This window comes from Perissodus microlepis, chromosome 22 (genome assembly GCF_051167445.1).
Source record: "Perissodus microlepis isolate ML-2025 ecotype Zambia chromosome 22, ASM5116744v1, whole genome shotgun sequence".
Taxonomy (NCBI): domain Eukaryota; kingdom Metazoa; phylum Chordata; class Actinopteri; order Cichliformes; family Cichlidae; genus Perissodus; species Perissodus microlepis.
Genome location: NC_140481.1, coordinates 25,703,137 through 25,836,321, shown reverse-complemented (window position 1 = coordinate 25,836,321; position 133,185 = coordinate 25,703,137). Strand labels below are relative to the sequence as shown.

The window sequence follows — 133,185 nt, the reverse complement described above, 5'->3', positions numbered from 1 at the left end:
ATTTGTACACAGGGGGAGTTTTTAGATTGTCAAAATAATCAAATTTGTCAAACTGAACTCAAATCATTTATAAATGTTAATAACCTGTTTTCAGGTTTGGATATACACATTTGTAAAATAGTTTCACGTGTTTAAATTACTTAGTTTGTGTGTTGCTTTGAGCACTCCTCAAATTACACACAAATTGATTTACACGTCTGGTATGAAAAGCAGTTGGGGTGACTCGCAGCTAAAGCTGTGTGTCTAGCATGACTGTATTCAGGCTGTCTCAATGAAATCATACGGAGTCAAAAGTAGAAAAATCTGTCTGAAGCTGAAAATTTAGAGAAGCCTGAACTTTTTGCTCACAGCAACTACTTTTACTAGAGAAAAAGCATTCTCTTTACATTATTGCTTGTAAATCTTCCTAGTTTTTTCTTCACAGAGACGCCCCTTATGAAGTTATTCATGAAGCCATTAATTTTCCAAAACAAACAAGCATTGCCTTGTGGCCTTTAACATCAAAATATTGAGAATGACAAAAGCGACCGTGATGCACTCTATAGGGCAATAAACGGGAAGCATAATATATAGCATAATAGGTACTTTAATGCCATTTCTCCAACAGATTGATAGAGATCAAGTTAATCAAAACCAATGCACTAGTGTCCTAAGCAGCTGGCATTAAGTTTTACGAAAGCTTTTGTAGCATATGTTGTGCTAGAATTAACTTTACAAACAGTTTCTATCACATCATCTTTGAATGCAGTATTTAAAGGGGACTTTCCTGGCTAACAGAAAGAACACAAGCAGAGCAGATCTTTCCTGTAGAATTGTTTGTTTTTAACTATGCGTGCGTGCATGTGTGTGTGTGTGTGTGTGTGTGTGTGTCTGTGACACAAGTGATAAAAGGGCCGAGAGGTAATTTGACTCATCGACTCATCACCTGTGCTCCCATCACCCCCTCCTCTCCTATACTTAACAAAAGTTGTGTTGAGCCTTCATTGCCACTATACAGGCGTGTTTAGGTGACACGTTTATAAATGAATCGTGGTTTAGATGTGGCGATTCTTTTTCCGACTTCTTAATAAAGGCTTGCCTTTCAACCAATAAATCACCCATATCAGCTCCTATTTTCATTGGAGTTAACATTTGAATACCTCTTTAATTCTGTGACTTTGGTCAAATATCCAGGATCAGGAATCAATTAGGAATTTTCTAGAAACGTTTTCAGCACAAAGGTAAAAAAAAAAAAAAAACGAAAAGTGGTTAACGCCTTTCTTTGTTTCTTTGTACCTGTATTTTCCCAAAGGGGAAAAGGACAAGCCCTTCCGGTGATATAAAACAAACAAGTGATGTTAAAGGTTTTACAGTGTCTTTTAACTTGACAAGGCTGAAGCCCATAACTTCATGTTAGTGATAATGATTGACTATAACCAGTAGTTTCTCTTTGGCACCGTAAAAATGATTTGTTTAACAACAGACATTGGAGTGACTAATCCTCAGAACAAAGGCAAAGTCAAAGGAACGGGAAGACCTGAGGAGAATTCTTGTGAAGGGTCAACACTAGGATGGACTCCACCTTGGGAGTTGAGATAAAATTTTCAACAGGTTTGGTTACAAGCAAGCAGGGGCGGTCCTAGCCTGTTTGGTGCCCTTGGCGAACACTCCCTCTGCCTCCCGCCCCCCCAACACACACACACACACACAACAACACAACCTCAGGTCCCGGCACGTCTTATGCAGTGGAGGTGTGATGAACTGATGGAGCTCCGCTGTGTCAGCCTCACCTGCAGCCGTGCACAAATCAAAGTGAAGTAAGAAAAACCGGAACAAACGCACACTAATCATGAAGCTACAGAGCCCCTTTACTCACATGGGTAAGGAAAATTTTCATTGCATGTCCACATGTTGATGTGGCAACAAGACATATACAGCAGGTTACCCCACAGTCAGACGCCTGCCATCTACCAGCTAACTGTGTGAAGAGGAAAAATTGCTATAAATGTCTGTTTTTTTGTTAACGCGCACGCTCAGTTTATGGTAGCAGCAACTTAATCCAGTGCTAAGCACAGTGAGACTGATTACGTGGACATTCGTAGAAACCTTCTTGTCTGGGAGGAGGGATGGCAGACTCAGTCACTGCTGACAATAATTTTAACCTGTTACATTATTTAGAAAAGATGATCCAGTGAAACAGCCTTTGAAAAAGGATCTCTTCACATGTAAACAACAATTATTTAATACAGATTTGATAATTAAAGCCTCTCATTTTCCACCTCATTTCCCCTTTAATTTAATGACTGATATGTTGAAATGGTTTGACACACAGTGAAATGATTTAATGCACAGCAGAAAGTGCATATTAACTGTGACTGCAAGTAAGTCACAGAAAGGTTATGCAACTTTGCACTGGGCTGAACAAGATTTAGCTGGGAGATTGATTCTCATTTGCCTCAGGCCTGAATCTCAAGTCTTAGGGCAATTCTAAAATAGTTTCTGAAATACATTTCATAACTGGATATTTTTGGAAGATAATCAAACCTGCAGAGTAGATGGGTGCCATGCCGTAGGTAAGCCAGACGCTTGCTTCGTTCTTGTGTCGTCAATAGAGCTGCACGGGCCGCCATCAAAAGCTGACAACAGTGGGAGAGGTGATGCTGCTCAGAAGGAGCTGCACACCAAACCTTCTTGGATGGGAATAGAAGTGGCTGTTGTACCAGGGATACCTCTAACTCTAACAGAGGCCCTTGATTCTAAATGGTTTCCAGTAGGATGAAGCAAAAATACATGGCGAGTTAGAAGCTGAGCACTTTCTATAGTTGTGGGCAGTTTTTGCAGAGCCACAAAGTGAGCCCCTTTGGAAAACTGGTCAATTATTGACAATGATGGTTCAGGGAAATGTGGGAGCATGGCCATCCGCTCTGGAGGACTTCTTTTGGACAGAATAAGCAGATGCAGTACATTCACATACATCTTTAATTACATGACTGTAAAGGTTTACAAACCCCAAGAAATGCTGGAGATTTCTCATCATTGCCAAAACTGTCTACTCCACCATTTGAACCTAAGCTGGGTGTCATTTTACCTGTACTTAGTAATAAATCCCCAAAGTGCCACAAAATCAACATGCAATATTAATCCATGTCCTTTGACATGCAGTTCGTTTTCCAATAAGCATTCCAGTGCCTGCAGGATGTGATTTTGATGCTTGGAAATGGTCTTGGAGAGGATGAAAATATTATCCAAGCAGACAAAGGTGAAGTCAGCACATTGTTACCCATGGCTTGGAGCACAGCTGGAGCAGTGGTATGCATAAAAGGGATCCCAAAATACTTGAAGTATCTTTTATCCACACCCTGTGGTAAGCGTTACTGAGATACAACTTTGAAAAAATGGTGGCACCCTGCAAGAGTTCAAATGCGGAAGACAACAGAGGCAACAGATACTTGTTTTTTAACAGAGATTTGATTCAAATGTGGATGCATGGTTTGAGATTCTCACCCTTCTTCTCCAGAAAGAAAAAGCCCAAACAGAGTGGAGATGACAAAGGCATGATGATGCCCACTGCCAGGGAACCCATAATGTACATTTCCAAAAGATGTACATTTACACTTTAATTATTGCAATTAAAGTGTAAATGTCTACAGCCCATTCATACAATCGCTGTGCTGGAAGAGAGAAAGCCACATTCATTAGAAACACCTCCTCCAAATTATATTTCCTGGATACCGAGGACAGGTGACAGAATGAACTTTAGTCAGTTATTGTATTCCAAGACTGGTCAATGCCTGCATTATGGATTTTTAGCCTCTGTACCAGGGGTGTGCTAGGTATGTCAAAGATAAACAGACTGAGAAACTCAGTGAGGTTTTTTGAGTGATACTGGCAAGATAAGTACTTTTTTGAGCTGAAACCCGAAGAGGCTCTGGCAGGCTCTCCAACAGAATCCCTGGCTGATAAGCAAACATGGTGTTAAGAAAGCTCTACTCGGCACTAAAGTCCACTAAAGTCAACTGAAAGTAGAGTTTTCCAGCCAAACTATCAACACAGAAATGTGTTGATGGCTACCAACATATCTGGTCGAGATGCAACTTGCTAAGGGGCATTTAACAAATAAATTACTGGCGGTGCATGCATACTTTTGAGCCTTGGTGGATTAGAGAAAATTCAAAATATATTCAAACAAAGTCATTAAAGTTGTATGTGCTGCAAAGTCATTTAATCCTGGAAAAATAAAAGTCCACAAAACTAATTTAAAGCCTGAAATGACTACGAAATTCATGCCCATGGTGATGTTCATGGTGATGCCCATGGTGATGTTCATGGTGATGTTCATGGTGATGCCCATGGTGATGTTCATGGTGATGTTCAGGTCTCTTTAGTTGAGCGGATAGTTGAGCAGATGGCCATATGCCACAAGGCTCAATGCATTGATCTGGGCTTGATTTCAACCCAGGGCCTCTTGCTGCATGTGGATTACCCCGTCTCTCTCCCCACACTCCAATTCTAAAAAGTTCACTCTTCAATCAAATAAAGGCAAAATGCCAACAAAAAATGATGTTCTCCTTTAAAATTGCTTAAGGTTTGAACATAAGCAAATCCAGAAAGGTCAGGGACCAAAAACACAGCCTATTAAAAATAATCCATTAATATTATTTTACATAAGAGCTGAAGGAAAGCATAATTATTTCTATATTTCTATATATCTCTTAACTCACCCCTCAAAAAACATACAAAAAACATACTGATTCAGTTTTATGTTCTCTTTACTGAGGCCGGCATGAACTTCACGGAAGTCCGAGGTGTTTGCTCAACAACTTACAGTTTATGGGTAAACTAGCTGCGTTAGTTGTTAGACTAACTCAAGATAGGTCTGAGACATTTATCCAAGGTTACTGGTTATCACATGGTTTCTGTGATGCTTGAGCCTTTAACTTTTGCTTGAAAAACAAAACGGTAGCAACAGACTGACACAGAAATTGAAGACCTAAAAATGATATTATCCAATCTGAATTCATGTGAGTAACAGAAACCAACATGAATTTGAACATGGAGAGCAGTTTTCATTATCTAACAATTCCTCTAAAAGCTATTAAAAGCTTTAAATGTATTACCTAAAACCACAAATTTTAGATTAGTGGTGCTCGGAAGTAAATATCATTGCCAATTCTAAGAAGCTGACACTCTCAGTTGATTCATACATAATTCTCAGCAACTATAAGATGGTAGTTATACTTTGAGCCTTATGATAGCTTGGCAACCTGTCAAAGGGTGTAACCTTTCTGTGCACTCATGAGAGCTGGCTTCCAGCATCCACTGTAACCGTTGCATACGTGGAAGACAATAGATGGATGGGATGGTTTTCTGTTTACTGGAAATCTGTTTTTTCTGTCCCTGTGTTGGCCCAGGGGCGTCCAACTCCAGGCCTCAAGGGCCGGTGTCCTGCAGGTTTTAGATAGCACCCTGGTTCAGCACACCTGAATCAAATTATTATTAGGCCTCTGAAGAACTTCAAGACACGTTGAGGAGGTAATTTTGCCATTTAAATCAGCTGTGTAGGATCAAGGACACATCTAAAACCTGCAGGACACCTGCCCTCGAGGCCTGGAGTTGGATACCTCTGTGTTGACCTGTATTTGTATATGTCATGCGCTGGCCCATACTACGAGGAATGATGACTAGTGCTCAAAATATTTCCTAAATCTCTGCCAATTTATTTTTTTAAGCTCTCAAATGAGTATTACTCTTCAAATGTCAGATTTACACACCGCAAGCCCAGACTCATAATTGTCTCTTTTATCACCTCCACAGGTGTGTCCCACATCTTTATTTTCCTTTTAGTCTGGAAGCATATGGAAAATCACATATTATATATCACAACCCAAAAGATAAATCCTAAATGTATGATATTTCATAACAGTCTAAGCATAACATGAAAACTAAAAACTTTCAAATATGCTGAGTCGTAATGTTACATAATAAAATGTTATGGTCGTTTCAGATGCACTCTAAGTGTCACGGCACTGGGTCTGGTGACCCATTGTTTGTCTTTTGGGTTTAAGTTATACTCTTTGAATTATGGTTTTCTGTTTATATTTATAGTTCCTGGTATTTAGGTTTCTGTTCTGTTTCTGTGCCGTCGCTGTGTTCTTGGTGAAGGTTTAATTCTGTTCTCCATGTGTTGCATGCTTAGTCTTGATTTTCTGTCTTTACGTCTTCCCTGTGTTCCTCATCTAGTTACTTTTGTCTGTGCTTCATGTTACAGAGTCTGTCATGGTTTCCACATCTCTGTATCAAGTCTGCATCTTTGCTAATGTCTCGTGCTTCCTGTTTTACTTTGGTTGTCCTTGTCCTATGTTCTGCGTAGCTTCCTTTGTCTTGTTATGTCTCATTTGTCCCAGCTGTTTTCCCACTCATTGCCCAGCCTTTCATTGTCCTGCCTGTGTATTTTAGCCCCGTGTCTTCCTCTATTTGTTGCTGGTTCGTCTACGTGTCATCCCCGAGTTTTCACCTGCGTTTCAAGTTTTTCTAGTTCCTTGCCTCAGATTGCATGCTTCTTGTTAATTTTGTCAGTTTAGGCTTTTCTTAGTTTGAGTTTCTGCCATTCTCTGCTTTTGTTCGTATTTTGCCTCCCACTGTGAATAAAGTTCACGCTCAGTAAGTCGGTTGTCAGTGTCTGCTCTTGAGTCCACATCTTTCACCAGTGATCTCCTCATGCTCTGCCTTGCGGATCGTGACAAAAAGTATAGTTGTGTTCACTATAGTGTTTCTGTTTTGTGGATAGTACTCTGCTGTAGCTGCAGCAAACCTGGTTTGAATAATTTTCACAGTCCTTTATCCTGAAACCGACCATAAGCCATTAAAAAAACAGTCTTTTCAGGAGGAACAAGGCAGCACAGAGTATTTCATAAATCAAAAATAATAACAGAAACTATAAATACTGTTTAAGCATTCCAGCATGAGCGATTTTAAATTCTGGTATAAAGATTTATTTTTTTTTATCTGTTTCACTGCAGTTTGCAGACAATAGATATTATAACCCAAGAGATAGACCTACATGAATGGTATCTGATACTATCTAATACAAATAAATGTATCATTATTATTGTTGTTGTTGTTGTTAAGTTTAGTGTAATTATGACAGATTTTTAATCCTCTTTATCTATTTTAGAGTTTCAGTAGCCAATTGACTATTTATCAAGCAAGTGTGCTGGAAATAGTAATAGTAGTGGTCTAATCTAAATATCAAGACCAACTGTCATAAGCTGAAGCTCTAAATTGTCGATTACAACTTTTCCGAGTTGTCGTAACTACCACATATATAAGATACTTGTTATACTTTGAGCCCTTTAACAGGCTGGTGACCTTGCCTGGGTGTACCCTGCCTCTTACCCTATCACAGTTTGGAAAGGCTCCAGAACACATGCAAAATGATACATGATAAAATGTTGGATTTTTGCACTCCAAAGGTTAAATAAAAAGTTATGTTCACTTCTTAGGCAGTTCTACTTTGAACAGTAGCACACTGAGATTGGACAGTGGCTTGTGTTTTGGTTTAATATGGTTCACCACATTTTATCCTGCACCCCAGAAGTCTTTTCAACAGTATAGTGCTTTGCTAAATTAAGAGCAACAAAGATACAAGTTGTGTTAAATCATGTTAACAATTTTGTTAACATGTTAAAAATGTAAAAATAATTTAAGAGTGATGCAAAAGTGTGCAGGAGAAAATGCTGAGTGGTAGAGGGGAAGAATTAAAGGCTAGAGTCAAAGCAAATAAAAACTCAAAGGAATTTTCCTCATTCCTGTCAAGGTGATGATTTACAAGCTCAAACTTAGAAGACATAAAATATACCTGTATTTTTCCCGCTAATGAAAGTATCTGTTTAAGCAAAGTCATTACATGTTTATGTCTTATAAAATCTGTTTATGGTATGAAACTGCAGAGTAGAGGATGTTAAATAAGAGCACCTGCATGAATATCAGTAGACGTGTGACCTGTTTGACAGTTCAGGGAAGTAGCACCGAATGTTGAATAAACACACTGTGACTGTGATGACCTTACCTATGTCCCTGAATCGGATACTTATAAGTGCTATATGGAGGATCACAATTTATTTTTTCAAAATAAAGAATTCTGTGCTTAATAATGAATTGTACAATAAAAAATACATTTGTAAATTCATTTACAAATTCATTTTTAATTTTATTTATTCAAAGTCTACTAAAGTAATTTAATATTATTTAATAATTTAATTAAAAATAAAAACACTGTTTTTTAAATCAATATTTTAAAATGAATTATTCATCTATTAATAAATACTTTAAATCAAAAATAAGGCTCACAAAAAAAGAATTAAACTCTCAATCAAACCCTCATTTCAAAAAAAAAAATTTGAATTCCAAAATTAAAAAACAGATTTTGAAAATTGTTTTAAAAACACAATTTTAAAAAGAGAAATAAGTAAATTGGTTTAAAAAACCAAAGATTTTCAACAAATATATTTCTGACATTTTAAATGGCGATTCCACAACTCATTCGAAAGTGGTTTAGCTAACAGATTAACTACTGGATTACGTCCTGGATTAGCCGACAGATTAATTATTGGATTAGCTATCTGATTTCTGAAATCCCGAAGCAATACATGTTAGCTATGCAACAGTGTAAGGAGCTCCCTGATTGGTTGGACATACACATGCACTGCTAAGAAGTGTGTGCGCTTGCACAAGGGCCATTCAGCCTCCGGATTGACACTCTGCCTGACACGGATATGTGAAGAATGAAGGGACCCTGCAGTGAAACAGAGAGCTGAACCTCCAAGTGTGTGCCTGCGGACTGAGCTGATAAAACAAGTAAAAGTACAAATGTGTACAAGTTACAGACGTCATTCTTAATAAAGTTACACAACGCTTTTGGTGTGACTTTATATTGTGTGTTAAAGGGGATAATGGTTAGGAGGTAAAGTATAGGACGCAGAGACAATCATCACTGAGGCAGTCTCTCCTGCATGAAGTCCAGTTGGTGGTTTTCCTGTGTGTGTGTGTGTGTGTGTGTGTGTGTGTGTGTGTGTGTGTGTGTGTGTGTGTGTGTGTGTGTGTGTGTGTCTGATGCCGCAAAGCTGACTATGAGCTGTAACATCCTCCATGACTGTGGTATGGAACAGATGTGGGTGTGTCCTCATCTCACGGAGGAGTCCAAGTTGTCATCAAACAAACCTTCACACAAAAACAAAATATAAACAAATAAAATTACAGCAGTGATTTAATTACTTTATGACCTCTGTTAAAATTATTTCTACATCATTTGCTCAATATATCACAGAATTCAGGGCCATTATAAGCACAGAGCGTACAGAGAAAGGTACTAAACTGAATCAATTTCAGCTTTTGTGCGCGCTTACACTTATTAGCAACGCAAAGTTATGAGCACAAACAGCAGTGTAGAAAAATCCAGGCAGCTAATCCTGTTTAATCCCAGAGCTAATCAATATGCTAATATAAATTCTCATCTGTGAACTAACAGGAAAGGGAAATAGATTTTCATATGAGTTGTGGAATCACCAGTTTAAATGTCAAAAATGAATCTGAATTTTGAATCCATATACTTTTTCTCTTTTTAAATTGTGTTTTAAAAACCGAATTTGAACATCTGTTGTTGTTTTTTTCATTTTGGAATTAAAAAATGTTGAAAATGAGGTTTTGAATGAGAGTTTAATTCTTTTTTGTGAAATTCATTTTCGATTTGAAGTATCTATTAATAGATTAATAATTCATTTTGAAATATTGGTTAAAAAATAATGTTTTTATTTTAAATTTAAATATTAAATTAAAAAAAATACGTTAGTCATGTTTGAATTAATAAACTAATTAAAAATGAATTTGTAAATGAATTTACAAATGTATATTTTAATATTAATATTGTACAATTCATTATTTAAGCACAGAATTATTTATTTAAATGGCTTTCTTTGTCTTTTTTATACATCTACTAATCTGCGGGGTGTTTTCAAATTCTTCATTCAGTATTTATTCAACATTAAGATTCATACGTATATATACACATATATATTTCTTTACCCAAGACGAATCATTTAAAATCTTCTTAAAATATAATTAGTTATGTTTTTCTATTGTAAGTTGAGCTAACCCTGACAAAATTGGGTAGTAGTTTAATCAACTAGTTGTACAACTGCATTATTGGACATTACAGGCTTTTTCTTGCAATTGCATTACAGCCTTTTATTCCCTACAGTGTCTCAAATATGACATTGCTTCCTGCGAAATATATATTATTGTTTTCTGTAATAAATATCAGAAAATTACAATTACAGACCACTGTGTTTTAAACTCTTAAAATCTTGCATATTGTCCGTTTTTTAAATTCTAGTAAATATTGTGTACACTATAGATGTCCTGATAGCTGCAACTAATCTGATGGCCACTAGAGACTCCCATGGAGTGAATGTTTTAACTGTAGTACATAAGCAACCTGTCTCTGAATCTTTTTTTGATTGTTTTACTGTTTGATTCTTTTGTTTTGTAATTATTATTATGACAAAAATGTTCTTCTTAAATTTGGCTATTAACAGTTTTCAGAGATTCTGAATGTTTGCAAACAAAATTACTATTAGTAGATAAACAATCATAAAAAACAACTTCTGGATTCCGCATTAAATTCCCCCTTCGAAGCAATATGATTACTTTCTAACAAACATACGATTAAACAAAATCGTAACTCAATGTTTGTATATTTCTTGTTTTAATCATACTGTGTGATTCCGTACTATTCATGGTTCTTAGTTGTTTTCTGCTTATGTTATAATTATAGTTTCTAGTCTAGTGCCTTCCCTTGTTCCACTAAACTAAACGTGGAACACAGGGAAGGCACTCATGTCCAGAATGTTTCCAACACATTGATAGCATGGTTGCTTTGCTCCTGTGTCTTTTTAGGTCCCTTCCAGCTCTTTATTTTGTTATTACCCTCTTGTCTGTTCTGTCCTTCATGGGCACACTTTCTTCTCATCGGAAACATCATTTGCCCACATCAATTTCTCCAACTGCTCCAAATATGACTCAAAATCTTCCTTCGATTCATTATATTTGACAACACGACCCACATGCAGTGTTTTTTTCTTATGTTTGAACAGTCCCTCAACAGCCTCTTTAACACTGAAAATTTTTAAAATCCTGGTTGCTAGTTGTGAAATTCTTGGTTAGAATACTGGGGGGCAACAATTCACTCTATTACAAAAACGATATGTCCAAATGAACAGAATCAACTTTTTTGGGACCCCGATAGGAAGTGAGCCACCTTTTTTAGTAAAGACAACCCAGGGTTAATCCTCAAGTTATCTTGATAGTAGTAGTAGAGGCCTCTAAGATGAAAGAACAGAGATTGCTTTACTTTGTAATTTGTCAAGGAAGACACCAATTGCCTTGCTTGTCCTGACTGTCCTGCCACTAATATATAGTGAATAAATGTCCTAGTCATCAGAACTTTGATTTAAATCAGATTATATAATATAATGGCTGCCATGGCATCAAAATATGCAGCTCAGTATTGATAATCCTTGTTTTTATCCCACCTGTGGATTAATAATAATGCTAACTGGTGTCATGGTAGACGCGTGAACGCGCTTTTCTCACATGACGTTACCCAGCATTCTGCGGGCGCGCTCGCAGAGTTCGTCAGAAGATCAAGGAAGAAGATGCGGGAAGGTGAGTGAAGGCATTTACTACACAACGAAGTCACATAACCGCCCACATAACATAACATCTGTCGTGTTAGGCTCATCTGCACAGTGTTATCCAGCTAAACAAACGTTAGCGACGTTTTAGGTGGTTGTATCTGTTTGTAAACGGTGGCATTTGGCAGTATTGGAGGAGGAAGAGCTTACAGTCCCGAAACTTCGCGTTATGGGCGAAGTTGTCACCGGTAGCAAACTGTTGCTCGTTAGCTTCGACAGTGGGCGCGTTTTCAGCGTTTAAGATATCATATTTGCTGTTTAAAACGCGGAATGATACAGACTGTAAATGTGAAACCAATGTCCGGGAAGACAACTGATAGCGGACAGAGCAGCCTGCTACCGCTGTTGCTGACAGGTGTGTGTTAGCTACTGTTAGCTGTTTAGTGATTTAGCAGGGAAGCAAGTTTGCTCACGTCGAAAGAGGCGTGGACTCATCGTTAAACAGATGTCACCAAGCTGCCACGAATGGCTCATTTAGTTTAGTTTTGGTTATGTAAGTTCGAAACTGAAACACGGAATCACTGTAATATTATCACAAAACCGGACCATTGCAGGTGGAACAGTGAGTCACGTTTCACATCTGGCCAGCGGCAGAGTGAAATTATAATTTAGGGTGTTGTTTCGGTCTAAGTGTTGATTGCGTTGTCCATTGATATTCGTTTACATTTTAACAACTGGAGTTTAAAATGTAAACAAAACGGACTCATTTATTAATGAGCAGTAATAATCCTACCTTTAGACAACATAAACCAGTAGCAAGTATTAAAATATATGTATATGTAAAAGATAAAGTAGTTGTGCAGTTTCATATGTGAGGAGCCATGGATGGTGAGCCACAAGCACCACCCTTTTGTGAGGTAGTTTTTGTTGTTTTTCCACAGACAAACATAGATAGATGGCCCTGTGCTGAGGATAAGTAGGCTAACATGAAAGCAGTTTCATTCAAGTCTGTGAAGGAAGGGGAAAAAGGATCTGCAGCATATGAAAGGCATTGGTTGCCAAATAATATCAAGAGCTGCAGCTAAATAGTGTCTAAAAGCACAAAATAAGATTAATCATCTGATCAGACTTCTGAAAAGCTCAACAGGAGAAAAAAAAGAAAATGCAAAGAAGTGCAAGTGATCTCTTTTTGTAGGCTTTTCCACAAACTTACACAGATCTTCAAAGTATAGCCATAAGGAATAAACGTTCCTGATGATGTTCCCAAGAACTGAGGTTTATTTGTGGCTGGGGTCCTAGTTACCACTGGTGTTTCTAAGAAACAGTGGAGCTGAATGATTCTTTGAAATTGCACTTTGACCTTTACATTGGGAACAGTCTCAGAAAAGGGAAGTGAACAGAGTTTTTGTTATCTGTAGGCCTGCAGCGAATCAGCAAGTAACTTGATTACACAAAAAACCCCTCAACACAATCTATTTGCTTTGGTGCTTTCTTTAATCCACGACTCTGTAACACTTAGTTGTCACCATTCAAAGGCAAGTGTTTCTTCCACTAAAAATAAACCTGTAGTAGAAGTGTATCTAAGAGCCCCCAATGTGAATGCAGAGTATTACAACATTAAATCCATCCAGGCCCCAGTTTTTCAACAAAAAGACCGATAACACAACAGCAGTAGTGACAGTGATGGTGTCATAGTTGAGTGTGAAGCCAAAGCTAAAGCTGGAGAAGTTCAGATGAACTCCTAACCCAATCTGATACCATGTTTGAATTGGGCAATTTGCTGAAAGCTGATGAAAGCAGTACTGTTTTCTGTCACAACAGTAGGTACAACAAGCAGAGGGGAATCTAAGAGGGTGACATTATTTCAACTCTTTGATAACATTATTTTTCATATTTATTATAAAATCTAAATAAAATCGAAATTAAATTGTTTTACAACTAGGGATGTTCCTGGCTACTAAGTCCCTTGTCGACTAAACAAGGAAAGTAAATTAGACTAACCAACTAGGCTAAAACTAAAATTTACACTCAGATATAAAGCCAAATTTGGGAACTGTTTTATGTCCAAAGCCTTTTAAACAAAGACAGTTTAAACCTTTAATCCCATTCTTCAATAACGAGTCATGTTGCTTAACTGTGCAGCACCTTGCACGGTGCTTTATAAACATTGCACATTGTAGTCCAGACAGTGAAGAAGAAAAACACTAAATTGATGTTAAATATGATATAAAAACATGTTACTGCAAAAATGTTAATGGGTTGTTAAAAACATGACAAATTACCACCTGAAAAATGAATAAACCGTGACTAAAAAGGGTGATTTTGTGCCGTGTTTTTTGCACGCTGTTTGAAAATTCATGGCAACCGCTTCAATGAAAGTTCAAATCTAAAATAACAAAACGATAAGTCATCCATCCATTTTCTTCTGCTTATCTGAAGTTGGGTCATGGGGACAGCAACCTAAGCAGGGAAGCCGAGAATTCTCTCTCCCCACCCACCTCCTCCAGCTTATCAAGGGAAACGTCGAGGTGTTCCCAGGCCAGCCGCTGCATACATCGGTCGGAACACCTTAGCCAGAAGGCCTCAGCTGACTCCTTTCGATGTATGACTAGACTCCTCTGCATACATGATACGTTTATCTGCGATCTAATTTTTTCACCTTTAAAAGAACTAGCAATAATAGCGTTAACAACAAATCAGGCCGAGGTTAACAGATTTAATGTCGTTTCTCATCATATGCATCTGGTAGTAGATGGTTGCATGACATTAGGACACAACTATTTACTGGCATCGTGTATCAATTAATGTATAAAACAATTAGATTAAATGACTATTACATCTGGTACCGACTAGTGACAGTAGCAACGGTTAGTCAACTATTTGGCTAGTCACACACAGTAGTTAACTAACTACTTAAACATCTAAAAATAAAGGCAAACCAGTAAAGTTTTGCATGGGCCACTGACCTGGCACTGTAAGGCTGGGCACTGAATTATTATTAACATCAATTATTAACATTATCAGCATCTACACCATCAGAACTTTTCCTGCACCATGAAATTTTACATCAAACCACAGGTCAAGCCTCAGTTCTGAGAATGCTGATGTACTCGCTTTTCTTCATTGCACATGCTCATTTATAGGCTTACAAACTCACTTATTCACTACCACACGTAAACACACAGACAACACACACCAAATCTACTTCATCCTGAAGATATAATAATGTCAGAACTCTTATTTTTCCATCTGTTAATGTAAGTATGTATACCTATTTTTATCTAATATCACCATACTTCAGATTATTTAATTTTGCATTTAAGAAAATATTTTCTTAAGAAATATGTTTTTGAAATGGCACGCAAATACAGCAGTAAGGTTTTTTTTGACAAATGTGGATTGCAGTGAAACTAATAAAAACATTGCAATGTCAAAAATAAGCAGTTCATTTTACTCTGTTGAATATTTATTATTGCTCAATTAGCGATAGAATAGCAGATTACTATAATCTATAGCTGCAGCCCTTGTCATCTGTGCGAGCTTGTTTCTAACCGCTGTTTAGTGGGCTTTGCAGGCAGATGTGTATCACACTGCAGCCCTTATAGCATTAAAATATTGTGAGAAGCCTAAAGGTCATCTCTCTAAGGCACGGAGTGCTGCCCAGAAATGGAAAAACACAATCGACCATGTGTCAAAACTGCGACAAAGCTTTCAGTGTTTATGAGCATCTCCACATTTGGCACGGTGTCCCGATTTCACTCTTCGCTGCAGGCTCTGTGCTCTGACAGCTGCTGCTGACATGAAAGATTTTACTTTTCTGTTTTTTAGTAAAGCCACACCACACACACTGGTCCATTGTCTCTATGACCATTTCCACAATGGCTTTTAATGTAGCACGACGATGCATGTTAAACTGTGACTGCTCTTTTTATTAATCATCATATGCAATATGATCTTTAGTGGGTGAATGTCCTCTCCTGTGTTGTGTGTGTGTGTGTGATATTTAGGAACGCATTCATTCAACTTTTTCTAATTTTAATTCAATATAGGGTGCCAATTAGACACCAGTGTTGAATTAAAAAACTATTCCTCACTGTGGGAAGAGACCGGGAAGAATTCTTTATGTGTAAAGAAACATCTAGTTTGACTTCCCTTTAATTGATCAGAGTCTGCTGATTCTGGAGTGCAGGATAGTAGTTTCTATTCCTGCTTTATGACACATGACTGTTAAATTGAAATAATCCTAATAAAAAATTAAAAGCATTCCAACAAGTGCTACAGCAAACATAACGGGTGAACAGATGGGCCCATAGATCAGCTCTTTACCACTGACAGCTGATCCAGCTTTTGTTAGTCGGGATTGAATGGGTATCTGACCCAAATATCAAAGTGGTGCGTCCATGGTGGACAATCCCACGACACTTTGGGAAACCCTGTGTATGTAGTTTGTTTCCTTTTTTAGTTGGAAGTTTGTTTTTTGTTTCATGTTTTGCAAAGTTCTGTGTTGGAGGTTGTTGAACTCCAGGCCTCAAGGTCTGATGTCCTGCAGGTTTTAGATCTCACCCTGGGTCAACACACCTGAATCAAATGATTAGTTCATTACCAGATCTCTGGAGGACTTCATGACATGTTGTGAACGTAATTTAGCCATTTGAATCGGCTGTATTGGATCAAGGACACATTTAAAACCTGCAGGACACCGGACCTTGAGCCCTGGAGTTCCCCAACCCACAGCTAAATCATCAGATGTAAGACATCACGCAATGTGTCGTTGTTAGGGAAGGTAAATGGTGTTGTTATAGCAAAGATGTTGCAACGTGACATTGTTATATTACTTAAACATTTTTTGCAAGATTAATTGCTGACAATATGATGCAGCACAGACCCAATGGCCAGTACACTACTGGATACCTTCCCAGTTATATTATAATAAAGAGCGTGTTTCATTTCATTTTCATTTGGAGATGCACCATCTTTGCCATTACAGAAGTCTTCCACAGATTTGTTTATTATTTTGTGACTGCCACGTTTTCTCCTTATCTTTATTGCTCTTTATTGCATAACAGTCAGCTGCTCTCATGAGGTCAGTTGAACTTCAACCCTTGAACAGATAATACAGTGTAATCACTTGCAATGAGATCACTGCGATCTTTGGGTTTCCCCTAAGTCTTTTATTTAGATGTATAAAGCGCACATCAGAGGTTTGCTGAACCGACACAGAGAGCTTCAAATGAATGACAAGTTTCACTCGGCGGTCTCTTCTTCTTTCTCTCTCTTTCCTTCACAGCCCCAGAAATGGACCACGAGGTTGTGTTTGCAACCTTGGAGAAAGTGTGCCAAGACAACATCTCTGTTTTTTGCGGGCCTTCTCATTTGCCACACGGCACTGCTGTTGAGCGTCTGGTCACTTGTGTGAAACAGATTCAGGAACATGGTCGAGCCCTGGAGCCTGTAGTAACCAGCTTCACCGCCGTCTATCACCATTATGACTTTGATGAACAAACACCCGGGAATGGCTACCGCACGCTGGTCAAGGTATGACGGTGGCTGGACTGTGTGTGTTATGTGACTAACAGTGTTTGGTTTTTCAGATCTTTGGTTTAAATGATTAGAAAAAATTGGTTTATTAGATTGTAGGTTATTGCATTTTAACAACAACAACATTTTAATATTTGTATTTCTGCAAATATTAGAAGTGTGGGGTTCAGACGATTCAAGTACCGATTCACTAATTTTTATTGATCTGTTTATCCATTTTCTTCTGCTTATCGAGTTCAGGATCATGGGAGGGTTGGACCCTATTGTTTTTGCTCAGTTAACATATTTTTCCATTTAGGTTTTTCATTTGAGTTTGTTTTGGGTTTTTTTTTTCAAGTTTATAGAAATTCAGCGACAATATAAAAATATCAATTAAATTAAATATCAATTCAGTTCAAGAGATCTTTTTTATGTGTAAACCTTAAATTTAAAAAAAATCTGTTGATATCTTGAGTTATACAGGCACTCCTAAAGCATGAGAAATATTAGACATTGTGCATAGGAATAAAACAAATTAGCAATTAACAAACAAACTAAGTAATGCAAAAGTCTGTAGAAGACTGACAAAATATGATATCAGTCTGATTAATTGTCTGCAGTGAGTTAAAGTACAAACTCTGCAAATTGGAAAACAACCACAAAATTCTTTAATGGTTTAAAAATGGTTGACTTCCTGTGTGGTTTAAGGTTTGGTGGTTACACTACTGTGAAATGTAGTTCTTCCTAATATTTATATAGTAGGTACCAAGATTGAACCAAGATTAAAACAATCTTAAATTTTCATAGGTTTTGGAGCACATCATAAATGTTATAATAATCACTACAGATATAAAAAGCCCATCATCTCAGTGTGTGATTGGGCTGCATGAGAGCCTTTTTTAAAATTAACTATATTTCATGAAAAGCCATAATAAACATGTGCATTTCATGTATCATTGCCTTCCAACCTCTCATCGTGTTGTTTCTTTCAGGTCTTGGAGGCTTGCCTTTTGCACATCATCCACAAAGCCCGTTACATTGCCTCCAGTTACAGCAACCCCTTCTTCAGGGTTGACCACAACACGTCTGAGATGGAGGCGTACTGCAGCGCCCTTTGCCAGCTCCGAGCTCTTCTCCATCTCGCCCAGCAGCTGATCAACGACAACGACTGCGGCCAGCTGTACTCCCTGCAGGACAAGGACCTGAGCCGCAGCTTTGTGCAGGAGTACTCCTCCATGCACAAAGCGTGTTTCTACGGCCGCTGTCTGGGCTTTCAGGTCAGCCAACAGTGGAGACATATTTGTAATCAACTTTATTGTTTTATTATTATTATTATTTTTTTTGTTGGTTTGATTTGTCAATTCTGCCACCTGCAGCCCTGCAGTAGGTTTAGACCTTTCCCCTAATAAAAACATGAAAAGGATTTTAACTGCGATTTAATTTCTGGCAGCTTAAATTCCATTTATTTTTATTATTTAGAAATAAAAGCAAAGACTTCACAGACTATCATTAAGTACTGTAATATAGGCTCATTACGCTTACTATATGCAGATTAGGCAAGTTTACACTGGGCCCCATGGACTAAGGCCAAGCCACCAGATGCTCCTGGGCCTGGTTCCAGGGCGAGCCCCTGGTAACCCTGTCCCAGGCAGGGTGAACCGATCCCTAGGTCTTTCACACAAGTCTCTTATGTTTTGTGGTGGTAATTAATACTTGTAAAAATAAGTAAGATGCCTGTCTTTTGAATGAAGTTATTAAATGCCCCTCTTATTTTGTTTCACAGTACTCCCCTTCCATTCGCCCGTTCCTGCAGACTGTTGTCATAAGTATGGTTTCATATGGAGAAATCTATGGTAAACAACAGTCTGGCTTAGGTGAGGTTTTTTTTTTTTTATTTAGGATGTTGTCAAAAGTTACATTTCCTTCTTCTGAATGGGCATTTTTACCTTTAACCATCATAAGTATCTGTCCTCCTTTAGGAACAGCAGCCTTGTCTCTCCTCACATCAGGGAAGTATGTTATTGATCCAGAGCTCCGGGGCGCTGAGTTTGAGCGCATTACCCAGAATCTGGACATGCAGTTCTGGAAGTCCTTCTGGAACCTCACAGAGTCCGGCCTATTAACAGTAGGCAGTATCACAGACTCCTTCTTTTGCTTGTCTTTTACCTAAAGTTATCTTCAGCATTTGAACTTTCTTCCATTTCTTACTCTTCAGGGCTTCAGCAGAATAGCCTCCAAACAAGTGCAAGTAAACTTCACCATGACCGTGCCTCCTGTCACTCTACGCCTTCCTCTGGCCTCCGACCCCAGGCTGTCTGTCACTGTGTCACCTCCAATAGCTCACTGGGGCCCCGGGCCAGTCCACATGCGTCTGATCTCCTATGATCTCCGAGAAGGACAGGTGAAGGTCAACAACTCGTAGAGTAGAAGAAGAAAAAAAAAATACATTTTATGTAGAGAAGGCATTTAAAAGACTATAATATGTAAATACAGTTGTTGACACGACTGACCAATATGGTGAGGATCAGACTTTTTACAGAATAAGCGCAGTAAATACATTCTGTATTTTTTGTATTATGTGTTTTTGAGATTGGATAAAACTAGTAGAGCTATTTTAGTAACCAGTAAAATTTGCTTATAGATGGGCAATGAAAAATGAGCACAGGGGAAATATTCAAGGTTTTCATTAGAGAGCTGCAAAAATGTGGTTGTACACATGCTGAAAGATGACTTCTGTTAAAAGACTTGATTGCTTTGTTTCCTTTATTTTATGATCTCATTCCTCATCCTTTCACTTTACAGGACAGTGAAGAGCTTCTAGTTTTGTCCCGTGCTAAGCCTCCCCCCATCTCCACCCATCTGCCCTGGGTACAGAAACAGCCTCGCTCCCCCTGGCTGCTCATCCACTTCCATGGAGGGGGCTTTGTGGCCCAGACTTCGAAATCTCACGAGGTACACTACAGAAGACAGACTTTTTTCTTTTTTTTTTTAATCTGTCATAGCTGTTCTGATTAATTCTACTCAAATTCCAATGATAATAATAGTAACAGGTAGCACTAGATCTTGCATTCCTGTGAAAATAAATTAATCGCATGCCTTTTAACCCACTCGTGTTGCAGAACTATCTTCGCAGCTGGTCGAAGGAGCTGAATGTCCCGGTCCTCTCCGTCGACTACTCTCTGTCACCTGAAGCACCCTTTCCCAGAGCTCTAGAGGAATGTTTTTACGCCTACTGCTGGGCACTGAATAACTGTCATCTGCTGGGTCAGTGTGTGTTATATTACTGTAAAGCTAAACTCATTGTAATTAATGGATCACATGTTGCCTAATTTGATTTAAAGTGGGGCAAACCAGTAAAACCAGTCCATAATAACCTATTTTTTCAAATTTCATCTTTCTTATAAGTTTTTCTGAGAATTTTTGAAACTGTTCATAAAATCATCCTTTACCCCACTCTCTACTTTTTATACCATAGGAATTTTCTCGTTTAATTTTTTCTCATGAGAGATTAATTTAAAAACAGATGATAAATAGTCTGAGATATCTTAAGTAAAAAAAAAAAAGTACACAACAGTACACCGCACATAAATGACTGCATTTACTGCAAGTAGTAGATTGAGCACTAGATTGACAAAATCATGGCAGGAAGTATTTTTACAGTTTAAAAATATCACAACAGCACATCTGAATCTGCAGCCATGGTCCCAAAGAATTATTGTGGGAATTATTTTTGTTTTTATTATCAGGCTCCACTGCAGAGCGAGTTTGTCTGGCAGGCGACAGTGCTGGAGGGAATCTCTGCATCACCGTGTCCATGAAGGCCATATCCACCGGCATCCGAATCCCTGACGGCATTATGGCCGCCTACCCCGCCACTTTGCTCACCACCGATGCCTCACCCTCCCGCCTGCTCACTCTCATTGACCCGCTGTTGCCTCTAGGTGTACTCACCAAGTGCATTAATGCTTATGCAGGTATGTGTGTGTGCAGGGCATGTGTGCCTGCACGGAGATCAGGTGTGTTGTTTTACAGATCATTTAACACAAGTACATCCAGGTGCCACCTGACAAGAACACAGAATATCAAGACGATTTATGTATAAACCATCAAATGCGGGAGGAAAAACTTACAATTTGTCTGCCCTGTCAAACTTCTAATTAAGCATGTACTAAAAACAAAATCTGTGCCTACCTTCGATTTAATCTTCATTGCACCGCCTAGATGTCTTCCTGTTGTCAGCCACGCATAACTGCCAAAGCAAAAACTGGAAGGTTTCAGTCATGTGACCTGTTGTTCACAACCATATATAGTTTTCACTCATATTTAGTTAATTACCAAAAACAAAGACATGTATTTATCACCGTCATTCTAATAATATATAAGTGTTTCATGCTTTGTCTGAGTGGACCTGTACTATATACAGAAACAAAAACTAGATCAGTTTGTCTGTGGTTCCGCTTTTGCTGTCATACCACAGCCATTTTTAAACTGGGAAATAATGACATAATTTCAACAATGGCCGCCCCCCCCCCCGAGCCTCATTCTGCCGGAGGTTTCTTCCTGTTAAAAGGGAGTTTTTCCTTTCCAGTGTCGCCAAAGCGCTTGCTCATAGGGGACATCTGATTGTTGGGTTTTCGCTGTTTTCTCTGTATTATTGTTGGGGTTTAGCCTACAAAAACGATGTAAAGCGCCTTGAGGTAACTGTTGCTGTAATATGGCACTATATAAAGAGAACTGAGTTGAGCTGAGTCTGCTGGCAGACTGGGTATAATTTGGTATATTTAATGAAGCCATGCAAACATTTTCCTTAATATCTGTAAATATATTTACAAGTTACATCCTCATGTAAGTTGTAGCCGTCATAGATTCAGGATATACCTACTTAATAAACAACCTTAAGCTCTGTTAAAAACTAGAACCAAACAATTTTACAGTTAATCCAAGTGTCACAATCTAAAGCCAAAAGCACAGTTTTTTTCTATAAGCATCAATATCATGGGATATACTAGCAGCCCTGCACCAATTTAATGTCTGTGATGCAGAGTAACAAAAACCAGCACTGGTACTCTGGAAGTTTGATCTGCTTTCTGATAATTTCCAGATAATTAACTTTTAAAAAGATAATTTTGGCTAAAATTTGAAGGTTTGTATAGGCAAATTAGTCGGCTGGCGTAGAGACGAATCACAGAATCTATTATTAAAAATGTACAGAGCAGATTACATCCTGGCTGTCTCAATGCATTTCAGAGCTGAATGTCAATGTGACGGTTGATACACACAAAGGAGCCGCAGCAGACGTGATGAAGCCTGCTCGTCAGTTATGAGCAGCAGAGATCTGGGTGTGTTTATTAGCGCTCTGGAATGTAACTGCTGTAAAACAGTCTGAAAATAACGCATTATTTTTATGATTCACCGCTTTGTTTTTACTGACACTGCTCCCTCTCTTTATTTATTTTTTGGCTCACTCCACCACTGCCTCTCATTCTCTGACTTCATTACTGGCGTAATAAGCCAAACAATAAAGCCAGCACAGCCTCACCAATCCATTAATGCTCATATTTCACATATCTTCCATTTGTTTTGCCGTTCTTCATCTGGTTTCTTTTAGGTTGCTGAGTTGTTGTTTTTTAACGATGGCACTTGTTGCGTTTGTCTTCTTGCACCCAGCCGCACCCAAGAAGTGTTTCAGGGTCAAAAAGAGACTGAGTGTTGTAATCCCCCAAGACTCTATTGGTATACAGACAATAGTACATCTAGATTTAAATCAAGGTGAAAATGAGAAGACTTACTGGAATAAAGTCTCAAAGTTGTAGTTGGGTAGTAGTTGTGATACAACTGTTCACGATCATCAGTTATATTTGAGACTGAAGCAGAAGGTCTCTGTCAAAGATAATCCAAGAGTTATTCAATAGATGTTCGATGGATTTAATCCCAAGTGCTTCTGAAGCTGTTGTTTTCAGTTGTTTTTCTCAAGTACAACTTACTAACCGCTGAAAAGACTTTGAAATACAACCCTCTTATAACCATACAGTGCTCTGTATGGTTACACGGTCAAACCCTCTATCTACCTCTCATCCATGGCCACTTTAAAATCACTAATAGCATGTTTTTGGACTGTGGGATTGAGCTGGATACAGAAAGACCCCAGCCTCTGTTCATATGTGACAAATTCTTCTCATGTATAAGCAATAGAACACCCTATTTTTTAAAGTACCTTAAAAAGTACTTGTAAAACTCTTAGGTATTGGGCATATCTACTGATTTGTAGTTCAGTGGATATTCTCTAATAATTCATAAGTGTGTGCCAGAGTCGTGTGTGGGTTTTTTGTTGTTGTTTGTTTGTTTTTCTTCACGGTTGTTTCCTCTGCTGACCAAACGTTGGTATCCTCTCAGGTATAGACTACCAGACGGTGCAGCCTGCAATGGGGAGCAGCACTCTGAGCACTCTGAGTAGAGATACGGCCATGCTGCTCAGTGATCTCACTCAGGGAGCCTCTAACTGGATCCAGTCCTTTCTGGACCCAAGGCGGACTTCAGGTCACTCGCTCTCCCGCTCGTCTTCACAGAGACAGACTGAAACCCACATGTCCAACCAAGCTTCCGTACCCAACTCTGCAGCTCAGCTCTGTTACCCACAAGGCTTTGAGCCTCTGCGCTCTGAGTCTCTTGCTATGGTGAACCCAACATCCTGTCCAGTTATAAAGAATCCATTTGTGTCACCCCTGCTGGCTCCCAACAGCATGCTGAAAGGCCTGCCACCTGTACACATAGTGGTAAGAAAGGAGATGGAAAGACTTCATGTTTAGATTAGGGTTTGGGCAACTTTTGGAATTTCTAGCCATAAAACTCGATTTGTTGTCACACAATAGACACCTCTGTCTTTTTCTTTAGTTGATCAGTTTTGCCCATGGGCTTCACACTCATAGACATCCAGTATACATGGGTGTATACATATATTCGCCCATGTATACTAAAGGCTGCCCAAAGTATATTTGAAACTATTTTTTTTCTTTATTTAATTATCACTCTAACCAGTGGATAACAACAATCCCCACACTTTTATTTTGAAGTTCAGTCACTGCTTACTAGCGGTGGCCTTCTTGACTGGTTCTCCAATCATGGGGTTAGATCGATGAGCATGTCTGTTGCCTCTTTTCCACTAGTGCCTTCTCTGCTCGCCTTGACTCAACTTGACTCTACTCTGTTTTAGTTGTTTTCCATTACAACTAAGCACCACATAAATGTCCATCGGGGCATTATGGGAAAGCGGTCAAAAGTCCTGTGATGTCATCTGTGTCTGACACAAACAAGGTGACAATGGAGGACATCGAGGCGATGGTATACAGTGGCTTGCAGAAGTATTCGGCCCCCTTGAACTTTGTCACATTACAGCAATTTTATTGGAATTCCACATGAAAGACCAATACAAAGTGGTGTACACGTGAGAAGTGGAACGAAAATCGTACATGATTCCAAACATTTTTTACAAATAAACCACCTTTTGCTGCAATTACAGCTGCCAGTCTTTTAGGGTATGTCTCTACCAGCTTTGCACATCTAGAGACTGAAATCCTTGCCCATTCTTCTTTGCAAAACAGCTCCAGCTCAGTCAGATTAGATGGACCACATGGCTTGTGGCAAACTGCAAACGGGACTTCTTATGGGTTTCTGTTAACAATGGCTTTCTTCTTGCCACTCTTCCATAAAGGCCAACTTTGTGCAGTGCACGACTAATAGTTGTCCTATGGACAGATTCCCCCACCTGAGCTGTAGATCTCTGCAGCTCGTCCAGAGTCACCATGGGCCTCTTGGCTGCATTTCTGATCAGCGCTCTCCTTGTTCGGCCTGTGAGTTTAGGTGGACGGCCTTGTCTTTGTAGGTTTGCAGTTGTGCCAGACTCCTTCCATTCCTGAATGATGGCTTGAACAGTGCTCCGTGGGATGTTCAAGGCTTGGGAAATGTTTTTGTAGCCTAAGCCTGCTTTAAATTTCTCAATAACTTTATCCCTGACCTGTCTGGTGTGTTCTGTGGACTTCATGGTGTTGTTGCTCCCAATATTCTCTTAGACAACCTCTGAGGCCATCACAGAGCAGCTGTATTTGTACTGACGTTAGATTACACACAGGTGCACTCTATTTAGTCATTAGCACTCATGAGGCATGTCTATGGGCAACTGACTGCACTCAGACCAAAGAGGGCTGAATAATTACACACACCCCACTTTGCAGTTATTTATTTGTAAAAAATGTTTGGAATCATGTATGATTTTTGTTCCACTTCTCACGTGTACGCCACTTTGTGTTGGTCTTTCACGTGGAATTCCAATAAAATTGATTCATGTTTGTGGCTGTAATGTGACAAAATGTGGGAAAGTTCAAGGGGGCCAAATACTTTTGCAAGCCACTGTACCTACTGCTCTGTGTATGGCTTTTTGTCTGACGTATGAGCCACAGTGTTCGTTTTTATTCTGGTCTTCGAAATGCTGGTTTTGTTTTTTTGTGAAAGAGTTGCTCTCATGACTCATTGAGTGATGCCATTGATTGGACAATCAGTGGCATGCAGTCCATTGACGTCACCTTTTCAGATCAACTTCGCTCATTTGAAATCCCGGTTGAGCAGGTACTTAAAAAGTAACTGTTACCAAGTACTATCACTTAATGGAAAACCCTAAAAACTGAGTTGAGCCGAACTGAGTAGGTACCACTGGAAAAGGGCTATTGTGTTAGTCTTTTGACAGACTGTCTATTGTGTACCCTGTCTCTGCCCTACGACAGTTGGGATGAGCCCCAGATCTCTCGCCTGAACAGAAAAAAATAGATGGAATAGAAAAACATTGATTATGACTCCAGCAGAAAGACATAACAAGAGAGTGTTTCTAAAGCAACTTTATTGCTGTGGCTGGCTCAAAAGGCTGCAGAACAGGGAGGCACATGGAACCCATTTAGATACATTTAGAAAGGGTAAAAGAAAAGTTTTGTGAGAGGAACGAGGAGAAAATTTGACCACAGGCAGAGGTCCAATCACAGGTGCTTCGAGATTGTCATTTGAGACAATATGTAGCACTCACTGATCATTGGTAGCTGAGTCACACAGTGGCTCAACGGGACAGATGCTCTAGAAAATGTACTAGATACAAAATGCACTTTTAACATTTAGCTTACTTGATTTCTCCTCATATAAAGTCCAGTGTGAGTTGAACTGCAGTCTATTACTCACAGCAGAATTTGAATTGACTCTTCCTCCCACGCAGGCCTCTGCTCTCGATGCCCTGCTGGACGACTCTGTGATGTTTGCCAAGAAGCTTCGAGACATGGGCCAACCTGTGAGTCTGACAGTGGCGAAGGACCTCCCACATGGCTTCCTCAGCCTGTACCAGCTCTCCAAGGAGACGGATGTGGCCGCAGAAGTCTGCATAGCACGAATAAGGGAGGTTTTTGAGCAAGAAAACCCACCGCACGATCTTGTGGAAGAGACTTAATTAAACATGTGTTAAGAGTGCCAACTTATCGGGATGACTGATCCAATATTCTTGGGACTTCTAAATAAAGAAAAAAATAGAGTGAAAAAGAAACAAATGAGGAGGAATTACAAGCACAAAGTGGAGGAAGCTTTGCCGTTCTGCACTTTAAACCCGCACAGCGTTTTCTTTAGGTAGTGGCGTTCAAGAGAACCACTGAAAACTTCTTACAACCAGCTTTAATAGGATCCTAATAATAATAACGACAAAAAACATAGTTATGAAGTATTTTTCTACCAGGATTTACATGTTTACAATCTGTTGCACATTCAGAGTATCACAGACTGACAGAAATTTAACTCAGAAAATCACAATAACCAGCTCTTGTAGTAATTTATCACCTGATGGAAGATTTCTGAAGTCGGTAAGCTGCTGTGCCAAAAATTCAAAGCTGTCTAAACATATATGATCTAAGTTAGAAACACTTTATTTCACAATGCCTACGTCAAACTGACCGGCGTTAATGGTTTACTTGTATAGGAATCACCTTCCAGATGCACTATAGTATTATTATTATCATTATTATTATTATTTGGATAAGGTGTCTCATCTGTTTTGGGTTGTTGGGTTTTTTTGTTGTTTCTTTTTTTTTTACAGTTTGTTACATGTTTACTTACCATTAAAAAGCCCTTCACCTTGTATTTACCAGCAGTATCTGGTACAAGCGTGAAAGTAACTTTATAAGGTGTAAATTAACTGTTTAATCATGTTGTTATTCTTTCACAACTGTGTTGAATAAAACTGCACTCTGAAGTTTTTGCACTTGCATTTTTTTAGTGAGGTGCATGGTGATAACTCAGATTAGTGAATCTGAGCATTACCTTGCCTTCTTCAACGTTAGGTGTCACAGACGTTGACAGGAAGTAAACTTGCTTTTGATTTATTTAAATTAAATGTTTATGTTGGTGGCAGTAAATGGTGAAATAAACGCTTTAGTTTTCTTTTCTTGTTTTCAAATTTTCGAGTGTGTGCAACTTTAGGATCACAGCCTTCATACGGATTGCTCTGTTGCCAGTCATTTGCTTTGTTCTTGCAGTTTTTTTCTCCCCTTTATCTGTCTGTGTCCTCTAATCAGACTCTGTCAGCTAAATAGCTGCTCTCAGCTTTAATGTTAAGATAAAAATGTTTGTCTGCTACAAGTGCAGACCTCAGTCCATTTCCTGGCTGATGTCACTCAACAGCAGCTGGCAATACTCTGAAGGAAACCTCGATCAATGATGGCAGAGTCATCAGTGCTATAAATAAGTCAAAACTGATTTAAACACAACCAACTAGCTCTATTAAAAAAGGAATTTGTGTGTCCACTCTTTCTACGTTTGCCTCATTGTCCTTGAGGAGTGAGGGCGTAGAGGCGTGTTTGATGTGTCACATCAACTACAAAAATGTCCACGAGAAGTTTATAATTCCTGTTCCCATTGTCTGCCTCACATGGCGATACAGTTACACCATCAGCAGCGACGTCACTGGGATCAAACCTGTTGAGCCAGCTCTTAGAGTTTAATAAGCATCCAGGATACCATTGTCACTAAGAGCACCAGTAAGTCTGAGGAACAGGAGTCAGCAGTCACTGTGTGATTCAAACACATCTTGGATATGCCTGTGTCTTTATCTATCTGGGTCAACGTTCCCAGTCTTTAAAAAGAAAAACAATATTATACCCGAGTTATTGTCCATCAAGAAAACAATAAGACCTTTCAGTATTAACATTTAATATGTGGTCTTTGTACTGTTTTCTGTGTTCTCTAGTGTTATTGTTTTACATAAGCTTGCATGGCAGGTTTTACTGACAACACAAGTGAAACACATTCTGAACCCAGAGGTCACAGTGTGCATCACCTTAGCTTATCAGAATAACCTGTGAATCTGAGGAAATGTAACATGCAGATTTTGCAAGTTTTTTGAAAACATATACTTAAACCTGTATAAGAGGGGAGGTGGGGGGGAGAGAGAAACCAAGAAAACTGCTGGTGTGCATCCCTCTCCTTAAAAGTCTAAGAGAGGAAAGAGAAGCTAACTTACAGTAGGTTCTGAAAGAAGAAACAGAAACGGGCAACTAAAAATGACAGTAAAGTAACATATTGGCTGGTAGTCACAGTTAATAATCCTTCAGATTATGGTATTATGGTCGTGATTTCCTGTGTGCTTCAGATAGCTCCAAAAGTAGTCCCAAATTGTATCTTTGTCTTTTGTATCATTTTTAAGTTTATTCAGCATGGACTCATAGGAAGCAGTCTCTGCCATTGCTCTGATCCAGTCTTTCAGCTCAGGAAGTCCTGTAGTCTTCCAGTGCCTGAGGATAACCCTTGATGCAGTTACCAGTCCAACCATAACAACCGTAAAAATATTATTATGAATTCTTGGAATATGAGAACAGTCTCCTAACAAACACAATTCAGGAGTTAAGGGCACTTCTGATCCTGAACAACCTTTTAAAAGTGTGACGACTTCCTTCCAAAAAGGAGCTTTAAGGGAACATTCCCAAAAACAATGTAGGAAAGTCCACACCTCACTTTTACATTTGGTGCATTTAAATCTTTCTGCCACAAAGTTTTAATTTTCGAACACCCACTTCTATTATCATTTACCAACTTATAAAAGCATTATGCTGTGTGGCGCTCCCGAGGAATATTCATAAGATTTAGAACAAGATATCCATGTCTCCTTCTGAACTTCAACATCACACAATATCTAATTTGCAAATATCTCCAAAGATGTTCCTTCCCTTCCAATTTGTATGTTTGGACAAGATCTATATAGGACATAAATTCCCCATCTTTAAATAAGTCACTAATAACATTTATGCCATGAGACTGCCACAATTTCCAAAACACCATTTTTTTCCCCTATACGAGTAGCTGGATTGTTCCAAAGCGATGAGTAAAACTGCACATGAAGGGATATTTTAAGAATTCTATATTCAGCCATACCTGGCTAGAGTGAAGCAAAATTGCGTTCGTTGAAGTGCGGCTTTGAGACAGCATACATTTTGGGTCATAATGGGTATAAATCTCAGACTCTATACGCAGCCATTCCTGTCCAGCTTGATTTTTTTCCCCAGTAATTAACCAATTTTGCCACCTCGAATGAGATTGAATATAGTCTTGGATCGAGTAAACTTAAGCCGCCCTTCTCTCTAGGGCCATATAATTTACTTAGCTTGATTCTTGCCCTTTTCCCATCCCACAGAAACTGCTTAATTAAGTTTTTATTCTGTTTGAAGAAAACAGGCAGTATCACAATTGGTAACATGATTATTACGTAGTTGAATTGGGGAGCTATAATCATTTTTACAATATTTATTTTGCCCCACAATGAGATTTTTAATTTGCTCCATTTTTTTGCTCCCAGACGCCTTAACGCCCACTCACATCCTGGGCCATCTGACCTCAGGAAATCACATGATAGGGTGGGGCCAGGTTTCACAATGAGCTCACCCGAAACCCTGGCTGATTGGGACCCACACCCGCTTTCACACCTTGGCTCATGTGATTAGGTAGAGGATCATCAGGGGGTCCTTTGTCCCTCTTTGGGGGGAAACTCCCACTGGGTTTAAATCTGGGACTCCCCACCATTGACCCTTAGAACTGAAGAAGCTTCTCGGATGAGAGGTGAAACGTCTTCAAGCAACTCGAAGAAGTCCAGACGCTTTTCTTTCCAAGCTCCTTAGACTTGCTCCATTTTTCTATATTTGTTTTTATTTTTAGTATGACTGGGTCAAAATTGAGTTGGGGTAGGTCCTCCATATCTTGGCTTAGCCTAATCCCGAGATACTTCATCCCTCTAGGTACCCATCCTCAAATTAACCCTCTATTATAGACCCTCTCGGGGATGTAGGTTAGATTTTTTTTTTAGCAAGAATGTAGCTGTTGCTCCCTCAGTGTAAGCTGCCAGCAATGTTGCCTGAGCTAGGAAGCTTACTTTTACATGTTTTGAAAATCATTGCATTCTGCTTTTATTTACCATTCATCTCTGTACCAAACATTATGGGAAACAGGTTTACAATGTTAAGGAGTCAGAGCAGTAAGAGTGCATATTTAAACTCATTTGAACCCATTATGATCGGTAGGTGATTGTAACCTTGAGCAAAGAATGTGTGAGCAAAGATCTAAAACAACTGTGAGCTGTGTTTCAGGTAATTAGACACTTTTTGTGACTTTGTATAAAAGGTGCGTTTATGACTAAGAAGAAAACTCTGTGGCTGATTAGATAAAGTACACAATGAGAATGCTATATTGATCGCTTTACAGAGCTTTTTTTATATTCAACTTTTATTTAATCATTCCATAAAATATAAAAATAAAAATATGAATAATATAATTATAGTTAAAAATATAAATCCTATGTAGCAGTAACTAGGTGCGCCAGCAGGTGGCAGCAACGTCATGGAGTCTCACGTGTGATAAACAGCAGGGAGACGACGAGGAAGAGGAGACGAAGAAGAGGCGACCATGTTGATTTAAAGGAAGAAGAAACACAATAGAGGAGATTTATATCCAGAAAAAAATCAGTGATTGAAGCTTATTGTAAAGGAAATAGTTGATCGACCGCGCAGTGAGTGTTCCTTGCAGAAAAATAAAACAATAAAGGTAGGTTTGCGGAGCTTTGAGGCGTTTACTTTCTGTAAAAAAACATCTGAGTTGCTATGAGCAGATTAGCATGTAGCTAACGTTAGCGAGTGGAGTTATTTGTGCTAAATTAGTCCGGGGGATAGCCGTATTCCATGAAGCTTTAGTGGAAACATTGCAAAAGAATTAACCCAGTCAAAGTACATTTTTATCGCATTGTTATCGTTATGATAAATTAAAAGATCATAAAATAAAAGACGAACGAACGTTTTAACGGCTCAGTCGCTCGTTAACTTTAGCTCCGTTAGCATAACGTATTTAGTGTTTCTCCTTAGAGGCAGCGTTAATGTAAGATATTAATCAATAAATGAAGGTAAGTAAAGTTTATCAAATCCATAGTAATTGTTTTGGTGTGTTAAAGTTAATTAATTTCAGACTGCGTTTGGAAAACTGCGTGAAAATTAAGTTTGAGCTAATGTGCAGTCTGAACGGTGGAGGAAAAAAAACTTGGTAAAGTTATGACGCTGTGAGCAGCTTTTGGCAGTCGATTCAAACTGTGATTGTTTGATTTGTTTCAAGCTGATTTGAGCCTTCAGTAAAGGATAGACTCAATTTAAAAAAAGAAAAAAATCCTGACAGTTTGGGCTTCGTTAATCTGAGGGCTGCCACCTGGCAGGTTCACCTCTCTAACCTCGGAGTGCTGAAGCAGAGTGTCGCTTTCTGCAAATAACTGCCGCTTTTATTTATCACTGTTCAGGGCAGAAGTCGGCCAACTTTACTAACAAAAGAGCAGATTCTCAACAACTTTAACTGAAGGGGGAAGGGTCTGCAAGAAGCCGAAAACGCAGTTTGAGCTTTTTAATAAAAGTGGCACAGCCTGTTGATTATGGTGTTTTAATACGGAAATATTCAGTGTTTCTATATACTGAATATTCATTAGTTAGTTACTCTGTAGGTATTCTGTAATTAATCTATATGCTTATAAACGAACTACTACTAACTGTTCTATTACAGCACTATTATTTCACTATGTTGCATTTAGCATCAATATTTAATATGAAATCATGTAAGAATGCTGCCAGTTTAAATAAAGAATTAATAAATATTAGTAACAGTAGATTCATAAGAAAAGTCGGCTTTGATGATGATTTTTTTTCCCTGTGCATTTTTGCATCTGCAGCATGTCACTACCGTTCTTTTACCCACATTTGCAAATATCTACACAGGGATCGAGGTGACCGTGTTTATTTACTCAGGCCAGCAGTGGGCTTTTGGAGTTTAACCGTTGTCAAATATGTGAGAATGACTGGCAGACTAGGTTTCTGTGTGGCCCGTTGTAGCTGCTGCTCCATTACTTCAAAGCCAACTGACTGTGTGTGTAACATTTCTTCAGAGACACCCTTAACAGAACAGATTAGACTTAAGGGTTAGATATATGCCATAGGTACATCATAACCACAGACCCCTCTGAAACCCAGCTATGTGACTACATGTCACATTAGTGTATTTTGTGATTGATTTGTGTATTGTTTTTGACTGCAGGATGTTGGCAATAACTGCTCCGGTACATATGTGCACTTCAATAAGTTGAAATGAGAAGCTGCAGATCTCAAATTTTGTAGGGAATTCTGATGTAGATGATCAGGCATGTCTTTGACACTCAGGAGTTTTAATCTCCTGTAAAATTTGATGGTGCGAATCCTTTTGTTTAGTTAGAGGTAGTTTTCAGTTGAAACAGTAGTGGTTTATTGGTGGCATTATGAAAAGTTAAAACAGGATCTGGAACATCCCCACCTACGCTGTCATCTCTGCTGTCACAGATAACGAGCGCTGAAAGTAAATTTATTTACCAACAAAACGGAACAAAAAATATTTGTTAGTGTTTGGGTCTACTTTGGAACAGGGCAATTTTAAAGCTATGGAGGCCACTGGGAGTCCTACCTGTTTTTATGCAAAGAAATCAAATTACAAGTAATCTGATAAGAAGTTAAACATAGCAGCCTGATGGCTTTAAATGCAAACATCCCAAAAATGCAGAATTGTTTATTTATGAGATCTTGCTTCTTTTTCTCATTTTGTAATCATTATTTACCTATTTTGGGTTATGATCTTCAGGGCAACTGATGATCAAGAGAGTAAATAGGTAAACTACTTATAACTGGGACTTAAAGTCAGCTGTTCATGGTCATTTAAAAATTTAAAATCTTGTGCTTTTATTTCTTTTAGGTGAGGAGTCTGAGTTGTTGGCTTTGACTCTGAGGAGGCAGCAGGCGATCAGGCCACAACTCTCACACTTCAGACTGAGCTGAAGAGCTGTGGTGTCGAAGGAGAGAAGGTCAAACACCTGGAGGAGAAAGGAAGCTCACACCCCCCACACACACTGAAGACTCAGCAAGGGTGGAAAGCTTTTTGGGCTTTGGACTCAGTTACCCCTTGTGTGATTTTTGATTTCAGGATCCATTTTTTTTGGAGTGACTTATACCCACACAGTGGAAATAAACAGAAAGCATTACGGACTATAATTTTGGGGAGATACTTGTACAAAGTTGGGCATTTTTTTTCCTTTCATTTTGTCAAGAACAGGGATATTGAGCAACTCTAATGGACTCAAAAGTGGAAATAAGAAATACTGTTCAATTTACAAAGAGAAGTTTAAGTATTGAAGTAAGATTATATTGAAGATCCCCAAGTTCAGATTGCCTTAGTTGTTCTGTTTCAGGACTTGAACTGCTTCGATACTTGTTCACATATAATTTTTCTATATTGTGGACAAGTATATTCATGCATATGAATGCAAATTTCTCTTCATTTTGAAGAGCTCTTGTGTAAAAAGTTTTTTTTTTTTTGGTTGTTGTTTTGTGTACGTCAGTCACTCTGTTGTTGAAGGGGACCGAACTGCACGTACGTGTGTATATGTAAATACTACGAATCCACTTCTGTCGTCAGCTTTGGACTTCAAACAAAAAAAGAGAGAGAATATCGTTTGTTAATGCTTTATTAAACTTTTTTACATCTGAAGAGAATTTTTAAAAATTAAACCTAAGACGCAAAAATCTAATACTTCAAAGGACAGAAAAAAAGAAGACAAAAACAGGGAAAATGGCAACGGCCAGAACAGAAAATGTGGGCCCGGTCGTCATGGGACTGAATAAGCAGAACGGGCAGCTCAGAGGGCAGACCAAACCAGCTGCAGTCCAGCCAGCACCAACAACTCAAGGAAAGACTTTGGGTGCTCCCCAGAAAGCAGGAGGAGCCTCTCAGGACGGAGGTGGTATTAAGTTTGGAGATGACTGGAAAAAGAGCCTACAGCTCCCTCCCAAAGACAACAGGGTCAAAACCTCAGTGAGTTAAAATTTGATTTCAGTTTCTTATCATGCTTTCGCTTCAGACTAGTTTTCTCCTGATGTCCTAACCATTTCTGTGACCACTGCAGGATGTGACGTCCACAAAGGGGAATGAGTTTGAAGATTATTGTCTCAAAAGAGAACTCCTGATGGGCATCTTTGAGATGGGTTGGGAGAAACCTTCCCCTATTCAGGTATGCTCAATATTTATTATCATTTATCTTCTTTCCAAATAGACCCCATTGATTAACTTTCCAATTTTATGTTGACAGAAAACTCAACACATGTAACCATTCTGCTGGGCATTTCTGTATTAGACAAACACATTTGTCTGTATTCTGTTGTGTTTTTTGGGGAAAAAAATAATTTTTGACAGTATATACGCCAATATCAGTTGATTTGTGCGTCAGCGTTTGACTTTTTAAAAAAAGAATAGTTGTTTTCATCCTGTTTCTTTTGTACTCTCTTTAAAACTCATCAAAAATTAACATTAAAAGTAAACATCATCTGCAGCACGGTTGATGTGGTTCACTTTTTAGATCAGGATTATTTCTCATTATAAAGTAAATCAGATTTGTTAAACTTTACGAATCTTGTCTTTTTAAACAAATAATTTCCTTAAACTTATAATTTAACTGAAAAGAAAATATAAATGTGAACTGACATAAAAATGTAACAGCCTGGTGACAAGACAAGTGAATTATTACAAGAATCTAATACAATAGTGGCTTTATCTCCATTACCTAATTTTAACTATCACTGTGGATGAAGGGGAAAAAAACCTGGGTTACTTGTACGGTCATACAGTTTTATATATTTTTTTATTTTGTTTGTTTGATTTGAGAGATGCTTACACATGCTGACACAATTCGGGTTGTTTTTTTGTTTTTATGGTCTACCTTAAAAGCACAAATGCCATGGTTTAAACATGTAAGACAAAGACACACATTTCATTTGTGTTCATAAAATAAAAAAGGAAAGTATGTTTGTGTAATGAGACAGACGGTTTGCCTGTTGGTTCCTTGCAGGAGGAGAGCATTCCCATCGCCCTGTCTGGACGGGACATTCTGGCCCGAGCCAAGAATGGAACAGGGAAAAGTGGAGCCTATCTCATCCCACTGCTGGAAAGGATAGACCTGAAAAAGGACCACATACAGGGTGAGGCACTGCCTTTGGTTTTATAGTTGGACTCCAAATATAAGCTTTATTGGCTACAGTTCTAACTACCTTTTTCTTTAAGGTGTTTTTTAACTTGTGTTGTTTTCCTATGCTTCCATTTTACCTGACATGGCATTTCCTTCAGTTTGTCTAGGAAACAAAGCACGTGCTATAGAAAGAGAAGCTAATGCATCGTCATTGTCTCGCCAGCCTTGTTTGTTCTGTTGGTTCTATGCTTTGCCTTCAAAGCAGATTTCACACATGCACTGCAGCCCAGATCTTTTCTAGGACTGAGCCAACAGGGATGGACCTCACCTGCCATTAACCTTTAAGTTCTCAAGTGCAAAGTCTCTGTGATGTTTGAAGGCACAGCTAATATAGCAAGTGGCCATCTTTGTGCTGCCTACTGCACTTTTATCCAGACAGCTAAACCGAACCCAGCAAAGAGTGCACTGTCTCCTGCTGTGTGCTGCCTAGCAGAAAGGACAACTGTAAAACTAAAAGCCAGATTAATTTCATGCGTGAAAACAGCTTGTGAAATCACATACCATCTATCATGTTTGTAATCTCTACTACCTTTTTTTTTTTTTTTAATTTTCCAGCCATTGTCATGGTGCCCACTCGTGAGCTGGCACTGCAGATGAGCCAGATCTGCATCCAGCTCAGCAAACACCTGGGAGGAGTCAAAGTCATGGCCACCACCGGGGGTACCAACCTGAGAGATGACATCATGCGTCTGGATGAGACCGGTAAAGATTCATATCAACCAGCTTTGTGGTACTTTTATCCATGAGAGGTTATGCGGGTTGTCACACTGAATTCAGTGTGTTATCTGTTGTTAAATATTGTCACAAAATGCCCCGTAGAAAGGAAGTTTTGATGATAATCATAGTTCTGTTTTCACAATAGTGCATGTGGTCATTGCCACGCCTGGCAGGATCTTGGACTTGATAAAGAAGGGAGTGGCAAAGGTGGATAAAGTCCAGATGATGGTGATGGATGAGGTAAATATGAGTAAAGTCATTTCAGAAACTAGCTGTTATTTTATGTATTGTGTTGTATAGGGTAAGAAAAGAGGCTTGCTTCATGGTAATTATTATTCTGTTTCTCTTCAGGCGGATAAGCTGCTGTCTCAGGATTTTGTGGTGCTTATTGAAGATATTATTAGTTTCCTGGCCAAGAACAGACAGATCCTGCTCTACTCTGCAACCTTCCCCATCAGTGTGCAGAAGTTCATGGTGAGTAGACGGCTAATTACTGCGCTGCTTGTCCAGCCTGCTGGCTCAGAGCCACTTGGCTCCACTTAGCTCACACTGCAGACCGAGCTCCGCTCCTGTCGCGCCCAAATCTGTTTCTTTCTTTGTTGTGGACATTTGCAGGGTTGATTCAGCTAAAGCAAATTTAGTTTACAGTCACAGGATACGATTGCTTTTACTGTTTGTACAAGTCTTTTTTGAAATTCTGAGTATCTAAGCAGGTACTACTTGTGTGGTGGTTTCAGTGACAGTGCATCCAAAAAGAAATTTCTCCATAAAGAAGAGCAGAAAATGATCATGACAGAAATGTCCTATAAGCTTTTACAGTTCTGAAAACAAATTTTTAAAAGCACTGTGTAAACTGTTATCTCTCTGTGTCTTTGCTGTAGGCCAAGCACCTTCAGAAGCCCTATGAGATAAACCTGATGGAGGAGCTGACTCTGAAGGGCATTACTCAGTACTATGCCTACGTCACAGAGAGGCAGAAAGTTCACTGCCTCAACACACTCTTCTCCAGGGTAACCGACTCTGTTAACTGCGGTTACTTTGTGACCACAAGTACACTTCTTTCAAAGTGATAAGTTAGCCCGTGTTAATCCAGTGTTTCCTGCTTAAACTTTACTCCCTTTACCTTTATTTTTTTATTTATTTTATTTTATTTTATTTTAATTCCTTTCTTTAAAAGGTTTTATCAGATAAGGAAACACAGGCTTATTGCTTTTACTTTCCACAGATGAAAATGCCCTCAAAGGCTCATTCTGAGCTATGAATAACTTCTTTTTTTCCCCCTCTCCATCATAGCTTCAAATCAACCAGTCAATCATCTTCTGTAACTCCACTCAGAGAGTGGAGCTCTTGGCCAAGAAGATCACTCAGCTGGGCTACTCCTGCTTCTACATCCACGCTAAAATGATGCAGGTGAGAGCAATGTTTTTATGCTAACAGAACATTAGTGGGCTCTCAAATTAATGACGGGTGCAAAATAAAAGAATATGCCTGCTCGTAATCCTCCATCTATATAAATATTAATGTTAGATTCTTTTAAAACCTTAAAATTACTTTGATCACGGTATTAAAATACCTGAATATTTCAATGAGGAATACATTTTCTTCAGGCTGAAGAAAAGCAAATCCTGATGTTGGATAAGTAATGATTTGCGATCATTTGTTTTCTCCAGGAATACAGAAACCGTGTGTTCCACGACTTCAGAAATGGACTGTGCAGAAATCTGGTGTGCACTGGTGAGTTTTAACGGGAATATATACTTGTGCATCACAAAAGCCTCAGAGTTAATCCAGGGTATGTTGTAGCACTGCTGTAATCTTCTGTTGCCTTCCAATAGATCTGTTCACCAGAGGAATTGACATCCAGGCGGTAAACGTGGTTATCAACTTCGACTTCCCGAAGAACGCAGAGACTTACCTCCATCGTATTGGAAGATCAGGTATGTTTTGTTTTTGTTTGTAAATGTAAATCATTAAAGCTTACCTGCTTTTTTTTTTTTTTTTTTTATTAATGAAATTGTTTTCCAGGATGCTTGAAAGTTTATAACTGGCTTGTATTTAGCTAGAAACCATGGCGCACAGCAACCCCTGATGCACAATGAGAGAAAAGTGTTTCTTTTCTTATGTCACAGTTAAAACTTTCATTTTAACCATCAGAGGTCTAAATATCCTGTCGCTAACCCTAAAGCCACAGTTACGGTTGAAAAGTGGGTCACTGGTATATTTGTAGTCTTCTGCTAAACAAAAATAAGTCACTACTTCACCACTAAAAGAGATGAAGCAAAAGATCTGATTTTCTGCATAACAGCTCATTGATGTAGAAACTGGCCTGCTCTCATAAGTTTTTAAACTGAACACACAAGCCTACCTGTGCATCTCAGGTTACAATTCAGCATCAGTTTATAATATTGGCCATCCCAAGGTACTTTATCGTAAGATGCAGGCAGTAGAACAAAAACTCTGTCAATGAGACGATCCCCCTGGGAGCAACCTGGCAACTGTGGGGAAGAAGAACTCCCTTTTTAAGAGGAAGAGTCCTCCAACAGAATCAGAGTCAGCAGAATCTGATACAACATGTTGGGTGGTGGTGGTGGTGGTGGTGGGGGATCGTAGCTTTACAAAAACTGGTGTTACTGCCTGTAAGGATGACAGTGCTGAGCATAAACTGCTATTCGCTCTAACAATTGCCCTGTTTTTAACAGAGTAAATCTCCTTCAGTTCATGGAAGTTTGATAAATTTTGTTGTCATAGCCTTTGTAATCAGGCTTTAGCGCTTTAATCTGTGACTCAACTGCCTTCAAAAAGTACTTTTTGTAATTTTACGTCCATTCTGAACTTGTGAAAGCCGCCTCTGAAAAATATGGTCTGTGTTATGATACTATTTTAAAAACTAAACTGAAACGAGTGAATTCAATCTGCAAAGTAACTGAAATGAAAGTAAACACAAACCAAAATTTCCACATGAAGTGAAACAGGAAAAAGCAAACTAGTTAGAAAGCACAAAACTAAAGCTTTACTACAGGCTTGGACTTCGTAATCTGCATCTGTGACGTCTCGCCACGTGACACAAGTTGCCAAATTCATGGGGTTGTTTTTTTTGTTTTTTCATGTTTGACACGCTCACAGTGCTTCAGACTGTGACTGATGTCATGGTTTTGATGTTCTGATGTCCCTTGGGAACAGTTTCTCTACAGTACTATTTTATTTGATTATTTTCCCCCCACAATATTAATGACATACTTTTTAGTTTAAACTGGACATTGTATATTAACCACATTCTCATGTTTCTCAGGGCGGTTTGGACACCTGGGCTTGGCCATCAACCTGATCACATCGGAGGATCGCTTCAACCTGAAGGCCATTGAAGACCAGCTGGTGACCGACATTAAGCCCATTCCCAGCAGCATCGACAAGAGCCTCTATGTGGCAGAGTACCACTCAACTAGCGGGGATTGTGACGTGGAGGAGGTCGAGGAGAAGCGCCAACAGGACAGCACCTAAAACAGGTGCGATGCCAAGAAAAAGCGAGGTTGTCTGAAATCATTCACTGCTGTCTATCCCGGGAGTTCTATGTATTGAGCTTCACAGCTATGATTAAAAGTAAAGTCAGGGTGATATTTGGTCAATATTTACCATGATTTTAAATGTGAACAAGTTCATTTTAAAATGCTTTCCTTACCTTTTTAAATATATAGTTTAGCATGAGCTAAATTAAATGGCAAGTAACTTTGGGCATGTAGAGGTGGGCAAAGCAAACTGCTGTAAGTGGTGAACTAGATTTCTAACATGGGGAAAAAAAACAGAGGTTTATATTAAAAAAATTGCCAAAGATTGCTAGATTTGTGAAAGATTTAGATCAGCAAAATGAAATGCTGTCAGAGACTACTCGCGCCTTTGTCTCTGTTATGCACACGCAGCATATTAAAAATCCGGCCTAAAATCTCTCCCAAAAATCATAACAGCTGTAGCTTTGTCAGGATGGACTAATCTGTTTGCACAAAAGGATGTGTAAAAAAAAATTAAACACTTAATGACTGAAATCATGGAGCGAGGATCAGCTGATCCATGGAAGAGTTTGCAGCAACTTGCCTTACCAGCTCTGTGTTGTGTTTCTGTTTGGTTTTTTGGGGGGAGTTTTTATCAATGTGTGGCCTTTCACTTGCTTTATCAAAGTCATTCTTACCCCTATGAGGAAAAATACCATGTAGGGTATAATCTTACTCAGTCTAAAAGAATGCCGGACTCACTATACAGCCCACTCAAGTGAGTAGTGAATGATTTCAGATGCAGTGTGGCTCCTTGTGTTGGTAACTTGACTGACGATGTGCTCCTAATCCATGTTTTGTCCTCTTCCTCAGGACGCTGAGACACACCGGGCTTTTGCACAGACATCAGCGCTTGCACGCAGGCTTCAGGCAACTCTTCATTTTCACATTCGTCACTTGTTTTCCGAGCCTGTGGAATGGATGTCTTTAAAAAAAAAAAAATCAAACAAAAAAAGAAACAAAGGCTGTTTTTATTTTGGAGCATTTCTTTAGCTTTTCCTCAACAAGAGCTGCCTCATTATTTTATACATTTAGAAGTTTAAAGTGTGCTTTGCACCAAGCTGGGACCGTGAGAAAGCTTAACAATTCCTAGAATTAGAGAAATGAGCTGTTTTGAACCCGTCGCCTTTGGAGACAGTTTTCACTTCCAGCAGCAAAGTTGGTCTATTTTGTGGTTTTTTGTTTTCTTTTGTTTTTTGTTTTCTTTTTTTTAAAGTGGTGCACTTACACCAGCCATCACTCTGTCCACTCACACTGCTGTGGTCACTTAAGTGCCTTACTTGACTCCCGTGTGCACTCATCCATTCATAGCCTGCTGCCGACTGTCACGCAGCAGAGTACGAGCACAAAGACGAATCAATATTAACCCGAGTTTATTGAAACTTTAGTCATTATGCAAAGGAAAAAAGGACAACACACACACACTGCTCTCCCGCTGAGAGGTGTGCAGAAACATGGCTCAAAACCATCCTGAATGTGAACGTTTGTTTTTAATGTGAACGTTGCAATAAAAAAAAAAAAAGGGCAGCTTTATTTAAATACTACGTGACTGTTTTTCCCTTCCACCTTGAATAAAACATGAGCAGAGCTAATGTGAGAAGACGGCCCCTGTACTGATTCGTAGAGTATGTTGGCCTGCAGATACACACAAGCAGCATGGGAGATGAATAGCAGCTTCATTAAATTAAAGCTGTTGTTCTTTTACAGCTAAGAAAAATATATATATATTGACTGGTAAATAGTGTAAATCTATTGGTCGCTGTAGCTGCTGGATGAAAATATGTTCTCTTTTCCTGAAAAGGATGATGCATTCAAGATTAGTTCAAAACGGCTGATAAATGAGCTTCAGCATGTCCACGATTGGTGCAAAACAACACTTTTAACTTTTTCTTTCCCCACACAGCTTCTGATTTTTTGTTTGTTTTTTTTTTTGTTTGCTTGTTTGTTTGTTTTTTTTAATCGAGGAAACACACGGTGGAAATGTGTTTTTAAGCCCTCATGACAAAATTAACATCGGTGAATGTATTAGTTGCCAATAATAGCTGTGCAGCCCAGTGGTTTAATGCCAAGCTCTTCACGTTGCTGCTGCAGTAGAGGCTCCGCTTCAGGCTTTGCTTTAATGAAATACAAACTGGATGTGAGTTGGTTTCATGAACCACAGAGGAATGAAACTCGCTCAGTCTTTAAAAGACCACATATAAAGTCAATTGGAAACAACTAATTTTTTTTTTTTCTCTCGTGCAGCAACAATTTTTTTTTTTTTTTCTCCCCACAGCCTACACATTTTCTATTTTTTTTTTTTTTTTTTTTTAAGTGACAATTTTTGTGAGGGGTAGATTTCTTTTAAGCAAACTTGTAGCATCTTTGAACAGGCAGCTGATTTTTTTTTTTTCCCCGCCCCCTCACAGATCATCACTAATTATTAAAAAGAAATTTTGCTTTTTAAGATTTATTTTTGTTGCTCTAAGCAGTTTGGGGGGTGGGAACAGGGTGAGGCTTTAGCACTGGGTAACCTTTGGAGTTTTTGGGGTGAGTTTTGCAGAAGCCAAGTGTTTTATCAGATGCTCACCGAGCATCTTGAATCATCTCTCTGGGACTTAAAGCATAGTCAAAAAGCATTGATTTTGTTTTATTTGTAATTTTTTTTTTCTCCCCCAGAAGTTGGGGGAAAAAAACAAAACTTGTTTATGTTTTGACTGCCAGAGAGTTACACCAAACAAACAAGAGTTTGTGGAAAGTGATGAAGCACTGTGATCTCCTTGAACCTGTTCAACGTTTGCGTGATGGAAGATCAAAGTGCTGTGATTTTTATTTTATTTTATTTTTTTCCCCCAGTAGGGCAATCTTTATACGAGGTATTCTGAATCATTTTGAGGAAAGAAAATGGTAAATGATTCATTGTTTACACTCGTTGTTTACAGTTATAAAAGGAAAAAGAAAAAATGAAAATGCTTTGCTTCATTGGTGGAAGAGGAAGTAGACTTGTATCGTTTCCTTTTGTTTTCCTTGAAATAGATTTTCAGGATTTACATTGAAGCAAAACCAAAAAAGTTGAATGTTGTATGAGCGAGTGTGTGTTGACTGATCTGGGATGTGTGTGTGTGTGTGTGTGTGTGTGTGTGTGTGTGCATGTGAGTTGATTGATGTGGGATCTGTGTGTGTGTGTGCGCGTGCGAGTTGATTGATCTGGGGTGGGTGTGTGTTTGTGGGTATGTGTGTTTTAAAGAGTGTGTGTGCAGTTGATAAGGAGTCATCGTGTTTACATGCAGCCTCATCCGAACAGCTTTATCTCTGTGGATAAATCCAACAGGTTCAGTTGATTTGGAGCCAAATTTGTTACTCATGCATGATTTTAAAAGAATCAAACTGACCTGTTGTTGTAGCTCGAGGCTGCGTGTACGCGAGCTTATCGTGCAGACTGTGTTTTGTTGGTCAAGTACGATGTCTTAAGTATTGATGTGGGTGTTTACAGTTGTCAGGGATGTGATTATTTTTTTCTTTATCCTTCTCCTTTTGTTTTTTTTCCATCTCCCGCTTGCTCCAGAAGTTGATGTTTGTGAACACAAAAAATAATTTCTAATGAGATTTTCTTTTTGTTTTCTTTTTTTTTTTTTCCCTTCAGTGGTTTGTGTTCCTACTCACTTCCCTGACAGTCAGTCCATAAACTCCTCTGTGACACAGAAAATTAGATATTTAACTGAACACCCGAGATCTTTGTGAAATGGTTGGATTTTTACTTTAGGGATGAGATGAAATGAATCTGCCAGCTGTTTCTTAGCTATATATTTGCTGTTTGCGCAGTCAGTTGTAACATTCTTACACTCTAAAGTAACGAGCGCGGCCTCATTTCGACTCAGTCGAATGTTTTGAATTGGAAGGGGGGGGGGGTCGTCGTAACCGATAGAAACTACAGCATTAAGTCGATGTTGTTGTTTTGTCGGGCTTAACCTGTCACAGAGGAAGTTATGCTGAATGTGGTCATGAATGTTGGTTTTTGTTGTCGTCAAAGTCTTTGTATGTGAGTGTTTGCACTCTTTAAATGGAGTGCTGACAGGGGCGGGAGGCAGGGATATTATCAGAAACATATTCAAAGTTTAAAATCAGAGAAAGGGTGAGGACTTGGATACTATAATGAATATTCTTTTTTTCCCTGCTGGTGTAAAACAAAAGTTAACATCTTAATGTGGACTATTAGTGTTAAAGGCTTAAATGCCGCTAATATTTCTACCGTGGATTTGCTGCACTAAAATAGACTCGACCGCTGCTGGAGGTTTTTGCCAATTTTAATGACACACTCAGCAGATTTGCTGTAAGCTGAGCAGCAGTCCCCCTGCAGCTTTGATGCAGAACAGTGGCGGTAAAATTAAAAGTAGATGAAGACAAAGTCGCATGCGTAGAAGTGGGTGCTTATGATCTAAATTGGCAGATAAATGTTGGTTTAAATTATCCTTTTGTTGAATTGTTCCCCTTCCTTGTACTTACTGGTACTTTTTTTGGCCCTGTTTTCCTAAAACCATGACTAGATTGGACTTGAATTGGTATAAAACAAGATTCCATGTTTCCTCCCTCTGTCCCATAATTTCACCCATTTTTGTTTTCACTGAAATGGTTTTGATTGGATGACATTTAAAAACACGTTCTTCCATTGTTACTATTAAAAAATGCTTTTGGGTTTCTTTGCCTACAAAATGCATTAAAGAGGCACAAGGTATATTCCAGCAACTCTGTCCTCAATTGTTGTAACATGGAAACGCATATTCAGGGCCTAATAAGAAATTCAATAAATTGACCTGAACTTTACTGGCTGCTGTTGTTGGCTGTTTATTTCTCCACCTTTTTGATTCCATACAACTTCACACATACTTTAGATGAACATCTGTAGTGACCTGATGGGACCAAGCTAAACATTTTGTGCTCTGAAGACGCCAAAAGAAGCAGAAAGATCTGAAATGTCAGTTTGTTGGATTGTTGGCAGTTCTGATTCCACAAATGTTTTTCCAGGATAATTTTAGGGCCTCTAACAATCTGATAAGTCAGACACTGAATTTAAACATTTAGTTTTTACGACTACTGAGCTATCCAAACCCTAGTGATATGCTGTATTTTGGGGAGAGAGGTGGGTGGATCAATACAAATATCGATAGTGTTGACACTAATGCTGGTACTCATATCTGATTGATATTAGCACAATGGGATTAAGACCTTGTGTCTATCCTCTAAGTTCAGTATATAACCCATTTTTATCTACATGTGAATTGTGGTAAATAAATTATTTTTGGGGAAATGGAAAAGCCACACCTCAAACATGCATTATGAAAAATATCTGAACATCTATTTTTATTTATTTAAGTAATTATTACAGAAGGTATGAATCATGATTTTAGTGGTCACTCAAGCTACCTTTATAGGTTAAACTTGTATCAGTGTCCTTCTTGGTATCAGCCCTGTATTTACTTGGTGTGGGCTGGATACCAAAGTTTGCAGTATTGCACTTCACTAGTGGAAGATGATAGTACATTTTTCTCTGTGTACTCTGGGTTTGTATGTGTACGTCTTTCTCCACCTTGCTAACTGTTCATCTACTGTTTTGGGCCTCCAGCTACAAAATACAAAGGTGCTGCTCGTTGTGTAGCCATAATGGGACAGAGGCCTGTTGTTTGAAAACAATGTTTTTTGTTTGCTTGGAGATCCTCAGGCTACCTTTTGACCTTGAAAGTATTTCTTCTTCACCTTTTACTACAACCGCCCTTAAAACTCCAACCAACCGCCCGGCTGGTCTCTCTTAATCGGCGTCAGCGCCCCGCCCCCTTACGGCTGACCGTTCCTTGTTTAGCCAATAATGCTTGAGAATGAGCATTACATCAACTCGAAGCCCGGCCTGCGATTCGTCAAGGACGCCTCATATGACTGATAGATGACTTCGTCAATCATGTCCGCGGATACATGCTCCTTCATCCAATCATCATTTTGCATTGACGAAAAAGGCGGGTCTCCCGCGTCTTCTTCGTTGGTGCCATTGGCTTCAACTTCCGGCTGTATCGTCCTCTGGAAATCACAACGTGAGTAACATTTGAAAGCTCTGTATTTTATATAACGTGATGCTTCAGTGGAAGCATGTTGGCGGTTTTGTTCGGCAACTTTTGTCTCACAGATCGGCCGCAGTTTTCCTCCATAAGCAGCAGCGTTTTATCTCCAGACTGTCAGTTGCTGTTTGTAAAGCTAGCTAGCAAGCTAATCAGGTGGTAAAGGAGCTAGCACGGCTAACGTATTCATGCTTTCTTATACATGAGGCAGTTCCCATTCAGGGTGTTAGCTACAAAAGATTATGAGAGTATATAATAATTGCTGGTTTGTGGACATTTTCATTCATATCGCATCATTGTTAGTTTAATTTAACCGTCCTCTTTTACCTTAACTGCAAATGAATGAGTGTGAGCTGTGTGGAAGGAAGGTTAAAGGGACACTACACCTATTCTGCACATGTTCATTCATGAGCAACCTGAGGCACTGCTGTTTTAATGCTTAATTAGTTCAAGCAAACGCTTCCCAAACTCCGAAAGGATCAGTTTGATCTGTCACCGTGATATGCTTATATTAATTTACATAATTATAAGTTTATGACTTAATGGCAACATCAGAGAGAAACAGGATCCTCCTAGTGGCGCTTGGCAGGTGGTGGGACATAGAGTGGTACAGGGTGCTGCTGCTAAAGGTACAGTGCTGTGAAAGAGTAATTACCCCTTATTGTTAAGCCAAACTGTAATTAATCACATTTTTTTGGAAAGTTGAATTGACTTTCAGTAGCCACACCCAGGCCTGATTAATGCAAGAGCTGATGAATTATCAGATCACTTAAATAGAACCTCTGACAAAGTGCAGTAGGTTAAAAGATCTGCAATCATGCAACGATCTACAGAAAATCAAGAACAGATGAGAAACCAAGTTAGTGACATCTATCAGTCTGGAAAGGGTTACAAAGCAATTTCTAAGCCTTTAGGACTTCAGTGAACCACAGTGAGAGCTAAGGTCATTATCCACTAATGGAGAAAACTTCGAACAGTGATGAACCTTCACTGGAGTGGCCAGTTTACCAAAATTACTCCAAAAGAAGTTACAAAAGAGCCAAAAACAACATCTAAAGAACAGCTCTCACTCTAACCCTCACTCAGGGTCAGAGTTTATGATGAAAAAACACAATAAGAAAGAGACTGGACAAAAATGGCATCCTGGATTTTTACCAAAAACGTCTTAATGATCCCCAAGATATCTGGGAAAATATTCTGTGGACTGATGAACTTTTTAGAAAGGTTTGAGTTCCTTTACATCTGAAGTAAAACTAACACAGCGTTTTATTTAAACAAAAAACATATCAACAGTCAAACACAGCAGTGGTAGTGTGATGGTCCAGGGCTGCTTTGTTGCTTGATTGCAGTTTTTGCTGCCAATGGTGGCACAGCTAGTTATTAGGTATAGAGGGCAGGTAGTTTTTTAGAGCCAGGTATGTTTGGATAACGTTATTCCTTCATAATTAAGAAAAAAAGAGAAACAAGAAAGGGCGAAAAAAATTCACAGCTCTGTATGTTCACACTAATATTTTAAAGTGTATGCGATTTATTACTGTCATTTTGGAAACTATGCTGACTTGGGTTTTTAGTGTGAAAACAGAGGGGTGGGCTACAACACAGGTCTGATATAGTCAGACTGACTTTGTGTTTGCTGGTTCAACAAAACTGGAAACCCCTGTCAAAGATAACAAGTGTCACAGTAGTGGTTATCATCTTTCCCAGCCCATGCTTTCTGCTCCAAGCTCTGTGTACTCACATAAAAGGCTGTGTCATTTGACTCCTCTGCACATAAGGATCACTTGAATGCAAGCTGCTGCAGTGATGTTATCAGAGAATAGGGGATGCATATAAGATAAACCTAAAGGTATTCCTGGTGCTGCAGAAAATAATTCATTTTCTGAAATCATTCAAAAGCTGCTATTTTCTACATAATTTCAGTGCTTGTGGGGCCTATTTTGTAATGGTTTGTATCACAGATTTGTTTTGGGGTGAGTGGAAATGTCTGATTAGACATTATCTGATTTATATCACATTTAGAAGAAGGAGAATCGGTGATGGTTCCTCTCAGTTTTAAACCCAAATCTGAACATAATCTCCTCTGGACCAGCTCATGTCCTCAGCTGAAGTCACCACAGTGATCTTACCAGGTTAAGAAAGTCACCATCATGACATGAAAACTCTGACTTTAAAACTCCAGTTTTGTTCAACAACATACCCTGCTCAAGTCACTCAGGACTATTTTAAGTGTGGAGTGGACCGATAACTCAGCTCATTAACTTTTTGCCGTCCTGGGGAACTAGAACCAGCTCAGGATGATTGACTGGTTAGTCTAAATCATAAGACTCCAAGCTTATGAATCCCTTGTATCCATACTGAAGTGCTTTTCTGACAGTTGCTAAACAATAGCATCGGACTCTTTGTGGTGGGGCTCTGTTACTATGCTGGGTTCAGTTTTGATGCTCAAAGTTAGTTGATAATATTGTAATTGATATGGATAAAATATGAGTCGTCTGTAGGTTTGCCTGTGTTATTGACATATTTGTATTATACTTATACTAACAGTGCTGATTGTTGAAAAGAAACCTATTCTGCTCATATCGAGCTCCACATGTTTACTACAGAGGCTTTACAGCGTTCTAGTCCAAAATAATCCATGACCTAGGCCTTTAATTCGGGGCCTTGATATACTCTCAGTTCCTCCCCCATCTGTAACTAGCTGCTTAAGCTTCTTTTCCTGTAAGCCAACATTGTTCTGATTGGCTGACCCTCACAAACAGAAGGTTAAAACAGTAAGTGGGTCACAGACAGAGTTATTTGCCTGGAGATATTGGAGATATCAGCTATTATTGACATCATACAGCACAAAGAGTAGAAAAGCTGCTGGAACCATGACTTGAGTGAGTGTTGTAACAGTGTATATATACAGGATATGAGAGAAAATGAAGAAAACCATAATAAGTTTCCTTTAACGTTTAACGTTTCCTCAGCTTGTACTGGCAGTCTGTTATTGCGTTATAAATCAGCTACTCACTCAGTCCTTCCCTCTCTGTCTCTGTGTTTCTCTCCTGGCTATTCAGAATGGGCAGTGTTTTGGCTGCCAGCTCCCCCAACCCACCACCACCAGCCTCGGGCGGCACTCCTGCCCCTGGCTTGACGGTGCCTCCGGGCTTTGGGATGCCTCCGGTTTCCGCAGTTATACCCCAGACTGGGGAAACCTCTGCTCAGCAGCAGGAGTCAGAAAATGCTTTGCCCAATCCAGGGGCGTTTGACGAGTGTCATCGGAAGTGCAAAGGTAAGAGGAGCAGGTTTAAAAAAAAATGTTTATTCGAGAGGAATGTCTGTTTGATCTCAATTTGTCTTACCTGTGTGTGTTTTCTCCTCAGAGGTTTTTCCTTTGCAGATGGAAGGCGTGAAGCTAGTTGTTAATAAAGGTCTTAGCAATCACTTCCAGGTCAGTTAAGCTCATTTAACCTTGTTATTAGCTTGGCTAAAATTGGCTTTCTCGACTGATATCTGTGTACCCGAATGTTCAAGGATGGTGTGATGAAGATAGTTAGATTATATACATTTAAGATTCCCTCTGTCTGTAGAATGAGAGGGGGAATAAATACTGGAAGCAAAATAAGATTATGTCAAACTTTGGCATTGACGCAGGTTTTTACAGTCATTGCACAACTGAAGCGATTTTCCTTTATGTCGATTCATGAAGTCCAGCAACATATTTAAAACTCAGATTTTACGGTGTCGTTTTAGTCTAAAGTTTTGCCGTCACTGGGCTGTTTTCAGCGAACTGTAATAAATGTGAATAAAGTGCATTTTCAATCTGCGTGCTTGCAGGTGATTCACACTGTGCTGCTGAGCACCACTGGAGATTCCCTCTACAGGTTCGGTGCTACGTATGTTGGATCGAAGCAGACGGGTCCAGCAGAGGTATGAAGCCTTAAATTCAATGTGAATCTCATCTGTACACTGTGGTTTAAACTGTTATACAAACACTCTCCTGTTGTTCAGTCTTTTCCAGTCATGGTGGGAGACATGGACAACAGCGGCAGCCTTAACGCCCAGATCATCCACCAGATCACCAACAGGATACGATCCAAAGTGGCCTTCCAGGTGAAAACTCTTACTGCTGTCTGGACTTTTTCCCTTTAATACAACCATCAAAATGTGTGGGTTGAGTGGGGCTCTACAGTGACTCTTGTTAACAATTCACTGCAGTTTTTAGTAATTTCTTTAAAAATAAAAATGTTTTACTCCATAGAAAGAAAATAATAAAAACAATCCAACCAACTTTGGCCGTCTAGTGTACCAACATACTTTTTAATAGAAAGATCATTCAACAGTTCAAACAAGTTAAAGGCTTTGGACCTTATCAGACTGAGCCAGTGTTTTAATATATTTTGAAGTCTTCACAAAATCACAGTTTACACTTTACGAATGATTGATTTTGGGTGTGGGGGGGGTTTCCCACTAATTTTAGACTAGATTCAGCTGATGTCTGTAAAATGCTCGTTTGACTTTTTTTTTTTTCTATATAAAGGCAACGTTTGAAGACCTCCCCAGTACCCTAAATTGCCAATTTTGACACATAAGTATATATTAATTAAGATGTGTTTGATGACTATAAGAATAGTTTTCAGTAGCTGCCTATGCAGAGACCACCCTCTGCACCCTCTGTTGCAGACCCATTTAATTTGTTCCATAAGCAGACCTGAAATATTACAGAAACCTCTGTTCAACAAACAGCCTCATGGATTACTCCTAGTTGGCTTTCAAGGGGTAAAGAGTAAAAGAATGTGTCATGTTGGCATTTTTTTACCCTTTACATTTACAGTTTATTCATATATTTTCCGTTGTGATAAGACGTGCCATTTTGACATAAATCCCCTCAGAGCACTTTGTGCCAGTCACATTTCCAGCTAAACCTGCTTTCAGCTGGTCCCTTATTCACCAGGGGTCACCACAGCAGGCACCTCTGCATGTTTGACAGATTTTTCCACCGGACTCTCTGACACAACCCTGTGGGATAAAACTAGGGATGCGTCACTTGTTAGCAGCCACATTTCCAGTTATCTTTGATTATTAAGCACCAGGTGTGCAGAGTGTCTATATCTGCTCCATCATTATACAGTAGAAGTTGCTGGGTTTTTTCATGGTCAGATTCTTATTTTTATCTTTATTTTTTCATGTGGCGAGAAGTTTCTACGCTCAAAAATGTCTTCTGAGATGTTTCTATTTTGTGTGTTATTGTTCTTGCATGATTCTAACTGTTAAATATGTTGTATCCTCAGACACAGCAACACAAATTTGTGAACTGGCAGGGCGACGCTGAGTTCAGGGGAGAAGATTTTACTGCAACTGTCACGCTCGGAAACCCAGATGTCCTTGTTGGCTCTGGTAGGTCATCAGTCACAGATGCTGTGCAGGTCACTGTTACTGTTGTCTATTCTTTTAAATTGGTGAAAAGCAGCTATGTAGTCAGACAAAACCAAAACTGTGATCTGCACCTGAACATCTGTTGTCATCTTGCTGTCGTGCACCTGTCAGGTATCGTCGTCGCACACTACCTCCAGTCCATAACGCCGGGTCTGGCTCTGGGAGGGGAGCTGGTTTATCACCGCAGGCCTGGAGAGGAGGGCTCAGTAATGTCTTTAGTTGGCAGATACACAGGTGAGACACAGTTTAAAGATTAATACAAAGCCTGAACTATAATGTCAGACACATGTCCTAACTGATAGATTTACTTCTCTGTAGGCAACAACTACATCGCCACTTTAACACTCGGCTCAGCGGGAGCTCATGCATCTTACTACCATAAAGCCAACGATCAGGTAACCGCATCCGCATGTATCCCTTTTGTAAGAAAGGACTCAGTATTTTTACAGTCAGCCTTCATGATGATCTGTCTCTTCTACAGTTACAGGTCGGTGTGGAGTTTGAGGCGAGTGCCCGCATGCAAGACACCAGTGTGTCGTTTGGCTACCAGCTAGATGTCCCTAAAGCAAATTTACAATTTAAAGGTAACAATGTGCACGTTTGGTAAAATAATTTCAGGAGAGCAGTTTCATCTTCATCCATCGCTGCATTTTATTTGCAGCCAAATTTTTGTGACAGATTATAGAACAAAGTCGACGCTATATATGTGCTTTGTCATTTATAGCGTTTTTAGAGTTTTTATAAACCTTGTGGTGTCAAATATGAGCTGTGAAGATCTGAAGTTGCTTGCATCAGAAATTGTCCCCCTAGCAACAAAACTGTGTCCCAGTTTTATAAGCCCCTCAGAATTTCCAAATGATTATACATTAAAAAAAAAGAAAAGGGTCATTTAAAGCAGTCGAGCTTAAATCTGCCCCGTCGTCCCATCCTTAGGTTGTTCACTTCTTCCAGGGTGAGTATAGGATGTATTTGATGTGTTTTGGCTCTCGAGCTGCTGTCTCACTGCTCTTGGTGATGAGGAACTGATGAGGAACTCTCATCAAAGCCTCCAGACTGTGCTGACACCCCCACACACAGCTGGTTAGGGCACCACTGCTTCATTGGGTTAGTTTTGTTTGAGTAAAGGTGGATGAGTTTTGGGATAGTGAATATATTGGACAAAGGATGCTGAATATGGAGCTGCTGGGAAAGAGAAGATTCACGGATGTAGTGTGGCACAAGGATGCTGGGATAGGGTGATCTGGAGGCGCCTCCTGAAAGAAGACGAATTTGGAGTCAAACTAGCATCACAGCAGCCTGACAAACCCTCATGGTTTATGTTCTGTGAGATAACATTTGTGTTTTTGTCAATGGGATCTGGTAGGTTTACCAAACAGAAATGTAACTGCTGCAGTAAGAAAATAAGTCCTCATTAGTTTTCATCTCATCCAAGAGATCCATTGAGCTTACACACAACGATCCCTTGTTGTGTGTCCACTTAAATTGTGCTTAAGGTCATACTGCTGCCCAATAACAAGAATGCGACTCACTTTCTGGACAAGAACCGCCATTAAGGCAGAGGAGGCCGCTACAGTATTCTGCTGAATGATAGATGTTGCCACATTACTGCCACATAATGCTGATGTAGGAAGAGAAGAAGCCAGAACTGGAAGCAAAGACATTGCTGGGTGTATTTCCCCCCCCCACACACACACAAAGTCTCATCCCAGTGTAATGTTCCAAAATCACTCAAATGGAGGTAAAAACTGACACGATCATACCCAGCTGTGAAACGCAACAGGTTGTGTACATGTACACAAAGGCTTTCTCAATTTGAGAGTTTTTCTTACTTTAAATCTGCCGTTCTGCCTCTTTCAGGTTCAATTGACAGTAACTGGATAGTTGGGGCAACGTTGGAAAAGAAGTTGCTCCCGCTGCCCCTCTCTCTGGCCCTCTCCGGCTTCCTCAACCACCGCAAAAACAAGTTCCAGTGCGGTTTTGGCGTCAACATCGGTTAGGCCGACGTAGTGCCGGCTCACAAACGGCGCAGACGCACCACTGACCTAGAGACTTTACCACGAAAACTGCCGGTGACCTCTTTGGTAGATTTGACCAATAATTATAGTGCTGGTTTCCTCAAATCATTTTTCACCACATGTGGTGAATATAAACGGTTAATATAAATCTACATTTGACTCTAATCCTTAAAGACGAATCCCCTCGATGATCAGTAGTGTGATGAATAATGTTACCTGTCAGGAACAAGCAGACCCTCGTCATAAACAGACACATAGACAGCAGGCGGACGTAACATTAGAAGACAGATTTACAGAGCTCTTTGTTTGAGTTCAGTGCCTGTCATGTTTGTTTTTATTTTGCTCCTGATTTAAAAATTTCTCTTCTTTTATTAATATTTTTTTTTTACCATTAAGTCTGTCTTGGTGTGCAGTGAGTGAAAGAAGTATCAGTTGTTGGTTACAGACAAGTTTACCAGCTGTTAGGAAGGAGTGTACTGTACTGTATGTTGTGTTCACAATGCATCACTTGTTTTGTTGCCTTTTTTATGTTACATACATACTGAACAGTATATATGAGCTGTATATACCTCTTCAAAGCTGATCAATACAATTTCTTACAAAAACTGGACGTTGTACTCGTTTCCTTCTGTCAACGTCAACTTTTTTTTTTTTTTTTTTTAAAAAGAGCCATTTGTAGATGCTGTGTGCGTACTCCTGAACCTTCAGGAGTTGAGCAATCATACTTTGCACACAGGTACATCTTATCTAATATCAGATATTATGTTGTTGCCATGTTGCCGCCATGTTGCCTAGCAACACTCTACCAATGGGATAAATGTTTTTAGGCTTTAGCCACCTACAACACTTTATAAAAAACTATTGTATCACTTTTTTATTTCACAATTTATTTCACATCTTATTCATACCCACTTGTTAAATTATCTATGATATGCTGCCTGACATCCACCTAGCAATGGCACTACCATGACCATTTTTTAGCCTTTATACTCCTGCAGCATATTGTGAAAGCATCAGTTGCTCTCCTCAACAATATATCGTTTATTTCACAGAATTTGAATTATCTCTGCCTGGCAACCTTCAAGAATGACCCAGTTTTGGCAGATAATCAGCATCTGTCATCAATCTGCTTCAGGGTTGTAGCAGAGCTGGAGCCTGGGTGTCATAGGGCGAGAAGAAGGCTACACCTGATCACAGGTTTGTGAGGAGGAACTAAAGGCATTCTCATCGTCTGTGATGACAAAAAAACTTCAATTTCACCCCTCAGAGCACGTAACTGTTACTTCACCGCTATCTTATTGGATTAGTTCTGTTTGAGTGGAGCTAAATGAGTAGATAAGGCAGCAGAATCACCAATTAACCAAAAATGCGTGATTCTGGACTGTGGGAGGAAGCCACAGAGTCAAGGAGAACATGGAAACTCATCCCACAGACATCCCACGCTGGATTCAAACCCAGGACTTTCTTGTTGTGAGGCAGCAATGCTGATCACCATACCACGTATAAACAGAATCTACCACGCCAAGTTTTTTTTTTCTGTTGTCAGTGTAACTAAGCTTGCCAATCGGTACTGTAGTATGGGTATGTACTGAATCAGTATCCCACATTTTGATTGATTCTAGTTTCCAGATGTCCACAAATGCATCACAAGAAACATGTGGCTCAAAGAGAGGATCAATCGATTTCTACTGTACAACTGAAACTGTTTGTGGCTGTGCATTAATAGTTCTAATAGAAAAAGAGGAATACACAAGTGCAATGAACATACCACAGAAGTTCAGAAAGAAACGTCAGCTTCCATTCATGTTTATAGTAAGTTGAGGAACTGTAATAAATCACAGCTTATTTGTCATATTCAAATGGCAAATCTATAACATGCAGTTTTAATGTTTAATGTCAAAAGTTCAGGCTCAGCTCTGGTAAATGCCCCTCATTGACCCACACACACTCTTTGCCTTATATTTATTGTAGTTTGTGGGCATCACATCTCCTGGTCTGCACCATTAGGATCCAACGACAGTTTAACTTTAATATCATGAACTATTAGAAACTGAAAGTAAATATATTCTATGGTGGAAAATAGATCAGAATTAGCCCCTCTTAGTCTGCCTTACATTGTCCTAAAAAGAAGACAAAACCCACAAATCAATAAGAGGTGGCATTAATCACTTTCTAACAAATTGAAAGTAAAACAGAACTTTTGAATGAAATCTTTCACATATATCATTTTGTGCTCGGAGTACAACAGAGTGAGCTGCTTGAATAACTCTGTTTCATTTGCTTCAATCTCTCTATGCGTCATTTGAATTGTTCATCAGTTTATCTTGGGTTGGAGACTTTGCTCCTTTGTCTTATCAGGTTGTTGTGGGAACAGCCAAATGACTTTTCTTTGTTAAGATATTTTCTCCCGCATGTTAGATCCATAAACCAGAAGTACATCCCAGAGGCTGTGTGTCACAACAGCAATATTTTTAGATGTATTTAATAAAAGAAGTTGGAGACAGGTAGTAAACTAATGGAAAAAGTAAATAGAACAAGTGGAAGTATAAATAATAGATATAGATGCTTCAATTTGAGACACGAGAGATGCACAATGTTTAATTGGTATGAAAATAGTGATCATTCAGGATTATCAGCCTATAGAACATAAACATCATGAGGAATTGCACTCCTCCAGTGACATTTAAAGCTTAACATGTATACCAGTACATATATGAGTGCCACTGAAGCTTGGTATTTACTTATGATGAATAGTTATTGACCTTGGGGCACCTATTTACCGCTACTACTAATCTGTAGGTGAGCAATACATTATGCTATTTTAGATGGAGGGTGTCAAACTTATGGCCCACCAAAAGGTCCTTTGCAAAGTATGAAAATTCCAGAGAAGTATTTTAACTATTCACAATACTCTAAATTTAAAGGTTTGTTGTGCTGTGTAATTACAAACTGAATGTGGAAAAAAACAAGATCATAAAACTTGTTTTATGATCTTGTTTTCTTGTTTTCAGATAAACCCCCCCCTCATCTCCCCCCCATCCCCCGACTGGTAAGATCAATGTTCAGCTTCTGTTTACGAGTAAAGCTTTTCAGAAATTAAACACGCTCGCTGAAATACTGACACACCTTTAATGATAATTAAGATGCAGAAAATGCAGAAATTCTGGATTTTTATTTCATAAAATAGACAGGAGTGAAGTTGAAATAAATATTTGGTTTGTGATACAGAGAAAGCGCTTAAGGCTTAAGACTGAGACAGAGTCCATTTACTGGGCGATCTTGGTGAAGGTTTTCCACAGGGCGTTCAGCTGAGTCTGCAGGTCCTGGGCGCTGGAGTCCAGCCGTTCCCTCAGCTCGTCTCCATAGGGAGCCAACCTCTGCTGGATCTCCTGGCTTTTCTGAGCCACCTGGGCCTCAAAGCTCTGGGTCAGGGGCATCATGTTCCTCTGAAACTCCTCCAGGCTCTGCTCCATCTTCTGTTTCATGTTCTCGGTGTAGGGAACCATCTGGGCCTGCAGCTGGCTCATGCTCTGCTCCAGCTGCTCCTTCAGCTCCTGGCTCTTCTGCTGCAGGACGGCCTTCATGGGCTCTGGGTCCATGGCCTGAGCGTAGGCTTCAGCTCCACTCTTCAGCTCATCCACCTTGGTCTGGATCTTCGCCACCATCTCCTCTGCGTTGGTGCCCATAGCAGCCAGGTCTTTCTCCAGGCGAGCCTTCAGCTGCTCGGCCTCCTGGGAGAACTGAGTCATGAAGTTCTGGGTCAAAGGAGCCACCTGAGTGTGCAGCGTAGCGACGTATTGATTCACGGTGTCGGCGCTCTGAGAGATCTTGGTGCTGATACACAGAAACAGGAAGTTATTAAACTGAAAACATATAATATATGTACATATTTTGTACTTCTTCAGACTCCTCATGCTGACTCTTACTTCACTTCCTCTCCCAGCTGGGACTCTCTGATCTGCTTCAGGGACTCCTCAGCGGTTTGTGTGGCCTTTGCAACATAATCCCAAAAGGCATCTTTCACCACTTCCAGGTTGGACTTGGGAGGCTCCGGCCACAGGATGTTGGCGTTGCAAACTGTGGATGAAAGAAGACGGTTAATTTGATCAGCTGTGATTTAAAATGAGTTCAGCTTTTAATTTGAAGGGAAGATTTACTCACCGGAGAAAAGAGCGAGAACAATGAGCGTCTTCATGATTGAAGTTGATGCTGTTGGATGAAGAGAACAGATGCTTAGTTTAAAGCTGGATTTAGTGGTTGATTTAAGAATATATAGTTTGAAATAAGATCTTTTACCTTACAGATGCAGCTTGTCTCTTCTTCACTGTCTGATGGTTTGTGCTGTGCAGACGACCGCTCGCGGGCTTTATAGCGACACTGAAGGTTAAAGTCCTCCTCTGGTTGCCCCGCTGGACAGTTTCTTGTCACTGTTGTGACTCCACGTCACAATCTTAGTGTTTCCATATCTTATGATTCAGGCTTACTGGAATCTGGCTTGGTTAGAGTAGTTTTTCTTTAGGTTTGAACATCCTAAACAGAATCAGGTGCAGCAGAAAACAACTCAAGAAAGTTTTTTTTTCAGGAGAAACACAGGAAAACCAGGTTGCCTCTCCTGTAATTTCCATTTGAGGCTGGCTAGAAATCCTCCGTAGACGACCATGTTTAAGTCTTTATTTGTATTGATGAAATAAAGACGAGACTGGTACAAAAATTGTTTTGGGTCTCTTTGGTTGGTTTACACCTTTATAACACCTGTATGGTCTTTCTTTTATTTTTATTTAGTCATCTATTTGGATTTTATTAAAGGCTTAGAGTTAAGGGGAGTGGCCGCTTTGACTGACAGGTGCGCCAACACAAGCAGCCGTTGACCTCACCTCCACTGATATGAGTCACTGAACTGCACCTATTTACCGTTTTTGTTCTGCTCGTGGCTTCTGAGACTATGTTAATGGCAATTTGGGACAAATTAGACTTTTAAAGTTACATGTGAAAAGGAAACAAACTGACAAAAACCAAGTGAAAAGTCTATAACAATGGTTGGACGTTAACTGAACCCAAACTTTAACCCCTGGTGGATTTTCAGAGGTGAAGAAGTCTTCTGTTGCCCTAATTAGTAGATGCCTACTACTATTTGTGCTGATCAGTGTGTTACAGTTTATCGGGTTTTTAACCAAGCTCTCCAAACTCTTCATCCTTTCCTTCGAATATCTGCCCATCTGATCTCAGAGACCAACAAGCAAACTCTCAGACACTTTGTTAATGAATTTAAACCTAACTAAATGAATATAACATGCTTCATATACCACAAATCCAGGAATTATGAACTATTAATGTTTCTTCAAGTTATTTTTGTACCATTTTCTGGACCTTTGTACCTGATCTTGCACATGAATGGTTTCTGTCTTTTATATAGTCTATGGCTTTTTGATGGCTCGACAGATACTTTATTGATCCCACAATTACTGTGCTACAGCAGCAGAATAAAGAATAAAAATATGCACACAGTGAGGGCTTTATACTGTGAGAGAAATTAAAGAAATATTTACATATACAGTATGTGAAGTTAGTGAAAGACTAATAAAAGCAAGACTCATTGACCACACAGCTATACAGCTACGAAGGTTTCCAGGATTTGTAATATGATTGGATGGCACGTCTCAGAGAACATAACCCAGCCCTAACCCCATAAACGCTGCCCTCATAGTTCCACCTCACTCTTCCCAAATACGTAGCCTTACACTTAACATCTGTACAACTACACAATTTTAATTTTGTAAACTATTAGAAACTGAATTAAAATCTTTTCAGTCTACCAACTTCCACATGCTTGTTTCAGTTGCTTTTAAGGTCTTTTTTCATATATATATATATATATATATATATATATAGCGTAGTGTTTATCAGCAGTTTGTCCTGAGAGGAAGACTTTAGCTTCTCTTATCAGTTTGTTGAGAGGGAACAGCCAAAGGACGTTCTTTAGTGAAGATAATTTTCAGATCAGAGGGCACCAAGTCTGACTCACACTTTACTGACCTGAGATTTCTTTGTGACACATGCTGTTTGCGCTGCAGTAAAACAAATTACATCTACTGTTTCTCACTTTAAAATCAAAACAATGCTTAAAGTTTTTTTTTCTTCAACCTTTATTGAGACTCTGTGATGAAGTGAATCTGTAAAACCAGATGGGTCAGTTACATATGTACAATAGAGAAATGGTAGAAACTCGACTGTTTACATGGACAACTTGATTATTAATGTGTAACTTGTAAAAATTCTAGTTTTCTCTCACTAAATGGAGCTGCCAGGCTGGAGGGAAACCTCAGAGAAGGTTTGTGGATGGATAGCAGCAAAAAGAAGAAGAAAAAGAAGAAGCAAATAATTAAAATTAAGTTAAAATAGAGATAGCATTAAGGCTTTAACAAAAATAATAATATGTTTTAAATGAAAATATTTAGGGAAGTATTTAGCTGCTCTTTTAATCCACTATAGTAAATAAATCAATTTAAAAAATGAAAAACTGTTTTTTTCTTAAAGTTGCCAGTACTTAGCTGGACATTTAGATTAACTTGATTTTTCTCATTTAGGAGTACAAAAGGAATTAAATTAAATTAAATTACTCTAAGTACAGTGAAAGAGTTCCCTTAACATGACTGTCCTGAGTCAAAGTATGTAAACTGTACTTAGTTGTTTTTGTTGTTGTTGTTGTTTTTTTTTAAGGAAACAAGTTTGCATAACTTTTTAAAGTAGGGGAAACTTCCTGATTTTTCGGTGCAGTAGAATAGCTGTTGCAGGACTGGAAATCACTGGGAGAAGAAGATGAAGAAGATGGTGATGATGCTAGTTTGGCTTATAGAAATATGTTAAAAACCAACACAACATGTGGCTCCAACATCTCCTCAGAGGATGAATTGAAAGAAACATTAATTTTAAATTACCTGCCTGTCAGAGTCTTTGTACTTGTGATTTATGTGTTTTAATGCTTAGTTTTACTTTCTTTACTGTCCTTCCTTCCTTGCTCTGAAGTGTTTCCCCTCTTCTTCTTCCCCCTCTCTACATCTCAGTGTTGTCTCAGTGAGTTAACTGTTTCATTATTTATTTATTATATATTAATTTTGAGGGTTTGCTCCTCATGGTCTCATCTATGTTTTTACCTTCCTCCTTTGTTGTTTTCCTTTTCTCTAATTCTACCCTATTACACAATAACACTGTTGGACTTTTGTTATGTTGTATCAAAATGTAGTTCTTTTCTCTTTGTTTCGTATGTTTTATTAGTGATTATGTAAGTATTAGTCTTTGTTGTTCACCCCCTGCCTGCCTTTCGTTGTCAATTCTGCATGTTAGGTCTGTTTTTTTAAGTTAAAGAATTGTGTGATACTTGCTTTTATTGTCTAGTTATGGCCCCAGCAGGCGATCCGCACCATTGCCTTTAGTGGAAGTGTTGTCCTCTCTCTTTTCAGCACCAGTGTGCTTCCTTTGGTGTCTTTAGAGCATCAAAGTTTTGATGTCAACCAGTCTTGGAGTTTTGTTTTTTGGTGATAATAGTGCCCCTGCTTTTTTTAGTTTGTTAAATGAAAGAGTTTATAAAAACCTTTTTGTGCACAAGGAAAAATGAGTTTCCATTCAGTGCCAACCCACAGATGTTTGTATGCAGAAAACAGAAAGCCTCACAGAGTTGATCAGATCAAAAAACATGATGTAAAATTGAATTAAAGTTCTGATCATGTGTGAATTTGTAATTTAGATTTCCAAAATAAACACCAACATGTCAGTCATGTCAGGCAGTGAGAGAGGTCAGATGCTGCTCTGAAAGATGTGTGCAGTGACACTGTTAGCACTCCTGTGATGTGGAAGCAGCCATGACAGCACAGCACTCAGCGCTGGACTTTACTCCTGATTCCTGCACACGACCGGCTGCCTATATATACTGAGTCCTGACAGCACACACAGCATTCAGCTGATAGACTGAACAGAAGGTGCACCAGGTAGGATAGCAGTGAGATTTGTTGCCTTCTCTGACAAAAATCACCACAAACTGTTAATTTTACTGAGTTTCTTTTCAGGTGCCACGTCAGACATGAAGGTCCTCGTGGTTCTCGTCCTCGCCGTGTTCACTGGTGAAAGACTTCTCATCCATTATCTTTGTTCAAGAAGTATTCATGATATTCACAAACAACAGTGAATGAGAAATGCTTTTGCCTCATTTCTCGTAGCTGGCTGCAATGCCAACGTCACATGGCGCGACCAGCCCAAACAGAAGGCTGAAATGGTGAAAGATGCTTTCTGGGACTACGTTGCAAAGGTAACCGCGACCGCTGAGGAGTCCTTGAAGAAGATCAGAGAGTCCGAGTTGGGACAGGAAATGAAGTAAGAGTCCTACAGTGCTTAAAAAGCTTGAATTTTGTGTTTCAAGTGGCTTTAGTTTATATTGACAGAAAAAACTTGAAGATGAAGAAGTTTTAATTCAAAGTTCTGCTTATCTCTGCAGCACCTTCATTGCAACAAGCACTGATGCCATCAACACGGTCACCAACACCCTGCGCACTCAGGTGGCTCCTCTGGCCCAGGATTTCATGTCTAAGTTCTCCCAGGAGGCAGAGAAGCTGAAGACCCAAATGGAGACGGATCTGGAAGCCGTGAGGGCCCGACTGCAGCCCTACACCGAGGAGCTGCTGGCCAAGGTGGAGGAGCTGAAGAAAGACACGGCCTCCTACGCTGAGGACCCAGAGGCCCTGAAGGCTGCCCTGCAGCAGAAGAGCCAGGAGCTGAAGATGCAGTTGGAGCAGAAAGTGAACCGGCTGCAGGCTCAGATGGTGCCCTACACAGAGGAGATAAAGGAGAAGATGCAGGAAAGCCTGGAGGAGTTTCAGAGGAGCTTTGAGGCCCAGATGACCCAGATAAGCCAGAAAATCAACGGTCTGATCCACGGGCGTGCTTAAAACTGACCCTGTAAATGGACTAGAATAAAAACTAGGTGTCAGATATTTTCTTCTGCCTTGTCATCAGTGATTGCTGCTAAGTCAGGGTGGATTTTAATGTCTACATAGAAAACATAATACCTCATGTTACAGATTTTATGTCTGTGAAAGAGCCTCTCTTGGCTTACATGTTACGTTTTACCTCTAAAAGTGTTATCTGACAAACAACAATAAACACATTCAAGGAACTTTTGGTCTTTTCTTTGTGTTAGAAAGAGAAAATACATGTGATGCTTAAAAAAATGTGCAAATGAAGTCAAGCACAGTCACCTTTATGTGTCTAACAAAATCTCACAAACACAGACCGAGCAAATCTGCAGAGAAAAAACAATCAAACGTTTAAATGATGAGCAGAAAAATCATCACCATCAGGTAACAAAATGCACTCAGCTGCCTCTTTTTTTAAAAATTTACTGCCTCACTTGATCTGGTAGCCAGTGTTATCTGACTTTACATAGGTTTTGCTACTAGGTCAGACTGTTATCTCTGTGATAACTTTGATCTTCTGTTTGGCTCTTTCGGCGTGTTCACTGTTCAGGAAAGGTTAAGACAGATACAGCTGTTAATTCTGCTCATAGCGGTTCAACAGAAACGAGAAAGCTGCCCTGTATTTATGGGTGAAACATCAAAAAGAACAATATTGCAGCAAACATTACACATGTTTTTTACTTTTTTAAAAATTGCAGATTCTCCATAAACTATTAGGTACTTTTAAGTAGAACGAGTATGCAGGGAACCAAAGGACACAGGTGGGCGAAGTCAACCACAATGAAGAATGAGGCTTAGGGCTTGGAATCTCTAAGAGGGGAAATAAAGGGGACACAAAGACAAGACAAAGGAAGACAGCACAGTTTCTAAAAAAGCAACAAAGGAACAAAAGCTCAGTAAATACTGAACAAAACCATCAACCCCTCCACCCTCGCCCTGTCGGTGTGGCTGGTGATCATGCCATTTTTTTCAGTAGGATTTAAGAAGAGAGCGACTGCGACTTTTCAATCAATGCATCGGGACGATATCTTTAACAGTACAGGGGCTCAGATTTGGTTGAACGTTTGCTCGTCACATGGTCACCAGTGATTTCGTCATTTACACATTGTGTTTCTATCTTTGCCCTCATTCTTCTAACAAAATCCTCTAGTTCTCCACCTTTTTCCCATATTTGAAATATTTGTCCTCACTGTCATGCAAACCAAATACTCACAGGGCCCAACCTCTGATTGGTAAGTAAACTTCTTTAAAAGTGTTTCCACATGCTGCCAAAATACTGTGGCATTACTTTAATTACAAAGCACAGAGTTTGTTTTATTGGTTACAAAGATAATTAATTACACGTTTGTCAGAATACAGAAGTTTCCGGTTTGGTTTCTTTGCTGTTTCACTAAAAATATATATCAAATAAATATTAAACTTAATAAATAATAATAACTTAAATGATAAAATTATTATTTAAATTGATAAATAAATAAAGGTATTAGTTTTTATTCATGTAAGTGCCTTGTAACTCGTTAAAATAAAAGATCACATAACTTTTACTGTTGCTGTTTTTATTTACTGATTTTTGGAGGTCAAAATAGAAGAAAAAACTAAGACAAGCAAAACTGTTAAATTGATAAACTAAATAAATGCATAAAAACAATTTAGTGTGTAATAAATGCACTACTGAATATTATCTGTTTTAATTACACAATTTCAAACAGTAATGTCAACATGAATAAATTTAATAGTTTATTTGGCTGTTAAAAATAAATCAAACAACTACACACAATGTGCTTGGATTGAAATATTCCTTTATGCTAAAATACATAAATGTTACTGTACAGTGCTTTACAAATGTATTATTGTAAGGTTTATGCCGCAGTATTAAACATGCTCATAATTACCAAAATATATTATACTTCTATATTTGTTTATCTACCACTATGTGCAACATCTTTAATCAAAATTATATATTTTTAATGCTAACATATAATAATTTTGTTATCCATTATTTTTCACATTTACTATTTTAGAAAACAGCTGAAAAAAACAGTAAAGCATGTTTTTATTTTTCGATTAAGATGCCAAATGACAGTTATTTAGTAAAAATAGTTTTAGTGGTTGAATGACATATTTGATTAATTTCTGACTTCTTACAAATAAAAAATATAAAATAAAAATAGAAGGTTTATTTGGTCTAAATATTTGTAAAGCAATATATTTGTATATTAGTGCAGATGTCTTCATGACTTTTCAGATTTTTTTTTCATGTTATATATTTAATGTATCACATTTTCTACATATATATTTAATAAGAAGAAGGCTACATGTAAGTTCCCACATCTGCAGACAATAAAGCTATTAACTTTGCTCTGTTCTGTGTCAAACTTGCTAACTGGAAAGTTTCCCATCTTATATCAGTCCTAGAAATGAACACAGTGGCAATTAAAGAAGACTTTGAACCAGATCCAGTGAACAGTGATATCAAAAAAACGACCTTTAACCTCGTCGCTGTTGTGCTGTCACCTGGCACTGGCTGAAAAGGTCACGGTAAAAGAAAAAGAAAAACATGTTTCTCTGATCATGTGATGGTGCTCGAGGCAGAGTGGCTGAAAGAATCACATTTTAGTTAACAAACTCAAACACAAGTTCAGCAGAAGATCCAGAGAGGAAGCCGTGAGTCCAGGTAATTAAAGTGTTTACTATTTCTGACCTGTGTCTGCACGTCTCCTTTCTGTGTGCGACGTGGAGCCAAAACGACACGCTCAGCAATAAAGTTACAACAACGCAGTTTGAGTTGGGAACTTCGGCCACAGGTCAGAATTCCTCTTGACATCTATGTGATTACATCAACAGCCCCCAAACTGTATAAATACTTGGAGACGAGCTCAGTCGTTCTCACAGACGTCACAGATCAGATCGCTGAGGTAAGATTACCGATCTGAAATCTTTAAAGGTCGAATTTCTTTCTGCAGTCCAAAATATTTGACTACTTATTAGATTCATTAATCAAATCAAATGAGAGTTAGATGATTTAGACAACAAAATATTATGTATTTGTAAATAAAGGGTCTCTTGAATACGTTTTTTTAGTCTTTTGTAACTAAAATTTATTTGTACATCATATTCCAGGTGTCCTAATCTCTGGTCATCATGAAGGTGTTTGCAGTAATCCTTGCACTGGCGGTCTTCTCAGGTGAGTTCATTGTCTATTTAGGGTCAAATAATAGAAAGAAAAGTGGATGCAAAGTAGAATACAGGAGTGAGAAGAAAATGAGGAAAGATGTAAGCTCCTGTTACATTTGGGGGCTTTTATTTTTGAAAAAATGCGGCCTACACCAACTCAACTTTTAGTTACATACTGAATAAAACAAATTATGCATTCTGCAGCTTTTTTAGTCATCAGCGTTATCCTTTAACAGTTAAATGCTGCCATAGGTCTCAGATTTGACAAATTAAAACATAATTTTAAAGCCTTATACTACAATTTGCATCTTTTGATCAAAGATGGATAACCATTCAAAAGTGACCATTTGACATGTTTTCCTTTGTTCAAACCAGGCTGCCATGCACGAAGCTTGCTTCAACAGGACTGGCAGGACAGCTGGGAAACCACAGTCGACAAGTTTAGGGATTACATCACGGACCTGAACTCAAAGGCTGATGTAGTGGTGAAGGACATCAAGGGCTCCCAGATCAGCAGAGAACTGGAGTGAGTTCGATTATTCCTGTAATCGTAGTCGAGCATACTGACTTTCATCAGTGCTGCTCGGCTGTCGGCTGCATTTAAATCACTAAAATTGTGATTAAAAATTGAATCCAGCTCATAGAATTTTATCCTTTATTAATATAAAACAGTAACATGCATAAATTGTCTCAGTCAGTGTCTCAGTTCAGCAGCCAGCCGTTAATTTCAATATTTTTGTTAAAGTTTAAGTTCACAGAAATTTTCACTTCATAAATTAAATACAAATTGCTTCTATCTAGTTACTAAAGTTTAACTTCACGACTGAATTTACAACAGGAACACTCTTAACAAAATGATGCTGGGCTTTGGCTTTGTTATATAACAGCAGAGTGTCAGAGTCAGATCAGCAGGTTGCAGTGAGGTGAGACATTTTGAGAGCTGAACTTTGACCTGCACTTTGTGCGTCTCCTGAGTTTTGCTTTAGTCCTACAGTTTACCGAATCTTTCTCAGTGTTTCAATTAAAATCTGCTGATATTTCTACTTATCTTAAATGATTCAGTGCATCCAGAGCTAATGTGATGCTTTACCCCCTTTGGATCCTGAATGCATCAAAACCACAGACAAAACCTCTAAACCGATCCATCTCCTCTCCCGTCCATGAACAGCACACTGATCCAGGACAGCATGGCCGAGCTGGCCATGTACAAGGATGACCTGCAGACCAAGCTGGCTCCCTACACTCAAGAAGCCGCAGATCGTCTGGGCAAAGACCTGCAGCTCATGGCCGACAAACTCCGTGAACACATGACTGAGGCCCGAGAGCAGATGGACAAGTACGTCCAGGAGCTTCAGACCATGATGGAGCAGAACACCGACGACGTCAGGAGCAGAATTGCCACCTACACCCGTAAAATGAAGAAGCGCCTCAGCAAGGACACACAGGAGATCAAGAGGTGAGTGGGACAACCTCACCAGAAAAATAACAACATTTGGGGGTTTTTAACAGTGTAGAAAAACAAAGGAACAGATAGTGAGTGGATTATTCAGGTGAAATAACCCAAACTCAGCTCAGATTTTAGGATTTGATGCTTTTTAACTGGTGAATTTAAAATGTAAGAAACATTTTGGTGTGAAAGAAGGAAAGAATTTGACCTTGGTGGGAACTTTTACCACTTTTTTGTCTATTTTTCAGTTTGACTTAATGTCTTAATGATTAAGCTATTAATAAATGATAAATGACAGTCGTATCTTAATGAAAAAGTATATAAACATATATTTTTCAGACACGTCACAGAGTATTTTGAGGAGCTTCAGTCCCGCACCTCTGAGAACGTGGAGGACCTGAAGACTAGACTGGACCCTTACTTTGCTCAGGTGCGAGACAACGCCCAGACAAAGATCACCACCCTGAAGGACCTGCTGACGTCTCAGATGGAGAACATGAAGCTCAAGATTCAGAATACAGTTGAGGACATCAAAGATCGCCTTGAGGACACCACTGACAACCTGCGATCCACCCTGAAGGAGAAGATGCAGGATGTGCGCGACATTTTTCAGTCCTGCGTGTCCTATTTCAGTGGAAGCCAGTAAACCCTACAACTAGCCTGGACTGCTCATTTATCCATCGCTTCATAAGTTAAAACCCTAATTCAACAGTTTAAAGTCATCAAATGTGTTTGTTCGACCACTCCCTGTGACTTTAATAAAAACCAGCTGCTCACATTTGAGTTCTCTGTAATGTCTTCAGACAGCTCATTGGCAGTCATCTCTCACATTCAAACACCTGATTTAAAAGAGTTACACTTTGATGAGATGAACATCCTGAAAACAAGACAAAGACTACTTCCTGCAGAGCATATGGACACTGGAAAATAAACAACTTTGTGTTTGAAAGTTATTTTTGCCTTTGACCGCTACGCTTTGTTAAAAGCGACATATAAATTGCACAGAACATTTTCATACACATCAAATGGTATGCCATCATAAGCATATTAAAGACAGTAGAAAATATACCTTTTTTAAAAATCCCATTATTATGATAACTAAAACCTGAAATTTTAACTTGAATAATATCTTAGTTAACCGAAGTAAAAATAAAAACTGCACTTCTGAAAGAAAAACTGGATCTTGAATTGTTTTGTGTGCTCATAAAATAAACCAAAAGACAAAACATATACAAATAATTAGTTTTAATTATTAGTTTTAATTAGCCTTTAGTGTATTTGCTTGCTTAGAATTCTGATGTCTACTGGATAGTGATTCAGCTGTCTTCAAAAAGGGTTTGTTTTAAATGTGCGTTCTCATCTAAGTTTTTGTACCTGGCCATGTTTTTATAAAAAAGATACTAAATCAAGCAAATCCATTCAGGAAACTCATTGAAACTAAACTTCATTAAAATAAATAAATTAAAAAAATTAAACGTAAAAATAAAAACCCGGTTAGGAAATATAAATAACTGATCGTCACTTTAAGTTCAGGGAGCGTGGATATTTGAATAATTATCTGAAAGGTTCTGCATCAGCTGTACACAAACACAAAGTACTTCAGGTAAACTTTCTACAAACTTATGTCATACATTTAAAAACAAAAAACAAAACAAAACAATTAAACTTTAACCAGAAAGTTAGTTGTTTGACTGAAGTCAGAAGTGGCAGAGGAATTTCTGAGGCTGGTGCACCTATCATATAATTTCTCTAGATCCTCTACTTTTATACTTGTCCATCAAATCATTCTCAAAGCAAACATCACATTACCTAAAAATGTATATAAACATATTTATTATGTTCACTATTGCATTATTTTAAAAAGCCTCAGATGAGTTTTAATATAAATATTTGTCACATACTCTTTGAGTGTTTGAAACAGTCTAATAAACAATCAAACACGCAGTACTGTAGTACTGGATGGTTGGGCCCCACGTGAATATAAGGCACAGTGAAACCAAACTATCATACTGACGTCGCTGATCCATCCAATCACATTTCGTCTTACTCTCCTGTCAGCCAATGGCCTGCAGCCGTCGCCGCTGCTTGCTCGTCTCCTCTTAGTGCCGTCAATTCTAAACATGCCCATCATGTTCGTAGTTGTGGGCTTTATCTTCTGTCTTGCGTGTTGATTTTCGTCACGATGAGCAGCCTCTGCAGAGAGGTGATCACCCTCCAGCTCGGACATTACTCCAACTTTGCGGGAACTCACTGGTGGAATTTACAGGTGAGGAGTGCGCGTGCAAGGCTAACGCTAGGCTAGCTCGCTAACGTTAGCTGTGCATGTGTTGTCAAACTTGTGAGCTTGCTGTGAACCGTTAGCTCTGGTTAGTCTCAGTTTGACAGACTGGGACACGAAGTATGGTCAAACTGACCAGCATGGCATTGACCATAAACAGAGGCATAACCGCCAACAGTTGTGTGGCTAAAGCTGCTGAATTAGCAGGTTAGCAAACTGTTACGAGCTTTTCATAAAAACACTCATAACTGTTACCTGAGCAGTTAGGTCCATAATTTGTTGGTCCAAGATTTAAAGCAAATATTATTATATATAGATTCCCCATTTTCAAAGGCTCTAGCTCAATTAAAAAGTTTTCGTATTTTAAAACAAAAGGTTTATTTTTAATAAATGGATAAAGATCCAAAATTGGACCTCATCAAATGTGTTGTTCCCCCCCATCTCCTTTTAGGTGCTCTATATCAAGCTATTCCTTTAGCCACCCTCAGTTGCTGCTTGTTTGTCGGTCTCTCTGCTTTTTGTTTAAAAAAAGAAAATAAAATGCTGAATTGGGTTGAAATCAGGTGACTGACTTGGTCATGGAGGAATACTTTGTATTCCTCCATTTGTATTTGAATAATTTTGAGAAACACTTGGGTTGCTTTTGCAGGATGATTTGGGGTCATTATTCTTTTACACTGTGAAGTGCTGTCTAATAAATTTTCCAGCTTTTGGCTCAACTGAGCAGAAAGTAGAGGCCTGTACACATCAGCATCCATCCTGTTACTTTTGTCAAGTCACATCATTAGCGAACACTCATGACCTGGTTCCACTGTCAGCCATATGTGCCCATTAGGGCTGCCACAAACGATTATTTTGATAGTCGACTAGTCGGCGATTATTTTTGCAATTAGTCGACTAATCAGATCATGCATCCATTCAACATAAAACGTACAGCTTATTGCACTAGCATGCATCTGCTCTTATATAACTATCATTAGCTTACAGCTTTAAGTGTTTAAGGTATGTGCTAACCAAAAATAAAGACAAGATGATAGTTTATTAAATTTGAATGAAATTTGCAGATTGTTTCGGTGGAGTTTAATAAACTGCTCCTTGCTATCTAAAATATAACAGGACACCGGAGTAGATTCTCACACTTCTGATAATCAGTTGTCTACTTGACTTTATTCAGCTGTGTAAAAACTGTAACTTTAATCTCATCCAAACCGATTTACTCAGGAACAAATAAAACACTGAAAAAAGCCAAACAACATTTTTAAGTTATCTAAGTGACTTATATATCATGTTTAACCTGAGTAGCGAAAGACAGCGGTGGGTTTGAAAACGATTTGCCGGGAGTCCGGTGTTTTTTACCGGCTCTAGTGAGCCTTGCCCCCGGCTAACTATCGAGCTGGTGGGTAACAGACGCCTCCGAAAACGTCGGAGCGCTTTTGAAAATATGTGGCGTCTTGATAAACTGAGCAGATATTTGAAGTTTACACAGCTACATTCTCGCCTGAAAATATGTAAAACGTTTATTTTGTGACCCAGAAAGAGTAATAAGAGTAATATTAAAACTAACCAGCTGCCGCCATTGTTGGAACTGAGCAGGGCCGCGATGGGCCGCGCTATGAATTCTGGGACACAGTTTCTTCGTCTTTGGTGTTTAACGGCAGCTGGCATCCTTGTACATGCAGTGCTGCCATCTTCTGTTTCAGTCCGTTATTACACTCTTAAATCCTACTACTTATTCCTGCGTCTTTTGGGATCTTACAAAGCTTCAAACGACGTGTCGACTATTAAATTAGTCGTCGACGATTTTGATAGTCGACGTAATCGTGACTAGTCGACTAATCGTGGCAGCCCTAGTGCCCATGCAACAACACTGCCTCTCCCATGTTTGACAGATACTGTGGTATGCTTGGGATGACAATCAGTGTCTCTCCTTCTCCTTACTTTTCTCTTCCAGTGTTCTGGTTCAAGTTGATCTAGGTTTCATCTGTGCAACGATTTCTTCATTTTTTCCCCCCAGATTTGTGCTTATTTAAATGTTTTCTGGTGAAGTCTAAACTGGTGTTCTTGTTCGACCATGTAATCAGTGGTTGCACCTTACTGTCAACCTGTTGTATATACATTCATGAACGGGACTAATTGATTGTTGACAATGATACGTTTACTTTGTGAATTTCTTTAAGCATTGTTCGATTGCTTTGACCGTGCTAGCAGATAAACAGTGGTGCTCCTCTCTTTGTTTGCAGGATGCATCTTTATCGTACGATCCGGAGTCACCGCCAGGTGAGATCCAGAGCGATGTCGTGTTTCGTGAAGGACAGACTCTGGGCGGCCACGTCACCTACACACCACGACTCATTGCCATGGATCTCAAAGGTAACTTGCTTTTAGAAATACTGAAAACTTTGTGTCTTTACTTTGTCCAGTTTACTGACTGACTGAAATATAATATGTTAGCATTAATTTAGAGCACTTGTTATAGAGGTTTTTTTTTTTTTTTTGGTGAATTCTGAACGTCTTTCTCTCATTCTGTAACAGGAAGTCTTCGTACTCTGCGACAGGAGGGAAGTTTGTATGATGGAGGCAAGGACAGGTCTGCTGTCACATGGTAAACAAGACCCTCTCTATTTGTTTTCTGCCTGGTATAACAAATTTTATTTGTGTTGTTTTCTGGTTTCAACACTGTCACATGTTTTTTTTTTTGTTGTTTTTTTTGGTCTGTTTATTTGTTTGTTTACATATGGATATTTATCTACATTTAAATCTATTTATCTATAGGACAAATCAAATCCTATAGCATATCCCTTTTTTACCCTGCGGTGATAAAAGGAATGAGTATTTGTAGTCACCCCACTGGGCAGGTGGTATGGACAGTTTGTGAATACGATGACATGAAAATGAGCCAATGTAGGACTTTGTAATTGATACCATAGGTGAATCTGCTAGGAGGCTAAGGGGTTGCACTGACAGTCGCCATTATTCTTAACTAATCCATTTATTACATGCACTGGTCCTAAGACTGTTCATATTTAGTGTATATACTGAAAACTAAAAAAAACTTTTTGAATTCGGCAGGGACGGAAGTATCACTATGCACGAAGAAAGTCCTCCTGCAAAGAACTCCTTCCTTGAAGACCTTGATAAGTTGGATGTGAGTATTTCAAGTAGAAATGAAAACTAACACAAAGAGATTTTCACAACAAACACACACATTACAGTTATAGTCGGGTCGAAGCGTGTCATGCCCTGGACTGCTTGAAGGGACTCGCATACATGCATGTAGTGTCATCACTGACTGCGACCAGGTTACAGATCACCATTGCTTTCTCTCTTTGTAAAAATCCCTATAAGTAAGTAATAAATAAGGACGCACTGCTGTGTGTCATAGCTTCCCAAATTAATCCACAGAATGCAATAAGTGATGAAACTGGCTGTGCGAGAGCAAATTTCCAGAAAAAAAATAGCTCAATAGAGACGTCTCCAAAGAGTTGAGCCCGTCATTCTGTTCTTTGTGTCTAGAAAGGGGAGATACTCGCAGAGGCTGATTTTCCCTCCAGCTCCCAGCCTCACTGCTCAGGTATGAAAACCTCTCAACCAAACGTGCATGAAATAACAAGTTTCTTTACCAAAATCATCACATGAGCTTAAAAAGACCAATCTCTCCCAGCAGCAGGGTCACTGAGTGTGGATACAGTGAACAGCCACCTGGCTAGAGTACAGAAGAGCTACAGGCTGGAGGGCAGCGTGAAGGTGTGGTCTGACTTCCTCAGGATCCACCTGCACCCTCGGACCATCTCGGTCATCCACCAGTACAACCACGATGGGTAAGGCGGGTGCAACATTACCTGTAGTTTGTTGATGCTTCTTACTTTGAACCTCTAAAGGAGTCAGAGCCATAACTTCAACATAAAAACTGCAGGTGCAGAATTTCCTGTCACATCTCATCGAAACAGCTTAAAATGTTTGGGAAATTTTCCCAATATTTTCCAAACCTCATTATGCAAACTGTTGTATGTTGTCATCAAAGAAGTTTCTCCAGATCGAGATTATTATGACACAGAAAACATTTTAAAAATGAGTCTGTAGCCCAAAACACAGTGCAGGATTGTTAGTTGGTATTCACATAAAATCGTCATATTTTAAGATGAACAAACCTGACTAAATGTATGAAACACAAATTGACAGACAGAAACAAGCAATTCAGTTATGACAGCTTAACCATTTATAACTTCCCATATTAGACCACAAAATAAGAGTGGAAGGCCCTCACCTGCGTTTCACCACTAGATGTCAGCCTTCCCTCACAATCAGATTAAAACTGACTGTTCTCTGTGGGTCAGTATGGAAGAAAAGGCAGAAAATGTATAAACACGTTTATTATACAACTTCATGTATCCAAGCTGTCATTTTTTGTTTTATTAAAGTAATTAGACGAAACCTGAATACTTTAGAATAAAATTAAAGAACATCCAGTTTTCTAAATTAATTTTATTCTTAAATTGGTTGACAGAATGAAATAAAGCATTAAATTAAATCTAAAACATACCCACAACTGCTTCTCCACCACACTTAAAAAGGCTTCTTGAGACTTGCTGACTTACAGTTATGAGGTATTTAAACTGAGTGATTTATATTTGCTTTTATGGGCGTTCAGAGAGGCTCACCGTCTGGAGGCTTTCGGCCAGGGCGAGTCTCTCCTCCAGGGGTCGGTGCTTGAGGAGCTGGAGGACAGGCTGCACTTCTTTGTGGAGGAGTGCGATTACCTTCAGGTAACTCTTCCATTTCACTCTCCCCTATAATTAGAAATATTTTTTTTGTACTGTAAGACCTTTAAAAAGATGCTAATCAAAGTTTACTTGTACACCATCTCGTATCTGCCATCTTCTTGCATATCTCTTTGTGCTTCCTCAATCCTTTTTTCCTTTCAGGGCTTCCAGGTGCTGTGCGACTTGGCTGATGGCTTTGCAGGTCTGGGGTCGAAGGTCACTGAGCTGCTTCACGACTCTTACGGAGGGAGGGGCATCCTAACCTGGGGGTTGTTACCCGTCACTCACCCAGATTCAGTGAGTGTCTCTTTCTTTAAATGCAAATGTTTTGTAACGCGGCTTCTTTATTTATATTTATTGTCTCTGTTTGAACAGACGCCAGTGAAGGATCTCTACCACCTGCTGAACTGCACTTTAGGGATGGTACACATGGCCAGTCACAGTTCTTTGTTCTGCCCGTTGACCTTGCGAGGTGGTCTGGGAAGACGACCGTCCTCTCCCACAACGTTCACCCACCTCAGTTATGATGTGAGACTGGCTACAGTACTATTATTGTGTCCTTTGGTCAACAAGCAATTATTTTAAGACCTTGTACTGACTTATTTTATGTTCTATCCAAATGTAAGCACTCAACCTTTAAACTTTGACACAGCTCTGATTAAAGAGATAATTCAACTTATAGACACACATTTTACACGTGCAGGTATGCAGGATTATATACAAGCATGGGGTTTAATCTATATCTGTCTGTCTTCTGTGCCAGCCCTCACTGTGGTACCACTCCAGTTCTGTCCTGGCTTTGGCATTGGACACCCTCACTGCACCTTACAGGCTGAGAAACAACAGCGTCCCCATGTGGCAGCTGGCAGATGACCTGGCTGTATCAGGGAGGAAGGTATTTAACAATTGTTCGTTTTTGTTTTCTTTTTTCTGCCCCTTCAGCAAATATTATTTTTATTTTTTTAATCAAGTCATGAAAGGAACTAGCTCGAAGCTCTATAGGTATATAAAGGACATGAAGTCTCACAAGCTAGCTGGATGTTGCAGCTAGGTTATTTATCTGTGGAGATGCCTGAGATTATGGTAACCAATATTTAAATCACAGGTTGTGGCTGCTTATGGTGCCGTCCCCTTTCCCATGATGCACAGCTCCTCTCTCCCCGACGCCCTGAGCACATACACCGACGTACTGCCGTGGAGGCCTCTGTCTGGGTGCGCTGAAGCAGGAGACGGCCGATGCTACGGCCAGTGGGCGACGCTCAAAGGCTACAAAGGCCAGAAACTCATCAGGTCAGAATGAAGTTATTGAGTCAGTTATATTCTACTCTGACTCTTTAGTTTAAGTTTGCTTCTGCCCCTACGAAATTACCACTGACCTTCTTCATCTATGATAGCTGGTGTGTGATAGACCCCAGCCTCAGAGCTTGTTCCTGTGCTGCATTGAATAGTGCCTTTCTCCACTCCGGTGGATGTCTCCCCCCTGACCGTTGTCCTGGGTCCCCCTTGCCGTAGCATTCATATTTATCTCTCTCCCTCATGTCCAACTCTTCATACTGGAGGCTTATTTAGCATAAGGGGTCTAGCCTAGGACCCTTACTGGATACAGACGCCTCAACAGGGTACCTGATAACAGGTGTTGTCCAGCTCTTCATACTGGAAACCCGTCCTTGGATGTCTGCCACTGTGATGGTTACTGGACCCTGTTCGGGGAGGTTGCTCTGGTGTCTTTATCCTAATGACTTTGGGTTAAACTTCAGCTAAGGTTGTGAATGATATAGAAAAAGTCAGTTTTGTCAATATTTTTGAATAAACAACTTGTAGCAACATGCTTTTTTTTTTTTTTTTTTCTCCCTTTAATTCTCTTTTCACCAGCTCGCTGGCTGCAGGAACTAAACCGCCCACTCCTCTGCACAGTCTCCACAGCGGTGAGGACGTCCTGGCTTCCTACATCAGATCCTTCTATCCTTCAGCTCCTCTGTGAGTCTCTGCACTGACACGTGACACTTGCTATTTTTTTTTTCTAACAAATTCTCATCTCTCACCCTTGCTCTCTCCATCATCTTGTCATCACTGTCTCAGGGCTCTGCAGCTGGTTTCTACTCCCAGTGAGCTGGCGCCACCTTTCCCGCAGATATTCAGTCAATCCCTCGGTGCTCAGGGCTTCCTGGAGGGCCAGCCGCCCCCGCCTGGCAGTGAGTGTTTTTGTCTGTGTGTAACGCAGACCTGCTCTATTATAGGTTTTCATGAATGATCTTTCTCTGCAGGTACGCCCCGTGTCGTCTCCTCCGTACCCGTCATGACTTCCCTCCAGTCGGGTCCTGCGCTCGACCCCTGGCTATCCGAGCTGCATCGCGGTGCAAGTGCTTTTGACATCCGCCGTGTTGCCCCCAGCTTCCTTTCTCAAGGGCCTGAAGTGTCAGACTACCAGGAGGCCCTGGAGCAGCTGCGCCTGCTGGCCCGGTGTTACAGAGACGACAGCAGAGGCGTGATGCGCTCTTCCTCCGAGGAAGAGGACGATGACTGAAGTTGGCTAGCACGACTTGTATCTGCCTGCTTTGTTTATCAGCCTGCATGCTGTCAGCCTGATGCAGGGAGACTGAGAGGAGCTGTGCTCTGCTGTGTGAAAGGATGAGGACTGAAGTACTGGGTGACAGAAAAGAGGAAGTTCTGCCCATGTAGTTTGTAATTCAATGACTGTTCATATGTAATTAAAAGTATTTTATACAAAATGCACATCATAGGACTGTATTTACATAAAGATGTAGCTTTCACCACAGGTTGCATAGATTGTAGCATTCACAGCTCTCAGAGCAAAGAAAGGGACTCTTTGTTTGTTTTCTGCGGCCTCAAATGAACAGTAAACTGTTGAACATGCTTTGGGGTTTTTGTAATTTGTCCAAAGCAGAATCAACTAATTTGGGGTTTAATGGGACATTTAGTATCCTCGGCCAAGTCTGCCTGTTTGTGCTTTAAACCTTTAATAGAACATCATAAAAAAATTTAAAATTCCCCCTCAAAGGAAAACATAAGACCAAGGAAATAATGAATGCATTCACACTGGGCGCCTTAATCACATGACAGCAGATGTTGATGTGAGTCTTCTGTGTTAAAACCACAATTTGCTAAAGATGGGACTACAAAAAGCACATCTTAGACACTTGTTTAATGCATTTCATGACAAAAATATAAATTGCCATGGTTGTAATAACATTTAAAAATGGAATAAAGAGCCTATAAAGTTAAACACAAATATCTGTAATGCTGATAATCTGGTCAATAATCCAGCGCAAGTCCTGCCTTTAATAAAGCTTTCTTTGATTTAGGTCAAACTAAAGTATTAAAAGATGTAAATGACTAATATGGACTGAATTGTGGTGAAACTTAAATTATTTAATAAAGTTTTAATCTTTATAGAAAAATATTTTCTCCACACCAGAACTTGATAAGAAAGGTTTATTGCTGCTTTTGTGTGGTCTTTTTTTCCAGGATAAACAGCTCTGGTCCAATTCAAGTTAGATTTAATGATTCAAGCAGTTCAAAGAATAATACATGGATCTCCCTCTGGTTAGAAAACCAGTCAGCAGCAGTCTGCTGTAGCCAGCTCCTGGGAGAGATTTATAAAGAGACTGTGCGTTTATCTGATTGGTCAAAACTATTGAGAAGCGGCCGTTGTTTACGTAGCCAAGTTCTGCTCTCCCTCTCCTCCCTCAGCTGCAGCTTCACATTGGGATGGACAGATACACCTGCCTCCCTCCCTCTAACCTGTTATCTCGTTTTCTGCATCTGAGACAACATCTGTGTGGGCTTTTGTTTCTTGACCTTGCTCTGGTTCACGCACACAGCCTTCTGCCACACATGCACAAACAACTTGATCATGGGAATCTATAACTTTTGTTTTGAGTGCTCAGTAGTGCAAATAACTATTAAACTGATCTAAAATTAATTACAGTCCCCATACCATTTGGCAGCACAGGTCTTGTAAACCAAACCCTTCTAGTCCTCACACTGCAATGCAATCTGTCACTGAACATATCCAAACTTTATGCCATAAAATGGAAAATATTCTCATGATCTGAGTCACCTCAGTATTTCCTTCTATGAACTGATAATTCTTAGTGTACTCTCAAACACTCGCTTTCCTGTGTGCGAAGAGTATTTATTTAGCCAGCTCCTGTTATGGCTCACATGTAGATACACATTGGAAACCTAAGGAAAACTGACTTGACCAATTCTGCCAGCAGGTACAGTTTAACTCAGGGATGTCAGCCAAAGGGTAGACAGAGTGGATGGCTTTGTAAGATGTGAAACACACAAAGTAAAATTTGGGACTTTCTACTGCATGTTTTCTTCTTCTCACATTATGGATAAAATCAGAGCCCGAGGACTAAATTGTTGTTCCAGAGATCTTACTGACAAATTACAGTTCTATTAAATTAAAGTTCTACCTTCAAAGTAAGTCTTAGACAAACGATTAAATATTAAGTGTATCGTGAATCATGTCATCCAAGGAATCATGGTAACAGGGTTCTTTGATTTATCCTACTTAAATTTCTGTCACGTGGAAAACAGGTGGCTTGAATCAGTTTTATAAATTTAAATGTAATATTAAGCTTGGCATGAATAAAAATGTACCCACTAATTGTTTATTAGACGAAAATGTGTAATCAGCTGAGTTTGAGGGGAATTTACCAAGTTATGAAACTGAAGCCTGCCAGCACCACTGCAGTCAAACCAGCCTTTTACTTTACAAAACACATCTTTGGCTTTTTTAAACAGATAAAACTGCCTTATGAGTTGTTGTTTTTTTTTAATTAATCCTATGTTAACATAGGATAACAAAACAAAAAACCCCAAAAACATTTTCTAAAAACTGTTCCAACTGTTTTCTGAGCAAACAAAGAAACAAACTCAGCCCGGTGATATTTACACCATCATGCAAAAAAATAAAAATAAGAGCCAACCTGCTTCCCTCACACACCGAATTTATTACCAACATAAACATGACTAACAAGTCCAGAACAAGCTTTTTTTTTTTTAATGTGAAACAAAGATTACAAGGATTTCACAAAAGTGGGGAAGGTGTTCCCAACCAGCATATCGACTAAAACAGTATGCTTCTACATTTGATTAAAAAAGGCTAAGACAAATACCATACCTTCGCTTGAACTTATAAAACTGACATTGCACCCTGTTGTTATTTTTACAAACACCACTAATGAAAACGTATGTTGGTAAAGGGCAAATGAAATGGGGTAGCATGTGCATAAGAGACATCGAGCATGAGCGCCTGGTATTCTACAGCTACTTATCAAAAAACAGGAGGTGAGGATAGTGTTGTCGGGCACGGGGAATGTAAATAGAGGGCAGGAGGGAGACACTGGGAGGAGGGCTTGTGACAAACAGTCCAAAATCTGAACTAAGAGCGGGAACGGGAACGAGAACGAGACTGGGAGCGGGATTTAGAGCGGGACTCCGATCTGGAGGCGGAGCGGGAACGGGAGCGGGCTTTGGCAGGTGAGGGGGAACGGGATTTGGACTTTGATTTAGACCTGGCTCTGGATTTGGACTCCTCAGGAGACTGAGAACGGGAACGAGAGCGTGAGCCTCGCTCAGGCTCGCCGCCCTCGTCATCGCTCTTGGGCTCCTCCCGGCCCTTTGAGACAGATTTCCTTGCCTGATCCTTAGCTCCAGATGCAGAACGAGATCTAGAGCGAGACCTAGAGCGAGACCGAGAGCGAGACCTGGACCTGGACTCCCCCTTCTTTCCCTTTTTCCCCTCTTTCTTGCTCTTTTTACTCTTGGGGCTGCGGCTCCGGCTGCGATCCTTGTTCTTCTGAGCGCCGTTGCTGCGCTCCTCCTCCTCCTTCTTGCCCTTTCCCTTATTCTTCTTGCTACGAGATCGGCTGCGGGAGCGAGAAGCAGCTCTGTGGACAAAAGACAAACCAAGTCTTATTGCACCAACCCATCCACCAAAATTCTCATTAACATAAAGCACTGAACAGCTGGGTAAAATTACTAGAATTTTAGGGGTTTTTCTAAGGTCTGTTTTCTCTGTTTCGATGTTCCGCAACACAAAAATGGAATGATTGTGAGCAGCTTTAAAAGAATCTGAGAGACATAATTTAAAACAGAAATTTCTACATCCTGTCTGAAGACAGTAAAGAGAAAGTACGTAGTCTTCATGCTTTTTAAAGGCCACCATACAAAAAAAACAAATAAAAGACTTCTTGCCCTATAGAAGTCTACAGTAAGACAGCCCTCAGCGCTAACCTCAGTAAACACTTATGAACAATTTATGCGCTCTCAGTCATATTTAGTAACTAAGAATCAGAAATCACAAAGGAGGATTATTCAGGATCTGCTCATCCTTTGTTATTGTTAATGACAAAGGATTAGCCAGTCAGCATGCAGTCCTAATTGCAGTTGCAGTCCTGAAAACGCTCCGTTTGCAGCTAAGCACGACTTTACAAACCAATGCGCGATGTCATCGTCTTATGACAAAGACTGAAGGTTTGACCTGAAGATTTATTTACATTTTTGTGCATGTATTATTAAACCCATTATGCATTTCCTTATTTTTATATATACACCCATGATTTCAGTAACGGATGGTCATATTTAAACAAAGTCTGTATTAATGAAGTCAGGATAGAAGTAAACGTAACCCCTTATTTTCAGCTAGCTTTCCTCTACAGTGAGAACGAGAGATCTATCCTAATATGGCAATCTCAGTCTCACGGCTCTGGCTGTGAGCACAGAAGCTATAACGGCTTCTTACAGACAGGATGAAGTAATAAGTCACAACAAAGAAACAAGAAAGAAAGATAAGAAAGCCTTGATTTGAATCATGCAAAGTAACTCTAGTAGAGTCTACGAATATGAAAGCTATAAATGAGCGTAACACGTTTCCTGTAACATACTTATAAAAACAAATGAACTGAGCTGGATACAAAGTCTCAAGCTGTCTCAAGGCAGCTAGTGAGAGGACAAAACGATCGAACATTATCAGTTTCTGGACAAAACAGCAAAATAAAATTTTTCTCACCTGGAGCGGGAGCGGCTGCGACTGCTGCTCTCACTGCGGCTGCGGCTCTTACGAGACCTGCGGCTCCTGGAGCGAGACCTGACAAAATATTATACCATTTATCGAGCTTGGATCCGACTGCAGCAGCATGCAATGCCTAATATAATACCAGACAACAGTGCCGTTTTTACCTGGAACGGCTGCGGCTACGAGAATACGAGCGGCGGCGCCTGGCACCAGGACGGTCTTCAATGAGCCGGATCTTTCTGCCGTTCACCTCTGTGCCGTCGAGCTTCTCCAGGGCCCTCTTCATATCAGAGTAGAGCCTGAACTCGATCACCCCCTCATTCTTCCGGCCCTTGTGGGTGTCAGCGTAAGTCACCTCACCCGCCTGCCTCATGTAGTCCTACCAAGGAGAGGAAACAGATGAGATCATGAGAATGTGTCCACTGGAGGCTCTGACCAAACTGCATGTAAATATTTTACATAAAATCCATGAGAGCTTCTGAATCATGGATTCATATTACATCTTCCCTTATGGACAACCTGATCAGAATGGGTGTGCTGCGCTTTATGAATGTTTATGTAATTATGTGGCCACAATAAAAACAAAAATCAAACCTAATGCAACGTTCCTAAAGTTGGGAAAAAATAAGGGAAATTTAAAAAAAAAAGAAAAAAGAAAAAAAAGAAAAAGACGGGGAAAATCTCACTCTAGCTATGGGAAATGTTAAAACGCTGAAATAATGGTTCACTTCAAATTTTTTTTTTTTTTTTTTTAAATCAGGACTGTGAGCCTTACTTCCTTCACAATAAGTATTTAATATGAGAGAGGAGGGTGAATTAAGCAAAAACATACCTTTAAGTCTTGCCAGCTACAGCGGCTGGAAAGATTCTCAACAATAAGCCGATAATCTGTCCGTATAGGTGGACCATATCTGTCTCTTCCTCCCCAGCGTCCATATCCACCTTTCAGGGTAACAAGGAAACAGAAGGAACAATGAGGACTGGAAAGCAACCGGGATGGTGCAGTCATACTAAACTTCCAGCTACACACTATTAAAATATATCAATAATGTCTTGGGAAAGGTAACAAAATAGGGAAAAAGCAAAAAGGCTGAAAAAAAAGAGAGAAAAAGCTATTAATTCCTAAAAAGACCCTAATTATTTCTTTCTATTAGTCTTTCTTTAAATTTTTAAGCCAACAAGAAAAAAAAAACCCTATGGATATTAAATTTTGGTTGATGCTCAACAGGCCTATTTTAATAAGAAAAAAAGAAAAGAAAAAAGCAATAAAAATAAAATTAATAACTGAAGGAGGAAGTACTTACGTTGAACTAAATCAAGTGTCTAATCTATCCTATCTAAAAACATTTCACTGATACAAAACATGTTGTTTTTTTTCAGGCACCTATAAGAGCTGAACCCACATCTGTTCCTAACCCCATGGCATCCTCACCACCCGGCCTGGGCCTAATGGGAAAAGCGGTCTTCATTCACAATGGCTCCCTTTTTTGGTCTGCCCAGGGGCCCAGAATGGTCAAACCACACTCTTGGAAAGGGGGGACACCATGGCCAGCAATAGGGGCAGGCAGTCAGCAAAGGACTCTTTCAATTAAAACATTGAGGTTCTTTGTTAAATCTTTACCTTTAAATTGACAATCACTTTAAATGAAATAAAAACGGAATAAGACATCAATAGATTACAAGATATTTGACAGTCAAATAGTTACTCTACAATGCTCAATCAATACATTTATACTGTTTTAATTAGTAAGCCAATTCCCGCATCATCACACATTCACATGTATTGTTAGTTTCAAATCCATCACATGGAAACCCAAGATATTTGAAGAAGTCATTGGTGGCTCTGGTGCACACAGATTTAATCACGTTACGACACCTCCTCCCACGCATGCTGTTCTTTTCTGAGTAGGAGCTGTGAAGTGATGTATAGCAAAGCAATTCAAAACCAAATTACTGCTCTATCCAGAAACTCAGATGTACTCGCAGGCTAAGAGACCACTAGAAACCTAGAAGGCTCACTCAAGCCAGAACAATAGTGAAATGTGGAAGGGTGGGAGTGTCTCAACGACCAAAACAAAGAAAATGAGGTCAGCGGCTTAGCAGGAATAATTCCCCTTTGGTTCTCAAAGAACGATCTAGAGGTATCGGGGATACACCTACCAGACACAAGGATCAGATATTGGTCAAATGCTGATTTGAAAACCTTAATCAGTCCGTGATAACACGCCAAATTGTGGTTAAACTGTTAAATGTTCACTTTAGACAGCAAAGCTGCGCCATTTTCTTTCTTAGGTTCCACCTTGCCTGTTTCCAGCTTTCCATCACAGAAAGAAAGATGCCGCCATCTGTCAGGGACTGCATCGCAGAAGCAACAGTTAAGTTGTACATGAGTAAGATTTCCCCAATTCAAAAACACCACTAGAAACCAGGAATGCTCATTGAGATCGCAACAAAGGTGAACTGTGATGAAACTACTGTGGAGGTGTGACCCAGAAACTAAAATTGAATTAATAGAGAACAAATCAGCTTCACCTCACTCCACCCAATTCTAAGAACCAGCTACAGAACACCACCTCTGTCAGTTTCCACCATGAAATTATGATATAAACTGAATGCACATTAGCCACCAAGGACCAGTTCTGCCCCCCATGAAATTTAAGAATTCCCTGAAATAAATGAGATTTCTTATAAATTATTATTCACGTGAAATACGGGCAATAAACCGCTGGACACTTACTCCGCCCTCCTCCTCCTCCACCTCCTCCTCCACCACCACCACCACCACCACCATAGCCTCCATCACGACGTGGTCCCCTGGTGTGCTCCACAATGACCCTCTCTCCACACAGCTCTTTGCCGTTTAGGTCATATACTGCATCATCAGCATCACGGGGGTCATCGAATTCAACAAACCCATACCTGCAGATGGAAATAAAACATGTTTAAATAAAAAGAAGAAAGGACTTTACAGCAGAGTTGCAGCAATGTAACAATTTTACTGATGGCAGCAGGTAACTGAGCAGGATAAATTATTATTGTCATTTAAATTCAACCTTTTACATGTTTTCCTGTTATCTGTGTTTTATGATATAATACTTTCTGCACATTTTATTTAAGTTTTGCTCCTGTTTAGTTCTTTTTACTGACAAGTTGTGTGTGTGTGTTTTTTTTTGTTTTGTTTTTTTAACTTGGATGATTTATTTTATTTTAGTAATATACATTTTAACCTTGTTTCCTATTGTGTTTTTCTAAACATTTTCATGTTATCAAGCTGTTTATGTTTTTTTTTAATGTTTTTATATATTATTATTGAATTACTACATTTTATTAAGGTATTCGACTTCCTTGAACCAATTTTTATTATACCTCTCATTTAATATTGTTGGCTGTTGTAACGCAGAAATTTCTCAATACACCATTTTACTTCCTCAAATGTGAACAAATACAAATTTATTTGTTTTGCATTTTTGTAAATTTTATATCTCATCCATCAGTGGGTATTTTTCCACAGTTTTGTGACACATACAGACCAAGTAATCGAACTTTACAGACTATTCAATCCTATTATAGAGACAATAAACACCATTCGGTTGGAGCCTTAGATTTTAGCGGCCCTACGCGTTAATTTGTTCAGATTAGCGCCAGTACGACTGCAAAGAGATATTTAACGTAAAGGAAGGCTATGCATACGGTTGAAACTATTCCCCCTACAGTTTCATATTGCGTTAAAAATATAACGGTGGGTGAAGTTACAGCTGCAGCAGACCGTTTGCTTGTAATGCACACAGCCGCCTTTGACTTTGCCACGTCCAACATTAGCTCGCTAGCGATTTGGCGCTAACGCAAACAATAACCAACAATAAAGATGGGAAAAATTAGCTTGACCTTTACATCGATAAAACAAGCACTCGTGTAAAACTGAGGCGAACTTTAGGGGAAAAAAACACACGTAATAACAGGAAAAGCGAAATTTGGTGTAGAGTAGCTATATTAGCATTAGCAAGTCTGACCCGCTTTGGATTCAACAAGGCCGTACGCGGCCCTTCAAGCACCAATTTCCATATTAAACACGATTAATTCACAGCATCGTTACCCATTTTTCAAGTCGACTTCGAGTATCTTCCCGTAGCCTTTAAAGAACCTCTCTACGTCCTTCTCTCTGGCTCTGTAGCTCAACCTTCCGATATACACCCGCGACATGCTGCTGGCTCCTCCGAGCGTGCTGCCGAAACGACAAACCCGACAACAACCAAGCGGCTACAGCGCAGGCGTGAGACTGCCGCCATACATAAGGCCCTCCTTTGATATGATAGGCCACGACTAAAAGGGGTGTTGTCTTCGTTTTTTTAACTTTAGTTTTTAGAAAATATATCGTGCGATTAGGCTATTTTAAGAATGAATGAAAATAACTTTTTACAGTTAGACCAGAGCCACCGTTGGATAGGAGTTTCCATTCCTAGTTATCACAGAAATTGTGGGGTTATTATTGAACCAGAACTATTTGTGCGAATGTCTATCTCAGTTTTTGTGTGCATATTAAAATCTGTGTGTGACTATTCAGATCACTGTGTATGTAATCGGATTTCTAAGTACGCAAATAAATCCACAAGCATACACAGCTATGACAAGCTTTGTTTAAAACACTGAAACTATCGGGTGCAATTCACGCAAAGGTACAACAGTGGGAGATCGGCCAGTTAAGGATTTGCGACAAGACGCACTCCTTGATGGCACCGGACTACAAACAACAAATAGACATTAAAAGCGTAGTTAAACAACTACAGAAACTTTGTGAGAGTGTATAAGAAACAAGTATTTTTTTGTGGCCTAAGAGTACTGCAATTAGGAGGCCGTTGCTGGAAACTCTCCGAAACTGCTAGCCTCATGCCTGAAATCAAAATGGCGAATGTCGGAAAGCGGTGCTCTGACTGTTGTGATGCGTTTAAAACCTTTTTATACTGCATGAGCCGCGGTGGGCGGGGCCAACAATCACACAAACACACCCGCTCTTCTCTTTGGAAGTATTTTTTAGTTTTTAAACGTAATTTATTTGTCTTGGGGCGTAACATTAATTTACTGGAGCTCAAAATGTCAAACCCTCTGCAACTTCTCTTCATCGTGGTGAAGAAGACTGTGGAGCCACTTTGGGAGGAAAATAACGGTACACGACGTTAGCTGAAGGTTAGCTTCTCAGAAACAGGTAGCTCGAGTGGACAGCTAGCTGCTGAGAGAGGGAGGCTCAGCCATGGAGCGCGGAACTTTTTCAAAGTACTCCTGGACCGACTTCGTCTTCTCCGTGATCGGAGTGTGCACTTTTCTCGTAGACTGGGGCTCCGATGTTTGGGTGGCCACTGAGTTTTACTGCCGAGGAGACTTCTTCTGGTTCGGAGTCCTGGTTGGCCTCATGGTCCTGTCGTCCGTCGTGGTCCAGATGTTCAGCTGGTTCTGGTTCAAGTACGACCGAGAGCTGCCGGGCTTCAGCGCACAGACTGGGGCGAAAAGCGTGCTCTTCGGGGACCGAGTGAAGTTGTCTTGCCTGCTGCATGTTCTACAACTGGGCTTCCTCTTTAGGTAAACCAGCAGGTGCTTTAACGCAGAGTTCCCAACTCTCAGCTGTCACCCAGCGCCACGTAAGGAGAAGACTAAATGACAGGATTTTATGGAAGTGTGGCAAGGTTAAAGTTTTATTTTAGCTTTAACACTAGGTTTTTCATGTTTGAACAGCAACAGTGCACAGTCCATAAATTGAAACTGAAATAAAATTTGAATTTGATAAACATCGGGGTAATGCAGCTGCTTGATTGTTCGGATGCGCGTCTTCTCCTTTTGAGTTTAAGACTCGTCTTAAAACATATTTATTTGCCGAAGCCTCTGGCACCTTTTGAAAGGTTGGCTCTATTTTTCTATTTTCTCTAATTCTCTATTTTTTTTTAAATGTTTGATTTTATTTTCTGTTTATGCTATTTTATATGTACAGCACTTTGTGAACCCCGGTTTATTTTAAAGTGCTTTATGAATAAAGGTGTTATGGTATAGTAGTACCTGTTTTGAACATTTTAAAGTTTGGCACTGATAAATAAACTCAGGGTGCTAATAATTTAAAACAGTAAAACATCCCGGGTTTTAGCTTTAGGAACTAAGTAAATGTAAAACACATCTGTTAAATGTTAGTAAGGTCATTTCATGTAATCACTCCGAATTCATCACTGAATCTGTTTCTCAATAAGTGTTTCAACAGCAGCTAAGGTCTCTGCCTGTTTGTTGTGAAAGTTTCCTTAGCATAGCTTTTTCACTTTCTTTATTTTCTAATCAAAAATGAAACCATATATTTTTCTTTAAAACACCTCAAGCCATGTACAAATGTCAGTGTCAGGTGTGGTAAGTTGTAAATCCAGTAAGTCTGAGCACAACTGACTGCATAAAAATGAATTAATGAGGTATGAAAAGCTCAGTCACACTGTTTTTGACCTCTCCTAATGAATCATACCCGATTATTTCCATGAGTTTGGTTTGTTCATTGCTGTGTCATTTTCTCACGCTGCTCTCCCATCCGCACTCAGACACATCTCCGCCATACGTCAGGGCTTTAGAGTCTGGTGGAGGAAAGAGGAAGGGTCAGAGTATGCTGTTTACCTGACACATGACCTGAGCATGCTCCGTCTTATCGAGACCTTCTGTGAGAGCGCCCCTCAGCTCACCCTGATGATCCACGTCATACTTAGCACCAACAAGGCCAGGACCGTTCAGTGTGAGTTCTCTCTCTGTGAACAGCAAGCAAACATCACAGTTGTGCACTTGTTCACTTCCTCTTGGTTTGACTTCTGTTTTTCAGTTGTAAGTATTGCTGCTTCAACCACCTCCATAGCCTGGATGGTAGTGGATTACCACCGCTCCCTGCGTGCCTTCCTCATAGACAAAGCCAAGCAGGGATGGGGGTCCTCCTTAATCTATTTCCTGTGGAATCTGCTGCTAATCGCTCCACGGGTGGTGGCGCTCGCCCTGTTCTCCTCTGTCCTTCCTGGATACATCGCCGCCCATTTTCTGATGCTGTGGTTCGTCTTTGTGCTGTGGGCGTGGCAACAGAGGACAAACTTCATGGACAGCGTGGGTGGGGAGTGGCTGTACCGGTCCACCGTGGGGCTCATCTGGTACTTCAGCTGGTTTAACGTGGCTGAGGGTCAGACCCGTGGCAGGAGCCTAATCTACCATTCCTTCATGACCATAGATGGGGTGATCCTGCTGGTGACCTGGTGGTGCTACAGAGACCTGGTCCAGACTGATGCGTTCGTCCTCCCACTTCTCATCTCTCTACCTCTCACTTACCTCCTGGGGCTGCTTTTTAAAACCCTGTACTACTGCTGTTTCCACCCTAAACTGTGGAGACCCCTGGGGAGGGAGCCCGGACTTCCCAGTGATCTGCCTGATGCAGAAGTGTCCTTTAGAGACTTTTCCATCCAGGACAGCACCCCGTCCTCTACACTTGTCAACAAACGCATGGCCTGCCATGCCACTAATTTTTACACAGATCACAGAGTCCTCCGAAACCCTCACGGCACAAACGGTGCCGAGCCCCCTCATCTGTGATGTCTGGCTTTTTACTGAATGAAGCATCTGTTTCTGTTTCTCAGATTTGTGCTGCAGTTTTTTTCTGCAGGCTTAGTGCACTAAAATAGTTTTCCAATGTGCACTAAAACTCTGAAGTTTTCCTTGCCAAAGTGCACTTAAGAACATAAATGATTGACAAATTAAGATCAGACATTAGCTGGTCTCCAACTTGTAGCTTCATAGTCCAATGTGCACATAGGACAATATCACCTCTGCCAATGCGAATATTCCCACTAGTGCAAACATGTCTGAAGTGAACCATTCCCTTCTGTGGATTCAAAGTACAGATTCTAAAATCTTACATGAAACAAGAAACTTGCAATAATAAACTTGTATTTACACTAAGTGTACTTTTACATTCAAGCATAAATATACAGACAGTGTTTATATTGTAATAAAGGGGATTTCTGGATACATTTTTAACTGAAGTGTCAAATGAAATACCTGATGAGCACTCAGCTCAGTCCAGTGTTTACAATAAGATGCTCCCACAGTGGCTTCTTACAACCACAAATACTGTACTGTAACTATACAAACACTAGTCAGCCACAACATTAACACCACTTGCCTAATTGTGTGTACATCCTCTCATGCTGTCAAAGCCTCTCAGACCTGCTGGGTTACCAACACAGGAGCTGTGAGAGCGTTTGTTGGTTGGTAGGTTTATGGGTGTTCTCAGCAAATACAAAATCTGCTCAAGGTTTTAGTGTTGTGGCTAATGTATAAATTACATTAGAAAAAAAATTGCATACAGCTTTAATTTTTCATTCTGTTTGAAGCAGGAATAGTTTGATAAGCTAAACCAAATCTGTTTGTGTGCTTTTTAATTGTGTTTTATTACTCCAGCCTGTTAGTAGCCTAAATATTACTGTTAAGTGTGAGCAGAAAGACAGTTTTTCTATATAGGTGTTATAGTTCAGTTCACTTTAGGATTTCTAGAAATAGATTTAGAATAGAATTGTATTTATTCAATATGTAATTATAAAAACTAAGCTATAAATGGTTTAATACAGAGACTTGGTTAAAGAGTAAAATAAAAACAGCAATCTTACATTTGTACAATGTTTCTAGTGGGTTTTCTTTTTTACTAAAAGTGTGGGAGATCTGGATTTTCCCTCTAAATTGAAATTTGTTTTTGAAACACTGCAAAAATTGTTTCTGAGGTTTTAAATTACCTTTGTCGTCGTGTGTGTGTTTTATTTTATCTTGTTAGAGTTGCTGCTGGAACCTTTTTGAATGTAAATTTCACTGTAAGTTCGTTCGTTCATAGTTTCTTTTCAAAAGCTGGTCAAGTGTTTTAAATCCATTAGCTTAGTTTCTCCTTTTTTCTTTTGTGTTGTGAAGCGAGTTCAGCTAACCTGCTGATTTGTCACAGACATGAATGTTTTAGATATTTCTCTGCATTTAGCTGCCAAATCTAGTGTTATTGTCGCTCATCCATCCACTATCTGTTTAGCTTGTTCAAATATGTCATGTGCCAAAATACTTTTGCTTTAGTATACATGCAGAGCTGAAAGCACATCCTTCTCTCAGCTTTTTCAGTAAACCTGCCTCCACATCATCATTTACATCATTTACAATATGTTGAAACTGTTCTGTAAAAAAAAAAAGAGTTGATAGTGTTTGGAGCCACTTTTTGGCATGCTGTCAGCTGGTATGAAAAGTTAAGGGGATTACTTCCTGTTAAACATTTACCTCATCTGTCCCGTGCAATTATTAAAGTAGTACCTAAGTTAAGTCACTTCTTTTTGTTTTTGTGTCTTTCTGCAAACCCAGATTACGAGCATCCGCACATCTTTTTACTGTAAGTCATTGACTTACAGTAAAAAGATCTGGGCTTCCTCTTTAGGTAAACCAGCGGGTGCTTTAATGCAGGGCTCCCACCTCACAGCTGTCAACCTGTGCCAGGTAAGAAGACTAAAGGGCAGGATGTCTGGATGATGCTTAAAATATCCAGAAAGGAATTTCAGTTTCAGTCTTTCTGACAGTCATCCAAAGACGATGTTTACTGTTAGCGTGATATTCGCCAGCAGGAGGTGTGTATGTGTGTGAATTAACACAATGTGCCTTTAAGATAAGCTTCAGGACACGGGCTGGTTGGTAGGAGGGGTTTTGAAACTCTCAAATCTTGAGTTTACTTTCGTTATCTGTCTATATAAGTTGTCTTTCAGCTCATGCATCACATGCAGCTGTGTTAGAGGCACGCAGAGAGACGGGTGAACATGTCAGGCACTCAGGCTAACTTTAAATACTCCTGCTGGGACTTCCTCTTCACTTGTGTGGGCCTGCCGCTGTACCTGGTTGACATAGGGCTGGATATATGGACCGCTGTGTCCTTCTATAAGGAAAAGGCCTACGTGTGCCTTGCTGTTCTGCTGTTTCTGCTCCTGGTCTCGTCACTGCTCACTCAGGCTTACAGCTGGCTTTGGTATAGCTATGACAAGTTTAGGATGAAGACAAAGGTCGAGGGCTGGCCTACCAAGAGGCTGCTCAAACTGCTGCATGTTTTCCAGCTGGGCATCTACTTCAGGTAGTATTAAATTAATAAAGCGTGTTTAAAGTGCCTGTAGTGCAAGAACTCCATCAGGTTTGTGCATTAAACCACAAGAGTACAGATTTCATCATCTGTAGTGCTGTGGTTTTGTCAGTTTCATTTTATCTTATTTTTGAACTATTATGTGAAAATCAGCATTTATAACTTCCCGAATTCCCGAGTCATGCTTTAATTTTCTCTGTTTCACAAGATAAGCTACATTTTGTTTTCTTTCCTTTACTGTGTGTCGGGCAAACTGATTTTATTTGCTCATTTGCTTCCATAACAAGAATGCTTTCAGGAAAATTCAACTGGGCGTGTTTGACATTTGGATTTGCTTTACCTGGTTGTGACTCATTTATTATATTTTGGCTCTCAGGCACGCAGGAGTCCTGGAAAAGGCTGTAGAAAGCTTCTGCACAAAGCTCCCTGACCCTGAGGGTGTAGCTGTGTTTCTGAGCCACGATCTGAGCATGTTGCGAATCGTAGAGACGTTTTCAGAGAGCGCTCCGCAGCTCACACTCATGCTCACCATCATTCTGCAGCAAGGCCATCTGGATCCTGTTACAGGTACAGTTTATTACTCGAGGTAAAGTCATGTATGTTTTGGGCAGAAATAGTGACACTGTAAAATAAATTCTTAATGAAAAACTAAGTGGGGAGGCTCATTGCTACTTTAAAGTAAGTTTAAAGTCTTCAGATTATTAAAGATCAGCTCACCCATATTCACTTCAACTAAGCCGAAGTATTTTTATGCTAGCAGTGTACTTTCTTAGACATAGAGTATGCACTTTTTGTACACAGTACAAATACAATATGCACAATACAAAAGTATTCAGCCACAGATCTTTGATCTCAGTGCCACAGGTGTACAAAATAATTAAAGTAGCTAGCCACGCAGTCAAAAACATTTTTAAAAGAATGCTTTGTTCTAAAGAGCTCACTCAATTCAAGTGTGGTGCTGTAATATGAAGCCATAGTTCAGTAACCATTCAGTTTGTGAAATGTCTCCCCTCCCAGATATTCCTTTATCAGCTGTAAGTGAAATTACTCCAACCTCAGTGTTTAGAAACCTCAGCAACCTGGACAGGAAGTGGCAGACCACATAAAGTTACACAGCAGGGTCACCACGCGCTGAAACATTTGCCGGCGCTCGGCTAAAAAGATTTAAAAACAAAGCCATGTTTATTGTACTTACATGTTTTTGTTTAAAGTATTATTCCTGATTAATTTCTGCCACATGCACAAAAAACTGATAAGAGTGAGAGACCAAAAACATCTATTTGGCCTAGAACGATTAGCCTAATACAAACAAATACAGACACATGTTCTTCTGTGCCACAGTTTAAAAAAAAACTTTTTAAAAAAAGTAATGTAATTTGTGTCCTTTGTAACTCCAGCTACCGATCACATGCATATCAAAAAATTTCTTGTGCAGGAAAATCCCTAACCATTAAAAGGAACAATGCTTGAAGAGGAACCCAAGACAGGTCATTGCCTTCCACATGACCCTCACAGAATCAGCTGATTTCCTTGTATAAGAACTCTGGTATATTTGTTGAAATCATGCAAAACTTTACCTTCAATATACGAATGCTTTGTGAGTTACAGGCTGGTGAAGTACATGGGAGTGGTTTTAAATGTGATGTTGTTGATCTTCGATAACTCCTTAAATACAGGCGATATCCACGTGAATTATTCAGCGCTGAAAAACATGTTTGAGCTCAAATCAATTTTACACCCACTTCAAATGTTACAAATTGAAAGCAGATTTTTTTAAATAACCACTAATCTAATGGCATAAACCAGTGTTTCAATCACAAACCTGGACCAGTTTAATATCTGTGATGCTTGGGATGCATGGGATCCTTGTTCTTCTTCCTGATCATTCAGTTGGGAAAACTTAACAAAGTGCTTTTTAGGTTATTTTTATGTGAGTGATGGGGCCTGATCCAAACAGTTCTACCATATCAAAGGTCTGATTTTTATCTGCATCTTGAAGCCAATTTTTTCAAATGTGTTTTTTCAGACCTAAAATTTTCATATGTGACTCTGTTGAAAACTGAGGCCTATGCTAGACTTTTGCACTTTTGCACAACCTGAACCTAAATTTTCTCTAAATATACCAAAGTTATGATACATTAAAAGTCTGCTGATTCTGGGACCAGTTTGCTTGTCTTTATGTGGAGTGGCACACTTCACAACATTTCTCTTTGCTTGTTCTGACGCTGCCTCTTGTTCTCCCTCAGTTCTGAAAGCCGTCGGCTCGGCCTCGGCTATCGCCCGCACTGTGACGACCTACCATCGTTCACTGCGCTCCTTCCTGCCTGACAAAGAAAACCAGAAGATAACCTCGTCAGTCATCTACTTCATCTGGAACCTGGTTCTCATCTCTTCCCGTCTCACTGCTCTCGCTCTTTTCGCCTCCGTGCTGCCCTGCTTCATCTTTGCCCACTTCATCTGCTCTTGGTTGGTTTTATTCTTCTTCGCTTGGCAATCCAAGACGGACTTCATGGATAGTCCTTGTGGAGAATGGCTTTATCGAGCCACTGTTGGCATCATTTGGTATTTCGACTGGTTTAATGTGGCCGAGGGGAAGACGCGGTACAGGACTGCGCTCTATCACGGGTATATACTGACTGATATTTGCATCCTCTGTGCTGTGTGGTGCTGGAAGATGAGCACAGATCCTCCTGATTTTGTGATAGAGCCCATGTACGCTTTAATCACAGCTGCCTGTGTTATTGCAGTTTACGTCCTCGGTCTAATACTTAAAATTATTTATTATAAAGTCTTCCATCCAAACCCTGACAAAGATGAGCTGAAAGGGGCCAGCACAGAGCAGCAACCTGAAGGTGAAGTGGGACTTTGTATGTTTGCAGCCGCAGCAAACATGGCAGCTCATCATCCGCCCGCCCCATCAGCACACTGCAATAAAAGAATGAGGAAGCTGGCCGAGAACTTTTACTCCTGATGTGCACTTGACATCCACAGGATGACTAGAAAGAGACCGAGTCATGTAGAATGTTTTATAGAGATCACTTGGCTGTGTTTTCTAGGACTCTGACTTTTTGTCTGATTTAGCCATAGATATAATGTCTCAAGGCATTACTCATCTTAATGTGGAGATGAATTTGAATATGCACTTTCTGCTGTGCATTAAATCGTTTCACTGTGTGTCAAAACATTTCAACATATCAGTCATTAAATTAAAGGGGAAATGAGAGGCTTTAATTATCAAATCTGTATTAAATAATTGTTGTTTACATGTGAAGAGATCCTTTTTCAAAGGCTGTTTCACTGGATCATCTTTTCTAAAGAATGTAACAGGTTAAAATTATTGTCAGCAGTTACTGAGTCTGCCATCCCTCCTCCCAGACAAGAAGGTTTCTACAAATGTCCACGTAATCAGTCTCACTGTGCTTAGCACTGGATTAAGTTGCTGTTACCATAAACTGAGCAGGCGTGTCAACAAAAACATTTATAGCATTTTTTCCTCTTCACACAGTTAGCTGGTAGATGGCAGGCGTCTGACTGTGGGGTAACCTGCTATATATATCTTGTTGTCACATCAACATGTGGACATGCAATGAAAATATTCCTTACCCATGTGAGTAAAGGGGCTCTGTAGCTTCATGATTAGTGTGCATTTGTTCTTGTTTTTCTTACTTCACTTTGATTTGTGCACGGCTGCAGGGGAGGCGGACACAGCGGAGCTCAATGAGCTCGTCACACCTCCACTGCATATGACGTGTCGGGACCTGAGGTTGTGTGTGTAATAATGTAATAATAATTTACACTTTTTATTGATCCCCGTGGGGAAATTCTTCTCTGCATTTAACCCATTCACTCAGTGAAGCAGTGGGCAGCCACCAGTGCAGCGCCCGGGGAGCAGCATGTGGGGATGGTACCTTGCTCGAGGGTACCTCAGGGTAGCCGTTCAGGGGATTCGAACCCCTGACCTTCCGATCATGTGTGTGTGTGTGTGTGTGTGTGTGCGCGCAGCTGGCAGCTGAAAAGCTCTGGCCGAGAGTTCCTGGACATCCAAGAACATTATGTTGATGCTAAATATGTATGTAAATATGGTGTCTGTATACAGGGAGTGCAGAATTATTAGGCAAATGAGTATTTTGTCCACATCATCCTCTTCATGCATGTTGTCTTACTCCAAGCTGTATAGGCTCGAAAGCCTACTACCAAGTAAGCATATTAGGTGATGTGCATCGCTGTAATGAGAAGGGGTGTGGTCTAATGACATCAACACCCTATATCAGGTGTGCATAATTATTAGGCAACTTCCTTTCCTTTGGCAAAATGGGTCAAAAGAAGGACTTGACGGGCTCAGAAAAGTCAAAAATAGTGAGATATCTTGCAGAGGGATGCAGCAGTCTCAAAATTGCAAAGCTTCTGAAGCGTGATCATCGAAAAATCAAGCGTTTCATTCAAAATAGTCAACAGGGTCGCAAGAAGCGTGTAGAAAAACCAAGGCGCAAAATAACTGCCCATGAACTGACAAAAGTCAAGCGTGCAGCTGCCAAGATGCCACTTGCCACCAGTTTGGCCATATTTCAGAGCTGCAACATCACTGGAGTGCCCAAAAGCACAAGGCGTGCAATACTCAGAGACATGGCCAAGGTAAGAAAGGCTGAAAGACGACCACCACTGAACAAGACACACAAGCTGAAACGTCAAGACTGGGCCAAGAAATATCTCAAGACTGGTTTTTCTAAGGTTTTATGGACTGATGAAATGAGAGTGAGTCTTGATGGGCCAGATGGATGGGCCCGTGGCTGGATTGGTAAAGGGCAGAGAGCTCCAGTCCAACTCAGACGCCAGCAAGGTGGAGGTGGAGTACTGGTTTGGGCTGGTATCATCAAAGATGAGCTTGTGGGGCCTTTTTGGGTTGAGGATGGAGTCAAGCTCAACTCCCAGTCCTACTGCCAGTTTCTGGAAGACACCTTCTTCAAGCAGTGGTACAGGAAGAAGTCTGCATCCTTCAGGAAAAACATGATTTTCATGCAGGACAATGCTCCATCACACGCGTCCAAGTACTCCACAGCGTGGCTGGCAAGAAAGGGTATAAAAGAAGAAAAACTAATGACATGGCCTCCTTGTTCACCTGATCTGAACCCCATTGAGAACCTGTGGTCCATCATCAAATGTGAGATTTACAAGGAGGGAAAACAGTACACCTCTCTGAACAGTGTCTGGGAGGCTGTGGTTGCTGCTGCACGCAATGTTGATGGTGAACAGATCAAAACACTGACAGAATCCATGGATGGCAGGCTTTTGAGTGTCCTTGCAAAGAAAGGTGGCTATATTGGTCGCTGATTTGTTTTTGTTTTGTTTTTGAATGTCAGAAATGTATATTTGTGAATGTGGAGATGTTATATTGGTTTCACTGGTAAAAATAAATAATTGAAATGGGTATATATTTGTTTTTTGTTAAGTTGCCTAATAATTATGCACAGTAATAGTCACCTGCACACACAGATATCCCCCTAAAATAGCTAAAACTGAAAACAAACTAAAAACTACTTCCAAAAACATTCAGCTTTGATATTAATGAGTTTTGTGGGTTCATTGAGAACATGGTTGTTGTTCAATAATAAAATTATTCCTCAAAAATACAACTTGCCTAATAATTCTGCACTCCCTGTATATATGGCCTATATTTGTGACTGTGTTTCTTTTGTAGTTTATTCCTATATGAATATTAAAAACTTGACTCAAAGTATTAAAAATGTATTTACATTGCTTTACAGAAAAAGGGAAAATTCATAGGACTGTGGGGGAAAGAGTGATTACCTCAGTTAAATAACCAGTGTTGACTATATTAGGTTCAGCTTTAAGGACCTCTGCATGTCTCCAAATAGGCAAGGCAAGGCAAGTTTATTTGTATAGCACAATTCAACAACAAGGTGATTCAAAGTGCTTTACAGAGACATTAGAAACAAAAACAAATAAAAAGCATGATTTAAAATTGATTAAAACAAGCAGACAAACAAACTAACTAATTAACAAACAAACAAACAAAACAGTATATAAAATCAAAACAGATAAAATCAGAACAATAGATAAAATCAGTAGTTAAAATGTACGTTTTGAAATTTAAGCTTAAAAATATAGCTTTGAATGTCTTTGAAATGAGAATAATACAAATAGAAAAAAAGAAAAGTGGACAAATGCTTTTAAGTCGGAGCATCTGAACATTTCCACTAAACTTTACATTTGTGAAAATGACATTGGTTGTATTTATGAGGTTTCTACACAACACTTAAGCTTTAAATAATGTGCATTATGTTTTTTGTTGTTGTTATTGTTTTGAACCACTCGAATGCAAATCTAAACTCTGACATGAATGTTTTCTCCTTTTTTACAAAAGATGTTAGTTGTGAGTTCAGCTCACATGTTGATTAATCAGAAGAAATGAATATTTTAGACATCAAATCTCTGTTTGTTGAAAACTTTTTCATCTCTTCAGTGTAATTATTAAAGTATTAAATCACTTCTTTTTCTTCTATGATGTTTTGTGTCTTTATTTCCACATAAACTGATGAAGCAGTAGTGATGGACTGCCTGACAGATGAGGTCAGCAGGAGTCTCTGTGAACTGTGATGTTTGTTGATGACACTGTGATATGTAGTGAGAGTAGGGAGCAGGTGAGGTGGAGGTGTGCTCTGGAGAGAAGATATAGCTTCTCTCTAACTGTGACAACTTTGACATGAGGTCAGAGGTTCAGGACCAAACCACAGTAACTCCAGCAGCTGAGTCTGCTGCAATAAACCATCTACAGATTACATCATCGGTTTTATGTCTCCTTGTTGTAAAATAGGCCTGTGTGTAGACTCATTTAAGAACTGGGAAAATGTTGATACATGAGTCAAGTCTCAGTCTCCTGACTTACAATAACAAAAGTTTTCTTTCATTTGTTGTAACTGAATTTATTTGCTTCTTCTTGTGTGTGACAAAAATGCTGTTTTCCAGAGAAGCTGGTTATGTTTCATGATCGTTTGGCTCTCAGTCACAGAGGATTCATGGAAAACAAGAGAAACACACAGAGCTTCTACACAAAGTCAGTAAGAGTGTGTCCAGATTCCTGAACCATGATGTCCGCATGTTATGGATGTTCGTGGCAGTGCTCCATGGCTTATGTCATGTGCATGCTCACCATTTTTCCTTCAGCTGGATCCTGTGACAAGAGTTTATTACTCAAGCTAGGTCATGCATATTTAGGCAAAAATTATGAGTGACCATGTGACGAAATTTTGGATGCAGTACTACTACGACTCTAATAATAATAATCATTATAATAATTTGGGTTTAGAACCCTCATAAATATAAATACTGAAGTACAGGAGATGACAATGTGAATTTATACTCCGTCAGTATCAGAACAGAGCAACCAGAAGTTAACTTTGACTTCTGCACGTCAGAACGTACAACATACGTTGTGCACTGCAATGAGGAAGCTGGTTTAGAGCTGTTACTCCTGATCTGCATCATTTGACATCCACAGGAGTCATGCTATACCACAAATTTTAAATTTAGATCACAGGGTTGTGTAGGATTAAGGACTTGGACTTGCGTCCTGATTGACCACAGTTCCAGTCTCATATTACTCAGCCTAATGTGGACATAAAGTCTCATCTGCACTGTCTGCTCTGGAGAAACATGACTGTATGAAATTGATGTTTGAGGGCTGAGAGGAAAGACTTCTTTGAAAGATATTTTAATGGATCTCTAAATAAAATAAGTGTGAAATTGGTGTACAAAGCATGTTGACGAATGTGTTATTGTTTAAGGTAAAAGAGAAAAAGAGGAAAAACACGTATTATTGGTAAACCTGTTCCAAGAATATTGCACTGTTACTAGGCTGTACTTTATTGAAGCGTAATACATTCACTAAATAAATGTTAAATGAGCTGAAAGGATACCAAGCTTCCCTTGTTCTTTCAAATGTATGTGAGCTCTGTTTATTTTCTCTGTTTCACTTTTGTAATTTTTCCTTAGAAGAGACTAATAATTAAAGAGGAAACAAATATTCTTTTTACCCCAGGACTGATATACTGATGAAGAGCTGAGCATCAGCATAGAGCACTCAGGTGTGTGTTAACAGAATGTTACACCTCCCAGGAGAAAATTCATCCCAAAGCCAGATGGTGCAATGCTCAGAAAAACTGCAAATCTCCCAACAGCTACACCTCAAACTCCACAGGCCTCAGCATGTTAAATATTAATGACAGTTGAATTAGAAAAGGGCTGAACAATAATTTTTTTCAATGGTTACCAGGAGAAAACCATTGTTCTCTTTCTCTGTGTATTTGCACAGCAGCAGATCTACAACAGAATGGCTGAAAAACAATTGAACGTTTGAATTGTCCAGCCATGAAGTCCAGATTCGATTTAATTTAAATGCTGTGGCAGAACCGTGAGAGAGCTGTGCACAAGAGAAACGTAGGATAACTTGATGATCCAAAGCAACATTGTGTGATGTAGAAGAGTGGGTCAAAATTCCTTCGCAATGATGTGAGAGACTGATAACGTCATATAGAAAACTCCCTCGCTGAAACACATTCAGTTTCATTTTCCCACACTTCTTACTACTTTCAGTATTGCTTTGTCATTCATGTTTGCGTGACGGAGGTCACACACATTGTGTGTAAAACAGCCACACGCTGGATGTTGCAACACAGACTTCAGAGCAGCTGACTGCTGTTTCTTATGGGCTCATCATGATTCACTCAGGTTAACAGCTGGATGTGGTACAGCTGTGACAACTGAAGCCATCCACACGACCCACCTCCCACGTGATCTTAATTCGGTCATTCCTGATCACCTTAGCTGGTGTCACCCATTGGGGCTTCCAGGCCACACATCAGCACAAATGCTTCTTTATACTATACCATATTGCCTGTTGTACTGGGTGCAAAAAATTAGGGCTGGGCAATGTGAGGAAAATCTCAAATCAGAACATTTCTTTTTTGCTGTATCACGATATATGTAAATAACCTAAAAATTCAATGTATCGCCCACCCCTACTAGAAATACTTGTAAATATCTTCAAATACAGGAAGCTATCTGGGCAAAGCGATCTGGAACACGGAAAGTAGAATATCTAAACAAATGTAACCAGCTAACATCAAACACAGGTTATACTTTATTTATCTTCTGTGTTTTTTCACTACCGGTTTGTACACACATACAGAAAGACAGTACTATGACATCCACTTCAAATTGGGAAATGATGCTATGATACATGATATTGAGACACACTATTCTAATCTACTATTACATTCTTTTTAAATTTACAGCAAATGAAATGAAGCACAAATTCAAAGGTTTTTTGTTTTTTTAAATTTGTTTTATTTTTTTAATTTGTGGTTTGGTGCTATTTCTTAACTCAAAATGTCCTGTTGTAATTGGACATTTTGAGCTAAGAAACAGCACCAAACCCCTGGTGATACAGCCCATGTACGCTTTAATCACAGCTGCCTGTGTTATTGCAGTTTATGTCCTCGGTCTAATGCTTAAAGTTATTTATTATAAAGTCTTCCATCCAAATCCTGACAAAGATGCGCTGAAAGGGGCCAGCACAGAGCAGCAACCTGATGTATGAGATGGGATTTCGTATGTTTGCAGTTGCAGAAAACATGCCAGTTAACCTTCAGTTAACCAAATATCCATATAAGGTTCAAAACAGGGTCTTAAAATGTTGTTTCTTTGTTTCCATGTATGTTAAGACAACAATGTTACTGAGTAATTTTATGTTATTCCTTGTGCTATTTCTTTTGTTATCTGCATGTTATGTGCACTTGAACCTGTTAATTTTATTGGTTTGTGTAGTTACATATTGTGGTCACGGGGGGAGCAGTGCTTAAGGCTTTACCTGCAGTTTCCCCAAAAAAACTTACCAAGAAATGCATCTTGGGACTTCCTGTTTACTTTTATTTGTGGATGTGGAACGGGATTGTTGTGAAGAAGTTAAATTGTTGGTAAGGAATTGTTAAATATGCACATAACTCGTTGAAACATATTGGTATAATTGTAGTGCAGTGGTAAAACATCAGTATTTTAACAAGATGATGTGTTTCTGAAATGGATGATGCAAAGGACCTGTATGTGTATGAGCGGCTATTTTCTGCATGCAAGGGATAAGTTGTGAGCTGTGTGCTGCAGTATTCCAAGTGAGCTGAGATTGCTGTGGAATGTCAGTGTTTATAGAAAATGTATGTAACACTTCCACATTTTTTTTAAAGGAGCTTTGTGTGATTTAGCTCTTTGTATTTTGTTCTGCACAGACAGAGGCCACTGCCGTATTTTTGTGTTTTGTATTTTATTTCATTTCCTTTCTTCCTCATATTGTGCCGGCACATCTTTTTTTAAAATCGTTTATTCTGTTACTTTGCCACGTTACCTCTCATGTTGTCAGTGTTCAGTACAAGTCCATATGGCTGCTGTTTGACAAAAGTAAAGGTCAAAGGACATTTTTGTTTATTGACAATAAAAACTGCACATTAAGAACCCCAGTATTTGTGTCCTGTGTGGCTAACCTTTTTCCAGGCTACACTCATCTTAATGTAGAGATGAATTTGAATATGCACTTTCTGCTGTGCATTAAATCATTTCACTGTGTGTCAAACCATTTCAACATATCAGTCATTAAATTAAAGGGGAAATGAGGAATGAGCTGTTTTGCATTATTACTATTGTTTTTGTTGTGATATATGCATATTTATTTTTTGTATATCTGTCTATAAACTCAGCATCAACTTAACATAAATAATATATTTATTTTTGGGCTCTATTTCTGTTTCCTGTGTTTTATTCAAACATTCGGCCTCCGTAGGCGAAGCAATTCTGATGAGCTTATTATTTATCATGCTACAGTCAGGCGCCCTGGTCCTTCACCGTGTTACACCTATTCTATTCTACATCGGTGAATTGCATGCAAAGGGAAGATGTGTCCAGGAGAGAAGCCAGCATCACTGAGTCAGATCAAAAAATGATCACAATCAAATGATCCCCCCTGTTCCTTAACCTTATGTCCTGTTTCTACACGGACTGATCTGCTGCTCAGTGTCCATCACGCCCTCCTTTGAAATCCTGTTTATCAGTTTTAATTCAGATGTGTCAGTCTGAGGGGGAACACAATCTAAATAAATCTAAATAAAACCAGGTTGAAGGCTTTCTATTCAAAGTTAAAATAATTAATTGTCTGTAAATAATATTGTTATGAAGGCTAGATGCATTTCCAGGAGTGGGGTTTTTTTTGTTTTCTTTTCCAAGGTCTTTAATCTTGAAAACTGCACGACACACTGGCAGACAGAAAAGACCATTTGGTGAAAATATCAATTCTGGGGATCTGGAACACGGAGAGTAGAATATCTAAACAAATGTAACCAGCTAACCTCAAACACCGGTTATACTTTGAGTATCTCCCGTGTTTTTCACACATACAGAAAGACATTACTGTGACATCCACTTCAAATTGAACTACAGGGTGATGCTACGATACATGATATTGAGACACACAATTCTAATCTGATATGACATTCTTAGCAAATTTACAGCAAATAGAACAAAGCACAAATTCAAAGTTTTTTTTATTTTTTATTTTTATTTTGTTTTGTTTTGTGGTTTGGTGCTGTTTCTGAACTCAAAATGTCCTGTTGTAATTGGACATTTTGAGCTAAGAAACAGCACCAAACCCCAACAACACTTCCCTCATGGTGCTTTATATTGTAAGGTCAAGACCCTACAATATTGCACAAAAACTCCAACCCCCTAGAGCAAGCACTTTGGCGACAGTGGGAAGGAAAAACTCTCTTTGAAAAGAGAGAAACCTCCGGCAGACCCAGGCTCTGGGATGGGGTGGCCATCTGCCTCGGCCAGTTGGTGATGAGGGAAGGAAGTTGGGAGAAGAAGAGTGGTTCTTTTTAACCACTCTGGTTTTAAAATTAAATTTAGATGCCCAATTTAAATGAATATTTTAAGCCACTTCAAGAGTTTTGTCACATAGTGGCATGCACGTGTCAGTTCAATTTTAGCGTGCACACGAGAAAGCCCTAAAAATGATGTTTTGGCTCCTCAGTTTGGCGTGGTTTTTGAAGGTTTTGACGATTGCTTCGTCAACCACTGGGTTGCTTGACTTCAATAAGAGTGCTGGAGAATCCCACCTGTCATGGAGTTCGTTGTACACCGTCAGGGCGAGTTGTTCAATGTTCTCCAAGGACATTTTGTAGTTTTTGGACAGAATTTTGCTCCAGATCTTATGGGAAAGCCTCTGTATAATAAAATCTGATGTTCCTGGACGCCATGTTGTCGTCTCATTTTCTTGGCTCATAGCGTGCATTACCAGATCTTTAGTGACGTTTTTCACCACTTCCTTGTACTCTTCTCTGTGTTTAGAGACACTGAGTACTCTTCTTGGTAATGACAGCAGGCGTTCGGTGAAGGCTGGGACAGTAATATTATCAAGCTGTTCCCTCAGATTAAAAATCAAATATCTCTCCTTGCAGTTGTTTGTTTTGCAAAGATCCTTGAGAATGGCCTTGTCTAGATTTTTCAGACGTTTCGGGGACAGATCCAAATGTTTATTCTCAACATCAGGCCAGATTTTCTCAATCAGGCGATCGCTGATGCAGTCGGGAGTGAGGCGCTCTGTGAAGAGCTTGTATTTAGAGGAGACTTTTTCTATGGCCTGAGAAACCACCAACTGGATCAGTCTGTTGACGCGCAACTTATCCTCCATTTTCAGTGTTTTCTCCAGTGTTGATGTTTCAGCCTTTGTCTCCAGTATTTGGTTGATCTCATCTGCACTGTGATACACCTGGAGGGTTTCTGATGAGGACGACTCTGGGGTTGCCGTCTCTACTGTCTCAGTCTTTGCCTCCGCTAATTCTTTGGTCTGCTCGTCCGTTTTTTTCTGCATTTCGTTTGTGTCCTTCACCACTTTCTGCTCTTCCAGGACTTTATTTTCTTCCTCCAGGACTTTCTTCTCCTGCTCCAGATTCTCTCTGTGTTTTCTCTCATTGCACAGAGTGTCTGCCAGAGAGGCCTGGTGTTTCTGAAGCTGTGCGAGCTCAGCAGACAGACTTTCCTTCTCCTGTTTCAGGATCGGGATTTTGCTGTCCCTCTGCCCAAGCTGCTCTTTCACACAGTTCATTTCAAGGTGAAAGGTAATGGTCTTTTCCTCATCTGAACAAGTCTGTTCCTCCTTTTCTTCTCCAGCTTGGATCGTATATTGTTCCAGCTTGGTACGCATCATTGATGCTTGGGCCATCAGCTGTTTGATTTGCTGTCTGGCTGTCTTTGAATCCTCTTTTAAAAGTTTATTTTCGGACAGAGCTTTTAGGAAGGCTTTCCTAACCCGAACAAGGTCGTCCAGTGTACTCTTTGGCAGCGTGCACACAACTTTGGGATTCTCGTGTGTCTGAAGCTGTGCAGGTTCGGGAGACAGACTGTCCTTCTCCTGTTTCAGGGTCAGGATTTTGCTGTCCCTCTGCTGAAGCTGCTGTTTCAGACGGTTTATGTCAAGGTCAAAGTTGTTGGTCTGACCTGAACAAGTCTGATCCCCTTTTTCTTTGGTGGCGCTGCTCATTTCCACTTTGCGTGACACTGATTCATCAGTGAGTTCTCCAGCTTGGATCTCATACTGGTCCAGCTTGGCACGCATGAGTGAAATTTGGGCCATCAGCTGTTTGATTTGCTGTCTGGCTGTCTTTGTGTCCTCTTTTAAAAGTTGATTTTCAGAGAGAGTGTTTTGGAAGGCTTTCCTCACCTGAATAAGTTTGTCCAGTGTACTTTTTGGCAAAGTGCACACAAATTGTGGTTTTGCTTTCTGGTTGCTCATTTTTGACATTTGAAACAACGCTACGGTGTTACAATGAAACAGATATTCAGATATGACTGAGGGCAGCAGAACAAAAGTTCATCCAGTGAATCGCTCGTGACTGTTAGAAACGTGCTGTCAAGTGAGGGTCTCACCTGCTATTTATGGAGTTGAGTTGACTGTGATGTCATGGCTCGATTCTCTTGCCTTTCATCTTTGAAACAGGCCCCGCCCACAACAACGTTCCCTATTGGCTGATTGAAAATGGGTAACGCCCACAAAGAACGGGCTGTCAGAGTTTCTGACGTCATGGCTCGATTCTCTTGCCTTTCATCTTTTAAACAGGCTCCGCCCACAACATTGCTCCCTATTGGCTGATTGAAAATGGGTAACGCCCACAAAGAACAGGCTGTCAGAGTTTCTGACGTCATGGCTCGATTAATTTGCTTAAGCATTTTGGTCACTTCATTGAAAAAAGAAAAAACAGTCTGATAAATTTTACTTAGGTACTGAAAACTTACTGTTCCCTCTTGAGAGCATCTTCTTTAGGTGTTTATACCTTAGCACGTTACAAGTTTCCAGTTAATTTAATAACAGACATCCAGTTCACTTTATTTGTTCCCTTCTTCCCCTATGGCAGACTTACATTTCAGTTCCTTAAAAATACTATCCCTTAATGTACGAGGTATTCGTGACAGTACCAAAAGAAAGTCCATTTTCATTTTCTGTAGATGGAAAAATGCTGATTATTGACTGATAATGGCTGATATTTGCATCGTCTGTGCTGTGTGGTGCTGGAAGATGAGCAAACATCCTCCTGATTTTGTGATACAGCCCATGTACGCTTTAATCACAGCTGCCTGTGTTATTGCAGTTTATGTCCTCGGTCTAATGCTTAAAGTTATTTATTATAAAGTCTTCCATCCAAATCCTGACAAAGATGAGCTGAAAGGGGCCAGCACAGAGCAGCAACCTGATGTATGAGATGGGATTTCGTATGTTTGCAGTTGCAGAAAACATGCCAGTTAACCTTCAGTTAACCAAATATCCATATAAGGTTCAAAACAGGGTCTTAAAATGTTGTTTCTTTGTTTCCATGTATGTTAAGACAACAATGTTACTGAGTAATTTTATGTTATTCCTTGTGCTATTTCTTTTGTTATCTGCATGTTATGTGCACTTGAACCTGTTAATTTTATTGGTTTGTGTAGTTACATATTGTGGTCACGGGGGGAGCAGTGCTTAAGGCTTTACCTGCAGTTTCCCCAAAAAAACTTACCAAGAAATGCATCTTGGGACTTCCTGTTTACTTTTATTTGTGGATGTGGAACGGGATTGTTGTGAAGAAGTTAAATTGTTGGTAAGGAATTGTTAAATATGCACATAACTCGTTGAAACATATTGGTATAATTGTAGTGCAGTGGTAAAACATCAGTATTTTAACAAGATGATGTGTTTCTGAAATGGATGATGCAAAGGACCTGTATGTGTATGAGCGGCTATTTTCTGCATGCAAGGGATAAGTTGTGAGCTGTGTGCTGCAGTATTCCAAGTGAGCTGAGATTGCTGTGGAATGTCAGTGTTTATAGAAAATGTATGTAACACTTCCACATTTTTTTTAAAGGAGCTTTGTGTGATTTAGCTCTTTGTATTTTGTTCTGCACAGACAGAGGCCACTGCCGTATTTTTGTGTTTTGTATTTTATTTCATTTCCTTTCTTCCTCATATTGTGCCGGCACATCTTTTTTTAAAATCGTTTATTCTGTTACTTTGCCACGTTACCTCTCATGTTGTCAGTGTTCAGTACAAGTCCATATGGCTGCTGTTTGACAAAAGTAAAGGTCAAAGGACATTTTTGTTTATTGACAATAAAAACTGCACATTAAGAACCCCAGTATTTGTGTCCTGTGTGGCTAACCTTTTTCCAGGCTACACTCATCTTAATGTGGAGATGAATTTGAATATGCACTTTCTGCTGTGCATTAAATCATTTCACTGTGTGTCAAACCATTTCAACATATCAGTCATTAAATTAAAGGGGAAATGAGGAATGAGCTGTTTTGTATTATTACTATTGTTTTTGTTGTGATATATGCATATTTATTTTTTGTATATCTGTCTATAAACTCAGCATCAACTTAACATAAATAATATATTTATTTTTGGGCTCTATTTCTGTTTCCTGTGTTTTATTCAAACATTCGGCCTCCGTAGGCGAAGCAATTCTGATGAGCTTATTATTTATCATGCTACAGTCAGGCGCCCTGGTCCTTCACCGTGTTACACCTATTCTATTCTACATCGGTGAATTGCATGCAAAGGGAAGATGTGTCCAGGAGAGAAGCCAGCATCACTGAGTCAGATCAAAAAATGATCACAATCAAATGATCCCCCCTGTTCCTTAACCTTATGTCCTGTTTCTACACGGACTGATCTGCTGCTCAGTGTCCATCACGCCCTCCTTTGAAATCCTGTTTATCAGTTTTAATTCAGATGTGTCAGTCTGAGGGGGAACACAATCTAAATAAATCTAAATAAAACCAGGTTGAAGGCTTTCTATTCAAAGTTAAAATAATTAATTGTCTGTAAATAATATTGTTATGAAGGCTAGATGCATTTCCAGGAGTGGGGTTTTTTTTGTTTTCTTTTCCAAGGTCTTTAATCTTGAAAACTGCACGACACACTGGCAGACAGAAAAGACCATTTGGTGAAAATATCAATTCTGGGGATCTGGAACACGGAGAGTAGAATATCTAAACAAATGTAACCAGCTAACCTCAAACACCGGTTATACTTTGAGTATCTCCCGTGTTTTTCACACATACAGAAAGACATTACTGTGACATCCACTTCAAATTGAACTACAGGGTGATGCTACGATACATGATATTGAGACACACAATTCTAATCTGATATGACATTCTTAGCAAATTTACAGCAAATAGAACAAAGCACAAATTCAAAGTTTTTTTTATTTTTTATTTTTATTTTGTTTTGTTTTGTGGTTTGGTGCTGTTTCTGAACTCAAAATGTCCTGTTGTAATTGGACATTTTGAGCTAAGAAACAGCACCAAACCCCAACAACACTTCCCTCATGGTGCTTTATATTGTAAGGTCAAGACCCTACAATATTGCACAAAAACTCCAACCCCCTAGAGCAAGCACTTTGGCGACAGTGGGAAGGAAAAACTCTCTTTGAAAAGAGAGAAACCTCCGGCAGACCCAGGCTCTGGGATGGGGTGGCCATCTGCCTCGGCCAGTTGGTGATGAGGGAAGGAAGTTGGGAGAAGAAGAGTGGTTCTTTTTAACCACCTGGTTTTAAAATTAAATTTAGATGCCCAATTTAAATGAATATTTTAAGCCACTTCAAGAGTTTTGTCACATAGTGGCATGCACGTGTCAGTTCAATTTTAGCGTGCACACGAGAAAGCCCTAAAAATGATGTTTTGGCTCCTCAGTTTGGCGTGGTTTTTGAAGGTTTTGACGATTGCTTCGTCAACCACTGGGTTGCTTGACTTCAATAAGAGTGCTGGAGAATCCCACCTGTCATGGAGTTCGTTGTACACGGTCAGGGCGAGTTGTTCAATGTTCTCCAAGGACATTTTGTAGTTTTTGGACAGAATTTTGCTCCAGATCTTATGGGAAAGCCTCTGTATAATAAAATCTGATGTTCCTGGACGCCATGTTGTCGTCTCATTTTCTTGGCTCATAGCGTGCATTACCAGATCTTTAGTGACGTTTTTCACCACTTCCTTGTACTCTTCTCTGTGTTTAGAGACACTGAGTACTCTTCTTGGTAATGACAGCAGGCGTTCGGTGAAGGCTGGGACAGTAATATTATCAAGCTGTTCCCTCAGATTAAAAATCAAATATCTCTCCTTGCAGTTGTTTGTTTTGCAAAGATCCTTGAGAATGGCCTTGTCTAGATTTTTCAGACGTTTCGGGGACAGATCCAAATGTTTATTCTCAACATCAGGCCAGATTTTCTCAATCAGGCGATCGCTGATGCAGTCGGGAGTGAGGCGCTCTGTGAAGAGCTTGTATTTAGAGGAGACTTTTTCTATGGCCTGAGAAACCACCAACTGGATCAGTCTGTTGACGCGCAACTTATCCTCCATTTTCAGTGTTTTCTCCAGTGTTGATGTTTCAGCCTTTGTCTCCAGTATTTGGTTGATCTCATCTGCACTGTGATACACCTGGAGGGTTTCTGATGAGGACGACTCTGGGGTTGCCGTCTCTACTGTCTCAGTCTTTGCCTCCGCTAATTCTTTGGTCTGCTCGTCCGTTTTTTTCTGCATTTCGTTTGTGTCCTTCACCACTTTCTGCTCTTCCAGGACTTTATTTTCTTCCTCCAGGACTTTCTTCTCCTGCTCCAGATTCTCTCTGTGTTTTCTCTCATTGCACAGAGTGTCTGCCAGAGAGGCCTGGTGTTTCTGAAGCTGTGCGAGCTCAGCAGACAGACTTTCCTTCTCCTGTTTCAGGATCGGGATTTTGCTGTCCCTCTGCCCAAGCTGCTCTTTCACACAGTTCATTTCAAGGTGAAAGGTAATGGTCTTTTCCTCATCTGAACAAGTCTGTTCCTCCTTTTCTTCTCCAGCTTGGATCGTATATTGTTCCAGCTTGGTACGCATCATTGATGCTTGGGCCATCAGCTGTTTGATTTGCTGTCTGGCTGTCTTTGAATCCTCTTTTAAAAGTTTATTTTCGGACAGAGCTTTTAGGAAGGCTTTCCTAACCCGAACAAGGTCGTCCAGTGTACTCTTTGGCAGCGTGCACACAACTTTGGGATTCTCGTGTGTCTGAAGCTGTGCAGGTTCGGGAGACAGACTGTCCTTCTCCTGTTTCAGGGTCAGGATTTCGCTGTCCCTCTGCTGAAGCTGCTGTTTCAGACGGTTTATGTCAAGGTCAAAGTTGTTGGTCTGACCTGAACAAGTCTGATCCCCTTTTTCTTTGGTGGCGCTGCTCATTTCCACTTTGCGTGACACTGATTCATCAGTGAGTTCTCCAGCTTGGATCTCATACTGGTCCAGCTTGGCACGCATGAGTGAAATTTGGGCCATCAGCTGTTTGATTTGCTGTCTGGCTGTCTTTGTGTCCTCTTTTAAAAGTTGATTTTCAGAGAGAGTGTTTTGGAAGGCTTTCCTCACCTGAATAAGTTTGTCCAGTGTACTTTTTGGCAAAGTGCACACAAATTGTGGTTTTGCTTTCTGGTTGCTCATTTTTGACATTTGAAACAACGCTACGGTGTTACAATGAAACAGATATTCAGATATGACTGAGGGCAGCAGAACAAAAGTTCATCCAGTGAATCGCTCGTGACTGTTAGAAACGTGCTGTCAAGTGAGGGTCTCACCTGCTATTTATGGAGTTGAGTTGACTGTGATGTCATGGCTCGATTCTCTTGCCTTTCATCTTTGAAACAGGCCCCGCCCACAAGAACGTTCCCTATTGGCTGATTGAAAATGGGTAACGCCCACAAAGAACGGGCTGTCAGAGTTTCTGACGTCATGGCTCGATTCTCTTGCCTTTCATCTTTTAAACAGGCTCCGCCCACAACATTGCTCCCTATTGGCTGATTGAAAATGGGTAACGCCCACAAAGAACAGGCTGTCAGAGTTTCTGACGTCATGGCTCGATTAATTTGCTTAAGCATTTTGGTCACTTCATTGAAAAAAGAAAAAACAGTCTGATAAATTTTACTTAGGTACTGAAAACTTACTGTTCCCTCTTGAGAGCATCTTCTTTAGGTGTTTATACCTTAGCACGTTACAAGTTTCCAGTTAATTTAATAACAGACATCCAGTTCACTTTATTTGTTCCCTTCTTCCCCTATGGCAGACTTACATTTCAGTTCCTTAAAAATACTATCCCTTAATGTACGAGGTATTCGTGACAGTACCAAAAGAAAGTCCATTTTCATTTTCTGTAGATGGAAAAATGCTGATTATTGACTGATAATGGCTGATATTTGCATCGTCTGTGCTGTGTGGTGCTGGAAGATGAGCAAACATCCTCCTGATTTTGTGATAGAGCCCATGTACGCTTTAATCACAGCTGCCTGTGTTATTGCAGTTTATGTCCTCGGTCTAATGCTTAAAGTTATTTATTATAAAGTCTTCCATCCAAATCCTGACAAAGATGAGCTGAAAGGGGCCAGCACAGAGCAGCAACCTGATGTATGAGATGGGATTTCGTATGTTTGCAGTTGCAGAAAACATGCCAGTTAACCTTCAGTTAACCAAATATCCATATAAGGTTCAAAACAGGGTCTTAAAATGTTGTTTCTTTGTTTCCATGTATGTTAAGACAACAATGTTACTGAGTAATTTTATGTTATTCCTTGTGCTATTTCTTTTGTTATCTGCATGTTATGTGCACTTGAACCTGTTAATTTTATTGGTTTGTGTAGTTACATATTGTGGTCACGGGGGGAGCAGTGCTTAAGGCTTTACCTGCAGTTTCCCCAAAAAAACTTACCAAGAAATGCATCTTGGGACTTCCTGTTTACTTTTATTTGTGGATGTGGAACGGGATTGTTGTGAAGAAGTTAAATTGTTGGTAAGGAATTGTTAAATATGCACATAACTCGTTGAAACATATTGGTATAATTGTAGTGCAGTGGTAAAACATCAGTATTTTAACAAGATGATGTGTTTCTGAAATGGATGATGCAAAGGACCTGTATGTGTATGAGCGGCTATTTTCTGCATGCAAGGGATAAGTTGTGAGCTGTGTGCTGCAGTATTCCAAGTGAGCTGAGATTGCTGTGGAATGTCAGTGTTTATAGAAAATGTATGTAACACTTCCACATTTTTTTTAAAGGAGCTTTGTGTGATTTAGCTCTTTGTATTTTGTTCTGCACAGACAGAGGCCACTGCCGTATTTTTGTGTTTTGTATTTTATTTCATTTCCTTTCTTCCTCATATTGTGCCGGCACATCTTTTTTTAAAATCGTTTATTCTGTTACTTTGCCACGTTACCTCTCATGTTGTCAGTGTTCAGTACAAGTCCATATGGCTGCTGTTTGACAAAAGTAAAGGTCAAAGGACATTTTTGTTTATTGACAATAAAAACTGCACATTAAGAACCCCAGTATTTGTGTCCTGTGTGGCTAACCTTTTTCCAGGCTACACTCATCTTAATGTGGAGATGAATTTGAATATGCACTTTCTGCTGTGCATTAAATCATTTCACTGTGTGTCAAACCATTTCAACATATCAGTCATTAAATTAAAGGGGAAATGAGGAATGAGCTGTTTTGTATTATTACTATTGTTTTTGTTGTGATATATGCATATTTATTTTTTGTATATCTGTCTATAAACTCAGCATCAACTTAACATAAATAATATATTTATTTTTGGGCTCTATTTCTGTTTCCTGTGTTTTATTCAAACATTCGGCCTCCGTAGGCGAAGCAATTCTGATGAGCTTATTATTTATCATGCTACAGTCAGGCGCCCTGGTCCTTCACCGTGTTACACCTATTCTATTCTACATCGGTGAATTGCATGCAAAGGGAAGATGTGTCCAGGAGAGAAGCCAGCATCACTGAGTCAGATCAAAAAATGATCACAATCAAATGATCCCCCCTGTTCCTTAACCTTATGTCCTGTTTCTACACGGACTGATCTGCTGCTCAGTGTCCATCACGCCCTCCTTTGAAATCCTGTTTATCAGTTTTAATTCAGATGTGTCAGTCTGAGGGGGAACACAATCTAAATAAATCTAAATAAAACCAGGTTGAAGGCTTTCTATTCAAAGTTAAAATAATTAATTGTCTGTAAATAATATTGTTATGAAGGCTAGATGCATTTCCAGGAGTGGGGTTTTTTTTGTTTTCTTTTCCAAGGTCTTTAATCTTGAAAACTGCACGACACACTGGCAGACAGAAAAGACCATTTGGTGAAAATATCAATTCTGGGGATCTGGAACACGGAGAGTAGAATATCTAAACAAATGTAACCAGCTAACCTCAAACACCGGTTATACTTTGAGTATCTCCCGTGTTTTTCACACATACAGAAAGACATTACTGTGACATCCACTTCAAATTGAACTACAGGGTGATGCTACGATACATGATATTGAGACACACAATTCTAATCTGATATGACATTCTTAGCAAATTTACAGCAAATAGAACAAAGCACAAATTCAAAGTTTTTTTTATTTTTTATTTTTATTTTGTTTTGTTTTGTGGTTTGGTGCTGTTTCTGAACTCAAAATGTCCTGTTGTAATTGGACATTTTGAGCTAAGAAACAGCACCAAACCCCAACAACACTTCCCTCATGGTGCTTTATATTGTAAGGTCAAGACCCTACAATATTGCACAAAAACTCCAACCCCCTAGAGCAAGCACTTTGGCGACAGTGGGAAGGAAAAACTCTCTTTGAAAAGAGAGAAACCTCCGGCAGACCCAGGCTCTGGGATGGGGTGGCCATCTGCCTCGGCCAGTTGGTGATGAGGGAAGGAAGTTGGGAGAAGAAGAGTGGTTCTTTTTAACCACTCTGGTTTTAAAATTAAATTTAGATGCCCAATTTAAATGAATATTTTAAGCCACTTCAAGAGTTTTGTCACATAGTGGCATGCACGTGTCAGTTCAATTTTAGCGTGCACACGAGAAAGCCCTAAAAATGATGTTTTGGCTCCTCAGTTTGGCGTGGTTTTTGAAGGTTTTGACGATTGCTTCGTCAACCACTGGGTTGCTTGACTTCAATAAGAGTGCTGGAGAATCCCACCTGTCATGGAGTTCGTTGTACACCGTCAGGGCGAGTTGTTCAATGTTCTCCAAGGACATTTTGTAGTTTTTGGACAGAATTTTGCTCCAGATCTTATGGGAAAGCCTCTGTATAATAAAATCTGATGTTCCTGGACGCCATGTTGTCGTCTCATTTTCTTGGCTCATAGCGTGCATTACCAGATCTTTAGTGACGTTTTTCACCACTTCCTTGTACTCTTCTCTGTGTTTAGAGACACTGAGTACTCTTCTTGGTAATGACAGCAGGCGTTCGGTGAAGGCTGGGACAGTAATATTATCAAGCTGTTCCCTCAGATTAAAAATCAAATATCTCTCCTTGCAGTTGTTTGTTTTGCAAAGATCCTTGAGAATGGCCTTGTCTAGATTTTTCAGACGTTTCGGGGACAGATCCAAATGTTTATTCTCAACATCAGGCCAGATTTTCTCAATCAGGCGATCGCTGATGCAGTCGGGAGTGAGGCGCTCTGTGAAGAGCTTGTATTTAGAGGAGACTTTTTCTATGGCCTGAGAAACCACCAACTGGATCAGTCTGTTGACGCGCAACTTATCCTCCATTTTCAGTGTTTTCTCCAGTGTTGATGTTTCAGCCTTTGTCTCCAGTATTTGGTTGATCTCATCTGCACTGTGATACACCTGGAGGGTTTCTGATGAGGACGACTGTGGGGTTGCCGTCTCTACTGTCTCAGTCTTTGCCTCCGCTAATTCTTTGGTCTGCTCGTCCGTTTTTTTCTGCATTTCGTTTGTGTCCTTCACCACTTTCTGCTCTTCCAGGACTTTATTTTCTTCCTCCAGGACTTTCTTCTCCTGCTCCAGATTCTCTCTGTGTTTTCTCTCATTGCACAGAGTGTCTGCCAGAGAGGCCTGGTGTTTCTGAAGCTGTGCGAGCTCAGCAGACAGACTTTCCTTCTCCTGTTTCAGGATCGGGATTTTGCTGTCCCTCTGCCCAAGCTGCTCTTTCACACAGTTCATTTCAAGGTGAAAGGTAATGGTCTTTTCCTCATCTGAACAAGTCTGTTCCTCCTTTTCTTCTCCAGCTTGGATCGTATATTGTTCCAGCTTGGTACGCATCATTGATGCTTGGGCCATCAGCTGTTTGATTTGCTGTCTGGCTGTCTTTGAATCCTCTTTTAAAAGTTTATTTTCGGACAGAGCTTTTAGGAAGGCTTTCCTAACCCGAACAAGGTCGTCCAGTGTACTCTTTGGCAGCGTGCACACAACTTTGGGATTCTCGTGTGTCTGAAGCTGTGCAGGTTCGGGAGACAGACTGTCCTTCTCCTGTTTCAGGGTCAGGATTTCGCTGTCCCTCTGCTGAAGCTGCTGTTTCAGACGGTTTATGTCAAGGTCAAAGTTGTTGGTCTGACCTGAACAAGTCTGATCCCCTTTTTCTTTGGTGGCGCTGCTCATTTCCACTTTGCGTGACACTGATTCATCAGTGAGTTCTCCAGCTTGGATCTCATACTGGTCCAGCTTGGCACGCATGAGTGAAATTTGGGCCATCAGCTGTTTGATTTGCTGTCTGGCTGTCTTTGTGTCCTCTTTTAAAAGTTGATTTTCAGAGAGAGTGTTTTGGAAGGCTTTCCTCACCTGAATAAGTTTGTCCAGTGTACTTTTTGGCAAAGTGCACACAAATTGTGGTTTTGCTTTCTGGTTGCTCATTTTTGACATTTGAAACAACGCTACGGTGTTACAATGAAACAGATATTCAGATATGACTGAGGGCAGCAGAACAAAAGTTCATCCAGTGAATCGCTCGTGACTGTTAGAAACGTGCTGTCAAGTGAGGGTCTCACCTGCTATTTATGGAGTTGAGTTGACTGTGATGTCATGGCTCGATTCTCTTGCCTTTCATCTTTGAAACAGGCCCCGCCCACAACAACGTTCCCTATTGGCTGATTGAAAATGGGTAACGCCCACAAAGAACGGGCTGTCAGAGTTTCTGACGTCATGGCTCGATTCTCTTGCCTTTCATCTTTTAAACAGGCTCCGCCCACAACATTGCTCCCTATTGGCTGATTGAAAATGGGTAACGCCCACAAAGAACAGGCTGTCAGAGTTTCTGACGTCATGGCTCGATTAATTTGCTTAAGCATTTTGGTCACTTCATTGAAAAAAGAAAAAACAGTCTGATAAATTTTACTTAGGTACTGAAAACTTACTGTTCCCTCTTGAGAGCATCTTCTTTAGGTGTTTATACCTTAGCACGTTACAAGTTTCCAGTTAATTTAATAACAGACATCCAGTTCACTTTATTTGTTCCCTTCTTCCCCTATGGCAGACTTACATTTCAGTTCCTTAAAAATACTATCCCTTAATGTACGAGGTATTCGTGACAGTACCAAAAGAAAGTCCATTTTCATTTTCTGTAGATGGAAAAATGCTGATTATTGACTGATAATGGCTGATATTTGCATCGTCTGTGCTGTGTGGTGCTGGAAGATGAGCAAACATCCTCCTGATTTTGTGATAGAGCCCATGTACGCTTTAATCACAGCTGCCTGTGTTATTGCAGTTTATGTCCTCGGTCTAATGCTTAAAGTTATTTATTATAAAGTCTTCCATCCAAATCCTGACAAAGATGAGCTGAAAGGGGCCAGCACAGAGCAGCAACCTGATGTATGAGATGGGATTTCGTATGTTTGCAGTTGCAGAAAACATGCCAGTTAACCTTCAGTTAACCAAATATCCATATAAGGTTCAAAACAGGGTCTTAAAATGTTGTTTCTTTGTTTCCATGTATGTTAAGACAACAATGTTACTGAGTAATTTTATGTTATTCCTTGTGCTATTTCTTTTGTTATCTGCATGTTATGTGCACTTGAACCTGTTAATTTTATTGGTTTGTGTAGTTACATATTGTGGTCACGGGGGGAGCAGTGCTTAAGGCTTTACCTGCAGTTTCCCCAAAAAAACTTACCAAGAAATGCATCTTGGGACTTCCTGTTTACTTTTATTTGTGGATGTGGAACGGGATTGTTGTGAAGAAGTTAAATTGTTGGTAAGGAATTGTTAAATATGCACATAACTCGTTGAAACATATTGGTATAATTGTAGTGCAGTGGTAAAACATCAGTATTTTAACAAGATGATGTGTTTCTGAAATGGATGATGCAAAGGACCTGTATGTGTATGAGCGGCTATTTTCTGCATGCAAGGGATAAGTTGTGAGCTGTGTGCTGCAGTATTCCAAGTGAGCTGAGATTGCTGTGGCATGTCAGTGTTTATAGAAAATGTATGTAACACTTCCACATTTTTTTTAAAGGAGCTTTGTGTGATTTAGCTCTTTGTATTTTGTTCTGCACAGACAGAGGCCACTGCCGTATTTTTGTGTTTTGTATTTTATTTCATTTCCTTTCTTCCTCATATTGTGCCGGCACATCTTTTTTTAAAATCGTTTATTCTGTTACTTTGCCACGTTACCTCTCATGTTGTCAGTGTTCAGTACAAGTCCATATGGCTGCTGTTTGACAAAAGTAAAGGTCAAAGGACATTTTTGTTTATTGACAATAAAAACTGCACATTAAGAACCCCAGTATTTGTGTCCTGTGTGGCTAACCTTTTTCCAGGCTACACTCATCTTAATGTGGAGATGAATTTGAATATGCACTTTCTGCTGTGCATTAAATCATTTCACTGTGTGTCAAACCATTTCAACATATCAGTCATTAAATTAAAGGGGAAATGAGGAATGAGCTGTTTTGTATTATTACTATTGTTTTTGTTGTGATATATGCATATTTATTTTTTGTATATCTGTCTATAAACTCAGCATCAACTTAACATAAATAATATATTTATTTTTGGGCTCTATTTCTGTTTCCTGTGTTTTATTCAAACATTCGGCCTCCGTAGGCGAAGCAATTCTGATGAGCTTATTATTTATCATGCTACAGTCAGGCGCCCTGGTCCTTCACCGTGTTACACCTATTCTATTCTACATCGGTGAATTGCATGCAAAGGGAAGATGTGTCCAGGAGAGAAGCCAGCATCACTGAGTCAGATCAAAAAATGATCACAATCAAATGATCCCCCCTGTTCCTTAACCTTATGTCCTGTTTCTACACGGACTGATCTGCTGCTCAGTGTCCATCACGCCCTCCTTTGAAATCCTGTTTATCAGTTTTAATTCAGATGTGTCAGTCTGAGGGGGAACACAATCTAAATAAATCTAAATAAAACCAGGTTGAAGGCTTTCTATTCAAAATTAAAACAATTAATTGTCTGTAAATAATATTGTTATGAAGGCTAGATGCATTTCCAGGAGTGGGGATTTTTTTGTTTTCTTTTCCAAGGTCTTTAATCTTGAAAACTGCATGACACACTGGCAGACAGAAAAGACCATTTGGTGAAAATATCAATTCTGGGGATCTGGAACACGGAGAGTAGAATATCTAAACAAATGTAACCAGCTAACCTCAAACACCGGTTATACTTTGAGTATCTCCCGTGTTTTTCACACATACAGAAAGACATTACTGTGACATCCACTTCAAATTGAACTACAGGGTGATGCTACGATACATGATATTGAGACACACAATTCTAATCTGATATGACATTCTTAGCAAATTTACAGCAAATAGAACAAAGCACAAATTCAAAGTTTTTTTTATTTTTTATTTTTATTTTGTTTTGTTTTGTGGTTTGGTGCTGTTTCTGAACTCAAAATGTCCTGTTGTAATTGGACATTTTGAGCTAAGAAACAGCACCAAACCCCAACAACACTTCCCTCATGGTGCTTTATATTGTAAGGTCAAGACCCTACAATATTGCACAAAAACTCCAACCCCCTAGAGCAAGCACTTTGGCGACAGTGGGAAGGAAAAACTCTCTTTGAAAAGAGAGAAACCTCCGGCAGACCCAGGCTCTGGGATGGGGTGGCCATCTGCCTCGGCCAGTTGGTGATGAGGGAAGGAAGTTGGGAGAAGAAGAGTGGTTCTTTTTAACCACTCTGGTTTTAAAATTAAATTTAGATGCCCAATTTAAATGAATATTTTAAGCCACTTCAAGAGTTTTGTCACATAGTGGCATGCACGTGTCAGTTCAATTTTAGCGTGCACACGAGAAAGCCCTAAAAATGATGTTTTGGCTCCTCAGTTTGGCGTGGTTTTTGAAGGTTTTGACGATTGCTTCGTCAACCACTGGGTTGCTTGACTTCAATAAGAGTGCTGGAGAATCCCACCTGTCATGGAGTTCGTTGTACACGGTCAGGGCGAGTTGTTCAATGTTCTCCAAGGACATTTTGTAGTTTTTGGACAGAATTTTGCTCCAGATCTTATGGGAAAGCCTCTGTATAATAAAATCTGATGTTCCTGGACGCCATGTTGTCGTCTCATTTTCTTGGCTCATAGCGTGCATTACCAGATCTTTAGTGACGTTTTTCACCACTTCCTTGTACTCTTCTCTGTGTTTAGAGACACTGAGTACTCTTCTTGGTAATGACAGCAGGCGTTCGGTGAAGGCTGGGACAGTAATATTATCAAGCTGTTCCCTCAGATTAAAAATCAAATATCTCTCCTTGCAGTTGTTTGTTTTGCAAAGATCCTTGAGAATGGCCTTGTCTAGATTTTTCAGACGTTTCGGGGACAGATCCAAATGTTTATTCTCAACATCAGGCCAGATTTTCTCAATCAGGCGATCGCTGATGCAGTCGGGAGTGAGGCGCTCTGTGAAGAGCTTGTATTTAGAGGAGACTTTTTCTATGGCCTGAGAAACCACCAACTGGATCAGTCTGTTGACGCGCAACTTATCCTCCATTTTCAGTGTTTTCTCCAGTGTTGATGTTTCAGCCTTTGTCTCCAGTATTTGGTTGATCTCATCTGCACTGTGATACACCTGGAGGGTTTCTGATGAGGACGACTCTGGGGTTGCCGTCTCTACTGTCTCAGTCTTTGCCTCCGCTAATTCTTTGGTCTGCTCGTCCGTTTTTTTCTGCATTTCGTTTGTGTCCTTCACCACTTTCTGCTCTTCCAGGACTTTATTTTCTTCCTCCAGGACTTTCTTCTCCTGCTCCAGATTCTCTCTGTGTTTTCTCTCATTGCACAGAGTGTCTGCCAGAGAGGCCTGGTGTTTCTGAAGCTGTGCGAGCTCAGCAGACAGACTTTCCTTCTCCTGTTTCAGGATCGGGATTTTGCTGTCCCTCTGCCCAAGCTGCTCTTTCACACAGTTCATTTCAAGGTGAAAGGTAATGGTCTTTTCCTCATCTGAACAAGTCTGTTCCTCCTTTTCTTCTCCAGCTTGGATCGTATATTGTTCCAGCTTGGTACGCATCATTGATGCTTGGGCCATCAGCTGTTTGATTTGCTGTCTGGCTGTCTTTGAATCCTCTTTTAAAAGTTTATTTTCGGACAGAGCTTTTAGGAAGGCTTTCCTAACCCGAACAAGGTCGTCCAGTGTACTCTTTGGCAGCGTGCACACAACTTTGGGATTCTCGTGTGTCTGAAGCTGTGCAGGTTCGGGAGACAGACTGTCCTTCTCCTGTTTCAGGGTCAGGATTTCGCTGTCCCTCTGCTGAAGCTGCTGTTTCAGACGGTTTATGTCAAGGTCAAAGTTGTTGGTCTGACCTGAACAAGTCTGATCCCCTTTTTCTTTGGTGGCGCTGCTCATTTCCACTTTGCGTGACACTGATTCATCAGTGAGTTCTCCAGCTTGGATCTCATACTGGTCCAGCTTGGCACGCATGAGTGAAATTTGGGCCATCAGCTGTTTGATTTGCTGTCTGGCTGTCTTTGTGTCCTCTTTTAAAAGTTGATTTTCAGAGAGAGTGTTTTGGAAGGCTTTCCTCACCTGAATAAGTTTGTCCAGTGTACTTTTTGGCAAAGTGCACACAAATTGTGGTTTTGCTTTCTGGTTGCTCATTTTTGACATTTGAAACAACGCTACGGTGTTACAATGAAACAGATATTCAGATATGACTGAGGGCAGCAGAACAAAAGTTCATCCAGTGAATCGCTCGTGACTGTTAGAAACGTGCTGTCAAGTGAGGGTCTCACCTGCTATTTATGGAGTTGAGTTGACTGTGATGTCATGGCTCGATTCTCTTGCCTTTCATCTTTGAAACAGGCCCCGCCCACAAGAACGTTCCCTATTGGCTGATTGAAAATGGGTAACGCCCACAAAGAACGGGCTGTCAGAGTTTCTGACGTCATGGCTCGATTCTCTTGCCTTTCATCTTTTAAACAGGCTCCGCCCACAACATTGCTCCCTATTGGCTGATTGAAAATGGGTAACGCCCACAAAGAACAGGCTGTCAGAGTTTCTGACGTCATGGCTCGATTAATTTGCTTAAGCATTTTGGTCACTTCATTGAAAAAAGAAAAAACAGTCTGATAAATTTTACTTAGGTACTGAAAACTTACTGTTCCCTCTTGAGAGCATCTTCTTTAGGTGTTTATACCTTAGCACGTTACAAGTTTCCAGTTAATTTAATAACAGACATCCAGTTCACTTTATTTGTTCCCTTCTTCCCCTATGGCAGACTTACATTTCAGTTCCTTAAAAATACTATCCCTTAATGTACGAGGTATTCGTGACAGTACCAAAAGAAAGTCCATTTTCATTTTCTGTAGATGGAAAAATGCTGATTATTGACTGATAATGGCTGATATTTGCATCGTCTGTGCTGTGTGGTGCTGGAAGATGAGCAAACATCCTCCTGATTTTGTGATAGAGCCCATGTACGCTTTAATCACAGCTGCCTGTGTTATTGCAGTTTATGTCCTCGGTCTAATGCTTAAAGTTATTTATTATAAAGTCTTCCATCCAAATCCTGACAAAGATGAGCTGAAAGGGGCCAGCACAGAGCAGCAACCTGATGTATGAGATGGGATTTCGTATGTTTGCAGTTGCAGAAAACATGCCAGTTAACCTTCAGTTAACCAAATATCCATATAAGGTTCAAAACAGGGTCTTAAAATGTTGTTTCTTTGTTTCCATGTATGTTAAGACAACAATGTTACTGAGTAATTTTATGTTATTCCTTGTGCTATTTCTTTTGTTATCTGCATGTTATGTGCACTTGAACCTGTTAATTTTATTGGTTTGTGTAGTTACATATTGTGGTCACGGGGGGAGCAGTGCTTAAGGCTTTACCTGCAGTTTCCCCAAAAAAACTTACCAAGAAATGCATCTTGGGACTTCCTGTTTACTTTTATTTGTGGATGTGGAACGGGATTGTTGTGAAGAAGTTAAATTGTTGGTAAGGAATTGTTAAATATGCACATAACTCGTTGAAACATATTGGTATAATTGTAGTGCAGTGGTAAAACATCAGTATTTTAACAAGATGATGTGTTTCTGAAATGGATGATGCAAAGGACCTGTATGTGTATGAGCGGCTATTTTCTGCATGCAAGGGATAAGTTGTGAGCTGTGTGCTGCAGTATTCCAAGTGAGCTGAGATTGCTGTGGAATGTCAGTGTTTATAGAAAATGTATGTAACACTTCCACATTTTTTTTAAAGGAGCTTTGTGTGATTTAGCTCTTTGTATTTTGTTCTGCACAGACAGAGGCCACTGCCGTATTTTTGTGTTTTGTATTTTATTTCATTTCCTTTCTTCCTCATATTGTGCCGGCACATCTTTTTTTAAAATCGTTTATTCTGTTACTTTGCCACGTTACCTCTCATGTTGTCAGTGTTCAGTACAAGTCCATATGGCTGCTGTTTGACAAAAGTAAAGGTCAAAGGACATTTTTGTTTATTGACAATAAAAACTGCACATTAAGAACCCCAGTATTTGTGTCCTGTGTGGCTAACCTTTTTCCAGGCTACACTCATCTTAATGTGGAGATGAATTTGAATATGCACTTTCTGCTGTGCATTAAATCATTTCACTGTGTGTCAAACCATTTCAACATATCAGTCATTAAATTAAAGGGGAAATGAGGAATGAGCTGTTTTGTATTATTACTATTGTTTTTGTTGTGATATATGCATATTTATTTTTTGTATATCTGTCTATAAACTCAGCATCAACTTAACATAAATAATATATTTATTTTTGGGCTCTATTTCTGTTTCCTGTGTTTTATTCAAACATTCGGCCTCCGTAGGCGAAGCAATTCTGATGAGCTTATTATTTATCATGCTACAGTCAGGCGCCCTGGTCCTTCACCGTGTTACACCTATTCTATTCTACATCGGTGAATTGCATGCAAAGGGAAGATGTGTCCAGGAGAGAAGCCAGCATCACTGAGTCAGATCAAAAAATGATCACAATCAAATGATCCCCCCTGTTCCTTAACCTTATGTCCTGTTTCTACACGGACTGATCTGCTGCTCAGTGTCCATCACGCCCTCCTTTGAAATCCTGTTTATCAGTTTTAATTCAGATGTGTCAGTCTGAGGGGGAACACAATCTAAATAAATCTAAATAAAACCAGGTTGAAGGCTTTCTATTCAAAGTTAAAATAATTAATTGTCTGTAAATAATATTGTTATGAAGGCTAGATGCATTTCCAGGAGTGGGTTTTTTTTTGTTTTCTTTTCCAAGGTCTTTAATCTTGAAAACTGCACGACACACTGGCAGACAGAAAAGACCATTTGGTGAAAATATCAATTCTGGGGATCTGGAACACGGAGAGTAGAATATCTAAACAAATGTAACCAGCTAACCTCAAACACCGGTTATACTTTGAGTATCTCCCGTGTTTTTCACACATACAGAAAGACATTACTGTGACATCCACTTCAAATTGAACTACAGGGTGATGCTACGATACATGATATTGAGACACACAATTCTAATCTGATATGACATTCTTAGCAAATTTACAGCAAATAGAACAAAGCACAAATTCAAAGTTTTTTTTATTTTTTATTTTTATTTTGTTTTGTTTTGTGGTTTGGTGCTGTTTCTGAACTCAAAATGTCCTGTTGTAATTGGACATTTTGAGCTAAGAAACAGCACCAAACCCCAACAACACTTCCCTCATGGTGCTTTATATTGTAAGGTCAAGACCCTACAATATTGCACAAAAACTCCAACCCCCTAGAGCAAGCACTTTGGCGACAGTGGGAAGGAAAAACTCTCTTTGAAAAGAGAGAAACCTCCGGCAGACCCAGGCTCTGGGATGGGGTGGCCATCTGCCTCGGCCAGTTGGTGATGAGGGAAGGAAGTTGGGAGAAGAAGAGTGGTTCTTTTTAACCACTCTGGTTTTAAAATTAAATTTAGATGCCCAATTTAAATGAATATTTTAAGCCACTTCAAGAGTTTTGTCACATAGTGGCATGCACGTGTCAGTTCAATTTTAGCGTGCACACGAGAAAGCCCTAAAAATGATGTTTTGGCTCCTCAGTTTGGCGTGGTTTTTGAAGGTTTTGACGATTGCTTCGTCAACCACTGGGTTGCTTGACTTCAATAAGAGTGCTGGAGAATCCCACCTGTCATGGAGTTCGTTGTACACCGTCAGGGCGAGTTGTTCAATGTTCTCCAAGGACATTTTGTAGTTTTTGGACAGAATTTTGCTCCAGATCTTATGGGAAAGCCTCTGTATAATAAAATCTGATGTTCCTGGACGCCATGTTGTCGTCTCATTTTCTTGGCTCATAGCGTGCATTACCAGATCTTTAGTGACGTTTTTCACCACTTCCTTGTACTCTTCTCTGTGTTTAGAGACACTGAGTACTCTTCTTGGTAATGACAGCAGGCGTTCGGTGAAGGCTGGGACAGTAATATTATCAAGCTGTTCCCTCAGATTAAAAATCAAATATCTCTCCTTGCAGTTGTTTGTTTTGCAAAGATCCTTGAGAATGGCCTTGTCTAGATTTTTCAGACGTTTCGGGGACAGATCCAAATGTTTATTCTCAACATCAGGCCAGATTTTCTCAATCAGGCGATCGCTGATGCAGTCGGGAGTGAGGCGCTCTGTGAAGAGCTTGTATTTAGAGGAGACTTTTTCTATGGCCTGAGAAACCACCAACTGGATCAGTCTGTTGACGCGCAACTTATCCTCCATTTTCAGTGTTTTCTCCAGTGTTGATGTTTCAGCCTTTGTCTCCAGTATTTGGTTGATCTCATCTGCACTGTGATACACCTGGAGGGTTTCTGATGAGGACGACTCTGGGGTTGCCGTCTCTACTGTCTCAGTCTTTGCCTCCGCTAATTCTTTGGTCTGCTCGTCCGTTTTTTTCTGCATTTCGTTTGTGTCCTTCACCACTTTCTGCTCTTCCAGGACTTTATTTTCTTCCTCCAGGACTTTCTTCTCCTGCTCCAGATTCTCTCTGTGTTTTCTCTCATTGCACAGAGTGTCTGCCAGAGAGGCCTGGTGTTTCTGAAGCTGTGCGAGCTCAGCAGACAGACTTTCCTTCTCCTGTTTCAGGATCGGGATTTTGCTGTCCCTCTGCCCAAGCTGCTCTTTCACACAGTTCATTTCAAGGTGAAAGGTAATGGTCTTTTCCTCATCTGAACAAGTCTGTTCCTCCTTTTCTTCTCCAGCTTGGATCGTATATTGTTCCAGCTTGGTACGCATCATTGATGCTTGGGCCATCAGCTGTTTGATTTGCTGTCTGGCTGTCTTTGAATCCTCTTTTAAAAGTTTATTTTCGGACAGAGCTTTTAGGAAGGCTTTCCTAACCCGAACAAGGTCGTCCAGTGTACTCTTTGGCAGCGTGCACACAACTTTGGGATTCTCGTGTGTCTGAAGCTGTGCAGGTTCGGGAGACAGACTGTCCTTCTCCTGTTTCAGGGTCAGGATTTCGCTGTCCCTCTGCTGAAGCTGCTGTTTCAGACGGTTTATGTCAAGGTCAAAGTTGTTGGTCTGACCTGAACAAGTCTGATCCCCTTTTTCTTTGGTGGCGCTGCTCATTTCCACTTTGCGTGACACTGATTCATCAGTGAGTTCTCCAGCTTGGATCTCATACTGGTCCAGCTTGGCACGCATGAGTGAAATTTGGGCCATCAGCTGTTTGATTTGCTGTCTGGCTGTCTTTGTGTCCTCTTTTAAAAGTTGATTTTCAGAGAGAGTGTTTTGGAAGGCTTTCCTCACCTGAATAAGTTTGTCCAGTGTACTTTTTGGCAAAGTGCACACAAATTGTGGTTTTGCTTTCTGGTTGCTCATTTTTGACATTTGAAACAACGCTACGGTGTTACAATGAAACAGATATTCAGATATGACTGAGGGCAGCAGAACAAAAGTTCATCCAGTGAATCGCTCGTGACTGTTAGAAACGTGCTGTCAAGTGAGGGTCTCACCTGCTATTTATGGAGTTGAGTTGACTGTGATGTCATGGCTCGATTCTCTTGCCTTTCATCTTTGAAACAGGCCCCGCCCACAACAACGTTCCCTATTGGCTGATTGAAAATGGGTAACGCCCACAAAGAACGGGCTGTCAGAGTTTCTGACGTCATGGCTCGATTCTCTTGCCTTTCATCTTTTAAACAGGCTCCGCCCACAACATTGCTCCCTATTGGCTGATTGAAAATGGGTAACGCCCACAAAGAACAGGCTGTCAGAGTTTCTGACGTCATGGCTCGATTAATTTGCTTAAGCATTTTGGTCACTTCATTGAAAAAAGAAAAAACAGTCTGATAAATTTTACTTAGGTACTGAAAACTTACTGTTCCCTCTTGAGAGCATCTTCTTTAGGTGTTTATACCTTAGCACGTTACAAGTTTCCAGTTAATTTAATAACAGACATCCAGTTCACTTTATTTGTTCCCTTCTTCCCCTATGGCAGACTTACATTTCAGTTCCTTAAAAATACTATCCCTTAATGTACGAGGTATTCGTGACAGTACCAAAAGAAAGTCCATTTTCATTTTCTGTAGATGGAAAAATGCTGATTATTGACTGATAATGGCTGATATTTGCATCGTCTGTGCTGTGTGGTGCTGGAAGATGAGCAAACATCCTCCTGATTTTGTGATAGAGCCCATGTACGCTTTAATCACAGCTGCCTGTGTTATTGCAGTTTATGTCCTCGGTCTAATGCTTAAAGTTATTTATTATAAAGTCTTCCATCCAAATCCTGACAAAGATGAGCTGAAAGGGGCCAGCACAGAGCAGCAACCTGATGTATGAGATGGGATTTCGTATGTTTGCAGTTGCAGAAAACATGCCAGTTAACCTTCAGTTAACCAAATATCCATATAAGGTTCAAAACAGGGTCTTAAAATGTTGTTTCTTTGTTTCCATGTATGTTAAGACAACAATGTTACTGAGTAATTTTATGTTATTCCTTGTGCTATTTCTTTTGTTATCTGCATGTTATGTGCACTTGAACCTGTTAATTTTATTGGTTTGTGTAGTTACATATTGTGGTCACGGGGGGAGCAGTGCTTAAGGCTTTACCTGCAGTTTCCCCAAAAAAACTTACCAAGAAATGCATCTTGGGACTTCCTGTTTACTTTTATTTGTGGATGTGGAACGGGATTGTTGTGAAGAAGTTAAATTGTTGGTAAGGAATTGTTAAATATGCACATAACTCGTTGAAACATATTGGTATAATTGTAGTGCAGTGGTAAAACATCAGTATTTTAACAAGATGATGTGTTTCTGAAATGGATGATGCAAAGGACCTGTATGTGTATGAGCGGCTATTTTCTGCATGCAAGGGATAAGTTGTGAGCTGTGTGCTGCAGTATTCCAAGTGAGCTGAGATTGCTGTGGCATGTCAGTGTTTATAGAAAATGTATGTAACACTTCCACATTTTTTTTAAAGGAGCTTTGTGTGATTTAGCTCTTTGTATTTTGTTCTGCACAGACAGAGGCCACTGCCGTATTTTTGTGTTTTGTATTTTATTTCATTTCCTTTCTTCCTCATATTGTGCCGGCACATCTTTTTTTAAAATCGTTTATTCTGTTACTTTGCCACGTTACCTCTCATGTTGTCAGTGTTCAGTACAAGTCCATATGGCTGCTGTTTGACAAAAGTAAAGGTCAAAGGACATTTTTGTTTATTGACAATAAAAACTGCACATTAAGAACCCCAGTATTTGTGTCCTGTGTGGCTAACCTTTTTCCAGGCTACACTCATCTTAATGTGGAGATGAATTTGAATATGCACTTTCTGCTGTGCATTAAATCATTTCACTGTGTGTCAAACCATTTCAACATATCAGTCATTAAATTAAAGGGGAAATGAGGAATGAGCTGTTTTGTATTATTACTATTGTTTTTGTTGTGATATATGCATATTTATTTTTTGTATATCTGTCTATAAACTCAGCATCAACTTAACATAAATAATATATTTATTTTTGGGCTCTATTTCTGTTTCCTGTGTTTTATTCAAACATTCGGCCTCCGTAGGCGAAGCAATTCTGATGAGCTTATTATTTATCATGCTACAGTCAGGCGCCCTGGTCCTTCACCGTGTTACACCTATTCTATTCTACATCGGTGAATTGCATGCAAAGGGAAGATGTGTCCAGGAGAGAAGCCAGCATCACTGAGTCAGATCAAAAAATGATCACAATCAAATGATCCCCCCTGTTCCTTAACCTTATGTCCTGTTTCTACACGGACTGATCTGCTGCTCAGTGTCCATCACGCCCTCCTTTGAAATCCTGTTTATCAGTTTTAATTCAGATGTGTCAGTCTGAGGGGGAACACAATCTAAATAAATCTAAATAAAACCAGGTTGAAGGCTTTCTATTCAAAATTAAAACAATTAATTGTCTGTAAATAATATTGTTATGAAGGCTAGATGCATTTCCAGGAGTGGGGATTTTTTTGTTTTCTTTTCCAAGGTCTTTAATCTTGAAAACTGCATGACACACTGGCAGACAGAAAAGACCATTTGGTGAAAATATCAATTCTGGGGATCTGGAACACGGAGAGTAGAATATCTAAACAAATGTAACCAGCTAACCTCAAACACCGGTTATACTTTGAGTATCTCCCGTGTTTTTCACACATACAGAAAGACATTACTGTGACATCCACTTCAAATTGAACTACAGGGTGATGCTACGATACATGATATTGAGACACACAATTCTAATCTGATATGACATTCTTAGCAAATTTACAGCAAATAGAACAAAGCACAAATTCAAAGTTTTTTTTATTTTTTATTTTTATTTTGTTTTGTTTTGTGGTTTGGTGCTGTTTCTGAACTCAAAATGTCCTGTTGTAATTGGACATTTTGAGCTAAGAAACAGCACCAAACCCCAACAACACTTCCCTCATGGTGCTTTATATTGTAAGGTCAAGACCCTACAATATTGCACAAAAACTCCAACCCCCTAGAGCAAGCACTTTGGCGACAGTGGGAAGGAAAAACTCTCTTTGAAAAGAGAGAAACCTCCGGCAGACCCAGGCTCTGGGATGGGGTGGCCATCTGCCTCGGCCAGTTGGTGATGAGGGAAGGAAGTTGGGAGAAGAAGAGTGGTTCTTTTTAACCACTCTGGTTTTAAAATTAAATTTAGATGCCCAATTTAAATGAATATTTTAAGCCACTTCAAGAGTTTTGTCACATAGTGGCATGCACGTGTCAGTTCAATTTTAGCGTGCACACGAGAAAGCCCTAAAAATGATGTTTTGGCTCCTCAGTTTGGCGTGGTTTTTGAAGGTTTTGACGATTGCTTCGTCAACCACTGGGTTGCTTGACTTCAATAAGAGTGCTGGAGAATCCCACCTGTCATGGAGTTCGTTGTACACCGTCAGGGCGAGTTGTTCAATGTTCTCCAAGGACATTTTGTAGTTTTTGGACAGAATTTTGCTCCAGATCTTATGGGAAAGCCTCTGTATAATAAAATCTGATGTTCCTGGACGCCATGTTGTCGTCTCATTTTCTTGGCGCATAGCGTGCATTACCAGATCTTTAGTGACGTTTTTCACCACTTCCTTGTACTCTTCTCTGTGTTTAGAGACACTGAGTACTCTTCTTGGTAATGACAGCAGGCGTTCGGTGAAGGCTGGGACAGTAATATTATCAAGCTGTTCCCTCAGATTAAAAATCAAATATCTCTCCTTGCAGTTGTTTGTTTTGCAAAGATCCTTGAGAATGGCCTTGTCTAGATTTTTCAGACGTTTCGGGGACAGATCCAAATGTTTCAGCTCGATTTCAGGCCAGATTTTCTCAATCAGGCGATCGCTGATGCAGTCGGGAGTGAGGCGCTCTGTGAAGAGCTTGTATTTAGAGGAGACTTTTTCTATGGCCTGAGAAACCACCAACTGGATCAGTCTGTTGACGCGCAACTTATCCTCCATTTTCAGTGTTTTCTCCAGTGTTGATGTTTCAGCCTTTGTCTCCAGTATTTGGTTGATCTCATCTTCGCTCTGAAACACCTGGAGGGTTTCTGATGAGGACGACTCTGGGGTTGCCGTCTCTACTGTCTCAGTCTTTGCCTCCGCTAATTCTTTGGTCTGCTCGTCCGTTTTTTTCTGCATTTCGTTTGTGTCCTTCACCACTTTCTGCTCTTCCAGGACTTTATTTTCTTCCTCCAGGACTTTCTTCTCCTGCTCCAGATTCTCTCTGTGTTTTCTCTCATTGCACAGAGTGTCTGCCAGAGAGGCCTGGTGTTTCTGAAGCTGTGCGAGCTCAGCAGACAGACTTTCCTTCTCCTGTTTCAGGATCGGGATTTTGCTGTCCCTCTGCCCAAGCTGCTCTTTCACACAGTTCATTTCAAGGTGAAAGGTAATGGTCTTTTCCTCATCTGAACAAGTCTGTTCCTCCTTTTCTTCTCCAGCTTGGATCGTATATTGTTCCAGCTTGGTACGCATCATTGATGCTTGGGCCATCAGCTGTTTGATTTGCTGTCTGGCTGTCTTTGAATCCTCTTTTAAAAGTTTATTTTCGGACAGAGCTTTTAGGAAGGCTTTCCTAACCCGAACAAGGTCGTCCAGTGTACTCTTTGGCAGCGTGCACACAACTTTGGGATTCTCGTGTGTCTGAAGCTGTGCAGGTTCGGGAGACAGACTGTCCTTCTCCTGTTTCAGGGTCAGGATTTCGCTGTCCCTCTGCTGAAGCTGCTGTTTCAGACGGTTTATGTCAAGGTCAAAGTTGTTGGTCTGACCTGAACAAGTCTGATCCCCTTTTTCTTTGGTGGCGCTGCTCATTTCCACTTTGCGTGACACTGATTCATCAGTGAGTTCTCCAGCTTGGATCTCATACTGGTCCAGCTTGGCACGCATGAGTGAAATTTGGGCCATCAGCTGTTTGATTTGCTGTCTGGCTGTCTTTGTGTCCTCTTTTAAAAGTTGATTTTCAGAGAGAGTGTTTTGGAAGGCTTTCCTCACCTGAATAAGTTTGTCCAGTGTACTTTTTGGCAAAGTGCACACAAATTGTGGTTTTGCTTTCTGGTTGCTCATTTTTGACATTTGAAACAACGCTACGGTGTTACAATGAAACAGATATTCAGATATGACTGAGGGCAGCAGAACAAAAGTTCATCCAGTGAATCGCTCGTGACTGTTAGAAACGTGCTGTCAAGTGAGGGTCTCACCTGCTATTTATGGAGTTGAGTTGACTGTGATGTCATGGCTCGATTCTCTTGCCTTTCATCTTTGAAACAGGCCCCGCCCACAACAACGTTCCCTATTGGCTGATTGAAAATGGGTAACGCCCACAAAGAACGGGCTGTCAGAGTTTCTGACGTCATGGCTCGATTCTCTTGCCTTTCATCTTTTAAACAGGCTCCGCCCACAACATTGCTCCCTATTGGCTGATTGAAAATGGGTAACGCCCACAAAGAACAGGCTGTCAGAGTTTCTGACGTCATGGCTCGATTAATTTGCTTAAGCATTTTGGTCACTTCATTGAAAAAAGAAAAAACAGTCTGATAAATTTTACTTAGGTACTGAAAACTTACTGTTCCCTCTTGAGAGCATCTTCTTTAGGTGTTTATACCTTAGCACGTTACAAGTTTCCAGTTAATTTAATAACAGACATCCAGTTCACTTTATTTGTTCCCTTCTTCCCCTATGGCAGACTTACATTTCAGTTCCTTAAAAATACTATCCCTTAATGTACGAGGTATTCGTGACAGTACCAAAAGAAAGTCCATTTTCATTTTCTGTAGATGGAAAAATGCTGATTATTGACTGATAATGGCTGATATTTGCATCGTCTGTGCTGTGTGGTGCTGGAAGATGAGCAAACATCCTCCTGATTTTGTGATACAGCCCATGTACGCTTTAATCACAGCTGCCTGTGTTATTGCAGTTTATGTCCTCGGTCTAATGCTTAAAGTTATTTATTATAAAGTCTTCCATCCAAATCCTGACAAAGATGAGCTGAAAGGGGCCAGCACAGACCAGCAACCTGATGTATGAGATGGGATTTCGTATGTTTCCAGTTGCAGAAAACATGCCAGTTAACCTTCAGTTAACCAAATATCCATATAAGGTTCAAAACAGGGTCTTAAAATGTTGTTTCTTTGTTTCCATGTATGTTAAGACAACAATGTTACTGAGTAATTTTATGTTATTCCTTGTGCTATTTCTTTTGTTATCTGCATGTTATGTGCACTTGAACCTGTTAATTTTATTGGTTTGTGTAGTTACATATTGTGGTCACGGGGGGAGCAGTGCTTAAGGCTTTACCTGCAGTTTCCCCAAAAAAACTTACCAAGAAATGCATCTTGGGACTTCCTGTTTACTTTTATTTGTGGATGTGGAACGGGATTGTTGTGAAGAAGTTAAATTGTTGGTAAGGAATTGTTAAATATGCACATAACTCGTTGAAACATATTGGTATAATTGTAGTGCAGTGGTAAAACATCAGTATTTTAACAAGATGATGTGTTTCTGAAATGGATGATGCAAAGGACCTGTATGTGTATGAGCGGCTATTTTCTGCATGCAAGGGATAAGTTGTGAGCTGTGTGCTGCAGTATTCCAAGTGAGCTGAGATTGCTGTGGAATGTCAGTGTTTATAGAAAATGTATGTAACACTTCCACATTTTTTTTAAAGGAGCTTTGTGTGATTTAGCTCTTTGTATTTTGTTCTGCACAGACAGAGGCCACTGCCGTATTTTTGTGTTTTGTATTTTATTTCATTTCCTTTCTTCCTCATATTGTGCCGGCACATCTTTTTTTAAAATCGTTTATTCTGTTACTTTGCCACGTTACCTCTCATGTTGTCAGTGTTCAGTACAAGTCCATATGGCTGCTGTTTGACAAAAGTAAAGGTCAAAGGACATTTTTGTTTATTGACAATAAAAACTGCACATTAAGAACCCCAGTATTTGTGTCCTGTGTGGCTAACCTTTTTCCAGGCTACACTCATCTTAATGTGGAGATG

At 39.8% G+C, this 133,185-nt stretch overlaps 10 protein-coding genes and 1 long non-coding RNA gene across 12 annotated transcripts; 8 read left to right on the top strand and 3 right to left on the bottom strand.

The window, feature by feature from the left end:
* The first annotated feature begins 11,638 nt into the window (after positions 1-11,638).
* On the top strand, positions 11,639-27,456 carry lipea (lipase, hormone-sensitive a). The gene is made up of 11 exons (XM_084919446.1): positions 11,639-11,700; positions 16,957-17,204; positions 18,179-18,463; positions 18,970-19,060; positions 19,166-19,311; positions 19,402-19,587; positions 19,989-20,138; positions 20,306-20,450; positions 20,933-21,160; positions 23,580-23,959; positions 26,437-27,456. The coding sequence occupies exons 1-11, from the start codon at positions 11,691-11,693 to the stop codon at positions 26,662-26,664; spliced, it is 2,097 nt and encodes a 698-aa protein (XP_084775572.1). The 5' UTR covers positions 11,639-11,690; the 3' UTR covers positions 26,665-27,456.
* Positions 21,130-23,455, bottom strand: LOC146363300 (uncharacterized). Its single transcript, XR_014799241.1, has 3 exons — positions 22,976-23,455; positions 21,378-21,435; positions 21,130-21,249 (listed from the first exon to the last, which is right to left on the bottom strand). It is a non-coding gene; the product is annotated as an uncharacterized LOC146363300 (long non-coding RNA).
* Positions 27,457-31,121: 3,665 nt separating the features above from the next.
* LOC146363298 (putative ATP-dependent RNA helicase ddx6) lies at positions 31,122-44,876 on the top strand. Its single transcript, XM_084919523.1, has 13 exons — positions 31,122-31,289; positions 33,495-34,610; positions 34,702-34,806; positions 35,641-35,770; positions 36,373-36,519; positions 36,680-36,774; positions 36,886-37,008; positions 37,416-37,544; positions 37,828-37,944; positions 38,205-38,268; positions 38,370-38,471; positions 39,824-40,037; positions 40,890-44,876. The coding sequence occupies exons 2-12, from the start codon at positions 34,368-34,370 to the stop codon at positions 40,030-40,032; spliced, it is 1,464 nt and encodes a 487-aa protein (XP_084775649.1). The 5' UTR covers positions 31,122-31,289; positions 33,495-34,367; the 3' UTR covers positions 40,033-40,037; positions 40,890-44,876.
* A 1,136-nt stretch (positions 44,877-46,012) lies between these two features.
* Positions 46,013-54,200, top strand: tomm40l (translocase of outer mitochondrial membrane 40 homolog, like). Its single transcript, XM_084918536.1, has 10 exons — positions 46,013-46,135; positions 49,219-49,433; positions 49,525-49,592; positions 49,979-50,071; positions 50,153-50,254; positions 51,433-51,538; positions 51,689-51,811; positions 51,896-51,972; positions 52,059-52,161; positions 53,435-54,200. The coding sequence occupies exons 2-10, from the start codon at positions 49,220-49,222 to the stop codon at positions 53,572-53,574; spliced, it is 1,026 nt and encodes a 341-aa protein (XP_084774662.1). The 5' UTR covers positions 46,013-46,135; position 49,219; the 3' UTR covers positions 53,575-54,200.
* A 2,604-nt stretch (positions 54,201-56,804) lies between these two features.
* On the bottom strand, positions 56,805-57,787 carry LOC146363296 (uncharacterized). Its single transcript, XM_084918969.1, has 3 exons — positions 57,754-57,787; positions 57,519-57,669; positions 56,805-57,426 (listed from the first exon to the last, which is right to left on the bottom strand). Exons 1-3 carry the CDS (start codon positions 57,785-57,787, stop codon positions 56,859-56,861), a joined length of 753 nt encoding a protein of 250 aa, XP_084775095.1. The 3' UTR covers positions 56,805-56,858.
* A 1,651-nt stretch (positions 57,788-59,438) lies between these two features.
* LOC146363295 (uncharacterized) lies at positions 59,439-62,755 on the top strand. Its single transcript, XM_084918537.1, has 2 exons — positions 59,439-61,956; positions 62,078-62,755. The coding sequence occupies exons 1-2, from the start codon at positions 61,772-61,774 to the stop codon at positions 62,526-62,528; spliced, it is 636 nt and encodes a 211-aa protein (XP_084774663.1). The 5' UTR covers positions 59,439-61,771; the 3' UTR covers positions 62,529-62,755.
* A 2,941-nt stretch (positions 62,756-65,696) lies between these two features.
* apoea (apolipoprotein Ea) lies at positions 65,697-67,938 on the top strand. Its single transcript, XM_084918968.1, has 4 exons — positions 65,697-65,739; positions 66,105-66,255; positions 66,898-67,185; positions 67,516-67,938. The coding sequence occupies exons 1-4, from the start codon at positions 65,697-65,699 to the stop codon at positions 67,820-67,822; spliced, it is 789 nt and encodes a 262-aa protein (XP_084775094.1). The 3' UTR covers positions 67,823-67,938.
* Positions 67,939-69,231: 1,293 nt separating this feature from the next.
* Positions 69,232-78,157, top strand: msto1 (misato mitochondrial distribution and morphology regulator 1). The gene is made up of 14 exons (XM_084918531.1): positions 69,232-69,442; positions 71,695-71,824; positions 71,987-72,056; positions 72,524-72,599; positions 72,968-73,025; positions 73,119-73,272; positions 74,103-74,217; positions 74,377-74,511; positions 74,590-74,742; positions 74,978-75,109; positions 75,320-75,504; positions 76,087-76,191; positions 76,294-76,406; positions 76,479-78,157. The coding sequence occupies exons 1-14, from the start codon at positions 69,359-69,361 to the stop codon at positions 76,736-76,738; spliced, it is 1,770 nt and encodes a 589-aa protein (XP_084774657.1). The 5' UTR covers positions 69,232-69,358; the 3' UTR covers positions 76,739-78,157.
* A 1,022-nt stretch (positions 78,158-79,179) lies between these two features.
* On the bottom strand, positions 79,180-85,541 carry srsf4 (serine and arginine rich splicing factor 4). 2 transcript variants are annotated; one of them, XM_084918534.1, is made up of 6 exons: positions 85,359-85,541; positions 84,003-84,184; positions 82,098-82,207; positions 81,430-81,644; positions 81,260-81,337; positions 79,180-80,138 (listed from the first exon to the last, which is right to left on the bottom strand). In XM_084918534.1, the coding sequence occupies exons 1-6, from the start codon at positions 85,463-85,465 to the stop codon at positions 79,631-79,633; spliced, it is 1,200 nt and encodes a 399-aa protein (XP_084774660.1). In that variant the 5' UTR covers positions 85,466-85,541; the 3' UTR covers positions 79,180-79,630. The 2 variants fall into 2 exon arrangements, with proteins under 2 accessions (XP_084774660.1, XP_084774661.1); XM_084918535.1 differs by lacking the exons at positions 84,003-84,184; positions 85,359-85,541 and adding an exon at positions 82,650-83,996.
* A 678-nt stretch (positions 85,542-86,219) lies between these two features.
* On the top strand, positions 86,220-90,610 carry LOC146363291 (XK-related protein 8-like). The gene is made up of 3 exons (XM_084918532.1): positions 86,220-86,836; positions 87,826-88,013; positions 88,098-90,610. The coding sequence occupies exons 1-3, from the start codon at positions 86,511-86,513 to the stop codon at positions 88,847-88,849; spliced, it is 1,266 nt and encodes a 421-aa protein (XP_084774658.1). The 5' UTR covers positions 86,220-86,510; the 3' UTR covers positions 88,850-90,610.
* Positions 90,611-90,742: 132 nt separating this feature from the next.
* Positions 90,743-95,022, top strand: LOC146363290 (XK-related protein 8-like). Its single transcript, XM_084918533.1, has 3 exons — positions 90,743-91,400; positions 91,783-91,973; positions 93,653-95,022. The coding sequence occupies exons 1-3, from the start codon at positions 91,093-91,095 to the stop codon at positions 94,375-94,377; spliced, it is 1,224 nt and encodes a 407-aa protein (XP_084774659.1). The 5' UTR covers positions 90,743-91,092; the 3' UTR covers positions 94,378-95,022.
* The last annotated feature ends 38,163 nt before the right edge of the window (positions 95,023-133,185 follow it).

Excerpts from the sequence above, each read along its gene's own strand:
- lipea (XM_084919446.1), top strand. Across the intron at positions 19,061-19,165 it reads TAAACAACAGTCTGGCTTAG|GAACAGCAGCCTTGTCTCTC; the intron begins GTGAGGTTTTTT and ends GTCCTCCTTTAG. Across the intron at positions 21,161-23,579 it reads GTGCATTAATGCTTATGCAG|GTATAGACTACCAGACGGTG; the intron begins GTATGTGTGTGT and ends GTATCCTCTCAG.
- LOC146363298 (XM_084919523.1), top strand. The coding sequence starts at position 34,368 with ATGGCAACGGCCAGAACAGAAAATGTGGGCCCGGTCGTCATGGGACTG. Across the intron at positions 36,775-36,885 it reads AGATGATGGTGATGGATGAG|GCGGATAAGCTGCTGTCTCA; the intron begins GTAAATATGAGT and ends GTTTCTCTTCAG. Across the intron at positions 37,009-37,415 it reads TCAGTGTGCAGAAGTTCATG|GCCAAGCACCTTCAGAAGCC; the intron begins GTGAGTAGACGG and ends TCTTTGCTGTAG.
- tomm40l (XM_084918536.1), top strand. The coding sequence starts at position 49,220 with ATGGGCAGTGTTTTGGCTGCCAGCTCCCCCAACCCACCACCACCAGCC. Across the intron at positions 49,434-49,524 it reads GTGTCATCGGAAGTGCAAAG|AGGTTTTTCCTTTGCAGATG; the intron begins GTAAGAGGAGCA and ends TTTTCTCCTCAG. Across the intron at positions 51,539-51,688 it reads AGATGTCCTTGTTGGCTCTG|GTATCGTCGTCGCACACTAC; the intron begins GTAGGTCATCAG and ends TGCACCTGTCAG.
- LOC146363296 (XM_084918969.1), bottom strand. The coding sequence starts at position 57,787 with ATGAAGACGCTCATTGTTCTCGCTCTTTTCTCCG. Across the intron at positions 57,670-57,753 it reads TGTTCTCGCTCTTTTCTCCG|TTTGCAACGCCAACATCCTG; the intron begins GTGAGTAAATCT and ends TTTCATCCACAG. Across the intron at positions 57,427-57,518 it reads CAGCTGGGAGAGGAAGTGAA|CACCAAGATCTCTCAGAGCG; the intron begins GTAAGAGTCAGC and ends TCTGTGTATCAG.
- LOC146363295 (XM_084918537.1), top strand. The coding sequence starts at position 61,772 with ATGAGAAATGCTTTTGCCTCATTTCTCGTAGCTGGCTGCAATGCCAAC. Across the intron at positions 61,957-62,077 it reads GAGTTGGGACAGGAAATGAA|CACCTTCATTGCAACAAGCA; the intron begins GTAAGAGTCCTA and ends TTATCTCTGCAG.
- apoea (XM_084918968.1), top strand. The coding sequence starts at position 65,697 with ATGAAGGTGTTTGCAGTAATCCTTGCACTGGCGGTCTTCTCAG. Across the intron at positions 65,740-66,104 it reads TGCACTGGCGGTCTTCTCAG|GCTGCCATGCACGAAGCTTG; the intron begins GTGAGTTCATTG and ends TGTTCAAACCAG. Across the intron at positions 67,186-67,515 it reads GACACACAGGAGATCAAGAG|ACACGTCACAGAGTATTTTG; the intron begins GTGAGTGGGACA and ends TATATTTTTCAG.
- msto1 (XM_084918531.1), top strand. The coding sequence starts at position 69,359 with ATGAGCAGCCTCTGCAGAGAGGTGATCACCCTCCAGCTCGGACATTAC. Across the intron at positions 72,057-72,523 it reads GACAGGTCTGCTGTCACATG|GGACGGAAGTATCACTATGC; the intron begins GTAAACAAGACC and ends TGAATTCGGCAG. Across the intron at positions 74,743-74,977 it reads TCACCCACCTCAGTTATGAT|CCCTCACTGTGGTACCACTC; the intron begins GTGAGACTGGCT and ends CTTCTGTGCCAG.
- srsf4 (XM_084918534.1), bottom strand. The coding sequence starts at position 85,465 with ATGTCGCGGGTGTATATCGGAAGGTTGAGCTACAGAGCCAGAGAGAAG. Across the intron at positions 84,185-85,358 it reads GAAGTCGACTTGAAAAATGG|GTATGGGTTTGTTGAATTCG; the intron begins GTAACGATGCTG and ends TTCCATCTGCAG. Across the intron at positions 82,208-84,002 it reads TGGAGGAGGAGGAGGGCGGA|GTGGATATGGACGCTGGGGA; the intron begins GTAAGTGTCCAG and ends TTACCCTGAAAG.
- LOC146363291 (XM_084918532.1), top strand. The coding sequence starts at position 86,511 with ATGGAGCGCGGAACTTTTTCAAAGTACTCCTGGACCGACTTCGTCTTC. Across the intron at positions 86,837-87,825 it reads CAACTGGGCTTCCTCTTTAG|ACACATCTCCGCCATACGTC; the intron begins GTAAACCAGCAG and ends ATCCGCACTCAG. Across the intron at positions 88,014-88,097 it reads CAAGGCCAGGACCGTTCAGT|TTGTAAGTATTGCTGCTTCA; the intron begins GTGAGTTCTCTC and ends TCTGTTTTTCAG.
- LOC146363290 (XM_084918533.1), top strand. The coding sequence starts at position 91,093 with ATGTCAGGCACTCAGGCTAACTTTAAATACTCCTGCTGGGACTTCCTC. Across the intron at positions 91,401-91,782 it reads CAGCTGGGCATCTACTTCAG|GCACGCAGGAGTCCTGGAAA; the intron begins GTAGTATTAAAT and ends TTTGGCTCTCAG. Across the intron at positions 91,974-93,652 it reads CCATCTGGATCCTGTTACAG|TTCTGAAAGCCGTCGGCTCG; the intron begins GTACAGTTTATT and ends GTTCTCCCTCAG.